The 137,500-nt window shown below is 33.8% G+C and overlaps 9 protein-coding genes, 1 long non-coding RNA gene, 2 other non-coding genes and 1 pseudogene across 18 annotated transcripts; 5 read left to right on the forward strand and 8 right to left on the reverse strand.

Annotated features, from left to right (window-relative positions):
* Positions 1–6,522: 6,522 nt before the first annotated feature.
* LOC116029901 lies at positions 6,523–21,039 on the reverse strand (annotated as a pseudogene).
* A 3,586-nt stretch (positions 21,040–24,625) lies between these two features.
* On the forward strand, positions 24,626–29,085 carry LOC116029436. 6 transcript variants are annotated; one of them, XM_031271445.1, is made up of 9 exons: positions 24,626–24,841; positions 25,124–25,179; positions 25,487–25,597; positions 25,801–25,933; positions 26,042–27,001; positions 27,094–27,351; positions 27,660–27,725; positions 28,169–28,348; positions 28,790–29,085. In XM_031271445.1, the coding sequence occupies exons 5-9, from the start codon at positions 26,940–26,942 to the stop codon at positions 28,923–28,925; spliced, it is 702 nt and encodes a 233-aa protein (XP_031127305.1). In that variant the 5' UTR covers positions 24,626–24,841; positions 25,124–25,179; positions 25,487–25,597; positions 25,801–25,933; positions 26,042–26,939; the 3' UTR covers positions 28,926–29,085. The 6 variants fall into 6 exon arrangements, with proteins under 6 accessions (XP_031127305.1, XP_031127303.1, XP_031127302.1 ...); XM_031271443.1 differs by lacking the exon at positions 25,124–25,179 and having other exon boundaries at positions 26,042–26,157; positions 26,571–27,001; XM_031271442.1 differs by lacking the exon at positions 25,124–25,179 and having other exon boundaries at positions 26,042–26,118; positions 26,571–27,001.
* A 1,687-nt stretch (positions 29,086–30,772) lies between these two features.
* On the forward strand, positions 30,773–32,656 carry LOC116029437. The gene is made up of 3 exons (XR_004100331.1): positions 30,773–30,956; positions 31,523–32,165; positions 32,319–32,656. It is a non-coding gene; the product is annotated as an uncharacterized LOC116029437 (long non-coding RNA).
* A 3,283-nt stretch (positions 32,657–35,939) lies between these two features.
* LOC116029435 (disease resistance protein RPM1-like) lies at positions 35,940–38,847 on the reverse strand. Its single transcript, XM_031271441.1, has one exon. The coding sequence runs from the start codon at positions 38,792–38,794 to the stop codon at positions 35,990–35,992; it is 2,805 nt and encodes a 934-aa protein (XP_031127301.1). The 5' UTR covers positions 38,795–38,847; the 3' UTR covers positions 35,940–35,989.
* A 4,424-nt stretch (positions 38,848–43,271) lies between these two features.
* On the forward strand, positions 43,272–46,730 carry LOC116030470 (poly(U)-specific endoribonuclease-B-like). The gene is made up of 7 exons (XM_031272724.1): positions 43,272–43,511; positions 43,606–43,671; positions 44,267–44,389; positions 44,469–44,534; positions 44,899–45,507; positions 45,640–45,711; positions 46,270–46,730. The coding sequence occupies exons 1-7, from the start codon at positions 43,392–43,394 to the stop codon at positions 46,501–46,503; spliced, it is 1,290 nt and encodes a 429-aa protein (XP_031128584.1). The 5' UTR covers positions 43,272–43,391; the 3' UTR covers positions 46,504–46,730.
* Positions 46,731–50,781: 4,051 nt separating this feature from the next.
* Positions 50,782–53,961, reverse strand: LOC116028637 (probable serine/threonine-protein kinase PBL19). Its single transcript, XM_031270412.1, has 4 exons — positions 53,583–53,961; positions 52,182–52,442; positions 51,781–51,903; positions 50,782–51,682 (listed from the first exon to the last, which is right to left on the reverse strand). The coding sequence occupies exons 1-4, from the start codon at positions 53,910–53,912 to the stop codon at positions 51,299–51,301; spliced, it is 1,098 nt and encodes a 365-aa protein (XP_031126272.1). The 5' UTR covers positions 53,913–53,961; the 3' UTR covers positions 50,782–51,298.
* Positions 53,962–57,306: 3,345 nt separating this feature from the next.
* Positions 57,307–59,447, reverse strand: LOC116030841. Its single transcript, XM_031273193.1, has 8 exons — positions 59,414–59,447; positions 59,244–59,338; positions 59,042–59,166; positions 58,725–58,817; positions 58,493–58,625; positions 58,125–58,409; positions 57,820–58,053; positions 57,307–57,705 (listed from the first exon to the last, which is right to left on the reverse strand). Exons 5-8 carry the CDS (start codon positions 58,499–58,501, stop codon positions 57,631–57,633), a joined length of 603 nt encoding a protein of 200 aa, XP_031129053.1. The 5' UTR covers positions 58,502–58,625; positions 58,725–58,817; positions 59,042–59,166; positions 59,244–59,338; positions 59,414–59,447; the 3' UTR covers positions 57,307–57,630.
* Positions 59,448–70,588: 11,141 nt separating this feature from the next.
* On the forward strand, positions 70,589–76,140 carry LOC116028955 (SNF2 domain-containing protein CLASSY 4-like). The gene is made up of 4 exons (XM_031270812.1): positions 70,589–72,678; positions 73,089–73,244; positions 73,370–75,262; positions 75,769–76,140. Exons 1-3 carry the CDS (start codon positions 70,696–70,698, stop codon positions 75,203–75,205), a joined length of 3,975 nt encoding a protein of 1,324 aa, XP_031126672.1. The 5' UTR covers positions 70,589–70,695; the 3' UTR covers positions 75,206–75,262; positions 75,769–76,140.
* A 3,671-nt stretch (positions 76,141–79,811) lies between these two features.
* LOC116028644 (eukaryotic translation initiation factor-like) lies at positions 79,812–82,040 on the forward strand. Its single transcript, XM_031270419.1, has 3 exons — positions 79,812–79,907; positions 80,086–80,132; positions 80,698–82,040. The coding sequence occupies exons 2-3, from the start codon at positions 80,126–80,128 to the stop codon at positions 81,504–81,506; spliced, it is 816 nt and encodes a 271-aa protein (XP_031126279.1). The 5' UTR covers positions 79,812–79,907; positions 80,086–80,125; the 3' UTR covers positions 81,507–82,040.
* A 708-nt stretch (positions 82,041–82,748) lies between these two features.
* On the reverse strand, positions 82,749–86,707 carry LOC116029432. Its single transcript, XM_031271436.1, has 3 exons — positions 85,302–86,707; positions 83,948–84,206; positions 82,749–83,385 (listed from the first exon to the last, which is right to left on the reverse strand). The coding sequence occupies exons 1-3, from the start codon at positions 86,405–86,407 to the stop codon at positions 83,206–83,208; spliced, it is 1,545 nt and encodes a 514-aa protein (XP_031127296.1). The 5' UTR covers positions 86,408–86,707; the 3' UTR covers positions 82,749–83,205.
* Positions 86,708–99,497: 12,790 nt separating this feature from the next.
* Positions 99,498–99,571, reverse strand: TRNAI-UAU. The gene has a single exon. It is a non-coding gene; the product is annotated as a tRNA-Ile (tRNA).
* Positions 99,572–101,769: 2,198 nt separating this feature from the next.
* Positions 101,770–101,843, reverse strand: TRNAI-UAU. The gene has a single exon. It is a non-coding gene; the product is annotated as a tRNA-Ile (tRNA).
* Positions 101,844–103,615: 1,772 nt separating this feature from the next.
* LOC116028393 (cilia- and flagella-associated protein 251) lies at positions 103,616–105,955 on the reverse strand. Of its 2 annotated transcripts, XM_031270105.1 has the most exons (4): positions 105,699–105,955; positions 104,920–105,530; positions 103,957–104,220; positions 103,616–103,879 (listed from the first exon to the last, which is right to left on the reverse strand). In XM_031270105.1, exons 1-3 carry the CDS (start codon positions 105,871–105,873, stop codon positions 103,969–103,971), a joined length of 1,038 nt encoding a protein of 345 aa, XP_031125965.1. In that variant the 5' UTR covers positions 105,874–105,955; the 3' UTR covers positions 103,616–103,879; positions 103,957–103,968. The 2 variants fall into 2 exon arrangements, with proteins under 2 accessions (XP_031125965.1, XP_031125963.1); XM_031270103.1 differs by having other exon boundaries at positions 103,616–104,220.
* Between the last annotated feature and the right edge of the window lie 31,545 nt (positions 105,956–137,500).

Below are 137,500 nucleotides of genomic sequence, written 5' to 3' on the forward strand. Positions count from 1 at the left end.
CGCAGGCCAGCTATGAAGGCCTCGTACTCCGCTTCATTGTTGGTCGGTGAGAAAGCAAGCGACAGGGCGTAGTAAACTTTGAAGCCCTCCGGGCTGGTAAGAACTATACCAGCGCCGGCGCCCTGCTTGCAGCTTGACCCATCTGTTGCAATTTCCCATTCCACCGGGGCATCGTCGGAGGTCGCCGGGGTGGTGCTGTCACGTGCTGAACATTCTACGACGAAATCTGCTACGGCTTGTCCTTTGATGGCCGGTCTCGGCGTGTATTCGATTGCGAACTGGGTCAACATCATTGCCCACTTAATTAACCGACCGGAGGAAGTGGTCGTCCGGAGTATGGCCCCTATCGGTTGATCGGTGAGCACCCGGATCACCCGGCCTTGGAAGTATGGCGTTAACTTTTTCGCGGTCGTGTACAACGCGAATACGACCTTCTCCAGCCGGGTATACCGCAGTTCAGGGCCTTGGAGAGCGTGGCTGATGTAATAAACCGGGCGTTGCACCCCTTCAGGGTCGGTTCGGCAGAGCACTGCGCTGATAGCGCGGTCCGATGCGGAGAGATAAATCTGCAACTCTTCACCAGGTTCCGGCCTGGACAACACTATCGGTGAGGCCAAGTACTCTTTCAAACTTTCGAAAGCCCGTTGACACTCATCAGTCCACATGAAGGCGGATGTCTTCTTCAGTGTCTGGAAGAAAGGGTGTGCCCGCTCAGCAAGTTTTGAGAGGAAGCGGCTCAGGGCGGCCAGTCGACCAGTTAGCTGTTGAACTTCTTTAACCGTGGCCGGCGGCCTCATGTCGATTATCGCCTTCACTTTCGCGGGGTTCGGCTCGATTCCTCTCCTTGTCATCATAAACCCGAGAAACTTCCCGGTCTGCACTGCGAAAGTACATTTGGCCGGGTTGAGTCTCAGCCGGTTATATCTCATGATCTCAAAGCTCTGTCTCAGGTCGGACGCGTGGTCATACTTATCTTTACTTTTTACCAGCATGTCATCGATGTAGGCCTCCATCGTTTTACTGATCAGCTCTCCGAACAAGGTGTTCACCATTCTCTGGTAAGTTGCACCGGCATTGCGGAGACCGAATGGCATAACTCGGTAGCAGTATAGACCGTCAGGAGTAATGAATGCTGTCTTGGCTTCGTCCTCTTCGGCCATCATCACCTGGTGATAGCCCTTGAAAGCGTCCATAAAACTTAAGAGCTCTGCGCCTGCGGTCTCGTCGACCATCTGGTGGATACTCGGGAAAGGGAACGGGTCTAGCGGGCACGCCTTGTTGAGGTCCGTATAATCCACGCACATCCTCCAGGCTGGGGGCTTAGGGACGAGAACTACGTTTGCTAACCAATCGGGGTAGCGAACCTCCCGTATGTGTCCGGCCGCTACCAAAGATTTCGTTTCGGAGCGAACGAACTCTCGTCGGTCGGACGCCAGGTGTCTCTGCTTCTGCTTGACCGGTCGGGAGCCAGGGCGTACGGCTAACCTATGGCATATTGTCTGGCGGTCGATACCAGGCATATCTTCCGGTCCCCAGGCCAGGATGTCGGCGTATTCCCGAAGGACGGCGATGATTGCGGTCCGTAATTCTGGCGATAAGGCCGAGCCAATCTTCACAGTACATTCCGGATGAGAGTCCGATAGCGGTACCAATTCGACCTCTTCCGACGGTTCGGGACGTTCGACTCGGGCGTCTCCCTTCTTACTGATAGCGTTCACCCGAGACGTGCTGGTATCTTGTTTCTGTACAGCCCGGACATAGCATCGCCTCGCCGATTGAGGGTCTCCTCTAACCGTGCCTACACCTTCCGGAGTCTGGAATTTCATACATAGGTGCGGCATTGATATTATCGCGCCGAGCTGCGATATCCCCGGCCTGCCTAAGATGGCGTTATGAACGCACGCCAAGTCAACGACGACGAACTCCATGGTCACCTGGAGCACTCTCGGGACGGTCCCGACCTCTACGGGCAATCGGATGACTCCTTCCGGATGGACCATTGCTCCTGTAAAACCCGAGAGCGGTGTCTTGACAGGCATTAACTGGGACCGATCTAACTGAAGCTTTCGGAAGACGTCTAGGTACATAACATTCACACTCGACCCCGTATCCACCATGACTCTCTGTACGTCGACGCCGTTGATGTCTATGGTTACCACCAATGCTTCGGTCGTGCAGTTGGGGCTGCTCGGCAAGTCAAGATCGGTGAACACGATAGGCTCCACTTTCACCCTTTTCTCCGGATTTGACTCGACTAGGGCCACGTGTAGATCTCGAGCCCAGTTACGCCGGTTTTCAGCAGTGTCGCCACCTTCCGGTCCTCCGAATATCACATGAATAACTTGTTTTCGAGCGGCTGCCGGAGGTTCCCTATCGAGGTCGGGGTCTTTATCTTTCTTGTCCTTATCTTTTTTGAACTCTTTCCTCCATCCACGCCGGTTCTTCTTCCTCTTTTCGGTGAACTGGGCCAATTCCCCGGTTTGTAGCAAGTCTTCGATCAGACCTTTAAGCACATGACACTCTTCGGTGTCATGTCCCCGATTGCGGTGATACGCATAGTACTTCTCCTTATCCGGTCCATCTCTCGCCGGGGCGGGCAACTGGATCAGATGACAACTTTGGGCGAATTGCAGGACCTCCGCAACCGGCCTGTTCAGCGGGGTGTAAATCGGGTTTCCATCGCGATCTTTCTGTCGCAGATTGTTCGGGCGTCGGTCTCTCTGGCTCTGATCCCTCCTCGACCCCCCGGTCTCCATCAACCTCTTAGCTGAGTTCGCCTCCGTGGCCGTAGCGTAAGCCACTACTCTGCGCACAGCGTCTTCGTAGCAGGTCGGCGGCCGGAGNCTTTTTATAGCGGATATGGTCAGGCCTACTCCGGTCGGGCTGCATGCATGACACGTGGTAGACATGCACCGGTCACGCTATCGGTCCAATGCGCTTATGATAGGTGGATATGAGACCCCCACTTCGAATCCCGCCCGGGTTGCCGCGGCGACCCGGAGTGTATTGTACAAGGCTCGTCAGACCGGGAATAGAATCTAAGGGCCTGGCTGAGTCCTTTTTCAGAGAGAGAGATCGGGATACGGAGACCGGATTTTAGCCCTATCAGGCATGGTAGTTTCAAGATCTAATTGGAAAATTGGGACAAGCCCAGCCGAATTGGTCTGTTTGTTGACATAGTAACTACAAATTTTCAACTTTGATTCTCAGTCAGAGTGATCTATTAGTTTTTTTTCTTTTTTCAGTTTGAGCTAATTAGTTATGGACCGAGCAAGGCTGATTTAACTTCTTGTGGTCCTTTATCGACTAGGCCACTAGGGTCACAATACGAGATTCACCTAGAATGCACATTCAGGTACGGACTTTCCCGTGAATAAAAAATCTATTTGAAAAGAGAAATCTTTTTGAGTAATAATGTTGGGCGGAGGCTTGGAGGCCTGAGTTCAGCATTTTGCCATCGTAATGTTATGCTAACTACTAAGCAAATATAAGGAAATAGAGTTATCCATTCATTATTAGCTTTTACTTTTGGCAAGCGCTTGATGACAATTGATATTAGAGCATTCTTTGCTACTAGTTATATATTTTGGTGTAGTAGTAAGCCCATGATACGACAAGTTAAAAAATATATCTTAATTACTTATTTGACCCTTATATTTTTTTACTATTTTTTTTGAAATACAAAAAGAGGGGGGAAACCCAAGGCTGATAAATAAACAACAAAATAAACGAGAGATTACAGCCTACATTGTCTCATAGACGAGATGCAAAAACACTGTCCCTAGCTGGTCATTGTGAACTAATCTCTTGCAGCCCGTCGGGGGTGAGGCAAAAAACATTCTATCCGCCCTACTACTCATAGCCAACGAGGCCAAAAAATCAGCAACTAAGTTCTGTTCACAAAAGACGTGTACCAAGGCCATGCAAGCATTATCTCCAAGCAAAGCTTTGCATTGACGATGCAGGCTACCTCTATGATCGCAGCTCCCAGGGACGTCAGTGAGTACCAAGATCATCTCCTTGTAGTCACTTTGAATTTCCACATTAACAAAGCCCTTAGATGCAGCCCATTGAATCCTCGTGAGGAGAGAAGCGTACTCTTGATTCCAGCGGACTAGCCACACAGATACATTATACTTAATTTTTTTAATTTTTTTTTTACTATAATGTATTTTTAATTATGAAATCAGTAGATAGTTAATATTTACACTCTTTTTTTCCAGAAATGTTTGTAGATGATAATATGTCCTGTCTTGTCTTGTCTTTTCTCATTCATTACAAAACTTGTCCTAAACCCTTATACAAGTGTTCGAAGATTAAGAAAATACGATCAAACAATCTACAAAATAGGATCCAATAAAGTAGGTTTTTGACTAACTAAAAAGAATAAATCAATAGTGAACAATAATTAATAAATCATAATTATAAGGAAAAAGATACAAATAGGCCACTGAATTATTTGGGGATAACAATTAAGTCACCGAACTCGAATAAGCTCCAAATTTATCCCTGAACCTAGAAAAAAGTGCAATTAGCATTTTTAGCAGGTTAACACCAAATTTGTGCTTATTAGGATGCTATGTGTATCTTTTATTTTCTAATTTTTTATTTATTATTATCCTACTAAGCATTTGACCCTTAAAAAAAAAACTAAGCAAAAAAAAAAAATCCTAATTGCATTTTCCAAGGTGTCATCATGTGATTGGTAGTTAAATTTATTTATTAGTTAGTGATGCTTAGTTTTTGTTTGTTTGTTTGTTTATTAAAGGGTCAAATGCTTACTAAGATAATAATAAAAAATAAAAATTAAAAATTACACATGGCATCCTAATCAGCACAAACTTGTTAACTTGCTAAAAATGCTAATTGTTTTTTTTTTCAGGTTAGTTTAGGTATGAATTTGGAGCTTATTTGATCGCGAGTTCGGTGACTTAATTGCTATCCCCAAATAATTCAGTGGCCTATTTGTACCTTTTCCCTAATTATAATGATGATCCAACAACTCGCATAATAAGGAGACATGTTGAGCATATACTATGTGCAATTTAACTATCGCTTAAACTTTAATTGAGATAGAACACATTCTTCAATTATCTAAGCGTACCACTTTCAAATCCATTTCGATGTAGGTAGGTATGGATATGGACTAGGGGTGTTTGAAGCATGAATCTTTTAAACAAGTCAAGAAGTGCGAAGGCATTATTGGAATAAATTGATGTAAATGACCGGCCGGATGCATGTCTTCATAGTAGAAGACAAAATGCCAACAACTGTTTCAAAGTGCTCTAAATTGTCTTGCATTGGCATATTCATGTGAATAGGATGGATTGGATGCTTTACTTGCAAGAGATCCAAGAAGTCTAAAACAGATATTTTCCAAACAGATATTTGTATGATCTAAAAGAATTAATTCCATTTTTGGTCCTAGACTTATTAGGCGTTTGACAGCAATAGTCCTCCATAATTTTTTTGGTCATATTGTAGCCACGGTTATTGGTCGTTGGACAGATTTGGTCCTCCGTCAGATGGCCTGTTAGTTGACCGTTTAATAGAAGGGCTTTTAAGTCTTTTTATGTCTTCCACTCCTTTGCGTTTTATTACTCCAGATCAGTGGCTATTTTCATCAACACAATAGCGCAGTTGAAGATCCTAAGTCCAGGAAGCATATCTCTCGTTCGAGGAAGGCTCAGCCGTTAGAAGCAAGGTAATTCAAAGAACTGTTCTTTCGTTTAAATGGAAGGATCTAAGGGAGAAAGCTGTAACTGTTCGAGTTCTTCCACAACAAGAAAGACCTATGTGTTTGTGGAATGGATTTCGATCGAAGTATGTGAATGTGGTGAAGAAATGATTTTGAGAACATCATGGACAAATGACAACCCGGGTAGGAGGTATTGGGAATGTAGAAGATGTAAGGTTAGTATGGATTTTTTTTTTGTTTTGCAATGAAGGATATACTGAAATTTTGGGGATTTTTTTTTGTTTACAATTTTGCAATATTTGCAATTTTGCAGAATGGATCAGGGTATAGGTTTGTGAAGTGGTATGATCCTCCAATGTGCCCTAGGTCAAAGAGAATAATACCCGGGCTATTGAAGAGAATTAACAAAAATGAAGAAGAAATAGCAAAGTTGAAATCCAAGATGAGAAGTGGATCAAGAGGGGAAGATGGTGAAAACAAAGTGATGGGTAGGACCAAGAAATGTACATCCATGATGCTGCTTGTTGTAGGTGGCCTCATTGTATTGTTAATTGCTTATTTTACAAGTACTGGCCTTCGAAATAATGAGAGCTTAGGTTATAGAAAGAAAGTGTATATGCTCCCATAAGGCCATTGACAGTGTTGTCGTGTTTTGCAATTGGAAGTATTGTATGTAATGGTATTGTTGGTTTGGATTAACATCTTGACTTGTTTTGCAATTGGCAATAAATGTTTGTTTGTTTATCCATGCATTTTAAAACAGGGCTGTTAAACACAAAGATGTAACAAATGACCATTGTCTAACCAATTTAAAACAGGGCTGGTGAAAAAGAAATGACCAGTGTCAAACAAGGCTGCTGAAAAAGAAATGAACTAACACAACCATTACTGATTTTAAAACAAGCTGCTGTCATTCCATTCACCTTGCCACTTCTAGACAAAAATGTGGCCAAGCATACATGAAGTTATCATACACATTCCAATTTGACCCTACCCAAAATATTTCATAATGTTGGTCATAAATACATCCAGTAATCAGTTTCACCCCACAAAAAAGTTGTCCATAAACCAAGATTTCACCCAACCAAAAAAAAAAAGCATCATTCACATCAATCTAGGGTTAGAGGTTTGTCAGCACTGTTGGTGAACCTTGACTTGAAGGTTGTTCTTGATCTTGTCATCCTACGCACCGGAGCTGAAGTCTTGTGGATCTTCCTTGATTTTAAGCCTAATGTAGACCTTTTGGGAAGAGGTTCAATTTGAACTTGAGTGTTGTTATCTGCTGGAGTGTTGTCAAATTCTTGACTGTCCACAGATCCACTTCCTAGCTGGGTAATATTGATTTCTTCTTGATGATTGCCACTCACAGCTGCCACAGTATTAACTCCAATTTCAGGTGCATTGTCAAAGAAGGCTGCCACTTGTGATGCTTCATTCCAGAAATCAAGATTTTCTTCATTCAATCCTGTAGAGGCTGCTGGATCAGACTGAATAGTAGGAATAGAAGGCTCAGCTGGAGTGTTCTTCTTCACTGGTTTCCTTTTTCTTTTGCCAGTCATCTACAACACCAGGAAACATTATAAGTTAGATACTACATCAATAACAATTAATATCCATAAGTGTAAAATAACATTACCTTGCTTTGTTTTGCAGTTGGATAATCAGGACATGTTCTAGAGTTATGGCCTGATTTGTTACATTTCCTACAATGCTTCACAAGTAAGCTAGGGTTAACATGTGTGCCATCCTTGGTTATCTCATCTTTGCCAGTCTTCCTCAGTTTCCTTGGTCTTCCAGGCTTCCTTGTATACAGAGGAGGTAGTGGTGGCTCCTTTACTGACTTGGGCCATTCATTAGGTCCAGCAAGTGGGTGTATCCTCCCTCCATAAGTGTTCAAGTAGTTGCTAATTGAGTAGCAAGGATGTACATAATGGTGTATAGGGTCTTTTCCATGTTTAATCCAAATAGCACACACACCATGTTTACATGGAATCCCAGTTAAGTCCCACTGTCTACAGCTACATGAAGCCCTAAACAAGTCCACTATGTCCTGCTCTAACCCCCCTAATCCTGACATGCACTTAATCTCAAATAGATTATCATCACTTTGAGACCCTACACAACCACTTGCAGCCCTCTCAACTACTGCTATCTTTTTCATAATGTTAGGACAGAAAGGTCCTTTCCATTTCACAGCTTTTTGCCTATTTTGAAACAATTTTGCCATCAACAATTTCCTAATAGTTTCTACACAAGTAATGATAGGCTGCTCCATAGCATCTAATATAAGTGCATTGAAGCTTTCAGAAATATTGTTGACTAAGCCATCAGATTTAGAGAAGGGTGTGAAATGTGACCTTGACCATTCTGAAGGGTGTTTCTCTGCTAGCCATTCAAATGCCTCCACATTTAAGCTTCTGATTTCATTGCATCAGTGAAAGTATTAACAGTAGTTGTTTTTGCTGCTGCCCACAATGCATCCTTCAAAGCTTTGCCTATAAATCCTGCCAGCTTCATGTTCCCATGAAGATGCCTAACACAAAATCTGTGTGAGGCATATGGAAGAACCTCTTCAAAGGCAGTTTGGAGGCCTTTCTGTTTGTTTGTAGCAAAAAAAAAAACAAAACAAAAAAAACAAAACAAAACAAGTTAGAGATTTATAATACTGACAGTCTAAATAAGTAGTTAAACATTGTTTATACCTGAGATAAATGTCAATTGATGTTCTGCTTCCCTTGTGATTTGTAGGTCTCTTTTAATGAAGTTCAAAAACCATCTCCATGAATTCTTGGTTTCCCCTTCAACAATGGCATAAGCCAGTGGGAATATACTGTCATTCCCATCAATCCCCACAGCTGTTAACAATTGACCTCCAAATCTGCTTTTTAGATGGCAACCATCTACCCCAATTAATTTCCTGCAGAACTTGTAGCCCTCCTTGCAAGCCTCCCAGCAGAAATACATCCTAAGAAATCTAGGTTTTCCATCATAAAGTAAATTAGTAACCTTAACATGGCATTTAGTCCCAGGGTTGGTTTTATCAATCTCTGCACAATAGTTCCAAATCTTGTTGAAAGATTCTATAGCTTCTCCATCAAGGACTGCCTTTGCTTTTTTCAGAGCTCTATAGGCTTGCTTCACACTTAAGTCAAATCCTTCATCCACTTTCACTTTCTCTCTAAATTCTGCAGTTGTCCAATTGCTATGGTGTCCTATCTCTTTCATCCACCTCTTTGCAACTGTAGTTGATTTAACCATTCTATTCTCATACACCCACCCACAACCATCATGTTCTTCATGAAAAGTTGCAATTCTCCAAGACAGGGCATTTTTAACTTTCCAAAGATTAATTTTAAAAGGGCAACCAGCTGCTCTACATCTAACATATACCCTATTCTTGTCATTTTTAGTAAACTTCAACTCCTTACCATTGCTAAAAGCATAACTGAGGACTGCATCTTTAAATTCAACCTTTGTGCCAAATGTTAAGCCAACACAGAATTTAGGAGATTTCATTTGAGTGCTTGCCCTAAATACTGGCCACTTAAACTTCCCTGCATCATCACTATCCTTCCCACTGTCTTCATCAGACAAATGTAGACCATGATCATTGTCTTGACCTAAAACATTAGTTGTATCCACTGTTGACTCAACTCCAACTTCATCACTTTCTCTCAGCCCATCAAACTCCACATTTTTATCTACATTTGCCTCAAATTCTAAGTCATCATTTCCAATACTTTCACCAATGCTGTCAAAGTCATCTAAAACATCATCAGATTCTGACTCCCCAAGCCTAGAACCTGTTTCACCCTCACCAAGCCCAGAACCTGTTTCACCCTCACCAAGCCCAGAACCTATTTCACCCTCACCAAGCCCAGAACCTACTACCCATACCTCAATCTCCTTGGGGAACAATCCAACATCACAAATTGCCCAACAATCACTATCATTTGTTAATTCAAATAAAGTGTCATTGCTAGCAACTGTGAAATATTTAAAGGTGTCTAACATGTTGTATCCCAACTCCTCAACTGTTTCCCTAAGGGTTATCATCCCCCACAAATCAATGTCCAAACTAAAAGTGTTAACAACTCCCCCTATATATCCTATTCCATGTCTTTTAAGCCAGCCACCATGTCTTAACTTTAGACTGAATTCAGCTGTGTTACTTCCTCCATCTATTTAATAATGACAAAGTTTAACTACAAAATCTTACTATGTTATCCAATACAAACAAAAAGGCAGTAAACACTTTTTAAGAAAGTAAGCAACCCTATTAAGAAAGCAAATTGTGGTCCCCATGTACATACACAGAAGTTTAAAAAAAAAAACAAAAAAAGCACAGCAGAACAAGTGGTCCACACCAGATAAGTTTAAATACACACAACAAAAACCCACCATATAAAAGGGAAATGTACTGCACTTCATAAAGTGACACACCAACCATATTAAAAACCCCACCATACACAGAACTTCAAGGCAAATGTACATCAAACAACAGACAACCAATGACATATACAGAATATTAAAAGGTACTCCACTTGCATCAGATTCTGTTTACGATATATACACAAAGCAACCCTAAAACCCAAAGAACTCAGAAACTATATATACAAACAACATACAAATATCACCCATAACTAATTTTGGAATTTTACCTACGGTATTGTTGTCGCCTGGTCCGACACCATCCATTGTGGTTGCTTCCTTCGTCCTCGCTTTCTACAATCTGCTTCGTTGTTGTCGAGCTTCCAATTACATAGAAACTACTTCGAATTAGGTAGCAATTGATACGAATAGATAGGATTTGACTGGTAATTGCTTCGACTTAGGGTTCCTCGACTTAGGCTTCCTCCACTTAGGGTTCCTCGACTTAGGTTGTTCTGACTTAGAGTCTCTCCAATAAACACGACCATTGACTACGCAAAGGAGTGAAAGACATAAAAAGACTTAAAAGCCCTTCTATTAAACGGTCAACTAACAGGCCATCTGACGGAGGACCAAATCTGTCCAACGACCAATAACCGTGGCTACAATATGACCAAAAAAATTATGGAGGACTATTGCTGTCAAACGCCTAATAAGTCTAGGACCAAAAATGGAATTAACTCGATCTAAAAACATGAAAAAAAAAATTTTAAAATAACTTCTACAAGGATCATGGCCATTTGGATTTTCCACAATTCCACGTTACGTTGAAGCTATCCAGGCCAATATATTTTTAATTATTCTTTTGTTTGAAGAAAATAAAGAATGGAGCATTTCAAATCAAATTGACTTTTGAGCACATTATTCATTGAATTTGTTTTATTCCCATATATCGTTCTCAAAGTGATCATCAATATTCTCAATATACATATTAATGGTCCGACTAAAACACAAAAGGGTATTTCGTTCAAATATAAATTAAAATCAGAATAATAAGAATAGAGTTGGTGTCAGTTGTTTTGGGTGATATTTAAATTTTATTTCAGAATTTTAAAAAGTTTGGGTGATGATATTTTTAAAATCCTATATTTGAACCAAATTTAATTTGAATATATTCAGTTAGGATGACATTATTTTAAGTTTATTTCGGATTAGTTGGTATATTCAAAATTTTACTTTTAAAAATAATTTTATTATTTGTGTATTTATATTTTTTTTGATATACCACCAAACGTAAAATAACACAAAATATTTCTAATGAATTAAGAGAGATTTGAAAATTAATAAAATATTAATTATGAAATATATTTATTATTTAATAGTTAATATATAATTTATATTATTATATTTATCATAAAATTCGCGTTAATTTGGATTTTGGGTCGAATATGAATAACACTTAGCTTTTACACCCAATATTTGAATCAAATTTATATTTAGATAGATTATAATTAAAATATTCGAACCCATTACTGATGGAAAAAATAGCATAAAATGACATTTTAAGTGGTTATTTTATGGCACAAATATATGTGGGGTCCAATTTCAATTTGGGTCGAGTCAATGTGGATTCGGGTTCTTCGTAATTAGATGAAGAGATTGATATATTGTACGCTCAAAACGGATAATGAGTGAATGAGAAATTGATTCTCAAAATAGACTCACTTGAAATAAAAAAACGAAAGGAAAAAAGCTTTAAAATAGCTTTTGGGACTCTCTCTGCATGGGGTGCAAATCAAATCCCATTATGAGCCTGAAAATGCTTCACTCGTGTAGACAACGAATCAAATTAGACACATAAAATGAGATGGATGGAATAATTTTGTTGCAAGTTTGTGTTTGTTTCCTTGAGGGTTAAAGTCTTTGCCTCCCCCCCTCATCCCAAAATCTTTCTAAATTAAAAAATATATAATTTAATGTTCATAACTGATCGATTCAAAATAGAAACGCTCATAAGCGATTCACATGTGAGTCGAATTTAAAATTTTATGGTTATCATATTAATTGCTTGATCAACTTAATTAATTAGATGAACTTCCCACCATATGTATACAAGGTTAATATTAATATTATAAAAATATGAATTAATTGTGTGGGATGAGCTATATGCCTATAATTTATTAATTTTGTTACCTCTTGCTTTTATTGGGTGTAGATAAAGATTATAATGGTTAAAATGATGGATATGAAATCGAAGTGATTTGACCATTACAACTTTTTTCATACCCTCTAATTGGCATGGAACTCTTGCACTATATATAGAGGGTTGATCCTAAGGAAACAAGGGTCCAATATACTAAAATAAATTGGGCATTTTAAACAAAATAGAATTACAAATATAAAATAAAAACAATATATATAATTTTTTTTGTCACAGTATAAAATATTTAACAAAAAAAAAATACAATCTAAAATTTTATTGACAATATAAATAGACATATGCAACGCATATATATGGCAGTACACATATACATACATACACATAAAATAGGACCCTTAATTTTTGAGATCGTTTGCAATATTTTAACTTACACATGTTTACTACCAACCGTACCCAATCATAAAAATGATGAACTGCTTCAATCTTTTATAGCTATTAGAGTGTTGGAGTTGTCTACCACTCCATCTACTCTCTAAATGCACCATTAACATAATTAATCGAAGTTTCACAACTCCTCATATGCATTTTTTATTCATTATTATAATTTTCAATGTACTTATTAACAATGTGGTGTTTAGTAAATAATTGTTAGCTAATTGTGTTAGTGGGTTTAACTAGTTGATAACATTAATTGATTGTAAAAATATATTTGATAAATTAGATTTTAGTTGATTACATGCAAAATAACTTTCTCAAGAGGTTATAAAAACCTAATTAATCAAATACTCATATTGACTATTTAATCAAGTCAAACAACTAATAGTGGTTAAACAAACCAAAATTAACTAATAAGCTAACTATGACAATTTATATCATGGACCAGGGTCCACTCGTAAAGTACAGACTTTCATAACACAAAATACCAAAAAAAAAAAATCACAACACAAGACGTACATATAGCATAACATTATGGACCCATTTGGATTGAAAAGATGAGGTATAGAATTCATACTTATAAAGTACATAATTTTATAACACGACACAAAAAATCATAACAAAAGACACACGCATGTTATATATTTACTTATTTTTTAAAAATGATTTAAGTACATAATTTGTGTTTATAGGCACAAAAATTTCACAACACAAGACACAAAAAATTATAACATAAGACACAATTACTAATTTGTTCAATGTACATAATTCATACTCATAAGATACAAAATTTCATAACGCAAAACACAAAAAGATAACACAAAAACACAAACACATGAACCAGAGTTCATAGTACAGTGTGAACCCTAGTCCAGTGGTCTATGGTATAATGATTGGCTAACTATGTTACCAAACAGGTCGGATGATTCTTTAGTTAATTTATTTCTTTTTTTTTTTTTTTTTTTTTGTTTTTTGTTGAGATAACATTTAATTAAGCAGGTCGGAAATCTTAGAGCCTAAGCAACAAAAGTCCAAATGACCATTCCCCCATGATGTAAACGTAGAATGATATTAAGCAACAAAAGTCCAAATGACCATTCCCCCATGATGTAAACGTAGAATGATATTTTAATTTTGTAGAATTCTTAAATTCATGTCCGTAGGACTACTAATCTGCTTTTAATAAATCCAGACTGAAGACAAAATATTCTTTTTGTATTTTTTAAAAAATAAAACGTGACATTTATGATTTAATTTATTTAATAATTTAGGACAAAAGTCAAGTTGTTATTATATTCGTCGTCGTCAGTGACAGGGTTGATATTCATTCATATTTATTACTACGTTTTTAGATTTATTTTCGTTCGTGGAGAAAAAATATTTAGTTTTTTTTTTATTTTTTTAATTTTTTTTTGACGAGAAAAATTAATAGTCACTATCCGAAAGTGTATATTAAATTATTATTTTTTATATATGTAATAGTTTACAAATTGTACTGAAGAAGTTAACCGTACTGTATATATGCTTATCTTTGTCTTATTGTTTGGAAATTGGAAATTGGTGTAAATAATAATTAATAAATTATTTTTTCTTATAAAATTATGCAGAATTAGTTTCAATTATTCTCACAATTATAATGGTTTAATTGTTCTTATAATTTGGTAAATAAAATTTTGTTACCAATTAAACTTTATTAATTTTTTTTACCAATTAATTAATAATATTAGTTTGCGCGGGAAAGTTGGAGGGGAAGATTTTTCTTTTATTAATAGTATTGATATGTGAATATAGAAACAATATTACCAATTAATAGATATTAGTTAATTTTCATTTTACATTTTCTTACCAAATAAGCTTTATTAATTATTTGATCAATTAAATATTTAATTAATTCACTACAAAAGTTTTGGCGGGAAGAATGAAATAGGAGGATTTTACTTTTATATATAGTATAGAAGTATAGATTGTTAGAAATTTTTAGAAATTGAACCAATGTGCTCATTCTCTGGCAACTTAGTTACAGTAATGAATTGCTATCCTAATTCATTTGTATAAATGATATATTCTTTTTGTATTTTTTTTAAATAAAACGTGACATTTATGATTTAATTTATTTAATAATTTAGGACAAAAGTCAAGTTGTTATTATATTCGTCGTCGTCAGTGACAGGGTTGATATTCATTCATATTTTTACTACGGTTTTAGATTCATTTTCGTTCGTGGAGAAAAAATATTTAGTTTTTTTTATTTTCTTAATTTTTTTTTGACGAGAAAAATTAGTAGTCACTATCCGAAAGTGTATATTAAATTATTATTTTCTATATATGTAATAGTTTACAAATTGTACTGAAGAAGTTAACCGTACTGTATATATGCTTATCTTTGTCTTATTGTTTGGAATGACATATTATTCTTTTTATTGTGGATGCTTTGAGATTCAATAGTACTTAATATATATTATGGTTTAACAATTAAAGATTAATATTGATAAAAGCTATCGCTTTGGGAGAGAGGTGAAATTATAATGGTTAGAATGATAATTTCATAGTGAAATTATTAGTCAATTATTAGAATAATTTGTTCCTTTCAATAGCATTGCTACGTACTTACGTTGTTATAATTAGGGATGGAAATAGGCTAGGCCGAGCCGGGCTTTAGAAAATTAGGCCTGGACCTGCTATGGAAATCTAAAGCCTGAGCCTGGGCCTGAACCTGTATGTAGCCTTTTTTTTAAGCTCAAGCCTGAGCTTACAGTTGGCATGGCCTGGCCTGAAGCCTTTTTAAAAGCCTATTTAACATATAGACCTTTAAAAAGACTTCAAAATAGATCCTAAATAGGCTTTGAGCCTATTTAAATAGGCATTGAACCTATTTAAGGCCTGCATTTTAAAGCCTTTTAAAGTATACCTGTAAAAAATATATTAAAATGTATATATATATAAATATATTAGATATAAAATGTAATATATAATAATTAAATATTAAATATAAATATTATAATATATATATATATATATATATATATATATATATATATATATATATATATATATAAATAGGCTAGGCCTGCGGGCTTGTAGGCTAGGCTTTTAAATATAGGCCTAGGCCTATTTAACTAAATAGGCTTTTAATTAGGCCTATGCCTGGCTTTTTTATTAAATAGGCTAGGCCAAGCTAGGCCCTAAGTAGGCCAGGCCGTAGGCCCCTATGAAGGGGCCTAGCCTATTTCCACCCCTAGTTATAATATTCAAAACTCTTCTAATTGAAATTTCTCAATCTATTCGTCAACAATGATTCTTTAACTAATCTTTTTTGTTTGTTTGTTTGTTTTCTTAAGCATAATATGCAATTAAGCGTGTTTGAAATCTTATCGCCAAAGCATCACAAGTCCGAATGTCCATGGGCAAATTACAATATAATTTATTAATTATTATTTACACCAATAATAATAATTCGAAAACTTATCTATACTACTATTAATAAAAATAAAATCATTTGTGAAATTTTCGGACAAACAATAGTAAAGATACAATAGAAAAGAAAAATTGATATTACTAATTGATTGAAAATATAAAAAGATCCTAATCTATACTTCTATACAATATATATATATATATATATATATATATATATATAAATAAGTAAAATCCTCATATTTACTGTCCTGCCCAAACTTTTGTAGTCAATTAATTAAATATTTTATTGGTTAAATAATTAGTAAGGCTTATTTGGTAAGAAAATGTAAAATAGAAATTCACTAATATCTATTAATTGGTAATATTGTTTCTATATTTACGTATCAATATCAATACTATTAATAAATGTAAAATCATTCCCTTCAACTTTCTCGCACAAACTAATATTATTCGCCTATTCCATTAATTCATAACATAAAACGTTTGCATCAATGATCAATGAAATGGTAAACCATTCCTTACAGTCAGACATAGAAACAACTTTTCTAACTATGCTATAGAAAATTTGAATCGCAGACTGTTTCATAACTATGAAGCTATGTTCCTTCAGGGAGCTTAAAGCTTCTTCAAAGATCTGGGTCTGCATCATCATTCTTTTTTGCTCGCCCAGGATAAGATCAACACTTGTCGAAACCAAACTAAACGATTTATGCTAATGAAAATGAAAAGCTCGTGAAAGTAACGAGAGGAAAAATGCTCGTGAAACTAACCAGAGGAAAACACAATAATAGAGAAAAAAAAAAGTGGGTAAAGTCAAAGTAGGGTTGGGAGTTCAAGACTACCAACACAAACCCCAATACCTACCTACTATTATTTTATTCAAAAGGAGAGAAAACGGAAGAAGAAGATCTGTGGCGGTGGTCGGAGGCGGACGAAACTGCGACGATGGTCGGGGCGGAAGAAGAGTGAGAGCAAACATGGAAGGTGACCAAAACCGCCGGCTCAAAGCTCCATTAGAGTTCCGGCCGGAGGCCAGCGGTGGAAGCCGAAGTTGAGCAGCAGAGAAATGCGTTTTGTTTTAGAGAGAAAAGGGAGGCACAAACTAATATTATTAATTAATTGGTAATAAAATTAATAAATTTTAATTGGTAACAAAATTTTATTCAAGAATAATTAAACCATTATAATTGTAGGAATAATGGAAACAAATTCTGCATAATTTTATAAAAAAAAAGTAATTTATTAATTATTATTTACATCAATAATAATAATTCGAATATTTATCTATACTTCTATATCTATACTACTATTAATAAAAATAAAATCATCATTTATGAAATTCACGGCCAAACAATAGTAAAGATAAAATGGAAAAGAAAAACTGATATTATTATTTGATTGAAAATATAAAAAAATTATAATCTATACTATATATAAAAGTAAAATCCTCCTAATTCATGTTCCCGCCCAAACTTTTATTGTCAATTAATTAAAAATTAAAGCTAGTACAACTTAAAACAAATAATAATACAAAGAACAATAAATAAATAAAAAAAGGAAAAAAAATAGAAGAAGATAGAAGTAACATAGGTACAATTGAGCCATGACATCCCAAATTACATGACTGGATGGAAAAGCCCGGCCCGAAGCAACTACATAGTATATAACATATAGACTGAACTCATATTGCAAACTCCAGCTATCAAATGTCAATTAATTTAGATAGATATTACAAACAGATATTATTGAAGACTCCTAAATTCTATGAAAGACAATATAATTAAATTAAACAGAATTGAAACTATCACCTTATGAATTAATTAAAAAACTAAAACAACTTACATGAGCATTAACACACTACACTACAATTTCTGACCATTACAAAAATATGTTCGCTTACCATCTATCAACTTGGAAGTGTAAATGCTTGGGATGTGAGATATTTTTGCATAGATTTTACAATTTGGCTCAAAAGTTATATCAGGCAATTCATCGAAACGAAGTTCCTTAAGATTAGACAAATATTCAATACCTAGTGGCACCTGCTCAAACAATTTGCACCGATGCATGTTAAAAGTCTTCGAGATGACGCAATGAACCTTCCTCCATTATTATCCATTTCAGGGCCGCAAACCCATAGATACCCAGGAACTTGAGCTTAGAGAACTTTTCGGCCTTGAAGCACAATCCTTCCCCTTCATAAGACTCTATAAGATTAAGATGTCTTAACATGGGCAGATCTTGGAGGAGCAGTAGCGGATCTTCAGAAAGTTTACTCCATCCCAATAATAGAGTGGTCAAGCCTACAAGTGAGGATAAACATTGAGGTGCCCTCTTAAGACGGCCAATCAATTTTAATTGACGAAGTCGAAGAGGAAGATCAAGTTTAATATCAAGGATCTCATCCTCCGAAGCCAAACAAAGATCTAAAGAGTAAAGATTTGTCAACTTTTTCAAGGACGAGCATAATTCTATGCCATCTTCTTGTCTCAACTTAGTAACTCCTAGTTTTTTTAGTTGTGTTAGCTTTCCTATCTCAGACACTACTTTGACCCCAGTAGTGCCGTTTGATTGTATATGACACAACTTTTGTAAAAACAAAAATTCCCCAACCTTAAATTGAGCATTAAAGCTTGGTATTTCATAAAGACTCCGAGGATAACATCTCCGAAGAGAATATGAGTAACAGAGGAGATGTCGAAGTTTACCTAGTTTTGAGACCTCAGCTCCGCGCAATAATTCTACCAAAGGCGATCCTATTACAGGAATAGCTTCGGGTACACCTGTTACAATTTTCACTGCCCAATAACCAATTTGGTCCCGCGTCTCCGAGCTATATATCCCCGTTTAATTCTGGTCATGGAATAAATGAAACTTTTTCGAATAACTCATTTTTTCTTTCTTTCAGCTATTCTTTTATTTACTCTGTCTTCTATTACTATAACTAACAAAAACTAACAAAACGGATTTCTCCAACTGGTAATTCATTCACATGAGTGCACCTGAGATCAAGTGTCTCTAAGTTTTGAAGACGTCCTATAGACTTAGGAACACTTCTCAACTTTGTATCCCTCAAATTCAAATACTTCAATTGAAACAAGTTAAAAACTTGCTCTGAGATTTCCTCTAGTTGAGCACCTCTTAACTCCAAGACCTTTAGAGGATTATAACTGCCAGTGAAGAACTTTGATAACAAAAGTGACACATTCAAGCTTGAAAGAGATTCGATATGATGATCAATAAGGAACGAAGATGCTTTTTTGATGTAGTGCTCTTCAGAATTTGTTCATCAAATCTGTGGATTACTAGACGTCGAATCTGGTTGGATGATTCTATGTTTCATCTATTAGCAATGGTTGCAAAGTTTTGCTCCACTGACTTAGAAAGAACAATTTCGCATAAAATGTCATGCACTCGAAAGCCCATCGAATTTGTACTCTCGTCAACTTTAGTTTCGCATCCAATTTGTATTTGGATTAAGTTTCGATGAAGTAATTCATCAAGATAGGTTTCAGCAACTTCTTCTTTTACTTGCTGGTTGTTCTCTTTAACAAATCCTTCTGCAATCCATAGTCGAATCAGTTGCATTTTTGGGAACAAGAAATCATCTGGGAAGACGCACAAGTACAAAAAACAGTATTTTAGATAATATGGTAAATCATAGTAACTGAGAGAAAGTATATTCTTCATGTTCTTCATCATGCCATTGCCTTCTACTAATTGGATGTTGAGACTTTGCTGGAATCTTTCCCATTCTTCAATGTCCTCATTCTTTGTGGCCAACACCCCTGCAATTACCACAATTGCTAGGGGTAAACCACAACATCTCTTTAAGATGTTTATGGTTATATTAACCAAGTGTTGCGGACATGAATCACATAAGAATGTCTTTCTGCAAAATAAGTTCCAAGAATTTTCAGGAGACAAATGCTTTAAAGAGTATACAACACCGCGGGTATCATGACATGCTTGGGCACCTATTTCGCTATTCCGCGTCGTGATAACTACACGGCTACCAAAAGCCTGTTTGGATAGAACACATTTGATTTCCATCCAAGCATTAATGCCCCATATGTCGTCGAAAACAATGATGTATCTTCGACCCAAAAGAATCTCCTTGACAAATTCTTTCAATTGAGTAGAGCTCATGGTTTCAAAGTCCTGAGGAAGACTACCTTGCTTAGTTTGCCCCACAAATTGCTTAATTGCGTCTTTCAACAACTCCTTAATCTCGAATGTTTCAGAAATCGTAACCCACACACGATACTGGAAGTGATTTTGCATCATCGTAGGCCTGTTTAACCAAAGTCGTCTTTCCCAATCCCCCAGTGCCCACTACTGAATGGACCTTCAACTCCTCATCATTAGCAAGTAAGAGATTAACAAGAAATTGCTTGGGATAGTGAATACCTACAAGATCCGATTCTTCTACCAAACGAGCATCCCCTCTACTATCATACATCCTTTTGTTGTGGGCATGATGTAGAGTTCCCAGAAAGGTTGTTGGCAAGCTTGGCTGATATTGCGAGTTCTCGTTGACTTTGGCCTTGATCCTTCGCAGTGCAAGAGCAAGCCTGCGCCGAGCTCTCAAGTTCTTGACGGAAGTGTATATGTTCTTGATCTTAGTGTAGAATCCATCACCGGTCCGGCCACCTCCAAATCGGAATAGGAATTCATCAAGAACATCTTCTGTGTCATAAGCCAGCTTCCGGACTATCCTCACCCAGGCTTGAACTTGAGGATCAATTTCTTCCATCTCATCGGCGACTCTCAACGCAGCTGTTAGGGGATCCAAAGCATTTCTGATGTCTTCTGCGTCTTCTCTGAGCCCTCCCAGCAGTGAGTACTCATCACGGATCAACTTTGAAAGTTGTCCCAATAGAAACATTACAGGAGCATGCGCCATAAGTACGGCAAGGAATGAAGTTCAGATTTTACTTTCACCGGCGATATGATGAATGGAAAGCTAGTCGTCGTTGGCAATGCTTTTTTTTTTTTTTTTGAAGTTCAGTTCAGACTTCAGAACAAACATTACACAATTATTGAGGTGCCGACCAATAATATATTAATATCAAGTTGTTATAGCATGAATCAAGTTCTACTATACAAGGTGGACCTTGGTCCCAAACAAGATATAAATTATGTATTGTTAGTATTAGAGTGGTAAACTTTTAGAATATAAATTGTGTTTTTAAGTCAAAAAAACATAACAACTTTAAAATGAAATTTCTAAATACAATACAAGGTCATCAAATCGTAATATGTTAATATTGTGTAAATGCAGTATTTTAAAGAAATTTGTAAATAAAAAGTAAGGTAATCATTAATTACATATATGTTAATATTGTGTGTTCATAGTATATAAATTGTCCTTTTTAAAAGGTAAATTATGATCATTTAATATATAAGTTGTGAACATTTGGACCCGAGTTCACGAAACAATTTGCAAATAATATCATAGTGAACCAAAACCACCGCCATATATTAATTAAAGTCCAGGCGGCGTTAAAGAAAATAATATCAAGAGAGATCTTGATTTATTTAACAAAATAAATATATTTTTTGAAATCAAGAAATTAATTCATTAAATCATCTGCCAAACAGTTTACAAGGAAACTAGGAGGTGTATCGAACCACTCTCCGCAACCTGTCACAGAAACGGCCTCCCTAGCAGTAGTGTGAGCGGCACGATTCGCAGATCGCTTTACAAAACGAAACTCAACATCATCAATCATAGATGCTAGTTCTTTAATATCATCAATTAATAATCCAAAAGCAGAAAGAAAAGAAGAACCGGAAATAGCATTAACCACCAAGAGCGAGTCTGTCTCCACATCCACATTATCTATGCCCGTATTTTTTAGCCAACTTAATGCTTCTCTAATGCTCAGTGCCTCTGCCTCCTTCACCCCATACAACCCTTGAACATGCATACTCTTTGCGGCAAGGAAAGCACCCATATCATCTCTTAGCACCCATCCAAAGCCCAACACATTATTAATTTGGTCAACAGCTGCATCTGTGTTTAGTTTAATTCTTCCATAATCTGGAAGCTCCATCTGTCCACTGTAACTGCATGATGGACCTCACAGGTGAGCATATTTGCCATAGACCAATTTTCCAACATAGCTAATGCACGCCACATCATCAAATGCAAATCAAAAGAAATACCATGCCAAACATTATCATTTCGGCTACCCCACAAAGCCCAGCAAATAGTTACAAATTTAGGAACCATATCCTCACTAAGCACATTCAAACAATTGAAAAACCAATCCCCAAGATCATTACCTGTAAAGGTTGGCACCATAGCATTAAACAAATTCCAGACTTTCAATGTTTCTCGACATTGGGCAAACAGGTGACTGGCACTCTCTTCTTCCTCTCTGCACATGTGGCAAACCAGAGAGCAATGAACATTTTTCATTCGGAGAACATCACAAGTTGGCAAGAAAGATGATTAGTATATAATTAGTATTATATATCCTATTATTTGTCTTATAACCACTAGTACAAAATAGACCAAAAATATAGGACAATTTGCGTCAGAAGTTTCAACTCCGGACGCGTAAACTAATGCGGTAATATTTTTGTAACTAAAATATTCACTATTTAATTATTTTTTATTTTTTTTATTTTAAAAAAGGACCAGCTGCGTCCGAAGTATCCATTTGGACGCAGTTGGTCCGTAGGATTACAACACCTGCGTCCGAAGTTCCAGTTGGAACTTCGGACGCAGCTGCCTTTTAATTACTTATTTATTTATTTATTTTTGAGTTTTTTCCCAAAATGGTCCATCGACTATTGCTCATTCTCAATTTTGCATTTCGACTTTCAATTGCACCTAATGTGGTCCCTCAACTTTCAAAAACTCACACAATTTGGTCCTCCGTTACATATTCCGTCAAATTAGTGTTAAAATAGAGGGCATTTTCGTCCATTTACCTATTGTTAGCCTAATAAACATTGAGAAATAGTTGAGGGACCATTTTGAGAATAGTCAAGGGACCATTTTGTGAAAAACTATTTTATTTATTTCATTTTTGTTTATTTTCATTTTGTATAGAATTTCTATACATTTTTTTCTTACAAATATAAATAGTTAAAATCGCGCAATCTAACCTCAAAATTTTTAACTTTCTTTACAAACTTTTCCCCTCTAAATATACAAACTATTCCTATGAAGTTTTACAATAAGTTTCGTAAATTTCATAAATACTCATATACTTCTTCTTTTTTTTTTTTTTTTTATGTTCATAGACAATAAATCACTATATATCACATTAAATATTACTTTTACCATTGAAAATAATTTTTTTTTTCAAGCGTAGACACCGAAAGGTAAATTTTTCTAGTAAACTTCTCAGGTGAGCCGGAAAGTAAAATCTCGTCAATGTTTCCTGCAATATTTTCTGTATTTGATTTCGAAGTAATTATTAAATTTTATATTAATTTACATTATTTAAGATATTGTATGACATCTTTTACATGTTTTCCTCTTCTTATTTTTTTATTAATTATTAATTATTAAGGCAAGCATAATTTATTTTGTAATATGGACACATTATTTTTAATAATTTTGATTTAATTAAATTATACCTTAATTATAAAAATCCTACCTAATAATTTTAGTATATTACACGAGACACAATAATTATTATAAATAATGTTTAATAATTGTCAATTTGTATTCAACAATAAAATTTATAGTTAATTTTTAAGTTAATCATAAAATCTTTTGTGTTGTGGGCACATTATTTTTAATTATTTGAGTTTAATAATATTATATCTTATTTATAAAAAAAATCCAAAGTAATATATTTAGTGCTACGGATGTGACTGAGAATTATTTTAATCGGTGCTTAAAAAATGAGTATTTATAAAATTTACGAAACTTATTGTAAATTTGCATAGGAATAGTTTGTATATTTAGATAGAGGGAAAATGTCTGTAAAAAAGTTAAAAAATTTTAAGATGGATTGCACGATTTTTACTATTTATATTTGTAAGAAAAAAAATGTATAGAAATTCTTATTTTATAGAGTCTAAAAAATGAAAATAAACAAAAATGAAATAAATAAAATAGTTTAAAAAATGAAAATAAACAAAAATGAAATAAATAAAATAGTTTTAAAAATGAAAATAAACAAAAATGAAATAAATAAAATAGTTTTTCAAATGAAAATAAACAAAAATGAAATAAATAAAATAGTTTTTCTCAAAATGGTCCACAAAAATGAAATAAATAAAATAGTTTTTCTCAAAATGGTCCATTGACTATTTTCAAAATGGTCCCTCCACTATTTCTCAATGTTTATTAGGCTAACAATAGGTAAATGGACGAAAATGCCCTCCATTTTAACACTGATTTGACGGAATATGTAACGGAGGACCAAATTGGGTGAGTTTTTGAAAGTCGAGGGACCACATTAGGTGCAATTGAAAGTCAAAATGCAAAATTGAGAATGAGCAATAGTCGAGGGACCATTTTTGGGAAAAAACTCTTTATTTTTCAAATACGCATTTTAGATCTGGATCTGAGGATCTCTCCACATCGCCGCTCCATCGTCTTCAACCTCCAAAAACCATCGCCGCACCATCGTCTTCCCCACAGCCTTCTCTCACGCCCAGCCGCCGTCCTCCGCCTCACGCCCTCGCCTCACGCTCAGTCGCCGCTGCTCCTCTCCGCCAGACGCAGCTGCCGCACCTCCTCGCCGCCGGTCGCCCCGCTCCTCGCCGTTGCTCGCCGATACTCTCAGGTACGTACTTATGCCTGTACGGTACTCTCTCGTCTCCTCTCTGTCACTGTCTATCCTCTCAGAGATCAATAATTTGTTTCTTTTTTCTTAAGAAAAATAAAATAAATCCCACAGCAATAAAAGCTGCTTAATTTTTCATTTACACTATTTTCTCTATACATAGTTCCATTGTGAAATACCAATCAAGTTGATCCAATTGAAAGGGATTACAATTTCACTTGAGAACATGAGCATCCTTTTGCAGAGCCTTATATTAGCTTCGTGGCATTTTTATTCTACCAGAATTCGTTGTACTATATAAGTCAGCTTTGCTTAGGCCATTTGCTTTTTGACAGGAGGTAAGCTGTGTGATTACTGAAATTGGTTCTTCTTTCTTTACCGCTCTCACATTGGGATAGCTTGTACTTGTATGACTAAGCTGATAGAAAAAGGATTACATTGAGACTAGTTTAATAGATGTTGGAAAAGGATGAATATATTGAAGGAAAATATGACTGATGATAGTTGCTATCTTCACAATGCCATATTTTGGTGGAAGTGAAGTCAAATATTTAACTGCTGAACTCCATATACCAAAAGAAATGAATACATTCATTATTTAGTACAATTCTGAGTATTAGAGATTCAGAGTGCCTATTTTGCTAGATTGACAGGCTGTTGTCTACATTTCATCAATGGGAGTGCATTCCTAATAGTGGAGAGCATCAACAACTTGTGAAGGAGCTTCTTTCTGCGTGTGAGAGCATTTCATGGCAGGTATGGGGCTCACAGGGTCATCAAATGTAGTTTAGTTAGTCTTCAATAGGCAATTACTATATGTCACTTGATTACTTGGAGGCATCTTTAAAAACTTAAGCTCCATATATGATATCACGTTTATTAACTGGACTTGCACTAATTTTTGCACCTTTAGATGTTAAGTTCTAGTCTGTCAATACTGAAAAATGTTTTTGCAATAGGAAGGTGGATGAATTGGACAAGACAATTTCTATTGCCTCAAAAGATCCTTCTTGGTATGGTATAAATGAAGTTGAGCTTGAAAAGCGGAGAAGGTGGATGAGCCCAAAGTGGAGCCCAAAGTTATATTCTCGGGTATTCTGGCTATATCTTTATTAACGCAGTTCAAGTGGAGCCCAAAGTTATACTTAACATTTTAGTTTCTCTTCTGCTTGTCATAATTTAAGGATCTGCTTTGTGCAGGCAGCAAGATGATGAGCTGGATGAATTTAGTGCTAGTGTAAAAAGAATTGCTTCTTTTGGGAGTGTGTTTACTCTTGGTCAGTTGAGCCAATGGTCAATGGCTTCTTTGAAGCTAAGTAATTATGGACTATTGCAACTCAACTTTTATTACAGCTGTAAAGTGGTGCAATATGCAAAGATATTAAGTCATTTTGCAGTCATTTCTATTATTGCAAGCTAAGCTTATAATTTAAGTTTAAAAACTTAGCTATCACAAGAAAGACCAGAAAAATGCCTCTGCTAAGTGCTAACACCACAAAATGCCTCATAATGAAAAGACTAAAAGCCAATGAGATACCTAAATAGAAAAGGGATAAAAGTAAAATTCCCTGATCAATTAGTTTGGATAAAATTGAAGATTGATCAAACAAGACTTTACTAGAATCATTATTTTTCTATAGTTTTTATGAGAATCATTATCCTGTTAAGTATAAACAATCTACACCTCTCACCATTATGATGACCATGTTGTTTCTTCTGTTTACTGCAGGTATAAACCAAGTGAAGAGACACTGCTACAGATTGATCGGTTCTATTTAAGCATAATTGCTGAATGTGATATGACTACAAATCGAAAACTGGCACCATTATCACGCCCATTAAGTCAACAAAGTGGTGCATCAGCAGCATCTACCACTGTATCTACTTTACCAGTGTCAAGTTTTGCCTCAGCTGGACTTGTGAAGTCCTTAAATTATGTTTGTTCCTGCAGCTGTCACATTTGTTGAGAAAATCCTTCAATTCCCAACTAAACCCTTCAAATGTTAAAGAATCTCCAAAGAATAAAGAAATTTCTACTGTATCTGCGTTTGATTCACCAATTCTCGAAGAAGTTGATACCCTGGAAGATCATGATTTCATGGCAGTAGATGTATTGCGCTGGTACAGAGACCAACAACTGTCATCAACTTTGCCTAATAGGTAGTTAATTTGTTTGGTGGTGCTACTGTTGTTAAAGTTTTGATTACTCACTTTGTTTGGCATTTCATGATTTTGGAAACCTAAACTTTCAGTGACCAAATTTTGAACCCCAAAGATGTTGGTGGCCATAATTTCCTAGAAGTAGGTGCTGCAGCTCTGCTTGTAGGGGACATGGAAGCCAAAATGAAGGGTGAGCCTTGGAGAATCTTTGGCAGTGCTGAAATGCCTTACCTAGATCAACTATTGCAACCATCTTTGCTGACTACTGTCACAGATTCTGCCTCTGCTCATGCACACTTAAGAGCAATAACAGCACTAAAGCGCTCTAAAGCAGGGCCTAATCAAATATGGTATATTCCTACTCAGTACCTCAAAGACTATTATATAAGTCTTTTATTCTTCTTAACTTGGCTTTATCATTGTTGTTGAAGTTGTCTAACTTTATTCTTTTGTTATGCAATAGTTTTACTTTAATTTTTTTGGTTCCACTCAAAATTGCTTTTGATACATTTTACAACACCTCAAAAGAATATTCAGATTGAAGTTTTGGGACCAGCTTAATGTCTTATTTCATCCTCTAACTTCTGCAAAATTAGTCTCAAACAAAAATCATGTGAAATCTAATTTTACCTATTCTTTTCTTATTCTAAATAAATAGGGAGGATTCTCCAGTGAGCACCTTCCGTCCTCGTGCTAAGCCACTCTTTCAGTATCGACACTACAGGTATCAAAAAGACTGAAACTTCTTATTTTTGAAGAGAACATAAAACCTCTCCTATTTCTTTATTATGTAGATCAAGAAAAAGCTGTTTGATAAAAAATAGTTTCAACGGAGAAATGCCTCTTTTGAGAGTGGAATGTACTTTCACAGTACCTTCTATTCCACCACCATGTACCACTATTTTTGTTCCATATGCCAATTTATTTCATGGTGCAAGATGTTTATTAACAGTTTAGGGGATTACTGTATACATGCTAGATATGTGAAGTTTTGAATTTCTCTTCACTCGTGTTTGCAATTGATTGTATATGTCATATACCATTGTATGGGGAATGTGTGAAGCAATTGAGTTCCCGTTCAAATATGAAAATTTTCTGGCTTGATTTGTCATTTTCGGCTTATCCTTCCCTCAATGTCTCTTACACTGAATGTTTGATCATTGCTAGTGAACAACAACCATTGCGACTAAATCCTGCAGAGGTGTGTGAAGTTATAGCTGCTGTTTGCTCAGAGACTCCTGCTCCAAATGCTCTTTTCATGACTACCTCATCTAAATTAAGTAACAACAGTGGGAAGCCATCAATAGATGTAGCTGCTAGTGTTCTTGTAAAACTAGCAATTGACATGTAAGTGCTGTTGATTTATTTATATTAGTATATTACATTTCTTGACTCAGGCTACTGTGATGGTTGGGAGAATATGAATTGATGCTTTGCATCACTCCTTGGAGTTCAAGGATGAAATATATTGTACAGGAATTGTATTACTATTATTATATCAAAGATTTTTATTTTTTTTAAATATATATGACTATCTGCGTCTGGAACTGAACGCAGATAGTCATTTTTAATATAAAAAATACCAGCTGGCAGTTTCGGACGCAGTTGGTGACTATCTGCGTCTCTGGCATATGCGTCGCAAATAGTCCATAACTCCAGACGCAAATACCCCTTTTTTGTACTAGTGAACTCCTAATTAAAGAGGTAAATAATAGAACAATTAATTAATCTACCCAAGGTGTCCACGCAGCAGACCGCTATTTACATACAAATGCTGTGATTTGTCAGGTGGATGTGGTTGTGTTTCCAGACCGAGGTGAGAGCTTCTATGCCTTTGTTATTTTATCTCCATCAAAAGACTTCATTGCTGCACGCCAAGAACCTCTTAGCTATCTTGACGATCCTCATACGATCGAAGCTTTGACTGTAATAGAAGCACTCTCTTAGATGTTGGACAAAAGTTGGAGGAGGATTCGAGTGGAATCTAATTGCTTAAATGTTGTTCTCTACTAATTAAACTCGCTAGCCTTGGATTACACATATGCTGGTTGTATTATTGAAGGTTGTCGTTCTTTAACCAGACACTTCACATGGTGTCTTTCTGTCATATTATATTATATATTAACGAATCAACTGGCTACAAAATGAGACGATGGAATCAATTCCATTGCAATTACGTTAACACATCGGTGACAAAAAATACGACGCCCTATATGTCTGTCGCGCTATGGCGATGGAATCAGCAACGAAAATAAATTTTGTTGCAATGTTTGGTGCAAATATAAATTCGACCTTTGAGGTTGGCAACGGAACTTGCGATGATCATTCTTTCTGTCACTAAAATATTTAATTTTGCAAGCAAAGTTTGTTTTTGCTACAGAATGAGACGATGAAATCAATTTCGTCGCTAATATGTTAACACATTGGCGACAGAAAATGTGACGCCCTACATGCCTGTTGCACAATTGTGATGGAATTAGCAATGGAAATTAATTCTATTGCGATGTTTTGGCGCAAAGGTTGATTTGACGTTTGAGGTTGGCAACAGAACTTGTGACAATCATTATTTCCGTCTCTAAAATGTTTAATTTTTAAGGAACCTTTTCTTTTTAGTTATAGAATGAGAATACGGAATCAATAACACATTGGCTATAGAAAATGCGACGCCCTATATGTTCGCCGCGCTATAGCGATGGAATCAACAACGAAAACTAATTTCGTTGCATTGTTTGGTGCAAAAGATATATTTGATGTTTAAGGTTGGCAACAGAACTTGCGACCATCATTCTTTCCATCGCGAGAATATTTAATTTCGTAAGTAAAGTTTATTTTCACTACATAATGCAACGATGGAATCAATCCCGTAGTCAATATGTTGACAGATTGGGGACAGAAACTGTGACGCCCTATATGTTTGTTGCGTATGTACTAATAAATATAATAACAGTTAGTAATATTATAACAAGAATAAAAATTATGTTGGTGTAATAATGTGAATTACGGAGTAATAACTTGTACGTCTTCATTTTATTATTTGTACAATGATAAGCCATTTCCAAAGTTACTATCTTTCACTTTTTACTTTTCCATTTATGTACAAACTTTTAGTAATGACATATTACATTAACTATTTATTATTCTTATCTTATTCATTGTAAATTATTTCCTAACATTTTAATAATAATAATAATAATAATAATAATAATAAAAACTACAACAACAACGATGATGAGCATTTTATTTTTATATAACATTATTATAACAATTAAATTAGTGTCCACAAAATTAAAGTTATGAATTCATATGCTATTCGATATTGAATTAAGAATATTTAATTTATTTTAATATGAGAATTATTAGGACATCATTATTATTATCTATTATAACTATCTACAATAATATTCATCTTTACTACGCATACTAGTTTTACTACAAGTTTAAAATAGTCATTTTGATTATATACAGAATAATCATTTTTATTTTATATTAATTATTTAATATTTTATGAATATTTAAATAGAAGTAGATTTTGATCATACACAAATGTAAGAAATAATTAAATAATTATTTTTCTAAATTATTTCGAAAGTATATTTCTTGTAATCATTAATTCAAAACTATATCATTTTGATAATTTAAACAAATAAATAAATAAATAGAAAAAAATATTTATTTATTGTAATTTTGAAAACTACTCCGTAACTCTTAAACAATTCAAAATTCAAATTCAAATTTCCCGGTACCCTAAATTCTAAATGCGGTGCCACTCTTCCAAATTCCCTACGACGCCTGCTGTGACTCCGACTCCACTGGTGCAACCGACACCGTTGGCTCCCGCCTTCCGCTGTGAGTCTGCGATGAATTGACAACAGCGGACAACGAAGCAAGCAGAAGCCAAGGCCGATGACGCCGACGCAGCCGCCTCCCGTCCTCCCCTGCGAATTGCCAATCTTAGGTATTTCTTTGATTCTTTGACTGAAATCTTTGGTATTAAATTATACAAACTTGAACTGTGTTGTTGTGGGCTAGCAGGTAATCGGCGACGAATAAGACATGTGTTATTATCGGATTTTCTTCTCTAAGATTTTTTTTGTTTCTGTTTATCAGTTTTGTAAGCCTTTGTAGAAACTTATTGCATTTATTCTAGTTTTTAATTGGAATCTTGAGCTATTATGGAGTACTCTATTATTGTTGCAGAAATTCAAGTTCAATACAGGCTTGTTCAAAAAAGGGGAAAAAATAGACAAAAAAAAAACAGGAAAAAACTTGAGCAGGATGTTGTGTATTGGCATTACAATAATGAACAAAATGCCAAATTAAGTAACAGTTAGTGGATTATTGCAGGTTTAGTCGATAATGATTTCTTTTGGACAATTATATGTATAATTCCTACATTCAATTAATGGACCTACAGCTCAAGTAGTATTTATTATTTTGAGATATTAAACTCACCAAAAAGGTGAGTAGCAGGAATTGGTTTGGTGTGATGTCTATAACTTGTGTGGCATTTTCATGACTCAGGTTTTGGTACTTCTCCCGCTAACCTCTGGTGAATAGTTCCTTAAAATGCACACCCTCCAGAACCAAAAGACTTTGATGGGAACATCGAAGGTGATGGACAAACCCCACAGCTGTGCCTACCTCACATTAATGAAGTTGAGGTTAATGGCATTACTATGAAGGTTAAATCTTGTGATACCTGCATGCTCTACAGACCTCCTTGTTCAATATGCAACAACTGTGTTGAAAGATTTGACCACCACGCCCTTGGGTTGGTAATGCTAAAATTTTCACCACTTACTCTTGATATGAAATCAGACTTTATGTTGTGTAGTTTGATTGTTTTATCTTTCGAATAGCTGGAATAGAACTGTCTTTTTTCCCAATGAATTTGCATCCTTAAAATCTGACAATTTTTTGTTGCAGAGGAACTACTGGTTCTTTTTCATGTTTGTGTTCTCTACGACTCTTCTTTGTATATATGTGTTTGGTTAATTGTTAGGTCTACAATAGAAGGGATGTTGAAGATACAACAATATGGAAGGCAATGATTAAAACCCCTGCTTCTATGGTTCTAATAGCTTACAGCCTTACACCTTCATTTCAGTACGGTTTGTTGGTGGTCTTACTGCCGTTTCATTTATACCTCATCAACACAAATTAGGTAAAGATCATTTCTTAAAACTTGAACTATTAATTTATTTTTTTTTTGGAAAACTTGAACTACTATTAATGGGCTAGAATTGTGAATAGATTAGTTTTCACCTTTCAAAACAAGTTGGGTCTTGAACATGAATGTGTTTTGAATTTTGTGCAGAGTACTTATGAAAACATTATATATGGATAATGATGGCGAGCAAACCCCTATAACGAAGGAGTGGTGCAAAATTTTTTAGAGATATTATCTACCTCCATCGAATGATTTCAGGGGATCCTGCATTACCAGCTAGACATACAGTGGGGTTTTTTTTAGTCCAAACATGAGCAAAGCTGTGTGAGCATAAATATAATATGTGCAGTCCAACTATCAGTTTAGGCTTTTAGTTGATATGGAGCACATGCTTTAATTTGGTATCAGAGCCACCCAAATGATCATGAGTTCGAATCTCCGCGCCACTCTAAAAAAGAGACTTCCACGTGTTACGCTCTCGGAAATATATAATATGTGCAACTGGCGATCCAGTTGGGGGAGAACAAGCGCAAGTTGGGAAATGTCACTTGATATTCTCGCAACCAAATCGGATGGGTGGGAGTAGCAGTGGTGGTTTGAATGCAACGAGGCTAATTGATGTTAAACTGTGTTTAGCAAATAGTACATCTTTTTTTCTTTTTCTTTTTTTTTTTTTTGAAAAATAACAAATAGTACTTACTAGTTAGTATGTCAAAAATGCTGGCTTGGTGTATGATCTCTGACCTTTGAACCTACAACTCAAGTACTACGTAGTATTTATTAAATTATACAAACTTAATATTATTGTATTATTGTTTAGACATGAATTTGGTATTAACTACAACATTAAGTTTTTTGAACTATAAATTAGTATTACTTTTGATTAAAATTATATTGTATTTTAGTTTTAATAGTATTATATTTTTGTTCATAAATATAATTACATATTTACATTTTAAATATTATCATTAGAGTTTTAACAAAATAACCAGTGACAAAATTTGTAACGAAATAACTGGCGACAAGATCGCGATGGCAATTATTTTTGTTGTTTTTTTACGATGGAATTTTGTGACGGAAGATGAAATTTGCAACTGAAAGGTTAGTGACGGAATCACGACAATAATTTGTTCTGTTGCTTTCTTACGATAGGATTTTGTTACGGAATACGAAATTTGCAACGGAACGGTTAGCTACAGAATTGTGACGACAATTATTTCCGTCGTTATATTTCATGACGATAATAGGTGACAGAATATGAGTTTCGCGATGGAATTTTTTTTACGTGATAGCGATGGAAGGAAACATATTCGTTGCCAAAACCGCGATGAACTCGCAACGGAACGAATACCGTTGCCAGCTTCGCGACGAAAAATTCTGTTGCCGTTTTTCGTTGCCACCGCTCGCGACGCATTATTACTGTCGCGAAATGAAATACGACAAGCCTTAACACTACGGAATATATTCCGTCGCGAAAATGTAAAATTCCATCGTAAAACGTGATTTGCAACAGAATTTTGCATTTTTGCGATAGAATTTTCCCGTCGCGAATCGTGAATTTTCTTGTAGTGACCCTCAACACAGATGGATCAAAAAAGACATCGACGAGGTTGGCGAGCGCAAGTGGCTTGATTCGCGATCATCTTGGCAATTGGTTGGTCGGCTTCATATCCAATATTTTCACTACATCAAGTTTTAATTTATAGCAGAACTCTGGGGCATTAGAGAAGGCCTCCTCATCGCCAAACAGCGTAACTTTGAGCGCATTATCGTGGAAACCGACTCGGAGGCGGTGAGTCAAGCCTTGAGAGAGAGCTAGGATATCATGACCAATGATAATACTTTAATCTCAGACTGCAAGTCCCTCATTGGGCAGTTTGTTAGCATCAAGCTTAAACACATGTTTCGCGAAGGTAATCAATGTGCAGATCTTCTAGCAAATTGGGGTCACGGCGCTCCTTGGGGTACAACCATTTTGGAAGACCCTCCGGATAGACTAAGAGATCTCCTGTTACGTGATGCTCAGAGTGTGGCTACTAGTCGACGTTATTAATGGTTGGGACTTCGGTCCCTTCCCCTTACCAAAAATAAAATAAAAAATTCTAACATCTCTGTGAATCGGTGTATATTTAGAGCACTTTTAGCTTAAGAAATATACCTTCATTTAGGTAATCTATATGGTGTCAAGAGAGATTCATAAATAATAGCAAGCTTGTATACATTCTTAGTGGTACTTACTACTTAGTTAAGGTGTAAACGAGTAGAGGAATTCTATCGTTGTGTAAAATCTTCATTCAACCTTGTACATAAACAACTTATCTTAATAGTAATCTTTGACATAGTACCACATAAAATGACATCAAAGAAAAAAAAGAATAGTAATTTTCTCTCACTTAATCGGCTGCTGAGTCATCGGATCGGGGTAGGTGTGAGAGGATTTCTTCTTCTGTTGGCAAAGAATTAAAAAAAAAAAAAAAAACGTATGCAGCAAACGTTTTGATAAATCTTTGGTGAACACTTTCAAAGGACAATAGAGGTCACCAACATAGGCACTATATTTAAATTTTGCACCAAATTTAAAAAAAAAAAAAAAAAAACCATAGCCATTTAAAAAAAAAATTTACTAGCTAACACTACTACAAAATTAAACATATAAATATAACTTTACACTACACCTTTCAAAAAATTAAAAACTCGTATGCTTAGGTGTCGCGGAAACCCTAGACTTTCACAGACACCTTAATTAATCCGTTAGTGTAGCGGATGTGCTTTTTTGAAGTATAGTTCTAAGTTATGTCTCTTGTATTGATACTAGACAAGTAGACAATATCAAGAAAATCACAATATATATGATAATGTACAATTAGTGATATTCTAAGCCGACCCAAACAATTTTCAATCGTTATATCGTGCACCACTGTGCACATAGCAATGTGCACCCTGATCCAAAACAACGTCGTTTCGATGTTAGTGGACGCGGACGAGAATGACTCCAAGAAATTCATTATATATAATATGCATAATCATTATCTAGAATACACAGAACGTTTGCCTAGAATCCACAGAATGTTTGCCCAGAATACACAGAATGTTTGTCCAAAATACACAAAATATTGACATAAAATACACAGAACTCATCCTCCTAACATTCGAATGCACAAACACATCACAACATGTGCTAATAACATGAATACACAGAATATTGACACAAAATACACAGAACTCATCCTCCTAAACATTCGAATGCACAAACACATCACAACATGTGTTACTAACATGAATACACAGAACGATTGCCTAGAATACACAGAACGATTGTATAGAATACACAGAACGATTACATAAAATACACAGAATATTAACATAAATACATAGACCGGCCAAAACGGGAAACGTGATTTCCTAAAAAAAGGGACGGTTAGTTTACAATGCTCAAAACGACGTCGTTTACGTACGTGGTGCAAGGTATAATTTTCCAACAATTTTAAAAATTAAAACTAATACAACTTTAACAAATAATAATAATAAAAAGAACAGCAATAAAAGAAGATAGAAGTAACATGTATTGAATCATTAGAGACTAAATTACACGAATGAGAATGGCTAAGCCTGACCCAACTATTGTGGAGTAGACCAATCTCAAATTGTCAACTCTATCTACCATTATTAATTTAGATATTACAAAAGATATCATATTCAAGACTTCTAATTGCTATGAAAGTCAATATAATTAAATTAAACACAATTAGAATTGAACTATCATCACCTTATTAATTAATTAAAAAAATTAATAGAAATTACATGTGCATTAACAGATACTAAATTTCCTGACCATTTAAAAAAATTGTCAGCTTACCACCTATGAATCGGGAAGTGTAAATTTGTGGGATGTGAGATAATTTTGCATAGTTTCCACAATTTTCACCATTTGTCTCTAAAGTTATCATCAATTTGGCAGCCAATTTATGTATATGAATTGTCTTAAGATTGGACAAATGTTCAATACCTAGAGGCACCTTTTGAAGCAATTTGCATTTACCCAAGAAAAACTCTTCAAGATGGCACAATGCACCTTCCTCCATTCTTATCCATTTCAGTGCCTCAAAGTCACTAATATAGAGACACTTGAGCTTTGAGAACTTTTCGGCATTGAAGCACAAGCCTTCCCCTTCATAAGACTTTACAAGATCAAGACGTGCAAGCATGGGTAGATCTTGGAGAAATGGTAGGGGATCTTCAGGAAGTCTACTCCATATTAAAAATAGATGGGTCAAACCTACAAGTGAGGATAACCATTGAGGTGCGCTCTCAAGACGACCCATCAATTTTAATTGATGAAGGCGAAGAGGAACATCAATTGTAATATCAAGGATCTCATCTTCTGAAGCCGACGAAAGATGTAAAGAACAAAGGTTTGTCAACCTTTTCAAAGACGAACATAATGCTTTGCCATCTTCTTGTTTCAGCGTAGTAACTCCTAGTCTTCTTAGTTGTGTTAGCTTTCCAATCTCAAACACTACTTTGCTATCCTTAGTATCACTTGCTTGTATATAACACAACTTTTGTAAAAACTGTAATTCTCCAATCTTAAATAGAGCATTACAGCTTTGTACTGTACCACCATTAATCCAAGGGTTAATCCTCCCACCCTTATATAAGTAACGGTACACGAGAAGATGCCGAAGTTTACAAAGTTTTGAGAGTTCATTTGGTAACTCAACCACACAAGTGTGTTTTAGATCAAGTGTCTCTAGGTTTTGAAGACGTCCTATAGATTTATGAACGCTTTTCAACTTTGTTTTCCTCAAACTCAAGTACTTCAATTGAAACAAGTTAAAAACTTGCTCTGGAATTTCCTCTAGTTGAGTACCTCTTAAATCCAAGACCTTTAGAGGATTATAACTGCCCGTCAACAACTTTGATAACAAAAATGACACCGTCGAACTTGAAAGGGATTCCATGATCAATAAAGAACGAAGATGCTTTTTTGGTGAAGTGCTCTTCATAATGTGGTCATCTAATCTATGAATTGCTAGATGTCGAAACTTGTTGAATGATTCTATGTTTCGTCCATTAGCAATGGTTGCGAACTTTTGCTCTATTGACTTTGAAAGAACAACTTCTCGTAAAATGTCATGTACTTGAAAGCCCTTAACCCTTCCACTCTTAGTTTCCCTTCCAATTTGGATTAAGTTTCGATGAAGTAATTCATCAAGATAGGCTTCAGCAACTTCTTCTTTTACTTGTTGGTTGTTCTCTCTAACAAATCCTTCTGCAATCCATAATCGAATCACTTGCTTTTTTTGGATGATGATATCCTCTGGGAAGACACACAAGTATAAGAAACAATACTTTAGATAATATGGTAAATCATAGTAACTGAGAGAAAGTATATTCTTCATGTTCTTCATCATGTCATTGCCTTCTACTAATTGGATGTTGAGACTTTGCTGGAATCTTTCCCATTCTTTAATGTCCTCATTCTTTGTGGCCAACACCCCCGCAATCACCACAATTGCTAGGGGTAAACCACAACACCTGTTTAAGATGTTTGTGGTTATATTAACCAAGTGTTGTGGACATGAATCACATAAGAATGTCTTTTTGCAAAACAAAGTCCAAGAATCTTCAGGAGACAAGTGCTTTAAAGAGTATAGAACACCGCGGGTATCATGACAAGCCTGGGCACCTATTTCACTATTCCGCGTAGTGATAACTACACGGCTACCAAAAGCCTCTTTAGAAAGAACACATTTGATTTCCATCCAAGCATTAATGCCCCATATGTCGTCGAAAACAATGATGTATCTTCGACCCGAAAGAATCTCCTTGACAAATTCTTTCAATCGAGTAGAACTCATGGTTTCAAAGTCCTGAGGGAGACCTTGCTTAGTTTGCCCCACAAATTGCTTAATTGCATCTTTCAACAACTCCTTAATCTCGAATGTTTCAGAAATCGTAACCCACACACGATACTGGAAGTGATTTATCACTTCCGCATCATCGTAGGCCTGTTTAACCAAAGTCGTCTTTCCCAATCCCCCAGTGCCCACTACAGAATGGACCTTCAACTCCTCATCATTAGCAAGTAAGAGATTAACAAGAAATTGCTTGGGATAGTGAATACCTACCAGATCCGACTCTTCTACCAAACGAGCATCCCCTCTACTATCATACATCCTTTTGTTGTGGGTGTGATGAACAGTGCCCGGAAAGGTTGTTGGCAAGCTTGGCTGATATTGCGAGTTCTCGTTGACTTTGGCCTTGATCCTTCGCAGTGCAAGAGCAAGCCTGCGCCGGGCTCTCAAGTTCTTGAGGGAAGTGTATGTGTTGTCGATCTTAGTGTAGAATCCTCCACAGCTCTGGCGACCTCCAAATCGGAACAGGAATTCGTCAAGAACATCTTCGGTATCATAAGCTAGCTCCCGAACTATCCTCACCCAGGCTTGAACTTGAGGATCAATTTCTTCCATCTCATCGGCGACTCTCAGGGCAGCCGTTAGGCGATCCAAAGCATTTCTGATGTCTTCTGCATCTTCTCTGAGCCCTCCCAGCAGTGAGTACTCATCACGGATCAAGGTTGAAAGTTGCCCCAATAGAAACATTACAGGAGCATGCGCCATTGCTACAGAAAGGAAGGAAGGAAGGAAGCTCAGATCAGTTTTTTTCTCTGAAGTCTGATCTCACCAGCGAAGAATGAATGGGTGGTAGCTAGCTACTTTACTTTTCAGTGAATTCTTACGAAGTCAATTCAGAATAGGCATGCCATTATTGAGGTGCGCTATTATTTAACAATTAATGGCACATGCAATAATCTCAAAGTAACAATCTTTTATACTTTAATTTTTAACTTTTCTTTTGTTTAGTTCTGTTTATTATTTATTTTAAATCTCCATTCATGTGAAAGAACAATTAATGGCCGGCCGACACATTGATCTCAAATTAAAGTAACATTCTTTTATACATTTTAAACTTTTCCTTGTAAATATCCAGCTGTGAACAATACATATATATATATATATATATATAGAGAGGGGGGTTCATGTACGCTATCATTCCCAGGTGCGGTTAAATTCGAGCTATTGATCTTGTCTAAATCAACAACCAGGATTAGCAGTGATTAAAAAAATGCGTTGTGACAATTTGTTGGTCATTTTGCATTTAGGTCAAATTTAAGGTACTTGATTTTCTTTCTTAAGGTGCGCAATTTTTGTGCTTAAGGTGAGTGCTTTTTGTACTGTGTGACTTAACTTGCGCAGGTGTTGAAAACTTATATAAGACAGAATTCCTAATCCTATATGAGACATACCCAACAGAAATCCTAAGAGAAATGCCTTTAAGTAATGAAGTATACATTATCAAATCACTATAAAATCGGTGTTGTTCTTTATCTTTCTCCTTTAAATTTATCTTTCTCCTAGATTTATGGGTGACAATCCACTTTTAGTCCTTTTTTTTTATTAGAACATCCTCATTTGGTCCTAGTATTATTGTGGCACAACCAATTTTAGTCCTTTAGCAACAAAAATCGTTGAAATATCGTTAAATACAAAGACATTTCAATCTTTTTTATACAAAGTATATTGAACTGGTATATTTTTTGTTTATTTTTTTCAAAACATTCATAATTTAAGACTGAAATATCCTTGTATTTAACGATATTTAAAGTGATTTATCGATAAAGGACCAAAAATTGTCATATCACAATAATACTAGGACTAAAAGTGGATGTTCTAATAAAAAATGACTAAAAGTGGATTGTCACATATAAATCTAGGACCAAAAATGGAATTAACTCTTTATAAATAGTTGTAATTTATTTACTACCATCACTTATGAGTTGCAAAAAATTGAGCAAAATGATGTAATCACTTTATTAGGGATAAATTGAAACACAAAGACATTCAGAAAAACTAGAGATTCCATTCCATTCCCACTTAATTCCCACATAATTCCGAAGGCAACTAAATTCCTTCGTTTGGTTGGAGAGAATTACAATTTCGCGGAATTGCAATTCCCTCATTTTCATGGAATTAGAATCTCATGCCCCCCTCGGGATTTTAATTCCGTGGATTTTAGGAATAAAAAAAATACTCCTGAGACAAAATCGCCCCTCTTTTTTAAGCTAAAATTGATGTCTGACCTTCTCTTTTAGTTAATACTGTGTATTATCTTCTACACCTGTCAACAAGAAAGCCAAGCAAGCAATAATTATTCTAGGTCAACCTTAATCAAGTATGTTTTCTCAAAACTTTAAATATTTTAATTTTTTTTTTGAAAACAGAATATTCTGTTTGATATGTGTATATAACGTATTTATCTAAATTTTGAAAAGCAAAATTTTCTGTTTGTGCGCCGATTTGTTCAAAATATATATGTTATATTTTTTGTGTACTTGTCATTTAATAATAATAATAATAATAATAATAATAATAATAATAATAATAATAATAATAATAACAATGGGCATTTTGGACTTTATACTACTTATTCCCTTTCAATTGCCCTCTGTATACTAAACATTGGAATTGAAATTCCTAGTAATTTTATTCTCTCCAACCAAATACTGGAATTTAAACTCCCACATTATTCTTTTCCATTGAATTGCAATTCATTTCCCACCTAATTCCTCCCCCCTAAGGGTGACAACATGAAAATACAGGGTGACAAAATAGTAATGAAGTTTAGCCACACTTAAATAACTGATTTGAAAGAGCATGATTAAATTGTACACGTTAACATGCTTGCTCGATCTCCTAGAGCTTTGTTCTTTTTCTTCTTATTTTTTGTTCATTTCTATTTTATTCTTTGAGATCACTCAACTCAAATTGAAATTTGTTTTTCATTTGATGTGCAGCTATGCCAAGATCAAAAAGGTTCATGGATATGAGTCGGCCAACGTCTCAATAACAATCTTCTTCATCAACACACGAGCAATTGTTGAATGATGCACCACTTTGAAGAAATTAAATCAAGAAGGTTGTATGTATGTGTGAATTGTGGAAATGCTGGTGTTGTGTGAGGATGGCCGAAGTTTGAGCCTTAATTGTTGTGTTGTGTTGTGTTTTATTGTAGGTAGGTACATTTTGAGCAAGATGAGTAGTGGCAATATGAATACTGGTTTCACGCGGTTGTGCAAGGGGATGGCGGTGGTACTTGTCGGTGGCTACATTGTTGTTCAGATTGTCCCCTCTACCCTCTCCTATATATCTATCTTGCACTTATCCCTACTAAGTATTTTTCTTCTCTTTCTTTCTTTCTTTCTTTCTTTCTTGCTTAATTATATTGACAAAACAATCTGTTTTGCATTCCATTCCATTCTGCTTTGCCTGATTTCTGTACTGTTCTATTTTAATTTTCTTCTAGGGATGGGGGGTGATGCCTGTGATGATGCATGTGTGGAGGTTTTATGATTGAAACTCAGGGTTTCATAAGTCAGTATTGTTAGAATAAATATATAATCATAATGCTTGTAATAATCTAACCTCATAGCGGAAGCTAACATAATCGTGCATCTCCAGTCATAGTTGAAATTTTTGTTGCATTGCTTGAAATTGAGGTTTGTCTACCACTTTTCTCCTGAGCAACTAGATGGTGTAGTCTATGAAGCTGTAACAAGAGCAGTGAGAGGACCATACTTAAATAGCCTACGTGCTATCATTATAGGCTAAGTAACGGAAATCGTTACTTCCTTTTCAAACCACAACATAATGACCATAAATGGTCTACTCGATGAAGGAAGCAAGCACCAAGCTTCACAATATATAGGTATTCCAAGAGCTTGTGAAGGATCATTTGTTATTGTTGTCGATGGAGTTTGTCAAATGTTGGTATTTACTATTTAGTATTTTTTTGATCACTTGTTGCTTTTGAAGGTTAAGATGAAAGGAATTGATGGATCACTTGGTGATGCTTTTGTCAAAAATACTTGTTTAATTAATATGTAGCCTACTATGCTCAAATATTATTGAATACTATTGAATGTTATTATTTATCAAATATTAGTTACAATTGATTTTCTTTCCAATTAAATGTGTACATATAGTTTATTTGTGATTGCAATACGCATTTGAATATAAAGACTTTTGAAGAAATATAGTTAAATGATAATTATAAAAATATAATAATATAATTATAAACATTTAGCAACACTTAATCTATATCTATACTATATATAAAAGTAATTTCACTTTCCCGCCCAAATTTTTGTAGTCAATTAATTAAATATTTTATTGGTCAAATAATTAATAAAACTTATTTGGTAAGAAAATGTAAAATGGAAATTAACTAATATTTATTAATTGGTAATATTGTTTCTATATTCACGTATTAACGTAATAACATAATACCGTGTAGAAAAAAACATTAATTAGGTAATAACATAATATCATAATTGGTAATATTATATATTATATTCTATAATATAATCGGTAATATTATTGTTTGCAAATTCTGCGAATAATAATTGATTAATTATATTCATAAATACTACTCTGTAATATTTAATATTGATGGTTTTATTGGGACCAGGTCTACCATAAACCGGGTATACTGGTACAGAATGAGGGGTAGTAAAATAGCAGCTTTGTTACCCGGGGTGCTAGGCTCAAAATAATGCGTACAAAACTCAAGATATTGGCCCAAAATTGCGGTCCAAAGAATACATAAATAATAAATACTATAGCCAAATATACACTAAAACGGCAGCTTTGAATATTTATATTATTTTTTATAAGCCAAAGACTTTGTGGTCAAGCAGCATCCGGTGTACACTCCCATGTGGAAGGGAGTGGGTTCGAGCCTCAGTGGAGGCATCTGTTGACTCTTTGTGCTTCAGTAGGTTGAGAAAGTAGCTATGGACAGATACTACATTGTAACCGAGTCAGTAGAACTCAAAAAAATATTATTTTTTATAATTTTATTTTTATTGGACATTTATTTTATTGTGTGACACTGTGATGTGCTGATGTGTGATACTTGAAAAAATATATTTAAAAATATAAGAAAATGGGTAGAAAATCATTATTTTATTTATTAGATTCAACTGTCATTACCGACCTTGTATTATTGCATCTGGATTCGTATCCGCTTTCAACGCCCCATTATTTGCATTCATTGCTTCACTACTACTTCCGTATACCTTCACTGTCTTCTCCCTCACTCTAAAATATCTTATCTACATACACGTATACATATAGAGAGAGAAAGAGAGAGAGAGCAATGGAGGGTTTGGTGAAGGGTTTGATTAATGTAGCCTTTGGCGACGGCGAAGACGATAGGAACGACGATCGTAGAAACGCCGAGACTCGCGATGAACGGTCCAGATCCACTTGGGCGGAGGTTAGAGCTGATCTCCCTGTTTCTGATTCCGATTTCCTCTCGTTTCACTCTGTTTTTCTTCCGTTGTTCGCTTATGGATGCTAATTTTGTGCAGGTGGTGTCGGGGGAACAGGATAACGACGAGTTTAGCAGTGATCGTAGGCAAGGATATCGAAGAGAGGTATTCGTCACATAATTCAGTCTTCATTTTGTGTCGCGCTTTGATCTCGCTAGTAAATGCAGTGTTCAGAGTATTTTTAAGCCCAACTGATGTTGAGATGTATGATCTGCTAATTGTTTCATGACTTGAAATCTACAAATTCGATAATCATCCATAGATCATAGATGTAGTTCACTTGTAATGTGTGTGTAGCATAATCTCAGATTGCTTGAAATAATTAGATTGTAAATGGTGAATTGCTTTGTAGTTGTTAGGATTAAGTTCTTACCACCCTTCCACCAATTGGCCCTTCAATCCCCCTGGCCACTGGACTTGGCCCAATATTGGCCTCTGCCCTGCTGGGACTCGAATCTATGACCTAGCTCTGATACTACTTGTTAGGATCAAGTGCTTTCCACTACACCAATATCTTTAGCTCGTAGCTAAGGCGCAACTTTATTTTCTTATAGACCGCTATCACATTTTTGAGAGGCGGTTGTTGGACTTGGCCTTTCATTTGCCTCCACCCAACAATCCCCCTAGTCACCAATTGCTAGACTTGGCCCGGTCAACAATTTTTGGATGCATTACATTCCTAGGGAATTATCAAATGCAGGATGATTACGGTCAGCACCGTGAAAGATATGAAGGCAGTAGTCAGGAGGGTTATGGCCAGCACAGTGAAAGATATGGATACAGTAGACAGGAGGATGATGGCCGAAGCCATTGGAATGAAAAGGTTTATCCTGTTCTGTAGTCATATTTATTGCGGTTATAATCAGTGATGGTTTAAAGATGTTTGAATGGAACCTGTGCAGGTTGAGCAAGAAAGTAGTGATGGCTGGGAAACTGTCCAAAAAAAACATCCAAAGCGACAGCAAAAGGTTTTTTATCATCTTCTTGTTTAAGTCACTTATATTAGACTCGAGTGCTTCCCATTCTGAATTACTTGATCAATCTATTTTAGCTACATAGATTTTTGGATTGAAAGATATACTGGAAAAAGTTTTATGTGCACATTACAAGAATATAAGCACATACACTGATACAAATACAAAAATAAGAATAAGGAACAAATCTTTACTTCTTAATTGTTAGTGGTTAGCTTCTGTTCAGGTGTTAGTATATGTTCTTGCTGCTACGAATAAATCTATGGTATATAATTCCATCTATGGTATATAATTCCATTTAATTCTAATTACTCATATTCTAATTCCATTTAATCTAAGTTTTAATATTCCTAAACAGGTGCATATGGATCACTGGGACAATTACAAGAAACCTGCTGATGAGCAAGACTACTCTAATGAGGTAGAATATGGTGTTGACCTGGAGCCCTCGAGAGAAGAGCTTGCTGACCTATCAAAAGCTTGTAACAAACTCTGGGAACTTGACTTAAACCGTTTGGTACCAGGAAGGGATTACGAGATTGATGTTGGGGAAGGCAAAAAGGTTCACCAAAAGCAGGATATGGCAGAAGGAAACTTGTTTTCCTGGCTGAGTGAGGATGTTCTGCAGAAGCCTACTTATTCTCGCTTCTGTGCTCTTTTAGATAATTACAATCCGCGTGAGGGATATAAAGAAAATGTAACAACTCAAGAACAGCAAGAGCAGTTGGCGTTCATAGAGGAGATCAGTAGAACTGCACCTATAAAATATCTCCATAAGTATCTGTCAGCAAAGCGTATGGTTTCTGAAAATTATCAGGAGTTCAAGAGAATGTTGAAAAGTCTCTGGTTTGACCTTTATGGCCGAGGTGGTACATCTGGTTCTTCTTCTGCTTTTGAACATGTTTTTGTTGGAGAAATCAAACAGCGTGGAGAGGAAGAAGTTTCAGGTTTCCATAATTGGCTTCAGGTAAAATTGTTCCATTATTAAGCTAACTAAAGCAACAATTTTCACCTTTTATGGTAATCCAACCTCTTCCTGGACAATTTCAATCTTGTTCATACAAAGTTAATAAGGCTCCACTTATGTTGTTCTTTGCAGTTCTATTTAGAGGAAGCAAAGGGCAATGTAGACTATCAAGGATACATCTTTCCTCGAAGGCGGGGAGAAATAGTATGTGATCTTGTTTCTTTCTTTCTGATCTGCAAGATTGTGATTTTGAAATCTTAGTAAATTTCCTAAAGCCTTTCCATGTCTCTTTAGATGACATTTCACCTCCTTATCTGAACTTCAAACTTCTTCAGTTTTAATTAAAGTAAAATTACAAGCCATAAGTTATGGTAATTTTCAGAAACCATACGCTTGAAGTTCAGATAAAGTGAAACCGACCGATGCTCACACCTAGCCATAACATAGCAATTCCATTTTATTAGATCCAAGAATTAGAATAAATTGGACAAACCAACAATTAGTAACTACATAATAAACCACACAAGTAATCAATATACTCTACCTAAGAGTTGGACTCTAGACATAATGCTCTAAATGCACCTAACCTTCTGATTCAGTAAAAGCATCCAATTATTATTTGGAAATTTATAGGTTCTTGCTTCATGAGTATGATGCTGTAGAGCAAGAGATGTTTTATAGCCAGTTTTATGTTTTTATACGTCTTTATCTAAATTATTCAGCTTCTTACATTTTTTTTTCTCTTCCCATCTCCAATTACAGCCTGACTCGGAGACTCAGTTGCTCACAATTCAGTTTGAATGGAACGGTGTACTGAAATCTGTATCAAGCACTTTGGTTGGAGTGAGCCCGGAGTTTGAGCTCGCCATCTATACTCTGTGTTTCTTTGCGGGAGGGCAGGAGAACCATGTTGAGCTTGGTCCATACTCTGTCAATATCAAGTGCTATCACCTGGGAGACAACATTGGATCTGCTTTCCCAGTGGCTGAATGTTGAATATAAGGTAATCATATTTTATACCGTGTGAAAACATACATAATTTACATCCAGATTTATCAAACATTTGTAAGAATATGTATTTCAAGGAGAGGTGTTGGTGCTGTATCTTTTCAGTAAACATTGTTGGAACTCATGGTTTATCACTAAACATAACAGTTTACATGACATGTAGTCTAGAGAAGTATTTTGGATCAGTATATCAATGGATTGTTGGTTTCAATTAAGTTCATGTTATTTAAGAATAGGTGTGTAATTACTGGATTGACAAATAATTTACCACAGGATGTTGACGTTGCAATATCCTGTGGATGGTAAGGGATTGCTTCTCCCAAAAAGGTTGAATCCCCACCCTAAGGGTCCCCCAATCCCGGCCCGACAGGACATTTGGGAGAATGTAAATCACGGTGACTCAATGGTTCAATAGACAAGATCAAATGCCCGTGCACACAAGGGATCTGTTCACTTTGATCCATTGAGCTAAGCCAAATATTGTCTATTGAACCATTGAGCTAAGCCCGTGCAGGTATGATCTGTTCCTATGATTTGTTGGGGGATTTCTCACAAGGATTGCTCCTATAATTTGTTGGGGGACTTGTCCAAATCCCTTATTCTCCCCAATCAAACCAATTGCAGGATTAAAGAGTGAGTCCTATTTGCTTTTCCCCCAAGTTTGTCATTTGCACCCTTAGATTAGAAAACTTTGCTCTATTCAAATTTGGTCTTGGCACAATGGAAAGGAGCACACGCTTGAAAACAATGACTAGAGAAAATGGTTGAATCATGTAAACAATCCAGTACTACTCTGGCTATGTCTTCCCTAATCTTCAAGACGCAACTAGTGTATCAACATGAATAAAATTTCCAGGTGTTTATAACTCCACCATTAGTCCATTCCAGAGCTTCCATTACACATGAAGCATGCCCTCAAGTCCAAAGCACTTAAAAACACGGTCACCAAATTACATTTTGAATCCAGAGCTTCCACAATGAAAATCCTCAAGTATCATAAATCATATGTTTTCAAGGAACATTATCCAGCAAGATACTTGAAAGTTGTCTTGAATCTTGATTGGGATTTAGACTTTTGCAACTAGACTACTTTGCTGTTTATGGAGAGAACCCTTTTGCGTTTGAACCTTGTGAATAGAGCAAAAGATGTTAGGTGAGCACCCCGAAACGGGGTCCAACAGCAACTCGATTCAAGATTAGCCAAAGCCCAATATGGTTCCGTGATATTGGGGATCATGGTACCAAACAAAGAGAAAAGGAATAAAAAGGATTAGGGTAAAAGTACCCTACTGAAAATGGTTACACAAATACAAAACATTTAAAGACACCTCCATGTATCAGAATCTCTCAGCAATAACAAGAACACCTTTCTGTAAGTCTCCACCTCAGCTGTCTTTGAAGTCTATAATTTGTTAAAATTATTTTGTTATTTCCAGTTTCATTCTAAAATTCTAATTATCTGTTTGAATTATATCCAACACTAATAGGCATACATATATAAACCCCCACAAATAAGTGTATCAACACCAAAAGTTTCAAAAGAATTACTCCCTAGTCCCTTAATATAGTAATTCCATCACCCCTCCCATTTTACATGTCTGGTCCCCATTTTACATGTCTGGTTCAATTAAAGAGACTTAACTGGAGTTATTTTTAATTCAATTTTTCATAATATTAAGTTTAATATATATATATATATATATATATATATATATATATATATATATATATATATATAAACACAAAAAACTACATTAAAATACTATTAAACACAAAAAATTAAATTTTAAAAATTATTAAAAAATACTAAAATAAATAAACAAATAAAAAGTTTGGTTTCACCAATAGATAGTAAACCAAAAACTAGGCATATAGCAACAAGCTATTAATCGTAAGCAAGGAAGACTAGTTTGAGAGAGAGAGAGAGCAGTTACCGAGGTCAGGAATGTGAAGGAGGTGAAGAATCGGAATCGGAATCGCAATTGTTGTGGCGAAGACTTTCGATGAGGCCTTCGAGCTCCTTTCGTTTGTGCGAGCTACCAGGGTTTGGGTTTAACCAAAATGCAACGTATGGAACTACGGAAGCAGTTGACACCGGTTTTTCACTTTTTTCGTTTGTGACCACCCAATGAATAAATACTGGGAGGGTAAAATAGTAAAATTAATTGTTTTTTTGAATACTACTAACTCAATTCCCCACTTAGGCTCAAACCCACCACCCACCACCTCCCGTATAAAGGGAAGGGTTTGATGCTACTAGACTACAAGGTCCTTGGTAAAATAGTAAAATTAATTGTTAAGTACTCAAATTTCTATAGTAGCTGTGCCATTGGAAAAATAGTTCATGACTCTCAAATTTTCACTCCCAGCTTTTACTCCCACTTGTTTTCAAATTTGATTGGAGGGAGAAAAAGAGAAATTGATAAACATCATGACCCTTACTAAATTAAGCAATCAAGTCATGCCATATCATAGGGAATAGAAAATGGGGTAGACTTTGAGATTCCATGTAGAATTACTTATGCCATTAGCTGGCGCTTGGATTAAAATGAGACTACTTGAACTTATGATCTTCTTTTTAGAATGATAATAGTGATGTTATCAAATCATAAGGTGCTTGACTTGAACTTGATTTAATTAGTATCAAGTTTGATTAACGGGTTGAGTATACACAATATTCATCATTTTTTGAAGCATTTAATATGTAGTTGATTTGATCACAATTTAAACATTTAAAATGAGTGTTTGATAAACAATTGATGTCAATTGTTCAAAGAATGCAATTTGGAATAACTTTTTAATATCAATTGATTGGATTTTAGACATTAGCTTGTTAATGAGTGATGAGGGCGGAGCCAGAAAAAATTTTCAGTGGGAGCGAATGAAAACAAGCCTACTGCTGTATAAAGAGGACCTCCGTTGCTAACAAGATTCGAGAACCTTCGCCCATTTCTTAGTGAAATCACGGACCAACCAACTAATCAATTGTTTATATATATTTGTTTTCTTATACTTATATCTAAAAATGTACTATATATACATATATACATACACGGGCTATATATGGGGTGAGGGTTGGGTGAACGGGGGCAGCTGTCCCCACTGTCCCCATACTGGCTCCGCCAGTGATGAGCGATACGATCACGACAAAAGTATAATGGAATTAAAATATCTTATTTAAGTAATTTTTTTGAATACTATTTAAGTAATTATTTAATCTTACTATACAAGTTAGAAAAAAAAAAACTAAATTAAATTAGTTTCAATATTTTATTATTGTTGTACATGTAAATACATTGAAGATCTTCTGTAGAGTATATTCCTACTTCCTAGATTACTAAATTGGCTAATGGCTATATATAACTTTTTTGTAAAAGTAAAAAGGGTGCCTTAGTGGATGCCAATAGTGATTCAAAATAAATTAGATATTCTTCCTTTTGGATTCCACCAAACATTTCCCATTCTTCTTTGCCCCTTTTTCCATTAAAAGATACTTTTAATAAAGACCAAGTCCAACCATTATTATAGGCTCACCATACGCGGGTTCGAGTTAGAGAAGTTTCATCTCAACACAAAGTGATCGGTTTATTTTTTTATAGAGTTAATTCCAGCAATGGTCCTCCGACTATGTTGACTTTTTAAAATTAGTCTCCGACTTTTAATTTGGACAATTTTGGTCCCTTGACTTTCAAATTATTTTCAATGTTGGTCCTTTCGTCAAATTTTGGTTAAATTGAAGTCAAATGAAGAGGTAAAATTGTCCATTCACTTGTATACTCGTATTTCTTCTGTCCTATACGCTATATATATGAATATAATATCAATCGAAGAGACATCGAATGAGATTATATGGCTTCGATTGAGACTTCGACTGAGATTATATTCATATATACAGCGTATAGGATATGAGAAATACGAGTAATAATACACTAAACATGTGAACGGACAATTTTAACCATTCATTTGACCTCAATTTAACTAAAATTTGACGAAAGGACCAACATTGGAAAGAATTTGAAAGTCAAGGGACCTAAATTGTCCAAATTAAAAGTCAGGGACTAATTTTAAAAAATCAAAAAAATCAACATAGTCGGAGGACCATCGTTGGAATTAACTCTTTTTTTATATTTAAGTAGTAGTACGTCTCACATTTTGATGAGAAAATGCTAAACTTGAGATGCTGCCCAACAACTTTAATCTCATTCAAAAAACCAATATTTCACTCTCTCTACTTTAAAGAGAAGAAAAAAAAAATCAAAGATGCAATTCTTTCAAAGGCATCATTGTCTAGTCATATAAACATGACTTTAAATAACAGGTCTCATGTATACAGTATAATCTCTAATGCAAAACCAAAAGGGTGTGGTTCAACAGTTAGCCTACACAATACAGAAGCTATATTTACTTGATTCTTGCATTAGTTCTTTTTTACAAAGAAAAATTACAGAAAAAAAAAAAAAGAAAAAAAAAGAGAAGGAACCTCGATGTCGCCCTAATTAGTTACAAGCTTCAATTCCAGAATGACAGAAGGCTAAGGCTTCCCATTTGCCTTCAGCACTTGAGCATCTAAGACCAAAAACAAAATGAAAGATAGAAACAACAGAACAAGAAAGTTCGGAAAAAAAGTGTTGGTTATCAGTTGAGTATCAGAGATTTTATGTTAATCAACTTGCCCCGAGCCATAGGGCTCATTTATCTTGCAGTTATCACCCTCTTTTCGGGGTTTTTTTTTTTTTCTGTCAGGTTCCTGTGGTACGGTGACGGATTCTAAAATGGCTAGCTATCAACCCGAGGCTTTTGAAGTTTCAAGTTCTGAATCGTCTATCACTTGCTTCAAAATCTCCACGACGTGACTCATTGTAGGCCGGTCTCTTGCATCCTTGTTCAAGCAACTGTCTGCCAGCTTCGCAATCCGTCTTGCAGCCTTGAGAGAGTGTTGGTTTCTGAGGCGCGAATCAATTATCACGCTAAACCTGCTGCTGTCAGCGGGGTATTGCTTCACCCATTCCAAAAGCTTCTGCTCTGAAGAAGGGCGGTTTCTTTCCATAGCCCGTCTACCTGTGATGATTTCGTACAGGACAACTCCAAAGCTCCATACATCAGTCTTCACAGACAAATGCCCGGTTTCAATGTATTCGGGAGCAGTATACCCCATTGTCCCGATAGGCTAACAGCGTGCAAAATGGTTACGCGAATTTAGTACAATAGAAATAAAAATGTTTCTGGAAAGTATACTTATCATAATTTGTTCATAGTTTTACTTACAGCTGTGGACACGTGAGATTTGTCGCCTGTTGGCCCTTCTCTTGCGAGCCCAAAATCTGAAAGCTTCGCGTTGAAATCCTTGTCCAATAGCACATTTGATGTTTTGAAATCTCGGTAGATCACCTTCACATAATATTAAGTGCAGAGAAAGTTGTTATTGTCTACATTAAGCTTTATAGCAATAGATGCAGTTCAAACCGAAGGACATTTTGAAATCTAGCAAAAATTACGGGCCTATATGTATGCATAACGAACAAAATATTGTGCAGTAGAGCAAAACCAGAGGGCATGAACCGAAACGACATTTTGAAATCTAGGAAGTAAGCTCAAATGCTCTGTATCGACCCTATGTTTACGAATTTCAAGTCCAAGAAGATGTAGTCTAAGCTAAAAAATAGTACCTTCACGTCCAACCCCTCGTGCAAATAAGCTATACCTTGAGCTGCACCGAGGATAATATTTAACCGCGTTCTCCAAGAAATTGTTGGCATGGAGTTGCTAAAAAGATGATCTTCTAAGCTCCTATTGGGCATGTACTCGTAAACCAGCAGGCGTTGGATCCCGTTTCTCCCATCTATTCCACAGTACCCTAAAAGTTTAACGAGGTTAGGGTGTTCCACGACACCGAGGAACTGAACTTCTGCAACCCATTGTTTGTGACCCTACAATATGGATGCACTGTAACATTTAGCTCGAGCTGTAGAGAAATTAATGCATCCCCTATTAGAAACCACCACCAAGAAATAACTGTTAATCGTTTAAAATGACTTTTAAAGAGAGAACTGTTTTTCTACAGGAAGGAAATTCACACATGTTCCATGTTCAATCGCTATTCTCTCATGCATCACATGCCAAAATATGCAGTGAGTTGCATATATATCCACCACTACATTGCATAAAGGCACATACAATTTATCAATAGTAACTAACTAACTACAATAGATCAATTTCCAGCCAAGTTCCGGGCACCAACCGAACCCGAAAGTTTGGGAAACAAAGCTTTATGCCTTGGCTAAGGATTCCTAAAGGAACTTAGAAACAACTCGATCCACATAAACTCCAAGATCAGCTAAGATCCTAGTAAGAAATACAAGAGTGCCCCGTGGGCTAACTCAGTTAGTTTGACCAATCACCCTAAACCCTTGCTCCAGCGGCCATGTGGGGTTTGAATCCCAATGGGGACCTGTGGGTTGGGAAACATTGACCGACCACTTGACTGAAGACCCTTTGTGGGCAGAGTGCACATGCAAGGAGTGAGAACCCGGGGACTAACGTGCCACTCGTGAGTATGGCATAAGCTGGAAACCTAATGTATCAAAAAAAATACCAGAGTGACCTTGCATTCCCAAGTCTTTATGCATTTTCTATCATGCCCAGAACACATAAACCCAAAATTTTCCCCATAGTTTTCTACCAGTAACACAAAAACCAGATATAGAATACATCAGTCCAAGAATAACTAGTAACTACAAGTCAAGAAAATCCACTTCAAAATTTCAAATTGCAAGATTTTCCCCACAATTTCTAGTACAATCTCCTATTTTCTCAAAAGCAATAATATCATAAATCTGTCTAAACTTGACCAAAATATATTCTTTTTGTTTATCCTTCTCCAAATATAATTTAAATTTAGCTAAGAACCTACCCAACTAGACCAAGAAAGGCCCTTGAGTGACTTTGGGAACAGATAATTCACTTTTCTTCTAGCACAAATAACACACTTACCAAACCAAAAAATAAAAATAAAAAAATAGCAGCAAATCAAACAATTTGAACTAGAAAGAGAAGATATATAGATATACCTGTGATCCATTAACATTGAGCTTCTTAATGGCAACAACAATTGAATCACCCTGGCCATCAGGGGGCTTGATTGAACCCTTATACACTTTCCCAAAACCTCCCTCTCCAACCTTCAACAGCCTGTTAAAGTTACATGTAGCTTCTCTAAGCTCAGAGAGAGAGAAAACCCTCAAATGTTGCCCTTTCTCTCTGTACATTTCCCTTATGCTTTTTGGTTTACTGCCTTTGCTTCTTGCCCCAGAAGTTTGTTGTTTAGTTCTGCTTTTCTTCAACTCTGGTGCTGATTCCTTGGACTTTAACTTGTCTTTGAATATGCAAAAACACTTCATTTTCTAGTTCTCACAAGTTGTTTTCTTGCCAAGAAATGCTGATGATTCAATAATTGTATGGAGACATACAGAAAGAACCAAGAACCAATCCTTTTTATAGAATTGTATGTAATTGATGGTCATGTGTCCCTTTTTGGATAATTGCTCTTGGACCCTCTAAAGTTTCTGGTACTATCACTTGGATACTCTCTTAGTTTCAAAATTACACTTTCTCCCATGGATTCTTGTAAATCCTATAAATATGTAGAGTAGCCTAAAAAGATCAAATCTTTCCTTCTTTTTTTTTGGTGTAAAAAATGAAATATCTCGCTCTGCAATCTCATACTCCAATTCTACATAAATTGTAAAGAAGTTAAATCATTGTGACTTAGCAGTTCCTTAGATGGGAGGATCATTCGTGCATATAAAGCGCTATCCCCACAAGAGGGTAAAACTCATATACTATGATTGAGAAAAATATGCTAAAGATGAATAATGTTTTTTTTTTTCTTAATACTACCTCTTAGCGTTCACCTCTCGATGTGACTTGGTCGACCTCACCTAACATTAAAAAATGAATATACTTTTTAATTAAATATTAGAAAACAATTATATCAAAAAAAATATTAGAAAACAATTAAATATTATCACGTAAGGATATAAATTTAGTAACGTAATATAACATTACTATGCAAAAGATATTGGTAGAGTTTCATGCACAAATTAATTATATGGTATTAATTAATTTGAATTTTTTAAAAATAAACAATAACAATAAGAAATTTTCTTGCTACTTTGTGCAATCTGTAAAACGAGAGGTTCAAGTGAAACTAACATAAATCTTAATTAATAAGGTGAAGTTTAATTCAAGTTATATCACATTGTCTTTGTAATATAATGTGGGTATAAAATTTTATATGCTCTAGTGTAATTCTCGAAAATGTAAACTTTATTTAGATAATATAAAATTATTGAAATATGTTCTCAAGATTTCTTTCATCTCAATATTGTTGCCACTAAGGGAGAACCCATGACATCCCGCTTGGGAGATTCATTTCGTGCCACTAGATCACAAGGTCATTGGTAAATTACACTTATTTTTATCAATAATTTTAAATTTAAATCTCATCCTTGTGTCCTCCATGAAAAAAATAAAAGCAATATAGAAATGTTGGGGTTGAAATGAAATTACCCATTTCTTTTAGTTGCATGGCGTGTGAGTTGGGATTTTGGTGTGTCAGGTCCAGATTTTGACGAGTTAAGACTTACTCCATATTAAAGAACGCCAATGGGAATGTGAGAAAAATCTAAAAGAGAAAAGGCAAACATTAATTAAATAGCAAATATTACTTGTACGTCAACATTGTCTTTGATAGAAAGAAAATAAAATTTTGTGAGTTTGTTTAGTTGGTTGGATCAATCACTTAAATATTTTGTTTTAAATTTTATTGGGAATATTAGAGCTATTTGGAGATCGTAATCGACCAGAGAAAATGAAAACACATTGTGTGCAAGGTGTATAGGGAAAGACTACCAAAATGTAGGATACTTACAAGGTGTTTGGTTAGAATGGATGAATTAGGGGAGAAATGTAAGATACTTACAAGGTGTTTGGTTAGAATGAATGAGAGGAGAAATGAATTGTAATTCGGTGGAAATAAAGTAGAATTTAAATTACATTGTTTGATATGCATTAAAATTGTAACTACACAGTAAACATGCAATGAGGTGAGACTCGATCCCTAGTCACTCTTATCAAACTTCACCCATGTGACAAGTTGAGCTGCCTATACAGGCTAGGTTTGTGAATTTTGATTCAGCAAATGGATGTAATTATAATTCGGTGAAATTGTAATTCACTCCAATCAAACACTGTAATGGGGGCTCAAAGAATCTCTTATTATAATAAAGAGAGGGGATTTGGCCAACAGATTTGCTCCATTCTCCCGCCCAACAAAATTGATTTTCGTTTTGCATTTTTTTTCAACCACAAAACATCTACAAAGTAATCCTATATTTTTGGCTTAGTGTTCCCTTATTCCAATTGTCATCTGCCATGTTCCTTCGTATATATCTGAAGTTGCTGTTTATATCAATTCTATTAAAAAAAATGTTATTAATGATCATGAGATATTTCATAATTCTGAGTGATTTGGAGTGGATCCATACCTGTGACATTACCTGTCTGATCCATTTCTGCGATCTTCATTTTCGTGCGGTTACCAGAGATTGTATTCTCTTTAATATAAACTGAACCTTCTAAAGCAGCTTTTGCCCTTTCTTCTTTTTTGGTAAATTCATATGAAAGTGCATATTAAATTCTTAGAAACATGGCAAATTTAAATTACCAGTTTCTATTACTAATGAATTTGGATGTCAATTTTTTCTCTGCCAATCTATGATAATTGGGAACTTCGAGTGTATTAGTTGTTATTACACGCAGTAGATCAGATGTACACATTTACTCTGTAATACTTATGTTTTCTTACTCCAAAAAGGATAAAAAAAAATCAATGTAAATAATGACTACATATTTTGAAATAAATATTGTTGGCAGATCAAAGTGATGTTATTTTTTTACTAACAGCTTTATTTTTCCAATCAAAAACCAGAAGACTTGTACCATTAGAAGATCATAACAAAGGTAATAAGAGAGCTGTCTGAAGATGAAGGGGCACCAATAACAAAACAAAGAGGCAAAAAATAATAAATAAAGGACAACGCACCCAGGTAAATTTAACCAAATATTTATAAATACTTCTGCAATTACATATTTGATATTGCATATAGCATGCATAGATAACAGGTTTACAAAATAGGCTGCTTATAAGCACACTTCAACTGCATTACATAGGCCATAAGAAATATGCCTGACGGTAATAATGGTTACCGGAGTATTTTTGTATTAGTATTTCTATTGAGGGATGTTGAGTACAATAGTGAGTTCAGCCTAGAATCAGAAAGTGTTTCTATAGTGTTGAGTATAGTGGTGAAGTGTTGAGCACAGTGTTTGTGTTCAATACAATACTCAATTCAGTGTGTGTTCTAGTCTCGTAAGAAGTCTCATAAGAAGTCTCCCCCCTCTACTTTGCGTTGTGAGTCTTTTTATTTCCTTTCAGCTCAGTAATGGAGCATTAAGGTTGCTGAACGTTGGTCATCAATGCTATCAATGCTGAGAAGCTTAACGTAGAGGAGCTGAACGTTGGTCATCAATGCTGTCAATGCTGAGGAGTTGGACCGTTGCACATTGATGCTGAGGAGTGAGGTGTCTTGGGTAGTTTGACCGGCAACTGTCTTAGCCAGGTCTTGCCAATGGTTCCAGGTCGGGTACCCAATTACCCTGTCAATGCCTAAGATTACAAAATAGCCTACTTTGATAGCAGTAAGTAAGTAGACAAAATATATCACATATGCATAACATAGGATCAGTCCAGATACAAAATAGCCTAGTTAAATAGCTGCACAATGCAGATATCCTAGGCACAGATTTTAGAGTAATTTAGAATAACACATAGTAGTAGAATAAGCACATGAAACCTTACACCCAGTAAAAACAAACAAACTAAACATCTTCTTCCTTGATGACCAAAGTCCTTCGCTTTTTAGGAACCACAACATTAGTGAAATCTTCCCGCAGACACCTCTTAACAGAATGTGGTATAGCATTCTGTAAACCATTTTCAGATTCCTGACCTAAAGGAACATCAGCCAAATCATCTCCACCATTTCCAGGCAATAACTAACCATCATTCACCTCAACTACATCTTCATAATCATCCCCCAAATTGACTACATCATGCCCAACAAAGAAATCCTAAAAAGAAACAAAGAAAGTGACAATTTGAGCTTCAATATGACTATCTGTGTAGTTTAAGTATAAAAATAAAAAAAATAAAAAAAATAAAAAAAGAGAAAAGTGGAGTTTTACCTCATCTGTATTCATAACACTGCCCTCATCATCCAGTAAAGGTGAACCAACTCCAACAACACCGTCACCCTCAAGATCACCACAAAATTTAGCTATTGCATCACTTCCCCTATCAATAGCAATCACAGTAAAAGGGACTTGCAGACCATAAACCTGCTGCTTCTTCATCTTAATCTTCAAGAGCATTTTCCTGTTTGTAAGAGCCAGCAACTCAAGAGGAATACCCTCATATTCCTAGCATTTTAAGAACAGTAGATATAAGTCTCAATTGAATAGAAGAAAAAACAAAATAGAACCACACTTACCACCCCATATTTCTTAAGTAGATTTTCTGCTGACACACCAACCAGCTCTGCCACTTCCCTATCCCACAACAATATTGGAACATCCATTGACTTGTCCTTGACACGCAACAGAACCTTGTACCTAACAATACCTTCTTTCCAATCTCTACCACACTTCTTACAGTGTAGCAAACCATTTATTGGGACTACCTTCTTGTAGCAAGTGTTTTGTCCACAGGAAATGTAATACCATTGCTCTAATGACTCAACCCCAAGGGTCTTACAAGCTATCCAGAACTCTCCTAACTGCCATATTGAAATTGAAGGTCAGCACCTAAACTACACAACATGTAGAATAGGATGCAAGGATATGCACAAAATACTCTTACCTCTTCCATTGCATAAACACTTTTAATCGTAGAGACAACAAACTCCACACTTGATGATCCTCTTTCCTTCTTCACTGAATACAGCCTAGACTGAGATTGAGTTCTCCTTATAGGAGTATAGACAGTAGGCAAACTGAAAGGTGTAGGATGTAATTAGAATTGATTGCATAGTAGGATGGTTAACACGCAAAGGATAAAAAAAATTAGAAATTTCGTTTAGTAATAAACTTACCTCTTCACAAATTAAAGTTAGTAAACTGTGGTCTCTTATGATGAAACCATAACTTTGTCGCATCAAATGAACTGGAAATTCTGACTTCGTCACCTAAACAAACGAAGACATATTAGAAGCCTAACAATCTTATTTTGTTATTGCAGGCAGCACTCTAAAAAGGATGAGGGTGGGAAAGATCGACAACGAAACATATATGGGATAGGACAAATAAAACAATTCAGCAGGTAACCAATACTTTATTTATACAGTCCCTTGATATGATTTCTGCTTACATAATCAGTAGAAAAAAAAAGATTTAGGAGCATATTACTTACTGTCTAGAAACCTAGGTATGCATAACTGCAACAATAGAACAACTTGCTCAACTGAAGTAGAATTGAAATAAGGAAGCAGCTCATCCACATGACCATCCCAAACTGTGCAGTGTAGTTGATTCTCACTGCAGAAGAAAAATAAATAAATAAAATAGTACATATAACATAAAAGTAAACTGCAAAAATAAAGAAATAGGAATACCTTGCATCCTCTAGGACAAAGTCGATTAGCCTAACCATTCGCCCACCAATATCCCTCTCTATAGGAGAGTATATTTCTACCTCTGCCAATGATATCTACAATAGCACAAATCATTTAGAATAACAGCAAATTGTAGTTAGTTAGGAAAACTCCGAAATTAGAAGCCATACCTATCAACACCTTCTCATCCACATCTTGTTTCATAATAATGGAAGGGAATGACTTTAAGCGGAACATTAGATTAGGAAAATTCAGTCGCTTGTATTCCTTGACCAATGTGTCTTGTTTAAATCTTATCATCAAAGGGTGCACACAAGTTTTATATTTAAAATAGTTTGTAATACACATGAAATTCTTTATACCATACACTTTCCCCTCTTTAAACTTGTTTGCATATTGCTCAACCTGCTTCTTACTAATAGTACCATGGATAAAGGTCCCCTACATACATAAAACAACAGCATGCAAATAGTTAAAAAACAGCAGTAATGTAAGAACATTCATTACTACATGGGCATAAACATCACTAACCTCTTGATCATGAAATATGCATTCAATAGTCTTAATGTCATACGATTTCTCCTTGTCCCGTACCTCATAAGTTCGAACTAATCGAACTCTAATAGCTTTCACTGTGGATTCAGGTCTCAACTGAGAACATAGCACAAATTGGCCAGCCATGAAAGACAGATAATTGAAGGCAAATGAAGGATTGTGGTTGTATCAGATCCGATCGGGTGATGTGGTAGTGGTAGTTACTTATACATATATATATAGGATAGCATTTGCATTGAGAAGTTCAATGTAATCATGGTATAGCTACGACATACCGCAGCTAACCTAAACAAAAACCTTTCGATTTTCGATAGCTTCATCATTAAAAAGGTCAGGAGTAGTCGACCAATTAGATAAATATTAGATAAATAGAAATTTAGAGTAAAATCGGATATTAAATCTAAATTTGTTTTCCAACCAATCATCAATCTAAATTCAAAAATAAAACAATCATGAAGCATGCGTAAACCATTTAACAAAAATTGAAACGGCATCCAACACAAAAATCTTTGGAAACATAAATCTCCACCACAACATTTCAGATGACAATTGGAATAAGGGAACACTAAGCCAAAAATATAGGATTACTTTGTAGATGTTTTGTGGTTGAAAAAAAATGCAAAACGAAAATCAATTTTGTTGGGCGGGAGAATGGAGCAAATCTGTTGGTCAAATTCCCTCTCTTTATTATAATAAGAGATTAAATAAAATGTGTAAAGATATAAATGAATTTTTTTTTATCAACTTTTAACATAATGTTGATTAAATTGTTAGTAACTACCTATTACAAGATGTGTATCCACTCATTATGATTCTGTTTAGTAAAATAGTTAGCTTATTAGTTAATTTTGACTTACAGTCAAAATTAACTAATAAGTAGTACTAAAAAAAAAGTTAATTTTGACTTATTTGACCACTATTAGTTGTTTAACTTGTTTAAAAAATCAATATAAGTGTTCTATTAATTAACTTTTTGTAACTCCAAAATCAGCAAATAGTATCAACTAGTTATACCCAATGGAGAAACCAATATGGCCAGCACTTTGCCCCTTAATTGGGCCGGCCCGGTGCGAGCGGGGATTAGTCTGAGTATGGTACAGGCTTAAAAGTGCCTCCTGTTAGAAGGGCCTGCTCAGGACACCTCGTGGACCTTCCAAAAAAAAAAAAAACTAGTTATGCCCAATATTTATTTGTTTCTTATTTAACCCTAATACAATATTTCTCGGTTGGACTCTATTTTTAATTTAGGCATTTGACAATGAGCTAATTAAGCAAAAGATTTTTTTTTTTGAGTACTATTGAGTCTATTACAATGTAATATCTGTTCATCACTACTTTCTCAACCAAATGAAGCACAAAGAGCCAATATCGTCTCCACTAAGACTCCAACCCACTTCCTTCCATGTGGCAACCGAGTGCCACTAGACCACAAGGTCTTTGGCTTTTTGTTACTCTCACTAGAGAAAATGAAGAATAAAAGAGGAAAAAATACACAAAATATGCATGAAAATGTCATTGGTGCCACATTGCCACTTAGATGTCGGAATCTTAATGACCTTTGCCTTTGGAATAAGTTGATTTTGAATTTTGGTAGATAATTTTGTCTCTAAATATGCACGAAAATGTCACTTTTAAGTGAATTTTTGAATTATGTTTTTCTTTGTTGAATATTTTATATATTATATTTTGACATAAGTTTTTAAATAAATATTATATTTTTTATTTTATATTTACACTTATATATAATTAAATTTAAAAGTCCAAAATAAACAATTAGACGTAATATATTTTTTTTCATGATCAACTTTCCTGTAAGGTGACATTTAATAATTGTCGAGAATGTGATATTTCTTTAAATAATGTTAAATTTCAAAAATAATTTTCAAGTTCATATATTCTCAAAAAATTCTTTCTTATAAAATTTTAATTAATGTAAGATCTTTGAAAATGTTAAATTTAGAAATTTGATAGTTTGAACCATATATCCTTTAAAATTTTGTTGTTCAATTTAATTACAAGTTAAAATCATATTTTATTTATAAATTTAAATTCAAATCTCATCACATTTGTCTATGAAAAGATGAAAAGAGTGAATTAGGTCCTCCAACTTTTAACAAAAAAGTAATTTAACTATCAAATATTAAAACGTTACAATTAAGCACCTAAACTTAGTACAATTATTCATAAAAATAATTGTCCATTTAAACCTTGTTTACATGTAACCAACATGCCTGTTAATTTATGATGATGTGGCATGATTTTTGTTTACATGGTTGTCAAACCGCCATTAACCACTATTGAAGTTGTCGAATGCGTTCTTCAAATCTGAAGGAAGACCATGGTTGCCTTCTTCGTCTGAGGAAGACAACGGTGAACATGATGGCGAGTTGGTGATGAATTAAGAAATTAAATAGGAAATCAGTAGCTTTTAATAATTTAATATGTATAATTGATAGGATTACCGGTTAATGGATCTTGACGCATCAAAATAACTAGATAAGATATTTAATTGCAACTTTTTAAAGTTCAAGAGTTTAATTAATTTTTATCAAAAACTGAATGGACTGTTCGATCATTTTTCCAAAGATAAAAATTTAGGGGCTGAAATCAAATTACCCATTTCTTTAGTGGTGGCCGGTGGGCGTGTGAGTAGGGATTTGTGTGTGCTAGTGGTCTAAAAAGACAAGCTAAATGAGAATGTGAGAAAATTAAATATGTCATTGTCAATATTGTCTTTTATAGAAAGTTGCATAACATTTTACTCATTTTTTGTGTGATATCACAATTCCAATTTCTTATTGGTTACTCCCTACATCCCTCACATTTTATTTTCTATGTTTTTTTTTTTTTTATAATTGATGTATCCTGACTTTGTATGACTATATTTTGAATCTCATGAACTTGTTCCCATACTCATAAGGAGGTAAATCGAGTCAATATAATTTCAATACTCAAGTACTCAACACCAAATTATACACTTCATGGTAGGAATTGAACTTCTACCCTTCTCGCGGTAAGCAAATCTTTAAGTGCCTTTTGTCCCATTTTATATGTCATACTTACTATTCATTGGTTAAATCAATTCTTTCTTCTTTGCTTATTTTTATTAGCATTTTCTTATAAATTTTAAATTTTATTTTTTTGTGTTTATTAGTACTTTTAATGTAATTTCTAAATATATAAAATTTACATACTAATTCTAAACTTAATATTATAAAAAATTAAATTATAAATAATTTCAGTCAAGCCTCGTTATTCGAACAGACACATAAAATGAGACGGAGGAAGTATCTATCATTCATTAAACCAATACCTTGAGGGCAATTTATTTTCTACTTAAATTAGGACTTTTCATAACAATTGTCACTTCTCATAATTACAATAATATTTATTATTTCACACTTTGTATAAAAAATATATCACTTATTTGATACATTAAATACACATAAAACTACACAATTTGTGTTTTCAATCGAAATAGACAATATTTTTTAGATTTTAGTTATGGACCACTCTAATTATGTTAGTTGTAAATTATCTAAACAACCTTTAAGTAAATTGCTTCAACTATTCTTTATACACACATCATGAAGAGTGAAGACTAAGGGTGTTCTTTCGATTAATTCGATTAATTTTGAACTGAATTAATTATATTAACTAAAATCAGATTAATAAACATTTCATATTGGTGAAATAGTTAATCAAATTAACTAAACAAAAAAATTATTTTACATAATATATTTTATAAAATATATAATATTTTATATACAAAATATTATATATATATATATATATATGTGTGTGTGTGTGTGTGTGTGTGTGTGTGTGTGTATTTCTTACTAATTAATTTAATTTGATGAATTTCTACCACACTCTTATCTGGCCTTACAGGGATGAAAAACCATCGATACGCTTCTGATAACCAGTCTGACAATGTCATCACGCCTCTGAATCTCCTTCGGATGCTAAATTCGGTTCCACTGAAGTGAGGTAAGTTCGTCCTCGTAGTAATTAGGTAGGTAACATAAGTACTCCCTCCCGGAACAAGGGATTTCGTGAGCTCCTGCTCCTTCTGCGGATCGGAGACAATGATATGAAGGTACTCAGACATTGGCGTTGACGACCATGACGATGGCGATGCGCCGGATTGGTCATGCCCGTTAACTTCCGGCGAAGTATGGTCGGCGTCAAAGGACCGGAAAATGGCGTCAGCATAAGACGGAGGTTCAAGGATGGAATTGAAGGAGTTAGGGTTTTGACTTTGACTCGGGCGAGGGTGTAGGGGATCGTCGTCGGTAGAAATTTCAGCGAAAGGCAAGGATGAAGCTGATAATGGGTCCGAGAACGACTTCCGACGAAAGGTAATAATTTTCTGCTCTTTTTAAATAATCAATTGACCATTTTACCTCAAACAATAAACATTTTAGAGACAATTTCGTTTTTTTGGCAATAATTGATCGGAAGGACCAAATTCGTTCAAAAAATTAATAGTCAAAGGATTAAATTGTTGCTTTTTAAAGTCGCATACTCAAATTAATAGGATCTCAATAGTAACAGGACTAAAAGTGTAATTAACTCGTACTTTTTATTATGATGCGTGGAATAATTTGCCAGAGTGAGACTACAACTAATATTTTCTTTGCTTTTATTGATTCCGACAGGGCGACAGCTGAGAGGGGTTACCTTTGGACCCTACTTTAGGATTTAACATGAATCCTTTGATAGGACCGAGTTGACGGCTGGCCTATTGGAGACTTGGGAATTGCATGTGGGCCCAGCTTCATAGTTTAACAAGTCTGCTGCTTCAACCCATTTTGTGGGGTTTTGGTTACTGGTTAGACACCATGTGTGGGGTAAATTCTAAAATATTTTGAAATTAATACTCCGTATCACTTTTGAATGAGCAAATTTTATTTATTTATTTATTGCAGTACTACTGACCCCAATGTAGTATTGAGGCTCGAACCCACTCTAATCTCTATGTGAGGGTGTTTTTCGGGACACCGGGTGCCACTAGACCACAAGATTTTTGGCGAGTAAATTTTATTTGTGTGTAATAAGTCATAAATTACATTAAAAAAAATACTAAAGAGATTCTGCGTTAGGTTTAGAGTGTGTTTGGTAACCGATAAAATGACTTCTGGAAAATGTTTTCCGTTTTTTTGTGTTTGGCAACGTCCGGAAAATGTTTTCCGTTGACCAAGGAAAATCAGTTCATTTTTCCGGAAAATGACTTACGAAATTTTTTTCCGTAAGTCATTTTACGGAATCGCCAGAATAGCTGTTTCACATGTTTTCGACCAAAATCAAGCCATATCACTCATGACCATGGACCAAGGAGGTGGGAAAACCGCCGAAAATCTTTGCTACATTTTTTTAAATTTTTATTTTTATTTTTTATAAATTCTATTTTTATTACATACCATTATTTTAATAACTATTATAATTTTTTATATTTTAAATAAAACAATTACAGTGTTTAATTATACAATTCTATCCTTTTTCCAGAAAATGAAACAAACACACAAAGACAGTGTTCCATAATACATCCAAACACTGGAAATGAAACTGTTTTCCGAAAAATGACTCATTTTCCAGAAAACATTTTCCAGAAGTCATTTTGATGCTTTCCAAACGGACCCTTAACCAAAATGAAAAGTATCTGCAGTCACTATATGATAGTATACCTTAAATAAATTCCGCCCTGCCTTGTGATCATAGTCAACAAAGAATCATAAGGAGGTAAACCAACCTTATATAGACATGTCAATTCGTGTATATAGGTTTATTAACGGGTCGATATGATAACGACACGAACACGATAAGGCTAAACACGGACACGGACACGACACGTTAAGGTTAACGGGTTCAAATTTCTAACACGAACACAATTTGTTAACAGGTTGACACGATAGGCACATGCATTTTGTTAACAGGTTTTGAGTCGTGTCGATATGACACCAAACTCGTTTTAACCCGCTAAACCTAACAATATATTTTAAAAAACTAAAATTTAAAGTAATGTTATACAAAGAAAAAAAAAACCTGCAATTCAGTCCATCAAACAAACTAAAAAATATTCAATTTATAACATTCATAAAATAACATCCAAAAATAATAATTAAAAAATCCATACTAGTTTTTAGAATAAGATTGAACACAATAAAAATTCAAATTTCAAAGGGTTGAACATAATGAAGGTAATCTGCTTTGTTATTGATTAGAAACTGACAATTGAATAGTAATACAATTAGCTAGGAGACTCAACTAACTGCTATACAATAGGCAAGAGGTTGAGTCAAAACAATGTGAACCACACAAGCACTAATAGATCTAATAAACATAAATAATTGGTGTACAATCTTGCCATAATATAGTAAATTCATCATTAGTCATGTTCATGATATCTTTTGTAATCTTATTCATGAGAATGGTTCTTACTTAAGTGACAATAGTTCTTAGCGGGTTATAAACAAGTTTGTGTAGACAGGTTCGTGTATACAAGTTAACACGAAACATAACGGGTCATCCCGTTAACGACCCGGGGCACATTAAGGCTAAACACTAACCCGTTATTTTCACGTCCAATTTTGTGTCGTGTTAACAGATTGTGTCCATAATTGTCAAGTATATATATATATATATATATATATATATATATANATAGTAATACAATTAGCTAGGAGACTCAACTAACTGCTATACAATAGGCAAGAGGTTGAGTCAAAACAATGTGAACCACACAAGCACTAATAGATCTAATAAACATAAATAATTGGTGTACAATCTTGCCATAATATAGTAAATTCATCATTAGTCATGTTCATGATATCTTTTGTAATCTTATTCATGAGAATGGTTCTTACTTAAGTGACAATAGTTCTTAGCGGGTTATAAACAAGTTTGTGTAGACAGGTTCGTGTATACAAGTTAACACGAAACATAACGGGTCATCCCGTTAACGACCCGGGGCACATTAAGGCTAAACACTAACCCGTTATTTTCACGTCCAATTTTGTGTCGTGTTAACAGATTGTGTCCATAATTGTCAAGTATATATATATATATATATATATATATATATATATAAGCTAAAATATAAAACTTACCAAAACAAGGTAATATTGTATTCCTACAATCTAAACCAAACATACAAAGGTAATCTTACCTTCACAAAATNTTGTCAAGTATATATATATATATATATATATATATATATATATAAGCTAAAATATAAAACTTACCAAAACAAGGTAATATTGTATTCCTACAATCTAAACCAAACATACAAAGGTAATCTTACCTTCACAAAATCTCACATTAATTAACTTTGGGGGCCATTTGGTTCAGGTAATCTAATATTACATAGGTAATCTGCATTNAAAACAAGGTAATATTGTATTCCTACAATCTAAACCAAACATACAAAGGTAATCTTACCTTCACAAAATCTCACATTAATTAACTTTGGGGGCCATTTGGTTCAGGTAATCTAATATTACATAGGTAATCTGCATTTGGTAATGTTATATTACCCCGTTTGATTCAAGTTATGAGATTACCTGGTAATGTTATATTATCTCAAAGCTGATGTGGTGGTAATGTTTCAAGGTAATGTGATTACTCTCATTTTCTTAGGTGATCTTAGATTACCTTGATTTATTCCAATTTTGCCATTGTTAACTAATTATTATTATTATTATTATTATTATGGAATAAATATATGTTATATATAATCAAATATACATGTGCGTGTATTTATATATTTATTTTTTTAATATTTAAGTATTGATATATATTCATACATATAAATAAATAAATAAATAAATAAATAAATAAATATAAATATATATATATATATATATATATATATATATATATATATATATATATATATATATATATTAAGGACATTATAGTAAATTGATCCATATAACCTAAAATATAACCCTTAACCAAACAAGGCAATATTATATTCCATAATCCAAACCAAACGCATAAGGTAATCTTACATTTTCAAAATCTCACATTACCTTCCTGGAGGTAATCCTATACCTGGGTAATCCAAGATTCCGTGAACCAAACGCGCCCTTGACGTAATCTAGCTTATTACCTAATTTAATCTCACATTTTGTGAATTAACCAATTTTTATGTCAAGTGAGGTTACATTTTTATTTCTACCTTTTAGTAGTTTATTAGTTTGATGTAAGAGCAGAGATAAGAAATTAATTATAATTTATAATATATACATTTGGACATAATAGTTATTTTAAAAAAACTTTTGGATAAATTTTAAGTTTTAACTTTTTAATTAAGTATACAAAATAGTCTTTGAGTCCATACATTTGTATGCAAAACAATTAAAATTAATCATACTTTATGAAATAAAAACTTAATTATTTCTTTTAAAATTTACTATGATAGTGCTTAGTAAAAATCAGGTTTCCACTTCTTTTTGTATGAAGTAGTAGGAGAATGAAAATGATAAAATGGAAATTGAAAAACCACATGTTAAGTGATATAAATAAGGATCTTGGACACCTATTGAAGAGTTGTAAGTATCCAAGGGTCCCATAACAAGAGCTCTAGGTTTGTGTTTTGTAAGACACTAAGACTATCTTAGTACCTTAAATCCTTAATTAGAGCAACATCAATATAAAGGTTTTTGTATTTTTAATTCTTTAATTTTTTAGTATTTTTTTAATGGGTTCTAGCATCCACCTTAACATTTTTAACAAGTTCTTTTTTTTTTTTTTTTTTTTTTTTTTTTTTTTTTTTATTCTACCCATTTTACACCTGCTATATTTTAATTATTTCTTTATTTATTATCATTCTAAAAATTGTAATTGTAATTATAAATTTAATAATAAAATTAATAAATAATTTTTTTAAAAATAAAATAAAATATTAAGAAATCGCTTAAATAAATTATATATTAATTGATAATTATAAATTTAATAATAAAATTAATAAATAATTTTTTTTTAAAAATAAAATAAAATATTAAGAAATTGTTGCTATTGCAATGACCATTATTTAAAAAAAAAAAAAAAACACATCTTTAAGGTTTTCTTGTTTTTTTTTTTTTGAAAAGGTTTTCTTGTCTTATAAGAGTGGTGGAATATTTATAGATCTACTTAAAGTAAGGTCAACTAGAGTTTTTGATTGGTTTTTTCATGGCAAAAAAAAAAAAAAAAAAGAATTTCATTGTGAGTGGTTGCGAGAAGGAAGAGCTAAAAATAGTCAATGTTAATTTTTTTTTTTTTTTTTTTGCCATGAAAAAACCAATCAAAAACTCTAGTTGACCTTACTTTAAGTAGATCTATAAATATTCCACCACTCTTATAAGACAAGAAAACCTTTTCAAAAAAAAAAAAACAAGAAAACCTTAAAGATGTGTTTTTTTTTTTTTTTGAAAAGGTTTTCTTGTCTTATAAGAGTGGTGGAATATTTATAGATCTACTTAAAGTAAGGTCAACTAGAGTTTTTGATTGGTTTTTTCATGGCAAAAAAAAAAAAAAAAAAGAATTTCATTGTGAGTGGTTGCGAGAAGGAAGAGCTAAAAATAGTCAATGTTAATTTTTTTTTTTTTTTTTTTGCCATGAAAAAACCAATCAAAAACTCTAGTTGACCTTACTTTAAGTAGATCTATAAATATTCCACCACTCTTATAAGACAAGAAAACCTTTTCAAAAAAAAAAAAACAAGAAAACCTTAAAGATGTGTTTTTTTTTTTTTTTTGAAAATATGTGTCTTCTTCTTTAAAACTCAAGTTTCAATCAAACATCGTGATTTGATTGGTTTCCATTGCTTATTCATGGTCCTATGACATGTTGGAACTTCACATCTTCAGGTTCAACAGTAAAACTTATTTCCCCGCTTAAAAAGTTTAGTTCGGAACCTAAACTCAACTAGTAGTGTCACTATCAGTAATCATGACGGGTCTGGTAAGATATAAATTTGTATTTATAAGTATTTTTCTTTAAATATTAATTTTAGTTATTAATTTCTTTGTAGAAAATAAAATTTTGAATTTAAAAAAATTAGAAAAATGATTTTGAAATTTTTGAGAAAAAAAAAATATAATTATGAAACACAAAAATATTTAATTGGGTGAGGAGTGAGCTGACGTTTAGCTACTTTCTCGTTTCCCTATATATTCTCCAATTCCCTCTCTCCACGTCTCTTCGTATTTCCTTTTTAACCCACCTACTGCGCACTTTATTTCACGATCACTCCCAACTCTTCTATGTTACTCCGCTCTCATCATCAATCATCATCACTCACGGTAAAACTTTCATCCCTTCAAGATTTTACTCGCACTTCATGCCTCCATTTCCTCTTTTATCTGCGTATATATACTCAATGCATGTTCTTGTTTTTTTTTTTTTTTCCTTTTCTGTGTATGTGATGAGATGCTTTTATGGTGAATCTGTTTTCATATATTTTTTTGGTAATGAGTGAAACTGTAGCTATCTGAGAGAGTGCATGCCTTGTGGGAAGAACCCCATTGAGGCTCATACCAAGATAGTCAATAAGCCCCTCATGTTGGGAGTCGTCGAATTTGTAGTATTATTTAAGGGTGCCCTTTACAAGGTCTATACTTGCTTTGTTCAAACTAAGAAAGTCAATTAGCCTCCCGTTACACAATGATGTCTATAGTTGATCAGTTCAAACCAATAAAGTCAATAAGCCTCCCGTTCCACAATGAGGTCTACGAGAAAGTCAATTAGCCTCCTAGCCAAAGTTGAAATTTTGTGGTTATAAAGTCAACAGGACGAACAAATTGGCTGGGTTGCCCCCAAATCTGTTTTCATTTTTTTTTTCTTCCTTAAATGTGGGCTGATTTGGGTGGTTTTGTTTTGCTTCTTCTTTTACCAATGCAGGTGAAGAGGAATGAATGGTAGGAAGATTTATACCAGGAGACAGTGGGATAATTATTATAGAGAATGGAATGAGGAAAAGAAGAGAAAATTAAGTCAAAGTTGCGAGTCATCTGGATTTAGTGGTAATGGAAGCAGTGAGCATGGTTGTTGTGAAAAGGGTGTTGATGGAAATGGGAAAAGCTCTGAATTTGCAGAGGGCATTGATGTCCCTGGTGATGGTTCCACGAGTACAATGCTGGGGAAAATTGTTGGGGAAAAAGCTAGGTTGAGTGGCAGTTCTAGTAATGCTGATAATTTCTCATTCAAGGAGGGATTAAAGAGGAATAAGAAAAAGAGGAGGAGTGCTGGCAGTGGAACGAATGATCGTGGTGATTATACTGAACTCTTGATTGATTCTACCGATCCTCATTTGGATAGTGCAGGAAAGGCGGTGGACAAGAACATGAAGGGTAAGGAGAAAGAACAAAGGGTGAGTGGTAGTCTGTTGGATGAGAAGAATGCTTATTTTGATAATGAGTATACTGAATTCTTGGATGAATTAGAGAAGAATAAGAAAAGGAGAAGGAATACGGATCATGGTGATTATACTGAACTTTTGATTGAATCAGAAAATGTGGTAAAGGAGGTGGAGAATAACAAGAAGGGTAAGGTGAAAGAAGAAATTGTGACTGGTGCTAATAATGTTAGTTCAGAAGATGAAGATGAAGATGAGGATGAAACTCTTACTGCCGGGGAAGAAGAAATTGAAACTGATGCTGATAATGTTAATTCAGAAGACGAAGATGAAGATGGGGATGAAACTCTTACTGTCGGGGAAGAAGGAATTGAAACTGATGATGATAATGTTAGCTCCAAAGGCGAAGATGAAGATGAGGATGAAACATTTACTATCGGGGAAGAAGAAATTGAAACTGATGATGATAATGTTAGTTCAGAAGGCAAAGATGAAGATGAGGATGAAACTCTTACTGCTGGGGAAGAAGAATTTACCCTTCAATCAATACTTTCAGAGAAAACTGACAACCGGGTGGAGGAGAGCAGCAAAAAGGTGGAGGAAAAGGCAGTTTCGGTAGATAATTTCAGTACTGATAGCGGTGAATCTCGTGGAAGTCCATTGAGTGAGAAGCATTCTGACTATGACGAGGATTATTTAGAATTCTTGGAGGAATATTTGGCTGTTCCACCGTCCTGTAAAGAAAAGTCAGAAAATGGGGTAGAGAGGAACAATGAGGCGGTGGATGATATAAAATGTGGGAGTGATGTTGGTGATGCAAGTGAGAAGAAGGATAATGACAATTGCAGTGAATCTTTTGCTCTTTCATCAGACAGTACCGATAAATTGGAAAAATGGGCAGAGAAGAAGATGAAGATGAATAAGAAGGGAAAGAGAAAGGAGAAATTGGAGATCACGGGTGATAATGTTAGTCCAAAGGTTGAAGGTTTGGATAATGTTAATATAAAGGATGGTCCTGCATATCAGCTTAGGTCCCGTTCAGTCTCCAAATGTGAAATGAAGGAAAAGGATCCCGTAAATGTTAGAAACCCACTCCCTGCTTCTAAGGAGGATTGGGGATCTGAGACTTCATCTGACGAGGACAAAAAAGATGATTGTCGCATGCGAAATCATGTTAATAAAGAAAAGTCTCACGAGGACAAAAAAGATGATTGTCGCATGCGAAATCATGTTAATAAAGACAAAAAGAACGTAGAGCACCCAAGCAAAAGGACGAAGTTAAAACATGGACTGGGAGAACTTAACTTTAAGAAAATACTTCTCAACTCTATATCAAAGAATGTGGATATCCCCAAGAACAATCTGCAATTTTGCAATGAGAATATTCCCGGACAGTTGCCTCTAAAGTTCCGGTTTGAGGATGAAGATCCTACTCCACCTGAGAAAATGGAATGGGAGAAAGAACTTGACAGCCTCTTTGCGGATCTTCAAACAGGTCTACAGGAAGTCAAGGATAGCTTAACAACCACTCAGCCTTCGGTAGGTTCATATTATGATGCTTTAGCTTTTAAACCGGTTTCACTTATCCTCCCAATGTTTAGATTTCTAGTTTTCCATGCAAACTTTTTGTGGTTCGTGAATTTGTCAGAGCTCCCACAATAACATGCTTCATACAAGCTAAAATCGTTCATGCATTATGTGCTAGCTAATATGCTGTAATGTTCTTTATTGTTTATCATAATAAAACCGGTATGTTTCTTACTACATTTCTGATATTAATATATTATATGTGATGTGTCAATATTAGAAGCATATATTTATCACGGTGATACATGTATGCACATGTGTATGTATATGAAAGAAAGTTCACTTGTTCATCAAGACTGAACCTAATTAATCTAGATTAACTTTGTAATATGAGAAATTTCCATTTCTTTTCAAATATACAGGTGAATGAAGACAACGTATCTGCAGAAAAACATGATGATTCAGATGTCTGCTGCCAAAAGGGGAACCATCTTCTTATTTTAGATGAACAGATCGGGCTAATCTGCAAGTATTGTTCCTTTGTGCGTCTGGAGATGAAGTACATCTTACCCGAATTTGTAAGTATTTGAAAGTGCCCTCTTTTGCATCAGTATTTGTTAGAATTGTATGTATAAATTGCTGGTCTGTTCTACTGAGTGTGTCGATATGGTCTCATGCGTTTCTATCTTGCTACTATTTGCAGGCTAATAAAACCGGGAGGAGACAAGGGATGAGATTCTATGACGACTTACATTGTCCCTTAAATGGTGATAACCTCCCATTGGATGGCACTGCTGGAAATCATTGTACTTCAATCCATGGTGGAACAACAGTTTGGGACATTCTTCCTCGGGAGACTAAAGGAACAATGTATCCTCATCAACGCGAGGGGTTTGAGTTCTTGTGGAGAAACATTGGCGGGGATATTCACATCGAGAATCTGAAAAAGCTGCAGTCTGATTGTGGGAAGGGATGCATAATCTCGCACGCACCTGGTACTGGGAAAACCCGCCTCACGATAGTGTTTCTCCAGTCGTTCATGAAACTCTTCCCTGATAGCCATCCAGTAATCATAGCCCCGCGAAGCATGCTTCTTACGTGGGAAGATGAATTCCGAAAATGGGATGTGGATGTTCCCTTCCACAACGTGAACAATCCAGTGTTGTCGGGAAGGGAAAACAGTATCTCGCATACTTTTCGGAATGAATTCAAAAGCACAGAATCGAAGCGAATGCTGAAGGTGTATTCGTGGGCAGAAGGTTCGGGTATTCTGGGAATCACCTATCGCCTGTTTGAGCAGTATGTCAGAGTGAAAGAAAATAAAGAAGATGACATGTTGAGAAAAATTCTTCTTCGAGTTCCAGGTCTAGTAGTGCTTGATGAAGGGCACACTCCAAGAAACGATGATAGTCTTATTTGGAAGGCCTTGTCGAAACTAGAAACGCCACGGAGAATTATCCTATCTGGAACGCCCTTCCAAAACAACTTTGATGAGCTATATAACACCCTCTGCCTTGTTTCTCCAAAACTTTCCAATTTTTCTTCTGGAAGTCAACTAAAAAAGATGCGGAGAACGAAGGCAGCAAAGAAGAAATGGGATCGTCTTACTAGTTCTATTGGAAAGAACAAGAACGATGACATAAAGGAACTCAAGAGAATCATTGCCCCGCTAGTCCATGTACACAACGGCTCTGTACTGCAAGAGCGCCTTCCTGGCATAAGGAGCACTTTGGTCTACTTAAAGCCCACGAGTTTGCAAAAGAAGTTGTTCAGTGCAATGCCACAGAAAAAATTCTTTGAGGAAGATCATTTCATGACTCAGATATCTGTTCACCCCTCACTGGCGAAAGATATTCCAGACTTTTCTGAATACAGTAGGGAGATGGAAAAACTCGAATTGAATCCTGATGCGGGAGTAAAGACCGAATTCCTCTTTGCACTGATACGCTTAAGTGTTTCGCATGGCGAAAAAGTTATAGTCTTTAGTCAGTATATTGCACCAATGGAGCTTATTAAGAAGCAGCTAAAATCTGTGTTTGATTGGGTTGAAGGCCGGGAAGTGTTGCATATGGATGGCGAAATTGATGTGCATCATCGCCAAGCATCTATAAATACGCTTAATGATCCCAAGAGTGAAGTGAAGGTGCTTCTCGCATCAACCAGGGCTTGTTCCGAAGGAATAAACCTCGTGGGGGCTTCAAGAGTTGTTTTGCTCGACGTTGTTTGGAATCCCTCAGTTAAGAGGCAAGCGATTAGTAGGGCATATAGGCTCGGTCAAAAGAAGATTGTGCATGTGTATCACTTGATTTCTTCAACCATGGAGGCTAGGAAATATGCTTGCCAGGTGAAGAAGGACTTCATATCTGAGTTGGTCTTTTCTACATCTGATGGGCTTCTTTGCAAGAGTGGCCTCCCGGTTTCTGAAGACAAAATATTGGAAGCCATGATTCTGCATCCTAAGCACCGCCATATATTTGATCGCCTAGGTCATGACCCGAAAGAATTAGATTTAATCGACACATTTGACTTTGTGGAATGATTTGTCTCGAGAAATCAAGTGATGGCTCTCTGCAACCCAAACCAATTGTCTTAAAAGGTATGAGATTTCAAACTCTTTCAGCTTTTCTAGAATTTGAACAGATCTGAAAATGAAAATTGCCCCAATGCTTTGCTTGATTCATTTTTACTTCTGCAGCAAATAAGGTGTTGATATATACATGCTAGTGAATGCTTTGATCTGAACAAACAGAATCTGAAAACCAATACTTTTCCACTATGATGTTTCTTTTTGGGGGGACGAGGGAAACCCACAACCACTACCCGAGAGTGTGCACTGGGTAAACCTCGTCTTATAACCCTAATCAACAACAGATCACAAGGAGGTAAACCAGTTTAGGTTGAAGGCCAATAGGCCGCTCCTGCTAGGAGTCAAATTTGTAATCTTGTGGTTACTAAGTCAACAGCCTGACTAATTTGGCTGTGGTTGACCCCTTCGGCTATGATGTTTGCATACATAAAATGTTGTTTCATCACACGCTTACATCAAAGATCCATCTGCATCCTCTCGTTTCTCAATCCTACCTCGTTCTTTCTTCATTTCAGGCATCATTTGTATATACATTACGTAGTGTGATCAGATCGGTTTTGGAATATAATGATCTGATGAACTCAAAGTCTGTTTTGGATGCCTCGTTAACTAGCAGTTAACAGCGCTGCTCATTGCAATCTCTCCTTCAAGAATTGGGCATTGGAGTGATTTTTGTGGTAATCCATGATGTCTGTATGCCTTTACAAAATGTTTTGTGTGTGGTTTTTTGGGACATTTTCCAGGCATTTAGGAATCTTTTGCTAACTTGCTGAATGTTTTTTTGGCTGTAAATCTGTTTGTATGCTGTGGCTGCCTTAGCCAATAGCCACACCATAAGCTATTTTGGAAACTTTTATCTTAAATCCATGTTAATGTTATCCTCGATATCTCTTGATATTTAGTAATTATTATATAAAACTTTTTCAAAGTTTTTTTTTTTTTAAATATTCTTTTAGGAGCTCTGTATTTAACAAACATAATATGAAGTTGAATTTTTTTTTTCTTGATTTTGGTTAATTTGAGACAAATACTTAATATTTGCATCGCTATTGGAGTAATTGAGAGACAATATAAGCAACACCTATAATCAAGGGACTGAGTTTATTGGTTAATTCTTTGTCTTTTTATTTATTTATTTATTTATTTATTTATTTTTTATTTTTTATTTTTTAAATTCTGGTTAATTTTGGAGTAGCTAGTTGGTTGATTTTGTTGAAATAGATTAATGTTATTGTTATTATTTATTTATTTATCTACATTCTGTACTAAAATCCTGTGTTACAAAAATCGCGAATCTGCGCCTAGGCGCTAGGTGGCGCCCGGCCGCGTCAAGGAAGGCCGAAATTGGCCTCCTCCGCAGCCGGGCGCCTAGCCGGCCGACTAGGCGGCGCCTAGGCTGGCCGGCTGTTTTTTTTTTTTTTTTTTTTTTTTTTTTTTTTTTTAAATTAAAAAAAAATTATAAATCTAAAACATTTAAACTATTAATGTTATAATGTATTAACTAATACTCTAATAGTCTAATAATAAGTAATAACTAATAAGTAATAACATAATAAAATAATAAGTAATAACTAAATTAAACTAATAAGTAATACACTAATAATTAATAAGTAATAACTAATAACTTAATAAGTATTAAATATTTAACTATTAAAGTGTAAAGACTTACAATATTAAACACTTTACAATTATTAACACTTAAAATATTTTTAAATTTTTTTTTAAAATTAAAAAAAAAAAAAAAAAAACCTAACCGCCTAGAGGGTGCCTAGCGATTTTTGCAACCTTGCTAAAATCACGACTCATTGTATTCTGATGCAACAACGATGAGCTTGACGCTTGCCTCAAATTGGACTATTTTGTTGTTTCCTTGATTGTTTAGGGCAAATCATATTGTATGATTCACATTGCAATATGAATCATTTATAAAAATTTATTTTTTTACATATTAAAAATTTATTTTTAAATAAATAGACGTTCAGTATACTAAAAATAAATTTTTTAAAAATAAACATTCAATTTATTACAAATAAATTTAATATACTATGATTCACCTTAGATAGTAGACCATAGCCTTTAGAGCATGCACATCAATGGTTCTTTCATGACTTTTTAGAGTATTAAAGCCAACATGAAAGAGTGAAAAAAGAGTTCCATTTACAAAATAGAGTTTTTGGAACAGTAAAAGTTCATTGAAAAATGTGAACTAATATATTTTTTTTATCTCGTTGGTTCACTGTTTTATTGTAAAAGTGTATTGAAAAAGTGAACAGATTGCTGACTCAATGTCTGCCTTTCATTTTTTTTTTCTTTCTCTTATTTATTGCCCAACTCTCTTTTTTCTTTTTCTCTTATTTCTTGCCCAACTTTCTCTCTCTCTCTTATATGGCACATTAAAAACTGTGCAAAATGTGAACTGATATTGATGCTTTTATGGTATAATAATTAATTATCCAGAGTTCGGGTTGATTGAGTAGAGTTGTCCAAATTGTTATGAACCTTTATATCACAACCCAACATTAATATTATTAATTAATTAAAGATTTTATTTTTTACATCAAAGAGAGGGGAACACTTCGAAGGACTATACCACAGACCACAGTGAACTCTCTAAGGCAAGGGATGCCATACTTTTCATCCTACAAGAAAGCAAACAAGGTAGTAATTGGGGCTCATCAAAGATCTCCAAATCCTTATTACGCTCTCGAGTAAGCATGAACATATGTTCGTCACTTTGTTTTACTCTATGTGGACATGTATTACCTCAACTTTTGTGAATATGATCCTGTAGATATTAAAAATGACTCAATAATAGAGACTCGAGACCTAGGAGTCCATAACTTAGGGCCCAAGAGCCTCTGACCCCAGGGCTAGCAGAGAGGGATGTTCCAAGGAGGACGCGAGGGGTTAGGCAGAGAGCAAGGGCCCGCCTCCAAAATCGACCTTGGACCGCTAGCCATTCCTGCTACAGAACTCGTCTTCGGGCCCAAAATGATGGGTCCTAACTTAGTCACACGGTCTACTGCGTGAATTTTGACTTGATATTAGGACCCACCACAATTTTAAGAAGTCTGTCAGACTTTTCCTTGTATAAATGACCATTGACTTAGCCTAAACAAACCATGTCGTATTTTGTTTACAATACATACTTGCAATACTCTAGCATTAATTTATGAAATATTACTACAATCATTTCCCTTTACTATATTTTATCCTCATAATTTATAGGGACTTAATTGATTTGTGCATAATCCTGCGTCAATTAGTTCCATCACCATAATTCTCGTGCATCCATAGATTATGAAACTGCAATTGTTTTAGTTTCTATTTTTTAATTATTACAAAACACATCCTTAACTTTACAAAAAAACTTTGTATGTGAAATTTTATTAGCTATATGTGTGTTTGAGATATTATATTAAAAATACTAAAAAAATACTATTCATTCTATTTCATTTCATGCATTTTATTCATATTTAACTCAAATTATTTTTAATTAAAATTTTAAATAATATTTAGTTTAAAATTAGTACATAAAATTTATAACAAGAAGTTGAAAGATTTTTTTTTTTTTTTCAAGTTCAACAAATAGTTTCCAGATAAAATGAGACAATGATACGTTTTTCTTTTTTAATCTTTTACTTCCATGCAAATCTATATAAGAAACTGATAAATCCCGAACCCCATTACATATCTTGATTTTTTTTAAAAGAAGAGAAAAAAAAAAAAAAAAAAAGAGAATAAAATTCATATTTTATTTTATTTTATTTTTGACTAAATTAAAATATATTTTATGAAGATATATGTAATGGAGTTTATTACCGAAATGGACCCTCGACTATTGTAAAATTACCAATTTGGTACTCGACAATTTTTCTTGCCCAATTAAGTCCCTCGACTTTGAAAGTTTTAACCAATTTGGTCCTCCATTTATTTTGTCGTTAAACATCCGTTAAAATTGGGACCAAATTGGTAATTTCGCTATAGTCAATGGACAATTTCAGTGAAAAATTAATTTATCAATTTGGTCCCTTGACTATAGCAAAATTACCAATTTGGTCACTTGACTATAGCAAAATTACTAATTTGGCCCGATTTAACGGAAGTTTAACGGCAAAATAATCGGAGGACCAAATTGGTTAAAATTTTCAAAGTCGAGGGATTTAATTGAGTACGAAAAATTGTCGAGGACCAAATTGGTAATTTCGCAATAATCGAGTGACTATTTCGGTAATAAACTCTATGTAATATTACTCTTCACTATTTTTTGAGTTTGGTTGCATTTTTTAATTATTCAATTAAGACTACACTGAGAGCATTTAGTAATCAGAAAAGTTCAAACTTTCTTAAATATTTAAAATGTGTGAAATTATTCTCAGTATACTTTTTAACTTAGAAAAATTTAGGTCAACAATATGCATTCCATTGGCCAAATGTATTCTATACATTTTTTTTTTTGTCAGACCACAAAGTGTTTTGAGCAAGTACTAACTATACTGTATGGCTGTATTATATATATTCAAACTAATTCCTGTTTAAATTGACTTTCTATAAACTCATCGCCTCAAGATCGGATTTCAGACAGAGTTGACTCGCCGGTTAACTCGGTCACACCTCCACAGGATCGGACCTCTCTTCAGCTTCATCTTTTCCGGTAAATTAATTGAAGATTAAGATTCCACTTCACTTCATTTTGTATGTGTATGTTTGTATACTGAGTTTTTGGTTGTCTAACTACTACTAATTCAAAGCTGAAAGAAAAATGGAAATAATTAATATGTATGCAACTTTCCTTATATATATCCTCTAACTGATCTCTTTCTGTAATATAGGTGCATAACACACTTCAAGCTAAGAAGGCCAAAGCATAAAATGGCAGGTATATATATGAAATACATTTACATTAACATGTTTGAGTCGGTATTTTATCAGCTTTACGATTCTAATCTTACCTTTACCAATCCAGCCCTAACTAAAGATGGATTTTGAAATCACTCTAAATACGTCCCTTACTGTACTTTGTGACTCTACCTTTACCAATCAGTCCCTAATTAGGACGAATTCTAAAATCTCTATAAATACGTTCTTCACTATACTTTGTGACTCAACCTTTACCAATCCAGCTAGACGAATTCTGAAATCTCTATAAATAAGTTCCTTACTGTACTTTGTGACTCTACCTTTACCAATCCAGCCCTAACTAGGACAAATACTAGAATCTCTATAAATATATCCTTAATTGTACTTTGTGACTCTACCTTTACCAATCCGGCCATAAATATCGTAGGACGAATTCTGGAATCATTGTACCTTGTGAACACGATTGATTAATAAAAAAACACTTTGTAAATTATATATGTTCTATGCACTAGCATGATCACCAATTTATTTTTTTAAATACAAGATAGAGTTAATAAAGTAACTTTGTATTGTTTGTTCAATAGCTAATGTTGAGCAGCAACTTGCTACACTGTTGTTTTGGGGAGGTGAAATAACAAAGAATGGAGATATGGGGTCTATGGATTATTCAGAACCACCAAAAACTATGTGTTTCTTGAGCCATAGCAGCAGCTATGATGAGCTCGAGACAAAAGTGCACGCGGCTATGGACACCAATGCAGACAGAACCAGACTCATTTTGTTTGGTAGGCACCCGATGATCATTCCTGGGGGGCAAACTGTGTTCGTTCCTATTCCCCTAACCGACGATCAATCATGGAAATGGTTTCTGCAAGTGGCATCAGTGTCGCAACCTATACATGTGTATGCCACCGCTAAAAGGAGAACAGATAGTCAATCGCGTGGCCAAGCGCCACTTCTAAGTCCTCGGGATTATGGTGATGGGTACAGTTCAGAATGGCTTGCTGGTTTATGTTCACTGATATTCAACAAAGCTGTGATGGTGCCTGCCTTTTCTGAGATGTTTGCAGATATTTTTTATTGCCTTAGCAGCATTCTGCCTGAGTTATGTGTGGATGATAAGAAAGTGAGCTTTAAGAGGTTACTTGTTAATTGCTGCCAGCAGGAATTTGAGAGGAGTGAAGCAGATAGAGAGTTTGCGTCTGATCAGGAAAAGGTGATACATATGAGGAGGAAGCGGGGAAACATTAAACTAATCGGGGAATTGTACAAGAAAAGGATGCTAACAGAAAGAATCATTCATGAGTGCATCAAGAAATTACTCGCCGGGGGGCGGTATGATGAGAATCCAGAGGAGGAAGATGTTGAAACCCTTTGTCACCGATGCACATAGTTGGTGAGACCATAGACCACCCCAAAGCCAAGGAGCATATGGATTTGTATTTCGAAATGTTATCAAAGTTGATAGATCACCCAACTTTGTCTTCTAGACTTAAGGAAATGTTGGTTCATTTGGTTGATTTGAGGGAAAATAAGTGGCAGAAGATTGGGAAGTTAGAAGGCTCCAAAATGTTCGAGGATTTTCACCCGAGTTCTTAATGCGTATCCTCTAGGGTGCCTTGGCTCGTGTCCTGCCACGAACATTGGGGTTTCAGGCTATATATTGTCATCATGCATCAGCTCTGTTATCTGCAATTCTGCATCAACTCCCTAAAAGCCTAATTAACTGTCTACATTTTCTTCATTGTCTATATGCCATCACAAAAATTCATGGATGTGGTGGGACTCTGACCAATGTCTGTAATTAGATATAGTTTCCTTGCGGGACAGGGCTGGCTATCAATGTATTACAACACTATGTTTTGGTTTTGTGAATGTGTGGCAGTATTTTTATGAACTTCTATAATATCAATCATATTTAATACAATCCTGCATATACATACATGATTCTCAATAGGGGTGTGCAAAAAAATTGGACTGACCAAAAATTTGATGATTGAAAACCAAATCGCTCAATTTTTTTTGATCATTTAGAGTTTTTTTTTGTCTATTATCAATTTTTTAAGAGAACCATAATTTCATCCAAAGAAGAAAATTTTTTTAACATCAACCCATCACATTAATTTTAACGGACTATTAAACTGCACTGTATTTGTTGACCATATAATGTATATAAATATAGTCCATTTAAATTGGACTAAGCTTTGCATTAATTTTAATTGACTATAAATACTAAGATATTATTTGTTTGCTTTAACAATTTAGCCCATTTAACTTTCAAAAAAAAAAAAAAAACAATTTAGCCCATTAGCATTAGTCAAATAAATAAAATAAAATGAACCATTTTACAACAAACTTTTGATTATATTTAACCAACCAAAAACTGTCAATTTTGGTGGTTATATCAGCTATGAGTTGATCAGGTATGAATCTCCCGTGAAAATTTCAGTTATTTCAGATTTTCAGTTACTAACCGAAAACCGACCAAAATCGGCTAATGCTCACCCCTAGTTTCCAATAATACCCGGTACAATCATGTATCAACATTGTAAAAGTTGCTTGTATTGGTGCATTAGAATTAGTTATTTGGCATGTGTATTTGTTTACAACATTTGTTGTAAGGCCAAAGTTATGATTTCCCACAATATAATGCCACATAGCATATATAATATTTCAGTGTTAGAACAAGCCATATTCATTTCATTACAACAAGCCATACAGTTAATATACAAACCTTCCCTATGTTATACATACTATTGAAATCCTAAACTTTGCCATTTCCCTATGGCAAAAACATGAAAATACACTAAATTACTTACATCTTCTTCAGCCCGAAGTCCTACGCTAAAGCTCAAGCACTTGAGTGCTTTTTCTCTGCTCAAAGAGCCCGAGCCACGGTATATACATATTTTAGTAGCGCCCGTAAATGGGAAGAGGAATCTAAGCTTGCTCCTCGATCAGCAAACGCTTGATGTGGTTCCAAGCAGATACCTCGTATTCACTTTCTAAAAGGTAGAACAAGAAATTACCTCGGAATGACGATCAAAGGAAATTATATGAAAAAGTTTTGTCGTTCAGCCAGCTTTGTAGGTTCAGACGATAGGTACTGGCACGTTGAAATGGTTATTGTCGTGATGCATCTGGTTTTGAACTGCCTTCACAGCCGTTACTCTTGCCGCTGTTGCTGCTTTATTAGCGGTCGCCACCGCCCTTTTTACTCTCTCGTCTACCTTAACCACGTCATTAGCTTTCTCAGCAGCTCGAATCGCTTCCTAAGAGAAGGAAATGCAGTTCAAAAACTTCGAATTGAGAAAACATCGAGGAGATAATATTTCCAGGAATTTTTTATCATTCATTGCAGATAACGAGATGCATAAACTAATAACCCTCCAAATACTCATAAGTAGTACGTATTAAGACTCTGTATTTTAATGTAACCCTACTTTTACCAGTCCAGCTCTAGTATCCCTACAAGTACATCCTTCATGTACTTTGTAGATACGATTGATCAATAATAAAATTCTATCTAGAAATTCTTGTTCTAATATGGTATCGGTAGACCAAAACGATCCATGAAGAAAAAAGAATTCTAGCCATAGTAAAAAAAAAAAACACAGTTCACAAGATTGCATACTCTTTGAGCCACGGGAAACCTATAACCGGGAGTGCTGAATACTGTAAATTAAACGAACTAAGATTCTATTATACACATTCAGACTCGTGTGTCTGGTTAATTAAAAAATCATATCTTTCTCAGTCTTTCGGTCAAGAAAAAGTGCACTATAAAAATATCAATCTATAACAATTGCACTAGTTCACTGAAGGTTCAATTACCTGAACAGCATTCAACACTTTGGAATGGTCATCTGTTGCAGAAGATCCAGTACGGGTTCCAGGAGCACTCGAAACATTAAGAACCCCATTTTGCCAGTGACCAGACTGAGTTTCCCCGTTTCTGAAAGTATAAGTGCCAAAACCTTGCCTTCGTCCCTCATGCCAGGCTCCCTCGTACCGATGTCCATTTCCAAACTTGTAGACCCCAAAACCGTGCATCTTGTCTGCAAAATATTCTCCGGCATATGTATCTCCGTTCCTGAACAACATAGAATGCTAAAAGCTGAGATATCAGAAATTCTTTATTAAAAAAAAAACATATGTACTATAGAAGAGGATGGTTTATGGTGAGATCACACCAAAATATATGAGACGTAAATGAGGAATAGCAAAATTTTAAAGCTTTTCCAATCAACATTTAGGAATAGACAATGTATGTTTACAGTGGGGAAGACACTAGATTAGATGGAGGCCCTGGACAAGTGAATTGATGATATACAAGTCCCGTAACCATTATTACAAATTCAAGTGTTCCTAGACATATGTACCTAGACAATGTATGTTCTAGGACTCTAAACATAAGAACGACCGATAAGAGATAAAGAACAAATATTGAGCATATTGACCTCATTAGACCAAGGGGGTGTTTGGTTCAAATATGGGAATTGGAAATTTGGAATTGGAATTAGAATCAAATACTTACTAGTTGTAATAGGTTTTAATAAAGTAGCCTATTTGTATTGTATAAAATAAAAGTATAAACAGAACAAATTTAAAGAAGATAAATTCAACACTTTAGGATCTGTATCTGAATCTGAATGGAAAACAGAAGATCAAAGTACACATCTCATTCCTCCGATCCAAGCTAGCACATCATCTTACATAAAAGAAAAAACATGTTTGGCCTTAACTTGGAGTAACAACGGGTTTCCTACTAAGTTGTCCAAATTATGTAAATAATTGATAATTACGAAGTACACGATATCTTTATCACCTAATGAAGACAGTGATTTATTCCTCATACGCCTTTCTAGCTTTCAATTGTTAACTATAGACAACTAGTATGCAGTAAACCGAAGAACCTCTCATCAAGACAACCAAATGGAAAGAAAAGTACTCCGTCAAATTTGAGGAAGACTAAAGCATGTCTTGGCATTGTGCTAAAAATTATAATAATGGAGCTCGTTATGCAATACTACTCCATGGTTAAAAAGCAACCTAGCATTTTAAAAGATCATTCTAGATATAAGCAGGCAATGCATATATAGCACCAGGACATAATCAATTCGACTCTGAAATAAACTCGAAAGGTGAAATTCCATAAAATTAAACAAACCATAAGACCACAGGTTACCTGAACTGGTAACAGCCAAGACCATGCTTGACGCCCCACTTGAATTCCCCCACATAACTGCTTCCATCCTCGCAAGTATGAACTCCACATCCCTGGCACTGCCCGTTAAGCCACTCCCCAGCATACACATCCCCTGTGTAAGACCTATACAACCCAACTCCATGCCGCAATCCCTGTCTGTACTGCCCCCGATATCGACTCCCTTTCGCCCATGTTTCAACACCATACCCATCATACTTCCCATCAACCCAATCCCCTTCATACCTGCCAGTCAAATGATAGTAATAAACCCCACTCCCAGAACACTTCCCCTTGTGGAATTCACCCTCATACACATCCCCATTGCTATACACCTGCACCCAACAACCCGAACTCGGCTTCTTTTCGAATTTAGGCTTTGACCCTATTGACCAAACAACAGGATGATGAGGCTTTGATGCAGTGGGCAATGAACAGAGCCTAATCCTAGCCAAAAACAACCGGATTGAAGGGAGAAAAGGGACAGCTAGGCTGAGTGCAATGACAACAAGAAAAACAGACACAACACAAACAAAGTAAATAACAAAAGAGCGAAAATAAGTTGTGGTGAGCAGATAAAAAGTAGGCAGAGATAGGAGTATAAAAAGCTTCATATGGACTCTAAGCCATGAGGCTTGGCAAGAGTGATGGAGAAGCCTGAGGGTGATTCTCTTGGTAGCTAAAAGCACTGGGAGTGAGCAAGAACAAAGGAAAGACGGAGGGTTGGAAGGTGGGCCAGACTTCAAGACCGTGGGTCTGAAAGGGCTATGGTGTTGGTGGTGGTGGAGAGAGGAGAGTGTTGGAGAGTGAGAAAGACTCAAGCTTTGAGCCATTACAGACCTTTTGTGAGGCGTGGAGACAAGGGTTTGAGTGGGAGATTGAATTGGGGGACAAATAGGCTCATTCTTGAAGTGAATTTGATGATGGGTTCCAGAATCTGAACAAGATGGAATCTCGATTTCAAGATCGGGTCTGGGATGAGTTAACCCAGATATTGATGGTGGCCGTGGGTGGCGAGGGGTGGTGCTGGCTGGTGAAATGTCAGGAATGCCCTTCGTGATCACAACTTCAACTTCCTTCTGATGCATTTACAAACAAAAACAATCGAACCCTCTCCTCTCCTCTCCTCTCACAGAAAATTGCCAATCCGAAAATCAAATCTTGAAATTCGAAATTTTCTTTTTCTTCCTCTTTATATCAAAATTTGTTTTTTTTTTGTTTTTTTGTTTTTTTTTTTGGTTGAAATTTTGTATGGGCTTCTGAAGGTGAGGCAGTTTTCAGAGTAGATGTTGATGACGTTCCATGGCGACTGGTTTCTCTTTTCTTTTTCTCTGGTCTTCTCTCTCTCTCCTCTCTCTCTCTCTCTCTCTCTCTCAGGGACAGAAAACCATGGCGGGGGTTAGGGCAACTGAATTTAAGAGTTGAAATAAAATTGGATCATTTTTCTTTACAAACCCCACCAATGGCTATAATTACAAACAGGTCCTCCAACTTCCATTATTCTTTACTCCCTACTCCTTCATATTTGAGTTTCTATATTTGGTTTAAACTTTTCACGATTCACATTTGAGTTTCTATATACAGTTTAAACTTTTCACGGTTCACATTTGAGTTTCTATGGTTCGAACTTTTTATATACAACATTTAGAAAGACCTTTTTAAAGTTGTTTTTATCTATAAGGCTCGGTTATTTGAGGAAACTAAACTTTTTTTTTTTCACTTGGATTACAAAGTTATTGATTTATTCTCTCAGCTTTTATAACACATTTTTCTTAATTGTCTGAATTTATTTTCATATAATTTATTACAGTAGTAAACTAATTATTATGTAAAAAAGAAAGCCTTGGAAAGTATGAAATATAGTGTGATGATGCTATGATGGACTATAATGAAACCATAATTGAACTCAAAATGAGAATGAATCACTATGAGTAATGTGTTATTTGTACTATATTTTTGTATAGAGTATTATTATATTTTAAATAAGAGTTTACTCAATTCTTTTGATCCATTGATTTTAGTAGTATATTCATTTTTAGTTTTTATTTTTGATTTTTTTAAATTTTTAGTTCGTAACGTTAATAAATATTTTACCTAATTTTGACTATTGTAATATCGTCAAATTTATTTAAACATTTAATTTGACCATATTTAGTCCAATGACTTTACTAAAATTGCCACGTCTAATCATCTATTACTATTTTATTAAATTAACATTAATTTTTACTTCTTTAGGACAACTTGATAATTTTATAATCTTATTCTCTTTTTTTTTTTAAAGAAAAAGTTTCTAAATGATAAAATAAATAATAATTTAATAATTTTTTTTTTCTAAAAAACTAGCTGTTTTTTTTATGGTATATCATTTATTATGTTATTATGAGCTTAACAATGTCAGTAAAATCGTGAGACTAAATGTGATCAAATTAAAAGTTAAATGACAAATATGGTAATGATCAACGACTAAAATATCCCAAATACATTTAATACATACAGTATTTTAAATAAAAGTGAAGAAATTAAAAGTGCAAATAAAATTGAGAACAAAAAAAATATAATAAAAACTCTTTTAAATAATTCTTTTTGGGTCTAACCACGTGTACTCGATTGCAACTAGTAACCACACACTAATACTAAGACTCAAATCTGAAATCTTTAGTTAAGTTGGAAGAGATACACGTCATCTCATATTCTAATCCATACTTTATGGGTTTAACTTTTTGAAATAATTTGATAGAAAGAAAACTTCTTGTCAACAAAAAAAAAATGTAATGTTACACTTCATTCCTAATAGAATAAATTTCACTTTAGCTCCATTGATTATTATACATGAATCACATTTGGTTCTTGACTATTAAAATTTTCTAATTAAGTGCATGACTATATAATTTGTAACACATTTGGTTATATTGTCTAATTTTTCAATTAACTATATGTTCCTTCCAAAAGAAAATTGTCACGCCAATACATTTGACTTGTTTTTACATTAAATTTACTGACTACTTGACTTATTACATCAACTTAACAATTAAGTTATGTAGCTCAATTGTGATTTGACGAGTTGAAGTATCCAATTCAATTTTTATTTTTTTTTGAAAAGAAAAACTTAATTCATTGAATCAGCAGCAATGTAGTCACCAAGAAAAGGAGGAGGGAGGTCAAACCATTCCCCGCAACCTGACTCATAATTGGCCTCTCTAGCAACAATATGATCGGCACAATTCGCAGATCGCTTAGCAAAACAGAATTTGACATCATTAATCATAGATGCCAACTCTTTAACATCATCCACTAACAATCCAATTCAAATTTAAAAAAAAAATAATAATTTGGGAGTCTAATTACTTTCTCACTTATAGTTTAACAACATATTTGAATATTTCTCCTAAATAATCTTATTATCACATTAATAGATAAACATTCAAATATAAATTTAAAACGAGAAAATAAAACTTTATTGGTCAATTATTGATGTAACACATTGGACAAAATTGTAGTATAAAGTGCAATACAAGAAGCTGTATTTAATGGTAACGTCTATAGCAGCAATCCACAGTATGCTGAGGAAATCCGCCAACGCACCCACCCCCACCACTGCCAACCTTCCGAAATGTCTGCCTTTCTTATACCCCACATATTTTATTATTCTTTTTTTTTTTAAATCAACAATATTAAATCACATGATATCGGTTTTTTTTTTTTTACTAAAAATAACAAATTATAACAAGCTTAATTGGAGTGAGTGACCGTGCACTATCATTCTTTAAAAGAGATCGAGAGTTTGAATTTTCTGTCATATAGAAAAATCTATCTGGCAGGAAAGTTTTTTTTTTTTTTTTTGCCTTCTATAGTTAGGACCTGTTGCGGTTTGACCAAAAAAAAAAAAAATCTTTCAATAGTAAAAATCTTGTTTAATATTGTAATTGATTAATGATTCAATCACGAGACTTATTAATTACATAATTAATAATTACAGCGTGTTATATTATGTGAGATTTTTCACTTGAAATATTTGTACTATTCATTTTTAATGCGATTATCTTTTTTGAATTGTTAAAGAATGTAGTGTTATGTGTGATTTTTATCCCAAAATACATGCAATATTATGATTAAGTTTTTGTGTGTAAATTGGTTTCTAAATATATACTCCGTACATAATTAGAGTAAAAAAATAAAATTAATAAAACGTAAAATTTATAAATATTACAAACTTAAAATTTTTTAATAATTGTAAAATTGACCCTTATTATTATTTTTTACTAAAACCTTCAACAATTGATGAACACTAATGAGCAGCTGTGATCAGTCATAATTTTTTACATGATGATCATATCCTTATTTGAAACCCCCCGCACATATATACAAATTTTATCAATTTATTATTTGTGTATTTCACCTCTACACTATGGACAAAAAAAAAGTTATTTTTGAATCCTCAGTCATATATAATTCAAATACTGAAAAAGGAAAAAAAAAAGTTAGATCTCTTTTAAAGAAGGGTCACACTTGTGTGAGACCTTCTCACGGATCCTTATATGTGAGACGTGTCGGATCAATATGAAAATGTAATACTTATACTAAAAAATGCAATACTAATTAAAAATAAAGTGTTTGTTACCGTGTTAATTACTTTACTTACTTGGGGAAAATGTAATACTTTTGCATTTTGATGTAAAATATTACTTTTTTTTTTATATCAAAAGTAATGTTGACAAGTGTTTGTTACTTATAAGAGGAAATGTAATACTTTTGAGGAAAAATATAATACTTTTAAATCAAAATATAAAAATATTATATTTTTCTTTAAAAGTATTACATTTTTTCATATAAATAATAAGCATTTTATAGAGTTATTAATACTCCCCTTTTAGTTCTCGACTTTCAATTCGACCACAAATGGTTCTTTGAGTTTCATTTTTGACCACAAATAGTCCTCAGTTAAAATTTCTGTTAAATAGGTGTTAAATCTAGGAGTAATATTGTCAAATTAATTAATATTATTATGATTAATTCTTTTTGAGAATTATATGACAACATAATTAATTTCAAACATTAATAAACATTAAGTTAATAAATATAAAAACAAAATGGACGTGACGAATTACATAAATGAACAAATTAAATAAAAACACATGATTAATGTTCGTAATTTATACTTGATTAATTATTTTAATTCAACGGTGGCGGCCTTCAGTTATGTCCTAAAGAAAATGTTTGATCGATTAATGAAGAGTGAAAACTATTAATCCGCCATGTATGAACAACCATGAAAATGATGGAAGCAAGGTTTTTGAAAAAAAATTCTTCCATTTTAATCTATTGGTTAAATAAAGAATAGATAGCTCTAATATTAAATCTTCATTTTGTACGCATAATTACGAGAATAATGTGTATTGTCTTTTCATTTAGGAGTATTTATATTCGTTAATTGTTTCAATTATACTTGTTAGTGAAAAATTCTAAACATTTTTATTTTATGACTATTATATATATTAATTTGACGATAATACCCCTAGATTTAACACATATTTAACAGAAATTTTAATAGAGGACTATTTGTGGTCAAAAATGAAAGTCAAAGGACCATTTGTGGTCGAATTGAAAGTCGAGGACTAAAAAGAGTACTAGCCCAATAGTCAAGGGACCATTTGTGGTATTAACTCCATTTTATATTATTACTTATTAGTATTACATTTAATTTTGACCCAATTCATTTCACGGGGCAAAAATTTGTGAGACGGTCTCACACAATTTTTTTAACCTTAAAATGGATTTCTTGATCAAAACAATAGCGTTTTTGTTAAATTGTTTCCATCCATGGCACGTGACTGCTGAGTGTTCATACTAAGCAAAGTTGCAAAAATGCAAATTAATAAAATTATTTCCAGTTTAAAATAAGGAAATAAATATAAATATATACACACATAGCCACATACATACTATTGTCTTATCGGTTTAATCAAACCTAATCACGTGGCATGCTCATCATCATGGAGAATTAGGACCACACAAATAGGAGATGATTATGCAATGTATTTTAATAATTTAATAATAATAATTGATTATTAGTGAAGTACTTGGTGTTTTTTTTCCTTGTAGTTTAAGCATGTCTGTCCATCATTATCCACATTTAATTTGGTCAAAAGATTTCAATAATTTAAAACCTTGTAATATAAGTGATATGATGTTATGTTATATGTTGCGGCTTATTACAATACAATGAATATAATAAAGATGTTAAGATATTCAAAGGTAGTTCAAATTTTTACAATTAATTATTATATTTTATTACTCTGTTAGGATATGAATCTGTATACACATACATGATGACTTGAAAGAGACTTTTGATTGCTAAGTCGGAGTCTCGTCTTGTTAAATTTTTGTTTTCTAGGAAGATAAAGTTATATTACATGTTCTCACTTGTTAAGTACAATGAATATGACAAATTAAAGATGTTAAGAAATTTAAACGGTAATTACAATTTTTAGAATTAATTATGATATTTTATTACTGTGTAAGGATGACAATTTGTAATTGAGTTTGTAGTTTAATAATTTAAACTTGATGATATAAGAGAGACTTTTGATTTCAGGGTTGTTAGTATCGTCTTTAAATTTTTGTTTGCTAAGAAGAGTTATTTTACATGCTACCACTTGCTATAATACAATGAATCGTCGGGTTATTTTACATGCTACCACTTGCTATAAACAATGAATATGTCAACGATACTGACTCTATTACATAGATAGCCTCCACTGAGGCTCGAACCCACCACCTCCCTCCCATATAAAGAGAAGGGTTTGATGCCACTGGACCACAAGGTCCTTGACAATATGACAACGATGTTAAAAAATTTAAAGTGTAATTCAATTTTTTAGAATTAATTATAATAATTTGTTACTATATAAATATGCGAGGCTATAATTGAGTTTATAAGTTGGTAACTTAAACTTAATGCTTTGAAAGAGACTTTTGATCAACATTAATTTGATTCTAACTGTATTGTATTAAAATTTTAAATCAAATGTCTACAATTGGATCTATTAAGATTTTGGTCTAGAAAAATTGTCAATTAAATGCCCCTTAGTATATTGAAAAAAATATTAACTACACTGTTCGTTAGTCAACTCTTCATAAAAGTCGATTATACGTACTCCATATAACATATCTCATAGAAAATATTCTGTCTTGATTGTCCATCTACGATTCTCACCAAAATATTATAGGAGTATTAATAGATTCATTGTCACAGAGGTTACAACTCGTGTACATGTAAGATATACATATAAGAAAGAGAGTGAAATTTAATTTCACTTAAATGAAAAGAATATTTGTAACTTTTTTCCGATTTGATGGTAAAAATTTTCAGAATTGTTTATCAGCATTCATTCTTTTATAGATTTTACACAATTTATTTTAGGTTTGAACAATGAAACTATCAAAGTGATATGATAATTTCATTACAAATAATTAAAGAACGAATAGACTTTGCACTTTCCGCCTAGCCACGACGAATTGGACTTCAATTCTCTTTTGTCCCCCACCCCCTTAAAAGCTAAATATCAGCCTCAAAGTGCTATTTAACCTTTTTGAGAAAACATTAATATATATGTATACATACATTCAATGTACATTATTTATAAGATTTAAAAATAAAAGTCTTCATATTATTAATTCAGTGTTCAGCCAACTCGTTTGCAACTTTGAAATACTTAAGATTTAACAATTGAGTAAATAACTTCAACTTAAATATCTTCAGCTTCCAATGTTTTACCTATGAAGGAATTTATTGGCAAATTTGATTTCTCACGTAGTGTAATTTAAAAATCCTATAATAATAATAATAATGTGAATTTCTATGGTACTGATCGACACTAATATCTACTGGCTCGATCATGCATATAGATTGCGTTATTTGGATTGTGTTGGTTATTATCAACACTTGTTCGTACAGTACTTGATATAACTAGTTAGATATATATTATACTTAATACAAAAGATACCAGTGCAAGGTGATAAGAGATGATAATTTAAAAAAGAAAATGATGTCTAATACGTACTTGATCTAATTCTTTTAAAATGGGGCGTGGACCCAAAAAAGGACACAAAAATTGCAGAAGTACACAATCATGCATGTAAAGGAAGTTTCTACATCTCCTATACTTATATATTTTATTTTTATAAAAAAAAAAAAGATGTTTGGATGGGCTAACATACATAAATATGGTTCTTATCCTGCTTTCCCTATCCTTTCCATAGCCTCATAAACTCATGCAAAGTCCATCCTCTTGTCTATCTCATCTCATCCCTTTCATTCTCTCAATCCCTCTAAACCACATTCCAATCATATTTGTGAATTATATTAATTCATTTTCCCAACTTTTTCTTTTAACATTATTTACAATTTACTTTTTATTTTTTAAACTTTAAATACTTTATATTTACTAAATAATGATGGTAGGTTTACTTGCATTTGTATTTATTGATGTACTTTGATATTTCAACTATTTGCATATGTATAGTTGTTTGCTTTCTTATAATATTGACATGAGTGAGCAAATCCAATCTCACCCTTTGCTGTTCCAAATTAAAATGTTTAAATTTTAGTGTATATAATAATAAACTCGTTCGTTTTATAATATTAGATTATTAAGATTTTAAGGTCATGCGATCGACTCACACAATCAAAGTGTTAGGTAATTTCACACCTTATTCTCTTACTACTCATCAATGGTAGGTGTTGCAACTTTGACAATTTTTCTCAATTTTTTGAATCTTACTTTCCTCAATCTCTTAAATCCACCAAAAGAAAATTTCACGACAGAAAGTTAAAATTAAGTATATAAGCGGAGTTCACTTGGCTTAAAGGAAGAAACTTCTAGTTGTACATAATTTTTTCTTTTAAATTATTTTTCGCTATTAGTACTGAAGTAGGTGAATACTTAAAAAGATTTTTCACATTATTTATTAGTAATTAATAATATTTATTTTCAATTCATTGTTGGTGGATATATAACTTTAATTTAATGATGTTGATTGTTTATAGCGTATGGTCATTGTAGTGTACTTATTAGCTAACATCTTGATTGGAACCACTTCACTATAGCATATATACATGCTTTAATTTGAACTGAAAAGCTACTGCAGTTTGACATTTTTGCCTTTATAAAAGTCAACTTTTTAGAAGCAAAATTAAAAGGAGGTACGTTGTAATAATGGTGAATAATGCTTTTTAACCTTAAATGAGTCTATCATTGAAAAGGGCGGAAAAGTGTAATTTTTTATGAGCAAAAAATGGCATTTGCTTAATGGTAAAAATCACTAAACACGAATAATGGAATGATCGAAATTACAGTTTTCACTTCTATATTTTTCAATTTCTGAATTTTATATTTTGTTAAGGCAAAAGCTTGCGTGAGACCATCTCAATCCGTGAGATGCGTTGGGTCAACATAATTTGGGTCATAGTTAATATTATTGATTGATTTTTGTTTGATTTTTATGACCCAAACTATGTTGACCCGATATGATCCGTCTCACGAATTGAGACCCGTGAGACGGTCTCACACAAATGTGACGTTATGTTAATCTTGAAGTAAATATGTTTTCTTTTTTCTTTTAAGACTTGATTAATTATATTGTTCAAAAATTAAATAATACCTTTTATGTCAATTTGTTGATTGGAAACATACGATTTTTGTAATTTCCCCCCTCCAAAGTATTAAACACACATACTTTTAAAAAAAATATATATTTTGTCTATTGAAAAATGTAAGCGTTTTATATTATATTTTATCAATCCATTATTAAAACATACTTTTTTCATATTTTAACAAGAATCATGCTAGAGGCCCTACAAAAATGCTTTTTTTTATTTTTTAAATATATTTTTCCAATTTTCTTAAACACACTTTTTACATGTCATCAATCCTTTTACAATTTATATTGCATTAATCAAGTTAAACACACCTACTATATATAGGGTTAGGTTCCAAGTAAAAAGTGTGATTAATTTCATTCAAATTAACAATGGAAGGTTTTTAAAAAAAATAAGGGAAAGAAAGGCTGTGTTAATTTTATAAATATTGTAAAATTTTAAGTTTGTAATAATTATAAAATTGACTATAATTGTAAATTTTTACTATAATCCTCAATTATATTGTTGATGAACTCAAATAAGCGGGGTGAGATTTGTCCACACTTTTTACAAGAGGACCTTGTTCTCATAAATACAACAATTACATTCACGCCATTAAAATAAAATCCTTTCAATTTTTTAAATAAATAATCTATACTTTGTCTAAAAATAATTATATTTACTAATTACTTAAAAAAATCATATTTAATAATAAAAAAAAAAAGAACCAATGTGAATCAATCAAAGGTTCAAAGCCAGGGTCATCGCTAACAACAAGAACTTGAGTAATGAATAATCTTCCATCATTTTCACCCAATCAAGTTGCTTCTCTTTGTGGGGATGAAGGTGGCTATGAGGCTACGTTCCTTTGGTTCTATCATATCTTTTTTATTATTCTAATCTCTCAACTCACTCTACTAAATATTTTCTACGCTATTATCAAGAAGGAAAATACTATTATGGATGTACATATTCCATGCATGTGATTATATTGATTAGGTGGAAACGAGACAAGAAAAATAAATCACTCATTAAATCAATGATTAATCAATACATTTACCCATCCATCACACTACCAAAATATTGAAATACTTATATATTTAATTATAAAAATTTGAAGATAAATTAAATATATACACATTTCATAAGTTTTTCCCGTAAATAAATTTGATTTTTCTTGTTGTGACAAGGTGCAAAGTGTAAGTTCTATGACTATGAAGAACAATAACTAATAAAAAATTGGCAAATAAGAATTATCGCTGCATAGCAAAACGGAAATTGCCTGTGAAGCGATTTCACCAATTTTCCGTGTAAGAACTTATTTTTGATGTCACTCCCAAGGTGGTAACACGATAAAATCTATAGTTTCGTACACCCAAAATTTAGAGTTGAACAACACATATTAACTGCTCAAAGAAATAGGTAGAAGGAGGGAGAATGATTTCCATTCATTCCTGTTTGTCCTGAATAGAATGAAGGAGGATCTATTTAATATTTATAACAAAGATTGGAAGCTTTGCAGCTTCAGATTTGCAGGTTTGATGATCCACATGCTTAGGAGTAAAGGAGGTGATCCCCATGTGTAGGGGTGAAAGAAATAGTGTGTAGACACGTTGCGTTGCATTACTCACAATCCCCCATTAATGCAAACGTAAAATAGAAATATGAGCAGTGTGATGTTTGACGCTTAAGTGTTAGTGTCCCAATGATGGAATGGACACATAGTGACATAAGGACTTCTCCGGTATAGAAAGTGAATAAAGTCTTGAACTCTTTTTGCCAGAGTTTTAAACCTTATGACACGCGTATCATCTCCAAGTTGTGCGAATGTCTGCGAACAAGTAAAACTTAGCAAAAAATGGCCTTAGAATGCTCATGAGTGCTTTAGAAAGATTGCCCTATGTCTTTCTTGGGAGGGGGATAGTCCTTCACACTTAAGCTAGTAGGTGATTTCATGTGTTGTATTGTAAACTGCTTCTATGAGCCATGAAATTATTAAGAACCAAGAGAGGCTTCAACCTCACATAGGTACTCGCGATGAGTTCATCAAGTCCGTCTTAAAGGACTACCCATTTCTCAGGGCTATGAACTCATTAAGAGTATTATCTCAACTTTGATTACACCAAGTCATAAGGATGCATGGGTAGTGGTCTAACTATGTGACTCTTTCCATGGTTACGTTTGACCACGAAAGTGGGATCCACCATGAATTTGTCACCTAACGAGCTTTAAACCCATCCACTTTGATAGTTTCATATACCAGTTTTCAACTGAGTCCTTTAGTGAAAGGGTCAGCTAGGTTCCTTTCAGATTTCACATACTCCATTGTGATAACTCCATTCATTATCAATTGCCTCACAGATTCATGCCTAACATATATGTGTCTTTTCTTACCATTGTAAGCACTATTATTGGTCACATGAGTGGTTGCTTAAAAATCACAATGTAATGAAACTGGCGGGGCTGGATGCCCCCATAGTGGTATTTCAGCTAGTAAGCCCTATAACCACTCAGCCTCTTGCTAGGGCTAGATTTAGTGCTATGAACTCTAATTTTATAGTGGATCGAGCAATGTAATTTTGCTTTGTGGATTTCCATGATATAGCCGCTCTACACGTAGTGAATACAAATCCACTTGTGGAGTGAATCCCATTATTATCAGTAATTCAATTTGCATCACAATATCCTTCTAGTACAGAAGGATAACCCACATAGTGCAAGTCTAGATCCATAGTACCTTTTAGATACTTTAACAGATGCTTAAGAACATTCTAATGCTCACCGCTAGCGGATTATAGGTGTATCGACTTAATTTGTTTACTGCATAGGCGATATCAGGCATTGTGTAGTTCATATAAAACATTAGGCTCCCTATGATATGAGCATACTCTTCTTGAAATACATTGATAACTTCATTTCTTTTCAAATGAGTGGTTGGATAAAAAAGAGTCGTTATCGGCCCCTACATCAAGTTTGTTGAACCTTTTAAGGATTTTTTTTTCACCTAATGTGATTGGGATAGGGTGAATCCCTTAGAATTTTCCCCGATTTTTACTCCTAATATCACATTTGTTTCACCTAAGTCTTTCATCTCAAATTTAGATGATAATAATTGTTTGGTTTCATTTATTACATCAATGTGTGTCCCAAGGATTAACATGTCATCAACATTTAAGCATACAATCACATAATCCAAGTTAAACACCTTTGAGTACACACATGCATCAAATTTGCTTACAATGAAATCCCAACTCTGAGAATAGTTTTGTGAAACTTCTCATACCATTATTTAGGAGCTTGAATTGTTAGTTTTAGGCCATACAAAGATTTCTTTAGCCTACACACTTTATGCTCTTGATTAGGAATTGTAAATCCTGCTGGATGTTGTTCCATGTAATTTTTTTCATCTAGATGGCCATTTAGAAGCGCAGTTTTACGTCCATTTGATGTATAATTAATTTACATGATGAGACTAACGCAAGCAAAACACATATGGTGGCAATCTTAGTTACATGAGAATATGTATAGAAGTAATCTATGTCATATATTTGCGTAAAGCCTTTAACTACTAACCTTGCTTTATACCTTTTGGGTCTATAGAGTCACATTTAAAGGTATCCCTACCTTTGCTAAGCACCCCCACACATCGTGATTGTCCTTATCTTTTGGAATGAACTCTTCCCTAAACATAGATATCGATTAGAATATATACAATAAAAACCCTCATATTGTTATAAGAAACTAGCTAGCTAGCTAGATGTTCTTTAATTAAGTTTAAAAGGACTATGTCTTGTTTTAGCTTATTTAGCCATCCAAAACTAGTTGGATAATTGTTATCTTAAATTTATGTGTCTTGGTTCATAATTATTTAAATATTATCTCGTTGTTATAAATTGAGAAAAATTTGGAAGATTTTTTTAGTGATCATTCATAATACTAAAAGATAAGAATGACACATATCTATTCACAATTATTTATTTAATTTGTTTTCTTATGACTTGAGACATCATTGTACTTGTCACAACAAAGATCTGAAAAGGATAGGAATGGAATCAAATAAAATGATGCAGCATAAAAGCAGGCTTGTCACTTGGTTACTTTGTTTTCAGATGTGCTAATTTGGAAGATCAATCGTAGGTTGACAAAGAATGTTAACAAAAATTCAAAATTGCATTTAATTATTTTTATTTCTGGATTGTTTGAATGGACAACTAAATTGAGATGGAGATAAACCTAATATATAAAGTGATGTAAAAAGCGTGATGACAGAAAGAGGAAGGTATTGAAGTATAAGGTTGCAAAAAGAATTTTGGTCCCGGCAGGACTCGGAGAATGATAGAATAAGAGTTCTCAAAGAGTTGGCTTAACACGTTACGAGAATAAAATTGAGATTGAGATAAACCTTATACATAAAGTGTTGTGGGAAGTATGATGACTAAACAGAGAGTCATTCAGGTTTAAGGGAGCAAAAAAAAAAAAAAAAAAAAAAAACTGAGATTGGGATAAGCCTAACATCAATTTATTAAAATATAAAAATATTATGGTCCCGGCGAGGCTTGAACCCGCAACCTTTAACTCATAAGACCAACGCTCTAATCAACTGAGCTACAGGACCATTAATTTTGTATAATTGATGTTTAAAATTACAAGTCTCTTTGAATAAAACAGATTAATATTTTATAATTGATGTTTAAAATTACAAGTCCCTTTAGATAAAACAGTAATTTTAGCTAATATAACCACTCTGCAACTAATTTATGCTCGTGAATCATTTAATCCATTTTATTAGTCTTCTCAAAGTCAATGACCTTATCAACTTTGACTAATAAGGATAGTCTTTGATGTAGGAAATTTATTTAAGTAGAAGCAAACAGAACAGTCAATTCAAAGAATAAAATTTAAGTCGCGTTGCACACATTTTTCATAAAATTTATTCACAACCTCGATCTCAAGAGTGCTAAGAGCGTTGTAGCGTCAATTTCTCAAGATAAAATGAATATAAACAAAGGTGCTAGAAGCAACGTAAGGCCAGTCTCCCAAAATGAACAAAGGCGTTAGGTGTACTGTAGCGTTAGTCTCCCAATATAGAATGGAGATAAACAAAGATGTTAGGAGCATCAGTCTCACAGGATAAAAAAAAAAAGGGTGCTACAAGCAAGATAAAATGGAGTTGAACAAAGGAGCACTAAGAATTTTAAGAGAGATATGATGTTACAAAGTTGAGGTGCACACAAGTCAAGCCTTTTTATAATAATAATAATAATAATAATAATAATAATAATAATAATAATAATAATATATTTATTATATAACAATAAAAATAAAAATTATGAATATAAAAAAACATATGGAAAGCTTGCATCTAAGCTCCCCTTGTATTTATCCCACATTGATTGGGAAGAAAAGAGGACTCTCGGGAGCCGTGAGACTCAAAATTTTAGAGTTGTATTGTCTACAAATATTTGTGAGATAAAAGGTTCACACATGAATTAGTTTATTATGATTTTTAATGTAGGGGTATTTTGGAGAAAATAAACTTTTTTTCAAAAATGTCAACTCAAAATGCTAAGCTAGTCTAAGGCTCTGTTTGGCAGAGCTTATTTAGGAGCTTATAACTTATTTTAAGCTACTAATAAGCTATAAGCTCTGTTTGGTAATGTTCCTAAAATAAGCTAGTAGCTTAAAATAAGAGCTTATTTTTTAACGCTATCTAAGGTAGCGTTTCAAAATAAGCTAGCAGCTTCCTAATTTTTTTTTTCCATCTTTAACCTTATTATTTTAAAGAAATGACATCCTTTACCCTTCCCAATTAAAATCTTTTTGGCTAAACTTTTTTGATTTTTTCTCTTCAATATGTTTGGATGTAATTTCAATTTGACATTTGTGTTTGAACATTGATTTTTGTATGAACTAATCTTATGAATTATAAACATTTTATTTTACTTTATATGTTTTCAAATATATGTTTTTACTTTATATTTTATTAAAATATATTGATTTCACTATTTTATATTTTAATATATAAACAAACCTATTTAAATTTAAAACTATTTAAATTGTATGAAAAATGTCTTTTTTAGTCTTTTTACATTTATCAGTTTATCATAAAGTTAATTTTACCAAACACTTTTAAGCATAACAGCTCTTCAGATTTCAGATTCGAGCTTATAGCTTTTCAGTTTTCAGCTAGTTTTCAGTTTTCAGCTAGGTTTGCCAAACATAGCCTAAGTAGCATTTTGAATTTTAATATTTTTTACTTTGAAATGATATCCAACTTAGTTAATTACCAAACCTTTATTTTTACATTTTAACTAAGTCAAACAGTTAAAGTAATCAAGTATATTACTTTTTTTAATTGTCAAAACGCTATTTACCAAACAAGAGCATTATGCAATAAGTTTAATGTATATATCTCAATCAATTTCTAACTCAATTGAATTAACTAAATTCTAGCGATTCCTACTTTAAGCAATGATCTCTTGTCTCATCTCAACTAAGATAGGTCATAGAAAGAACAAGTTCAAAATAACGACCAATTCCTTAACATTAACTGCATTATAAACATACCAATGTGATGTAAAATTTTCATTACTCATCTTACACATTCTTTCAATTTTAACATGTGTGTATGTATTATATAGATGACTAATATAAAAGAAATGGTAAATCATAATCATGTGTGGAAACATTTTTAATAAACTAAAGGTGAGTATGAGTATGGTCCCGGCGGGGGTGTATATGTTATATAGATAACTGTGTAAATCATAATCATGGGTGGCAACATTATTAATAGGCTATAGATGAGTATGACCATGGTCCCGGCGGGGCTCGAACCCGCGACCTTCGGCTCATAAGACCAACGCTCTAACCAACTGAGCTACGGGACCATTTAGTATTTTGTTTGTTTAATCCTAATAAATAGTAATTTACCTGCATATGACACTAATGGCAAATTTTAAAATCTTGTTAGGGTTTAGTTATCTTCTTCCTCTCTAGCTTCTGTAACAGCTCTGCAAGTAATTCTTGCCAGTGAATTATGCATCTAATCCTCTTCATTAATCTGTTTAAAATTAATGATTTATATGTAATGATTAAAGATAAATATTACTTTTATACATTATTGAATTTATTAAAAATTGAGAGCTGAACTTTTAAAGTAGGTATATTGTATCAATTAACTTGTTGAACGTGACTTTCAAAACCTCCAATGAGTTTAGCTTGAATTGTTTTTGAAATTCTTCGTTTAACTTTTTTTGAAATAATTCTTCGTTTAACTTTTTTAGTATGAAAAATCTAAACTTTTGATATAATGTCAAATTGAAAATGGTTCTTGGATTATGCCACTAAAATTGTTATGTAATGAGTTTAATGTACGTATCTCAATCAGTTTTTCTAACTCAAATGAATTAACTTATTATTAGGAAGATGGGCTGTAAACATATATTTGAGAATATTATCTTCCCGGTTATATAAATTCAGTTTATTGTAAAATTCACATTTAAAGGCACATGAAATTGACACAATTCGTCTTTGTATAGTAGACAGAATGTTTAACATGTAAGTCGGAGTCAAGGTTGTTGGAGGCGCTTGATCCGCATGGGAGTCGTTCAATTCACTCGGGTATTACTTGAGTGTTGTTAGAAATTTCTTGCATAAATAGTTAGTGCATGCCTTGTCTAGTTGATGACACATTATTCTCATTATATTATGCACCACTTTATCATTGTAATACTCAGACATTTAATAGTGGAATATTACAACCATTACTGTCCTCCTTTTGACATTACCTTATTGTTGTTTTTATTTTGAAGTAATTAACTCCAACCTTGTTTTAATTATTTCTATCACGTAGATTGGAATCTATTCTTTTGAAAAAAAGAATAAATTCTCAATTCAGTAATGCCACCTTCATAGTTGAGGATAAAACCTTAGATATGATTATTCAATAAAATTGAATTATTTCATCCTTGTCATACAACCCATCTATCTCAAAGTTTTTGCATAAAATATAATATTGTCACACTAATATCCAAAAGGATCAATTGGATATGAGCAAATAAAAAAAGAAAAGACATAGTCAACCCATGTGTTCCCAGATCATCTTATCCACCATTAATCATAAGATATTAAGTCAAATCTCCTACTTCTATAACACAACTCCTCCTTAGTTCTACACTTCTACCTCAACCAGTCAACTTTAATGTACATTATGACACATGATAATATTTAATCAAATACAACTCTTAATACTTAAGGCTAGGTTAACATGGATTCCCTTCTTTCAATCTTAGAGGCCTACTATCAATTCTTGCAAGGATAAATGCTAAAATATAATAAGACTAGGTTTGACTAGGCTTTCGTCTGCTCTTTGATTCAGATGTGATAGTGACTTGGCAATGACTTGGAACAATCTTGTACAATTCTTTTAAAACTAAAATAAAGAATGGTTTTAAAAAAACATTGAACGGAGACAATTGTAGTTGTCCAGTCCGATGATAGCCATGGTTGTCTTCATGAATAAGGTCTAGATTTGGACTCCAAAACTTCCAAACGAGAAAGTTCAACAGAAGGTTGGCCTTGGTGAGTTTTAAGGAATGCTAATATGACTTTAGTGGCTACCCAGGCAATTCCATTTATATGTCTACATCTTTTATCTGCGTTTATCAAATTCTGTTCCCATTGAAAACGTAGCTGATAATATGGTGCAGATTATGCAATGCCATCACCATTACCAAAGATTCTGTGGTTTAGGGGAGGGGGTTTCTCCAAGAGGCTAATATTCAACCCAGAACTAATTAAGAAACCCTATTCAGGCATCCAACTAATATTCATACCAACCTCGTTGAAAGAAGATTACCTGATAACAACTAGTTCATTTACATTACAAACAGTGGCCTCTCGCGTAAGCAAAACGAAGAGCTGCCTGAAAATTGAAAACAAAGCAGTCAGTGCAAGATGTGAAAGTGTTCAGTTGAAATGTACACTGAAGCCTGTGTGTACCCTGGCCTTCTTTCAGATGTCGTCAAAGTACTTTTCTTCAGCATCATAATTTGCTTCTTTTATCCAATGATCATCCAAGGCTTCGTCCTCGTCAATTTTTGAGTAATCCAAGTTATCTTCGCCTAATAAAAATTTCTGTTGCATGATGTACGTGAACTGGTCCATTCGGTCTTGCATATCCTCCACGGACAAGCTCTCCATCTCAGCAGGTATTGCGGTTGCGTATGGGAGGTTGTTGCTGCCTTCAGGTTTATTTACGTGTATCTGGAGAGTTAAAGGAAGAAAATAATAAGAATAGGAATAACTACACTCCAATTTCTGGAAGAAAGCATCAAACCACAAATATGCAAGAAGCAAGAACTGATATAAATACTACAATCACATAGTCACAGAGAATAGAATATCCATATTTACAAATAACCTCCCAGAAGAAAGTGTAACTTAAAATACTGGAAACATGTAGAAAAGGGAAAGCTTGCATAGTTGCATTCTTCTTAAATGCTAAAATTTGTCCCTAAAGGTATGTATCTGGTTCAAAAGAACAAAAGGCATGTTCAGGAAGTGGAAGTAAAAAAAATGTTGGACATTGTAGAATGAACACACACGATTTAGAACTTATGCTCCAAGCAGGACAGTACTACAGCAATGCAAAATGCAACAATCTAAACTATCAGTCAATTGCTAGGACGCAGGATCGAGCTTGGCAACCACAGTGTGCGAATTACACTCAATGTGGTGGGCTCTTGGTGGGCACCGGGCAGTCAGGCAGTGGTCCTCCACCAAATAGGTGGCTGAGTCACGTGATTTATCACCTAGACAAATCCTTTCGGGCAGGGATGTAGGGCCCCGGGCGAGGGATTTCGCCTTCTGTGGGCAAGTTAATTGCTAGGAGAAGTAAATGGCAACAGCTCCAAAGGCAGCATTTATTCAAGAGAACTCAAATACTCAATATGCAGCAATTACCTCAGGTCCATTTGCCATGGTGTCCTTTGGATTTTGCTTTTCATCCTTCTCCCTTTCTTCTTCTTCTTCCAATTCCAATTCCTTCTCCTCATCTTTATCATCATCATCATCTTCTTCTTCTTCTTCTTCTTCTTCTTCTTCTTCTTCTTCTTCCTCCTCCTCCTCCTCCTCCTCCTCCTCCTCCTCCTCCTCCATATCCCTCCCAAACCCTATCCAATCACTTTGAGCCACGCCTCGTTTCTGCTGCTCATTCCTGATTTTCTCCACCAGCATCGCCTCCTCTGACCGCCTCATCAGTGTCTCTGACCATCGCTCCCCAGGCCTTGCCATGCTCCTCCCACTGGGATCCTGAAACTTCCCCACATACTCATGGTGCAAATAAGGCTCCCTTTCCCTCATTGCATCCTCCGAGAAGTATTGCCCGCCACTAATCAATTTGTCCAAATATGCCCGCCTCCGGTTCTTAATCTTCACTGATCTGGACTTCAATTCCTCCTGAGTGGGGCTAATCACACTAAGCAGATGATTTAAGTGCCAATTTATTTCATAATCATCCTTTAACACGTCAAATTCTTTAAGTTCCTCCGTTGTCAAAAGTGATCCATAGCGCTCTAAGTTCAAGCAAATCAACATAATAAGCAGACACAGTGAGGATCAGAAAACGGATACCTAACTCAGGCAATTTCTAATTCAGTACACCAAAGTTCAGAAGCAGATACAAACTTTTACAAAATTTAGAAATGAAAGCAGAATTCAGACACGGATGTGTTGAAGAATACCTAAGAAAAGGGGGACGTCGCGAGAGAGGAGGTCGAGGAGGAGGGACTTCCGGAGGGAAGGCGTGGCGGCCGACGACTGGACGGCGCGTGGGAAGTAAAGATTATCGAGCTGCGATAGTCTATCGGAAATCCTATCCATCGTTCCGCTGCTCAAAGCTTTCGCCATCTCCACCATCTCTGTCTCTATCACTGTCACCTTAGCATTCCATTGAGGGTTTGAGGAGGTAACATTTTCGTTTGAGTCGGTTCCTAATTTCGTTTTTTTTTTTTTTTTTTTGGCTGAAGGGCCCAATAATTCACATATTTGAGGTAAAATAATATTTAATTTGACACTCCCACGTGGATGATGGGAGTGAGTTCGAGTCTCAGTGGAGACAACTGTTGCTGTTGACTCGTTGTGCTTCAGTAGGTTGAGAAAGTAGCTATGAACAGATACTACATTGTAACAGAGTCAGTAGTACTCCAAAAAAAAATATTTAATTTGACACATTAATTTCCAAAAAAATTTCATTTGACATTTTTTCTAATTTTCTCTATGCTTTTGATGATTTGGCTTAAGATTAAAATGATGTGAAAAGTGATGTTTATTTATTGGCACAAGGGTCAAATAGACCCATTTACTAACACTGATTGTTCATCCAGCACCATGAATTAAAATATGATACATCTAAGTTATTATACTCCTAATTATTTTTCATCTAACATTTTTAGCGTATTTCTAACAAGTAACCCATCTAATTTGTTTACATGGAAAAATAAAATAATAAAAAATGATAACATGTTATTTATATGGATGTTTTGGATGATTTTACCCTACTTCATTAATGAAGAAAATGATTTCTTACAATGAAATAGGGTAGAAATCAAAGTTGTTATATAATGTTTTAATTACAGTGTATTGCACTACAGTGTATGTATAGTGGAGTATCCAAAGTTGTTTGGCAATGAAATTCCATGAAAATCGATATATGAAAATTAAATATAATAACTTAAGATATTGTATTGGGTAAATTTTATTATTTTTTTAAAAAATAATTAAATTTTCATATATCGATTTTCATGGAATCTCATTATCGAACGACACTGAATACCCCACTATACATACACAGTACACTGTAGTTGAAACTTTATATAGCAACTTTGATTTCTGCCTTATTTCATGGCAAGAAATCATCCAAAAATACAATATCTTAAGTTATTCAATTATCCAAAAATCCAAAAATATTAATTTATTTTTAAAATAAAATAAAATTTACCCAATACAATATCTTAAGTTATTATAAAAATAATTTAATTTTCATATATTGATTTCTATGAAATCTCATTGTCGAACGATAGTGAATACCCCGCTATACATACACTGTAGTTAAAACTTTATATAGCAATTTTGATTTCTACCCTATTTCACTGCAAGAAATTATTTTTTTCATTAATGAAATAGGGTAGAAATCATCCAAAACATCCCTATAAATAACATGTCATCATTTTTTCTAATTTTATTTTTCCATGTCATCATTTTTTCTAATTTTATTTTTCCATGTCATCAAATTAGATGGGTTACTTGTTAGAAATAGGCTAAAAATGCTAGCTGAAAAATAATTAGGAGTATAATGGCTTAGATGGACCATATTTTAATTCATGGTGCTACAGGAACAATCAATGATAGTACATGCAATGGGCCTATTTGACCCTTTTGCCTTATTTATTTTAAAGGAAAAATTGTAATTTATGTCCCTCAATAATATGTCAATTATCAATGTCATTCTTGAATTATTAGTGGTGTAAATATTGCCTCTCAATTTTCAAAGTGATACGTATATTGCCCCTCCCAAGTGTAAATGTTGTCCCTCAATTTTCAAAACGGTACATATTTTGTCCCTTCCGTACGGTATGAATCTCACTACCATAGACCTAATCCAACCGCCTCCCTATCCATCATCGCAGCTTTCACCCTCGTTGTATTCTTTTTGTTTTTGTTTTTTGTTTTGTTTCGTTTCGTTTTTTTTTAATCTGAAAAAAGCTCAAGCTTGAGATTTGGTAATTATACCACTTCCATAGGGAATTATTAACACCATCACTTTTGAAGTTTGAATTGAAATTGTTGGGTAGTTGAAGTTTAGATTAATATTTTGATGTGCATCCGTAAGTTATATGAAAAGCTAATTTGATGAAAAACTCAAGATCTGTCAAAAATATAAGCAAATAAATCTCTTTCAATAAAATATGGACAAATCGACTGCTCAAATTCGGCATCCATTAACACATCGTCCATAACATGAACAACAATATTTCCTCTCTTTAAATCCACCACCTCCGATCCAATCGAATTCCATTGACCTCCAATGAACCCTTCGAATCCTTCATAATTAACAAAATGAAATTAGACAACGAATCATAACTAATATCCTCCCCATCAACCACATTTTTGAATAAATAATCATCATTGGCAGGGCTGGAAGCCCCAACATGCGTGTAAGTACTGCATATGTATCATCCACATTCGCTTTTGCCAAACTGTTGTGGCGTATGAACAAATGGATTAACCAACAACAGTGTTGATAATTTGGTCTTTGTTTTCTTTGTGTTCTTGAGTAGCTAATAACCTAGAAGATTCATGGTGTCGTTTGTCACAAAAAACAAAAAACAAAAAAAAAAAATCAACAATGGGTGATTGGGGACAATTTGTGTTTGATTGGGTTTAAAAGTTAACAATGAAGGTGATAAATTACCAAGTCAGCAAAGTTATTCTTATTTAATTCCATGTCAACATTGTGGAAAACCTGAAAAAAATACTAAGTGAAAGAAATTTTGGGAGTTAATGTGTCAAATTAGATCTTATTTTAGTCTAATGTGTGAATTGAACACTCGTGAGTAGTAAATGAGCATATTTGACACTTCTATTTATATTAAAAAAAAAATTCCACTATTTCATTTTTTTCACTTTTATTTTGCAAATTTAAAAATTAAAATCCATCAAATATTTTAATACAACTAATGAATTTCCCCTGCAATAATTATTCAAAACACCTTTTATACATACATACATACATACATACATACATACATACATACATACATACATATATATATATATATATATATATATATATATATATATATCATGGTTGCAAAAATCGCGCGCCTAGGCGACGCTCGACCGCGTCGAGGAAGGCCGAAATCGGCATACTCCGCAGCTGGGCGCCTAGCTGGCCGACTAGCCCGCCTAGGTCGCCGACAGGCTGGGCAGTCTCTCTTCTTCTTTTTCTTTTTTTTTTTTTATAATAAATTATAAATCTTAAAAATTTAAACTATTAATGTTTAACTAATACTCTAATGGTCTAATAAGTAATAACTTAATAAAATAATAAGTACTACTTAATTTCACAAAAAAAAAAAAAACTAAATTAAACTAATATGTAATGCACTAATAATTAATAAATAATAACTAAGTCCCCCTCCTCTACAATAGGGCTCCTCTTATACTTGAGGTACAACGACTCTTTGTGACTTGTAACGATTGTTCAATGATGGTGAGCATTCAATGGTAATGGACCTGTTGATAATAACTCCTCTCCTCAAGTGTAACGGTGACTGTTTGACTCCTGAGTCCACTTGCCTGCTTGTAATCCAGATTAGTGCTGCTTGCTCAATTACTCTGTCACCAGCCCACCTACTCCCCAGTTTGTGAGTGTAGCCGAGTTAACTAGGGAGTAGTAATAGTGCAAAGGGAGTAGTAATAGTTTTTTTTTTTGGCCAACGTGGCAGCTGAGGCAGGGCCTTGGCAAAAAGTGGCTGAGGTCGGTCAAGAGTGGCCGAGGTCGGCCTCGGTCATGCCTCGACCCAGTTCCAATTTTTTTTTTTTGGCGTTTTGTGTGCGAGCTCACTTCGACGGACCGTAGGCCTGGTCGAAGGCCCGTTTTCCCGTCAGGTAGCTAGCGAGATCGGATCTCGTGCCGACCCTAAGGGACTAGAGTGTGGTGTTTTCGAAACCAAGCCTTCGGTTTGACCTAGAAAAACACCCTCCCGTCAGGTAGCTAGCGAGATCGGATCTCGTGCTGGCCCTAAGAGAATAGAGTGTGGTGTTTTTGTAACAAAGGCTTAAGCTTTACCCAGAAAACACCATCCCGTTAGGTAGCTAGCGAGATCGGATCTCGTGCTAGGCCTAAGGGAATAGAGTGTGGTGTTTTCGTAACAAAGCCTTAAGCTTTACCTTGAAAACACCCTCCCGTCAGGTAGCTAGCGAGATCGGATCTCGTGCCGGTCCTAAGGGAATATAGCTTTATTTTATTTGTACGGAATTAGTCATGACAGACCATGACCAGTAGGTACACTGAAAATTTTGGATGCCACTTGAGGAGGCAGACGCCCTGGACGAGGAGGTTGACCCCGTGGATGAGAAAGCGCCGCTGGAGAAGGAGGAGGCGACGCCGTTGGAGGAGGAGGAGGCGACGCCATGGATGAGGAGGCGATGTCGTGGATGAGGAGGCGCCGCTGGAGAAGGAGGAGGCGACGCCGTGGATGAGGAGGCGACGCCGCTGGAGGAGGAGGAGGCGATGCCGTGGATGAGGAGGCGATGCCATGGATGAGGAGGCGACGCTGTGGATGAGAAGGCGTCGCTAGAGAAGGAGGAGGCGACGCCATGGATGAGGAAGCGTCGCTGGAGAAGGATGAGGGGATGCCGTGGATGAGGAGGTGACGCCGCTTGGGGAGGCGACCCCCCTTGAGGAGGCGGACGCCCTGCCATGGAAGGCACCGGGGCGACCTTCTTTTGTAATATGTAGAGCTGTGCCTGAGATTTGGCCTCAACTCTCAACAAGAGCACCAATGACGGTAAGTATAAGTTACCGGGATATATTATTAATCTCCATGTAATCAAGAGTACAATAGTTCTAATACAATTATAGTGTTTGAGGACAGTGGTGTTGTGTGTTAGAAACCAAGTCCCCCCTCTTCTACAACATGGCTCCTTTTATACTTGAGGTATAACGACTCTTTGTGACTTGTAACGGTTGTTCAATGATGGTGAGCATTTAATGATAGTGGAGCTGTTGATAATAACTCCTCTCCTCAAGTGTAACGGGTGACCGTTTGACTCTTGAGTCCACTTGCCTGCTTGTAATTCGGGTTAGTGCTGCTTGCCCAGTTACTCTGTCACTAGCCTTAAGGTACGGTCTTAGGCACTTTGCGTTAGTACTACAAAAAAGATGGTCCGCGAAGGTCTGCGGGCCAGACCCTATTATATATATATATATATATATATATATATATATATATATATATATATATATATATATATATATTCATGTGTACACAGTATACATGCCGGACTTAATGGACCTGCCCACAAAATCCCGTAAGAAATTAAGCCCATAGTGGAGTGGGCCTAATGGGCCGACCCGGCCCACGTTGATAGTACTACTTTGTGTATAACCTTGAAGTTATGTCATTTTAAAATTAAAATATGTTACATTTAAGATTAGTAGGGAATACTGGAAGTTGTACGTTTTATAGTGGAAGATTAAATTTGATCTTAGTTTTTTAAATTTTAAACCACTTTATGTAAGGTATTTAGCTTTTTTTTTTTTTTTTTTTTTTTTTTTTTTTTTTTTTTTTTTTTTTTTACTACATAAGATCGTTCTAATCTCGGGGATGTAATACACATAACAATATAAAATAAAGTGAATAAAGACAATAATAAGAAATAAAATCTTCCATCTTTTATTATTCACCATCCAATCTAATATGCACCAAATGACAAATGTATACATTTCCAATATAATTATAAGTTTATAAAGGAGGAAGATATATTACCATAACATAATTTCTCTAATAATGTCCATTTCTTTTTTTTTTTTTTTTTTGGACTTAGGCAAAAGCATTTAACTATATTAAACAGCAGTATTAACTATTAATGATAACGAATTGATTGTTTCGAGTCGAAAGTTGTAAAAAATTTCGTAATAATTTTTGCTATTACTCTACTAATGTTTGGAATTGATAATCCTATCATCCCATGCACTTACCACAAACGACAATCGTCATTTTCTTAGTCTTGCACCTAATCATGTCCAAGTGTCCAACTGATCGACCTTGACTTTTGAATTTTGATGGCCTTCTGTCTTTTGAAAGGTATTGTATGATATTGTTATAAAATTTTTAATAAATTGAATATGAAATAATATGTTAAAATTTAAAATTTCAATCGACTATAAAGGTTTTTATTATTATTATTATTATTATTATTATTATTATTATTATTATTATTATTATTATAGCATTGAGTATTTCTATCAGTATAAGGTTAAGGCATTAAGGGTTTTGGTAAATAGTTGTTAGCTGATTGGGTTAGTGTGTTTGACTAGTTGATAGCATTAACTGATTGTAGAAAAATGTTTGGTAAATTAGATGTTAGCTGATAACTGATTACATGCAAAACGATTTTCTCAAAAAGCTGATAAAAAAACTGCTTTGAGCAACTTTTTGAATTTTAGCATTTTGGAGCAATAAGATGTTACGAAAAACTAATTAATCATACAATCATATTAATTGTTTAACCAAGTCAAACAGCTAATAATGTGACCAAATAAGCCAAAATTGACTAATAAGCTAACTATGTTATCAAAAGGGGTCCTAGTAACCCGGCCTTATAGAGTTTGACGTACTTTTACTCTGAAATAGTTTGATTCAAATTAAAATTTTTAATATGACATGCCCCTACAAACTAAGAGTCACTCATTCGATGTTATAGTCGCACGATAAGGTTTCTAATATATGTTTTTTTACATAATTTAAAAAAAAAGATTGGAATATATATCATGAGAAGCTAATGAGGTAATTAATGAAAGTTGAACTCAAATGATTAATTACATGATAATTGATATAAATAGTATAGAGGAATATTTGTATTTGAAGTTGAACTCAAATGATTAATTACATGATAATTGATATAAATAGTATAGAGGAATATTTGTATTTGATACTCATATCACTAGCTAACAAATTCATCAAATTATTAGATCATCACAATCCCCAATGCTGATTCATTATGGTGACCATTTCATTGCCTCCAACTTGACGAGGTTGCCATGGTCAACGCAACATAAGGACCACATGTTAATCACTAAAGGAAACAAGATAAGCTGTAAAGCACATTCATGCAAGTAAAGTAAAACCCTAGCTAGGGATGACCATAAACTACCATTTCAATCTCTTGATTTTCTATATCTACCTGCTGATGATGCTCCTCAATAATGGCTCTTCCATTATTAGGACTTAAACTTGCAGCCCCAAGGGTGGTTGTGCATGTAATAAAGAACGTGGGAATCGTTCGCAACGATTGCTTAACAATGGAGAGAAGAGAATGCAACCATGGAGATATGCACAGGCAAATAAGGTAAACATACCAAAATAATGGTGGTGGGAAAAGGTAGGACGAGAAGAGCCCGAGCGCGAGAGGGAGGGAGAAGTAGAAATCCCCAAACTGGACTTGCAATGGAGCTGCCATTACCATGAGGGAGAGAGGGAGCTTGATGGAGGCTACAAGGACTAAAATGGAAAGTGCAACTAGTAGTGCCATCTTCATCATGGGATGTTCATCCCAATTATCCCAAAACCCCCCTTTTGGATTGAGGGTTATGTAAAGGATGGAATTCACAATTGGAGGAATTGCAAACCTCAAATCTATGCTACAATGCATCTTTGTTGTGTATGTGTGCAAGAAATTAATTAATTCAATCAATTGTATATATGCAAATATATATGTTCAAACACATGCATAAATATATATAGATACTATATATGATATAAGATAAATTTTATCTCACGTCATTATTTAATAGAACTTTTAAACCAGTCACAAGAAAAGTAACTCTAGAACTTGCTAAGAAATCTTCACGATTATGGAGTTGACTAAAAAGTGCTACACATAGTAAAATCAACCATTATTGTAATAAAAATGTCATTACCATTAAAGTTTTCTAGATAAAGATACTAATATGTATATATATATATATATATGCCACTATTCAAGTGAGTCTACCATTTCTCATGAGTCTGTGTGGACAGATATGGGTCACTAAAAGCTAGAGATCAATGATCTATATATAAAATTCAATTAACAACAACTACCCAACTGTGCAACTATGCACTTCATTAAACAAAACAAAAAAAAAAGGAGAAAATCTAAGCCATTGATATTTAGCTTTTAATGACCCAGATTTATTCACACGAACTCATCGAAAAGGGTGGACTCATTTGATCATTAGTGTATGTATGTATATATATATATATATATATATATATATATATATATATTATATTATTTGTTTCTTCTTAATTGGAGATAAGAGATCCAATGCATCTATTCCATTAAGGTTCTGAATGTGTTAGGCCCACATGATTGGCTGAAACAAGGCAAAGTAACTAAGGCTACCACTTCCCACCAACGTTTGACACAACTTATTAGGGAGATCGACACAATAAGTACTAACATATAATGTTGGGATTGTTTTTCATTGTTTTATTTTTAGTATTTTAGGAAAGGCCTAAACTCTTTGCTAGGCCGCCATGCATGCATTCCAACACGTACAGATGATGAGATCGCCTCAAAGGCATCCATATACGACCATATATACTAAACCATTACGGTGGACATTTTAATTAACTCTGATTTAACGTAGAGTTAAATATAATAAATGTTGAATTAAATAGTTTTTCTTTGTTTTCAAAAAAAAATAGTTTTTCTTTTTAATTAAGAGCCCATTTGAAAATTTAAAAAAAAAATAATTTGTGATAAATTGACTTATTTTTTAGAAAATATTTTTATTTTCTAGTGTTCTGAAAAAGTCAAAAACAGTTGTTTTTAGTTGGCTAAAATTTAGAAAATTGCACTTGGATTTTTTTTTTCTGTTCATGAACATAAACTATTACAAAATTACTCCGTATTTATTATAAAATACTAATAATTTTAATGATGATAATAATTATAATTTATATTAAAATAAAAGTTATAAATTAAAATTTATAATAGTTATAAAGATAAACAATAACAATAATAAAAATGTGTAAATAAATAATTTTAAGGGGAACTTATTATAATAAAAATAAATACATAAATTGATAAATATAATAACTTTGAAGTAAAAAAATTAGAAAAAAAAATGTACTTTTTAATTTTTTGGGGTTAGCTATAAGCGAAATTAGACTAAGATTTTTATTGCTTGGTTTGTCCCGACCCTACCCGTATTTAATTATGCATTGATAAATGTAATAATAAATCTTGTTGAGACCATTTTATATAAGGTGTGTAATACTTTTTAACTATAATGTAATACTTTTTTTTATAGATGCATAAAAAAATTGCATTTTAGCTAAAAAAAAATATTACACGTTTCATTTGAGATGATCTTACACAAGATTTTTATAAACGTAATAACTTTAAACTAAAAGATCGGAATTGAAGAAAAAAAACTTAATTTTATGGGTTGTGGGCAGGACTAATATTTTTATTGTTTGGTCCAGTATAGCTCGACTATCCAATTCAAATAATAACCAAACAGATGATGAACCAACTCATCCGTTTTACACCATTCAGAGCGAAATAATAGAATTGAGTGTGAAAGAGATTCCAAAAATATCTTTAGAGTAAAAATCTTGAAAAATATTTTTTGTCAAAATAATTCATTTTTTCTATTTTTTTTATTGAATTTATTTTCCTTTGATAATTAAATACTGAAAAATTTTAAACATGGCCGGCTGTCAAAAGTCATTATTTTTCAAATTTTTATATTTAACCTAAGTCAATAAAGAATGCAATCCAACTATACTCATAATTGTGAAACCATAATTCTTAGTGATGGGACATCTTTGAGGTCTCATCAACATTCAACAATATAATTCTCTTGTAAGTTGGAAAATTTTGGAGGACGGTGCAAAAACGACACCATATACATACACATCCTATTTTTAAGTGAGTCAGGTGATAAAGATTGGCAATATATAACGGTGATAAAGGAGTTCAATTCTTTTTAAATAATTAAGATTATGAATTTGACAGGGACAAAGCATGCTTCCTTGGGTCTTTTCAACCAATCAAGATTAGTGATGATATAACGAATTGGAGTTTTCAATACGCCCATCAATATAATCGAAGGATTTGATGATAAAAACCGCAAAGGAAGTTGGCGGTGGAAACAAAAGGGAGTCGATCCTGCTATACAAGGGTGTTCATGTCCTGTTCTAACGGATAGTTCAGTTGGTTCTCGAGTGATAAATTACACTTAATGACGTAAGATTAAATTTTGATAATCACAGTGTTAGAATTTCATGCTCTACTCCTCATAAATATTAGGTGAGGGTTTTTAATTACCTTTTGCACTTAAGGGTGCTCATGTTCTTGGCCTTTAGTATGTATTGGATTGAGAATGAGGCTAATTGTATAGGTGGATTCCTTAGTTGAGTAGATACATATGTATCTTGTAGGCTTTTGAGAGAGTGGAAGAGATATCAGGACACATTTGTTGAAATATTTATTCAAAGAAAAATTCCTCAAAAAAGAAAAATCAATGACAGAATAAGATACAATTCAACGCGTGTATTAGGTATACACTTTTTTTGAAGTTAATGTTTTCTCTTAGGAGATTTAAATGGTTAGAATAAATTGTAGGAAAGAATTGGCTTAGAGAAGCCTCTAAATGTTATATTGAGTGTTGAATGGATCCCCTTTGTGCTGAAGGGTTAGGGCCTTTATATAGGTGCAAACCTTGACCCTTCAGTAATAAAATATTTGCTAAAGGTCATTCTACTCTGGTCCGATACCGAGCAGATGCATAAAACGTATAGGAAAATATACCGAAGAATAATCCCTATCAATAATACATCGACTAATGCTAGAAGTTTAGAAACGATGTAGGTAGATATTTTTTGGAATAATAGTATTCAACAAGACAACTAATTTGAATTAACATTCAAATTGTAACCTTTTATTTAATATGAAATTAACACCAGAGGTTACTGAATGAAATTAAATTAAATTGGAATTAAAACTATGTAAATTCTGAAATAATTGACGTGAACTAATCGACCCACTTAATTTTAGCAGACATCGCAAGTAGCATAGAGACTTTAAAACATTAGATAGGTCTCAATTCGCTAGAGAGGCGAAATGAAAGATGTTATATTTCAATAGAGATTACTATTGAAAAGGGAAGTACGTCTAGAATACTTCAACTTGAGAAGAGATCAAAAGTCTCCATTGGTATAGATAAGTTCAGTAGACATATCGTCTAGCAGATATATTAGCTCGGTAGACACAGTTTATTTGGTAGTCATTGGTAGACATAGTCTATTGTTTAGTCAAGTAGAGTTGGAAAATTAATTCGAAAATAAATTGGCAAAACTTTAACTTATCTATGTTGTTAATTTTCAAATAAACATAGCTTGCAGAGCTTTATTTTTTTTTTTTTTTTTTTTATTTTTCATGATTTGCCCCTACACAGGAGAGAGAGTTTTTTTTAGCAACACACTTCAAGCCCCTTAAACGTTGTAATACATTTATACTAATCTAGATCCATATCTTTTTCTAAGTATAAGACAAAGGTTACTCAAAAACCTTTCTAAGCTCAATTTTTCTAACTATATATGTATATTTTGAAAATCAATTTTCTAATTAATCAAATATCTATTCTGTGTGTATAAATAAATGAAATCCATCAATTCAAATATATGAATTCATATTCACTTTGATCTCGACTCAAATCAGAAGTGGATGATCCCACTCAAAACGTTGCCTTAAAATGACCACTCACGAGTCACTTTTGCTAATTTTTCTAATAATCTCCAAAATGAATAGAAATTGATTTTGGGGACAAAAAGACACAACAATATTCAATGAACAATTTGGGGTGTGTTTGGTTCATGGGTTTACACGTTAGGAATGAGAATCAAAATCATAGTTAGTGTTTGGTTGACAACTTTTTAAATCACAACTATGAGTTTTGATTACCCATTCAATTAAATATTCCATTCCCTAAATAAAAAAGGTATCATCCCATTTTATTGGTATTCTAATTTTTAACTTTGGATTAGTACTTTTAGATTTTTTTTTTTTTGATTTTTTTTGTTCATATTAATGCTTTGGATGTCATTATATTAGGACCAACTAGTATTTTCACCCGTGTGATACACGGAATCGATTTGCTATAATATTTCAAGAATATTTAGATTGATATATATATATATATATATATATATATATATATATATATATATATATATATATATATGTGAATTATAACATCAAATATTATATAATGCAATTGAAAAGATGTTTGGATTAATTATGTCTTATATTATCCTTGCTTGAATTCGACCAAATAATTGTTGAATTAATAGCTAATGTGTAGATGTAAGCATCCGGTCCTGAAACTTTGGGGATTTTATATAGAGTTAATTCCAGAAATAGTCCTTCGACTATTGACTTTTACCAATTTTTGTCCTCGACTTTTAATTTTACCAAAGTTGGTCCCTTAACTATTGATTTTGTACCAATTTTTGTCCTTCTATTAAATCTATGTTAAATAGGTGTTAAAATTGAGGGCAAAAATGTAAAACCAAATATTTTAACCTTTCTTCTTCACTTTGTTCCCCTCCTAGTGGTGCCCTTTTCTACCATTTTTGCTATCAAATAATAATAATAAAAACACCTAATACAACAATAAAATATACAATAACACTCCACATCCCGATAGAGAATTTACAAAAAAAAAAAAAATTATTACGGAGTATATATTACATTGTAGTAAATCAAAAATAAAAATAAAAAAAATACAGAATTTTTTTTTTTGATTACATGAAACAATTTAAAATAAAATGTAAAAAATAAATATATTGACTCACATTGTTCCCTATATAATCTTGCAATGGAGGAGTGGAAACAAAGTGAAGAAGAAAGGTTAAAATATTTAGTTTTACATTTTTGCCCTCAATTTTAACATAGATTTAACAAAAGGACCAAAATTGGTACAAAATCAATAGTTAAGGGACCAACTTTGGTAAAATTAAAAGTCGAGGACAAAAATTAGTAAAAGTCAATAGTCGAAGGACTATTTTTGGATAACTTGGGCATGCAAATGCACTCTTTGATATTTAAGATCTGCGTTTCTCAATTTGAGAAACCCTAGTCCGAATTTGGTCCAGTACTCGGAATACGGATGCGTGTATACCCTTTAATTTCTCTGTCTTTTTCACCAATTTGAGAACACATGCACGAGTTATCAAATAATTGAATTTCTCAATTTGAGAAACCCTTGTCTGGTTTCTCAAACTGAAAAATTCTAAACTGGATTTCTCAGTATGAGAAAACCTAAGTATGAATTTGGTCCAATCCTTGGAATACGATGCGTCTATACCCTTTAATTTTTCTGTCATTTTTTCCAATTTGAGAACACATGCTGATAGCGTAAACTGTCCCGGGATTACGGTTACGCTACGAATACGTATGTTGCAAGTGGATGGAGAAAAAGGGGCGCTCGGCGAGTCAGTCGGTCGGTCTATGGGTGACGACTGAGCGGTCCGAGGCTACGAGTTGCAATGGCGAATGGTAATCTATTGAATGGTATTGCAATATTAAGTGGATCGCGCGAGGCGATCGTTACAGGTGTTCTAACTATTACAAACGACTGGTAGTGTTCTGAAGTGCTTGTGAGTATTGAATGTAGAACTCAATCTGAGATGCCTCCCCAGTGAAGGAGGGAGACCCCCTATTTATACTAGTTGAAGGCGGTCTTGAGCATTTAATGAGCTGCTGCAGGTGGCTTGACGTGGCTCCTTCCCACTGGCTCGGTCAGACGGTCGATCTACAGCTACGTGTAGACCAGCTGCTCGAGGTATCAGCACCGCCATCTCTGCAAGTTGTCAAGCGCCGCACTGCGGATCAAGTGGGTTCTGATGTTACTTGTAGTGTAAGTCAAGATTTCGGCTTGCAGGTTGCGTCACTTTGTTGACTGACCGGTCATCTTTCGGTAGATCGGTCGGGTGTGTTTCTGTCGGGGCGACTCCAAGGGCGATCCGAGAGCATTTTGTCACGAGGCCTATCGGTACAAGCAAAACGGTTGATCACAAGTGATTTATCCCAGTCGGGTTGATGACTATGACGGACCAGCCAGTTGGCGATTGTCGGATCGAGTGATACTTGGCGGACCGGCACAACAGGTAATCTTTGTACATATTTATCCATCACATGCGTTGGTTATCAGATAATTGAATCCATGTTTGTGTTTCTCAATTTGAGTAACCCTAGTTTGGTTTCTCAAACTGAAAAATTCAAACTGGATTTTTCAGTATGAGAAAATCAAGTCTGGAGTTCTTAAGTATATAAATAATAACGAAAATAATGAATCAAACAGTATATAATGAGATTTAATTTTGGCTCTAACCTAATTGATATGTGGTGGTTTGTTTCTTCCTGCCCCTTAGAATTGTTAATTCTGTGAGTTTGCTCATTATGTTGTTTATGTGAATTGTGAAAAAATGATGCTCACTACAAAATTGAAAGCTCATAGTTACTTAATAGTTAAGTAATAGTTAATTAGAGGAGTAATTCAAATTTGATTAAAAGCCTAAGAATGAATGTCATGGCCCAATTTATGTGGTCAGTGGCCTAAAGAAAAACATAGTATTTATACCGCAATCTTAATTTGCCCAACCTCCACAGTGCTCAATTTTAGGTATTGTAGAACGTTCAACTACTTGTTATGATATGCATTGTCTACATTCTATAATGGAACAATGATATGCATTGTTTATTTTAATGCGAGCAATTTAGTTTGCAAGTTTGAGTACTGTATAACACTCAACTATTTTTTTTCCCTAATACGAAATTAAAGGACAAATCATTATAAGTAAAAAACGAACTATTTAGTGAAGATATGTAGTTTTAAACCATTTGCAAAGGTCTGGCCGGCAATGCAAAAGTGTAGATTAGAGATGTGACTTTATTATTTATTAGTTATAAATAAATAAATAGTATAGAGTGACCTTTATACTTATAATGTTGCAGAAGACACTCGGCGCTAGTCGGACGCTCGGGGGCACCTAGCGCCTAGAGCACATAGGCGGTGTCTAGGCGCCGCGTAGGAGGTCGAGTAATCCAAGTATAACGTCTCCACTTTTTTCAATCGAGACTTAGAGTTGTTAGACTATTATAATCCCCCTAACTAGTTAACTGCATGCATATGTTAGATGGTTAGTTGAGTACATAGCTGCAATAATATAAAAGAGGAGTAGTTGAGCAGACAAAAAAAATACTCGCCCGAGTTGAGTGCCGACTTGGTCGAGTTAGGCGCTAGCTCGGCCATGTTAGATGCTCAACTCGACTAAGTTAAGCACCCAACTCGACGACTAGTCCGCCGATTAACTAAAAATCACCTAGGATTGAAATCGCCTCAGCCTAAGCAGCCCGCTATGTCCATTTTTACAAGACTAATACTTATACGAGTTACATACACACATCAATAACAAATTCATCAAATTTATTAGTGTGCTATGTTCTTCACAGCCCCCAATGCAGATTCATTATGGTAATTAAATTTTAAGTCAAAATCATTTCATTGCCTCCGACTTGACGACCTTGCAGTGGACAACGCAACATATATGAGGAACATATAGGCATATAGTGATCAAAAATTGCTTTTACTTTTGCGTAAAGCTGGTACGGTTGATATTGTTTAATATTATATATTATATTCTCCCCTTTTAAGAAAAAATGGCATACAATTCCGTGCTACTTATGATTATTCTCTCCCTTATTTTCACTCCCATTTTAATTATTCATAAAATCAATCAATTTTATCAAAAAGTTTGCGCACTAATTAAATATTAAAGAAAATGTTTGTTAGATTAACAGGAATAAAAAACAATAATAATGACAGAAAGATAAAAGAATAAAAAATTTACGTGATTCGACAATATGTCTACATTTACTGGAGTGGAACTACTCTTTAATTCATAGTGACGGTGAAAGTGGTGATTCAATACCTAGAAATACAACCAATGTATTTAAAGACATCTAATCCCTGTAGAATGAGGCTAACTCAATCTGTTCCACTCCTATTGTTTATATGAGACAGCCTCATATTTCTGATCCCTATATGAGACACTCAACATTGTTTAATGCAATAATGATAGGTAAAAAACATTGAGGGTAAGAAGACATTTTAAATGGGCAACCCAACTAAGTTGGTCAGGTTGTTGGTTTAGTAAACACAATGTTTGGTTTGAGCCCGTCAGCTATAGACATTCAATTCTTTGCTGAGGTTCACCTAGTGTGCACACCATACTCTTAAGTAGTGGTTGTGCATTTCCCTCATCAACTTACGAAGACATTTTAAGAAGTGAAAGCAACATTACTCTTGTAGATCCACCCTAGTACATACATCATGAATATGATAAATATAAATATATTCATACACTGTCTCACACACATGCACATAAAATACGGATAACTTCAGACATAGACATATGTATATATAGCACATTCAATTAAAGCTTTAGCGTCCTAACAAAAACTAACTCCTCATTTGGACATAATTACACATCTTACATATTTTACCCAATAAAAAAAAAAAACAAAAAATATGATTCTTGGAGCATAACATACATAGTACGTCAAAGTTTGTTGCATTATATATGTTGATCACTAAAGGAAAGAAGATATATAGCTGTAAAGCACATACATGCAACTTAAGTAGTAAATAAAACCCTAGCTAGCTAGGCATGACCACCATAAACTACCATTTCAAGCTCTTGATTTTCTATATCCACTTGCTGCTGCTCCTCAATGGCTCTTCCATTATTAGGACCTAAACTTGCAGCTTCAAGGGTGGTTGTGCATGTAATAAAGAACGTGGGAATCGTTCGCAACGATTGCGTAACAATGGGGAGAACATAATGCAGACATGGAGAAATGCATAGAAAAACGAGATAAACGTACCAAAAGAATGGCGGTGGGAAAAGGTAGGAGGAGAAGAGTCCGAGCGCGAGGGGGATGGAGGAGTAGAAATCCCCAAACTGGACTTGCAATGGAGCTGCCATTAACATGAGGGAGAGAGGGAGCTTGATGGAGGCTACAAGGACTAAAATGGAAAATGCAAGTAGTAGAGTCATCTTTAGCATGGGGTGTTCATCCCAATCCCAAAACCCTCCTTTTGGATGGAGGATAATGTAAAGGATGGAATTCACAATTGGAGGAATTGCAAATCTCAAATCTATGTTACAATTCATCTTTGGTGCGTGTGCAAGAAATTAATCAATTATATGCGGGCGTTTATTCAAGTGAAAGATCTCTAATGTTCATACACATAAATATAGATACACAAATAAGATCGACTATATTTTACATCATGGTCTTGGTAAACTATTGCTGACTAACTATAAGAGAAGAAATTCTAGAACTTGCTAGGAAATTATGGAGTCAGTAGATGATAACAAGAAAAAACTATACATAGTAAAATATGAGTCCATTATTGTAGTAAAAGTGTCAAAAATATTCACAAATAAGGTTTTCTAAATAAAATACTATGGAGGATATCATCTATTTTGTCTCTTCTTCAACATTTCATCTTACTTTATCTTTAGGCCGGGATAGAAGAGATCCAATGCATCTATTCCATTAAGGTTTTGAATCCGTTAGCCCCACATGATTGGATGAAACAAGGCAAAGTAACCAAAGTTAGCACTTTCCACCTACTTTTGCCACAACTTAGGGAGACAAAAGTACTCACATATAATGCTGGGTTTGTTTTTCATTCTTTTATTTTTAGGATTTTAGAAAAGGCCTAAACTCCTTGCTAGGCCATGCATGCAACTAACACAAATTGTTAAAAGAAAAGAAAAGAATCAAATATATGGAGGAAAGATGAATAGTATGTATAGTATACCATACAGGTGATATTTTAAACTATATATATAGGGCGGTTCCAAAAAATAGCTGAGTGGGGTAGAAGTTCAAATGATTCAAAAATATTCATAACTAAATATCAAACATCAAGGGCCGGTTTACTTGGGAAATTGTTTTTTGTTTTTTATTTTTAATTTTTTTTTTTAGTTTTCATTCTATGTTCTTTGTTTAGAAAATTTGTTTACTAACAATAATTTTTTCAAATTTATTTTTTAGACTAACATTATAAAATAAACACAAGTGTGATTTTTAGACCTTATAATTAAAATATTTTTGGATATATATATTTGGTTTCAATGGAATAAATTTAATTTTTTACTTCTAAATCAAATGTAGGTAAGATTTTTACATTTGATATCCAAACCAAATTTATAACTGTATATAACATACATAACTAAAAATATATCTGAACCAATAACCTATTAAATTCACCTAAAATTTAGTTTAGATAATATTAATATTTTTGAGATAACATTTAAAATATTTTTGGATATATTCATTTGAATAAAATGTATATATATCGTTTTTACTTTAAAGTCTAATATATGTGAAATTTTAATATCCGATATCCAGACCAAAATTGTATTATGATATAACATAACTAAAATATCTGAACCAATAATCTATTGAGTTCAATCAACATGTAGAACTTAGTGTAGAGTTCAAGTTTTAATTGTGATGATATAGATATATAATGTCTAATTTTAAGCATAATCAAATAAGTTATATTTATATAAATAAATGGGAGTAGAAAAGATAGAAGATGATGATAAGTAAAAGAAGATGATAATTAATATAATCATAGTAGTGAATAAATATGTAAGTAGATAATGATGATCGAAAATGTGGTTATAGTGATATGTAATCAAATAGATGATAATAAATAATTTTGCATTGTTTTTCATTTAGAAAATAGTTTTTAAAGCTCTCCAGTTTTCTAGAAAAGTAGAAAACGTTTTCCGTTTTCTAGTTACAACAGCCCAATGATTTTATTACTTGCTTTGGTTATGTTTCATTTGTGCATCTGGAGAACCATGTGAGACTACCATGGAATATTTTGCTGGGAGATATTACCATCTAGGTACAACTATTGTACGCATTTTAATTAATAATGTAGTTCATTTATGTGTTTTAAAATATTAGGATTTGGTTAGATTATTATGTTTATGTAAACAGTCTTTTAACTTAACGACTCTGTTTGGCAGAGCTTATTTAGGAGCTTATAGCTTATTTTAAGCTACTAATAAGGTATAAGCTTTGTTTGGTAATGTTCTCAAAATAAGCTAATTAATAACTTAAAATAAGAGCTTATTTTTAAACGCTACTTGGGGTAGCTTTTCAAAAATAAGCTAGTAGCTTTTTAACTTTTTTTCATCTTTATCCTTATTATTTTAAATAAATGAAACCCTTTACCCCTCTCAATAAAGTTAAAAGAAATTCTCAGTTTGACATTTGTGTTTGAACATTAATTTTTGTATGAACTAATCTTATGAATTATAAACATTTTTTTTTACTTTATATATTTTCAAATATATGTTCTTACTTTATATTTTATTTAAATATATTGATTTCATTATTTTATATTTTAATATATAAACAAACCTATTTAAATTTAAAATTATTTAAATTGTATGAAAATGTTCTTTTTAGTCTTTTTACATTTATATGCTTATCAAAAAGCTAATGTTACCAAACACTTTTAAGCATAACAGCTAGTTGAATAACTCTTCTGATTTCAGCTTCGAGCTTATATCTTTTCAGTTTTCAGCTACTTTTCAGCTTTCAGCTACCTTTTCAGCTAGATTTGCTAAACATAGCCAACTTGAAGACAACGTCATACACTTGGCATTTGACACTTCAACACTACCTTGACTAGATGAATCCTCAAAAGTAGATTTTATTTTAAAGAATTTCTCCATAATTGAACCAAAAAATGTATTCACATTATTAAAGAATTTATCCATAACACATAAATAAATTTCATAAATAAGCATAAGTTAATTTAACTCCAAAACTATCCTTATCCCTGCAATTTTGGTGCTTTCAAGATGACATGACAGGCTTTTGTGGGAAAAGAATTTTATTTTTATTTTTTCTTTGCTTATATCTCTTGCAAGCTTTCTTTTATTGGAAGTTTGCAAAGTACACAAAAAGTTGCCAATTGACGAATTTTTTTTATACAAATCTCTTATTTATTTATGTTTTGTTTTGATTATTTATATTTATTATTATTTTTTAATAATAATAATAATAATAAGCTTTTAATTAAGCACCTTGGGTGCTTTATTTCATGTTTCTTCCGAATTGCATGCAAGCACCAGAAGCGCAAGTTAGAGACAGATGCAGTAATTTGCTACTCGTAGGAGTACAGAATGATGAAGACCACAAAGTACAAACTGTAGTGAAGGTTGGATTCGTGATTTGGTGCCTGGTGATGAAGTTCAAAGAAGTAAACAACTTATATCCGTTCATCGTTTTAATAGATAGATTTAACTGACTATAAATAATTTTTAAAAAAAATGTTGTGACATTTTTTTATAAATAACTTAAACTTGAAATGCAAGTAATAATAATATGAAGTGCACTTAAAAATATTATAGAGTGCAAAAATATAAAGTACATCCGAACAACAATATTAAGTGTTCTAATATTTTCATTAGTTGCATCAAATGTGAAAGGTAAATTACTTGCACTCTATAGTGTAAAAGGTTGCTTTATCATATATATATATATTTGAATACAACTGACTCAATTACATTATAGTATCTGTTTATCTATACTTTTTCAATCTGTTGAAATACAAAGAGTCAATTCGTTGAGAGAGAGAAGGGTAGAGGGGGTCTAACATTGAGTCGAATATAATAAATAATTAAAACAACAAAAAATAGAATTGAAATAATATTCTCATAAATCCAAACTAGGAGGAGTTTGACCCCATATAATTCTTAGTAATGGGTGAGGTCTCATCAACAATATAATTCTATTGTAAGTTGGAAAATTTTGGAGGACGGTGCAAAAGCGACGATAAAGGCTTTAATTAAAGCTGCAGGCATGCAGCACTAATGTAGATAGCGTACGCACATTTCCCGACAACATATACACATCCTATTTTTTAGTGACTCAGGTGACAAAGATTGCCATATATATATCAATTCTTATATCGTGGACCGCGGTCCCAAAACGACGTCGTTTCAGTAAGTGGGAGACGGAGCCCGTAATTAACACTATAGTTCATCTCAAAAGATACTGCTGCCTTACATTTGTTTTGATATTATCGAATAAAACTGTAGTTATATCGAAATGTAACTGTAGTTGTGTTGAAATGTAACTGTAGTGTATATGAAAAGATAATGAATAACAGTTTTACATTTGTGTTTTTATAGTATCGAATGAAACTGTAGTTATATCAAAATGTAACTGTAGTTGTGTTGAACTGTAACTGCAGTTGTGTTGAAATGTAACTGAAGTTGTGTTGAAATGTAACTGCAGTATATATGAACTGAAAGTGAGTGGCGCGAATTCATCCGTCTGTTTTCATTAATCAAAACGACGTCGTTTTGGGCATTGTGGACCGCGGTCCACGATATAATTTGAGATATATATATATATATATATATATAATATATATATATATATATAGATTAAGATCAAGTGAGGACCTGTATTTAAGTGAGGACCTTGTGAATTTATCTAATCCTTTGATTTAAATAATTTAATGGTTGTGATTAATTCTATGCAATAGATTTAATTTTTTGCGCTCAGTTTGGTGTGCATTAGTACTCATTTTGTTGTGTATTCGCTCTCAGTTTGTTGTGCATTCATAGTGTGATTACTGTGCATCCGGTCTACTTTGTTGTGCAGTTGCATTCACAGCCACTAGATCACTCCAAATGGATGATCTGGATTACTGCACAAGGTCATCACCTAATGATAGGTAATCACCTGATCTTAAACATATATATATATATATATATATATATATATATATATATATATATATATAAAATTAATGTAGTTTTCTCCTTTGAAGTTGGAATGCGTAATATAATTGGAGGTTTTCTTGTCCAGTGAAAACTCTCAAAATCTCACACTCTAACCTGACAAGATAATGAATAGATAAATCATAATAATTCAATAGTCTATTAGGTGAGAAAGTCAGTGTCTAATATTTGAAATGCATCACCATATTAAGTGTAACTTTCACATTGTGACAGGGCTTGACCTTGTATCCTTGTCCACATTTGATAATTGGAATTTTCTACCTTCTATAGAGTACAGCTCATTTGAAGGGGACAATGACTTACTACCCAGCATAAATAATAGATAAATAATAGATGGAGTTGGATTCTTTCTAAATTAAATAATTGGGATTATGAATTGAGTTTGAAAGGGACAAAGCATTATATATCCTTGGATCTTTTGAAGGTTTTTTTTGTTTTTTTCCAAATTAAAATACTTTCAAATCTTATTTACCGAAATAAGATAACTTTAAACTTATTTCCGAAACTATGGTACTTTTAACATGTCAATACTTCATCACATGCCTGGGATGAATTTATATGAGTCTATAAAAAAAATGGAGTTCATTAAAGCAGTAAAGGAGATACACAACAACATAGCAATGTCTTGGTTTGCACCCCTTAGCTTCGTGCAACAAAAAGAACTTCTATGCTACACAATTTTTTTCATATGAATCACCACATCACACATTTTGCTATGCCATTTAATTTAACCATTCTGCTACGATACAAAGTTGGTGTTGATCTTTCAATTATTTTATTTAATGTTAATTTCAATTATGATGAAACTCTTAAATTATATATAAATCTTTTCAAATAAAATTGTTAAACCTTAAAAAAATTCTAATAATCTTGCATTTTTACTTTTATATATATATATATATATATATATATATATATATATATATATATAACATAATTTAAAAAGTATTCGAACTAATAACATATCCATTTCGTCCAAAATTTAAAAATCAGTTCAAATTTTGAGCTTTAATTTAAACCTAAGTAAGAATGTTACTGGGAATCATTAGTTGAGTAAGCGTATCTGTGTGTCTTGTATTTAAATATTTTTAGTAAATTAGATTTTCTACTTTATATATATATATATATATATATAACCTAGGTTTTTTTTTCTTTGTCGTACTATATTCTGGGTCCTAATAACTTGCCCTAGACCAATATTGAGATAAATGAAGTCGATCTAAATTCGAGACTTAATAACAAATTATACATTTTTGCACACAAGGAACCAAACCCCCAATGTTTGTGACAAGAGTTGAACTTTACCTCGAATCAATCTAGTTTCGAAACTCAACAAAAAACTGTACACTTCTACAGACAAAGAACTCAACTCAATTGAACCCCCAATGTTTGTAACAGGAATCAAACACCACCCTACTGGTTGAATTTTTTACTTGGGCGAATGCATACTATGTGAATTATTCAGTCACATTAATTATTGGCCGGTGTCTTGTTCAAGAATTTAATTCTTTATCCTTTGACTTACGAGAAAACTCGTAACTGACTGACCAGGTCAAACTAAGAATGTTATCAGGTAACTCTTAAAAAAAATTAAACTTAGAATTTTGTAATTACTAAAAAAATTAAACTTAGAATTTTATAATTACTAAAAATGCAATTTATCGACTTAAATAGAGTTATTCCTCTTTATTATAATACTAATATAGATCATATAATCAACATTAACATATTGCACGCACATGCAATAATGTATTAAGCAATATTTGGAGTTTTTTCCTTTTGAAGATTACAGCTCATTTGAACTTTGAGGGGGGGCGGGGTGGGGGAACATTATTAACCGATCGAGTTGAATAAAAGTGAGTTGGATTCTTTTCAAATAATTAAGATTATGAATTGAATATATGAAGGGGACAAAGAATATCACTGGGTCTTTTCAACTAATGTTAATCATAATGGGTAATGAACTGGAGTTTTCATCATTTCCAAACCAAGGAATTTCGTGATAGACACTTAGACAACTAGTGCAACGGGAGTCGGTGGTAGAACTGTAGAAGTAAAAAGGAATTTTGGCCCCAGAGAGACGGTGAGTAAGTGAAGCCTGATTTTTGATATATTATTATATAAAAGTAAAATTTACTTAGTACATACTTTCAAATAGTGATTACGATTTTTTTTTTTTTTTTTGTATTTACCTTAATTTTTTAGTTTTTCATCTCTTATTATTATTTGGCGTAGTGTTTTGAGGCATCGAAATGTTTGCTATTCTCTATTAGCTACTAGCTATACTGATTGACGTAGTGTTTATTATTTCAGTTGTAGCTCCCACGAGAAATCAAACTTGGAACTTTATGTTTACTAATTAAACTAATTATATTGGAGGTGTTTGGTAAAAAACTGTTAGCTGATTGTGTTAGTGAGTTTAACTAATTGATAGCATTAGCTGATTGTAGAAAGATGTTTGATAAATTAGCTGATAGCTTATTACATACAAAATTACATTCTCAAAAAGCTGATCGAAAAAGATGCTTTGAGCATCTTTTTGAATTTTAGCATTTTGGAGTAATGAGATATCACAAAATGCTAATTAATTAAACATTTATATTGGTTGTTTAACCAAGTCAAACAACTAATAGTAGTCCAATAAGTTAAAATTGACTGATAAGCTAACTATATTACGTTGTTTTACTAACTTGGATGTGGGTAAGTAACAATAATAATTCCTGAAGGAAAAAACATATTTGCTAAATGCAAAACATGAAACAAAACTTTCATGCAATGATGCCCTCTAATTCTCCAAATACATGTAAAGTTAGGCTATTTATAAACCATATACAAGAACAATTCAAATTCAAAAAGCACTAAGATTGTGCTAGCAAACTAATTAATTAGAATAAGAAATACTCAAAATAAATTATTTTCAAACATTTAAACTCTAATTTTAGCCCCAACATAATTTCATGCATCCATGACCAAAATAATTTCAACATTACTCTAGCAATTACAAATAGCTTGGAGGGTCCAAAATAAGATCCCAAGAAGCCATGGTCTGCAACTCAATCAATCAACGCGCAAACCCAATTATTTCCACTCACTCCACTTGAAATAAAATTACAAAATTCATGCATGGTTTGGTGTATGATCTAAGTTTAATAACTAACTTCCAATTGGATATTCCAATTAAATTAATGGGCCCTTCTAAGACTTATACAATTGTTATACCATGGACCCGGTCCACCTTCCGTGTAGTATCTATTTACATATTGAATGTTCACAATTTAAATTGAGAACATTCGGTAGGTAAATAGTGAATATTCAATTGTGGACATTAAATATATAAATTGTGTATTTTGAATTCAAGTCTACCTTATAAGGTAAACTTGGTCTAGAGATTAATTTGCCACGCTTATAGCAAATCTAAGTTACCTATAGCAAATCTTTGACTTGTTCAACATGCTCTTACTTGTCCTTAACAGTATCTTACGTATTCCAGAATGATTCCAATTGTAAAGCTGGAATCCATAAGTTTTCTTATAACCCAGGTTTCACAGTTTTGTTAAATTATATCTTGAATCTCATTAACTCGTATCAGTCTCTTTATAAAGTGCTAAACATACCCCATGAATAGTTAATGTTGTTGAATTCACACGCCATGCATGTACCCAAGTGAAAATTTCAATTCATTAAGAAAATGTAAATACAAGATATATGGATGCACTTACATCTGCGCAAAGGTGTATAATTTGGTGTTGAATTTTGATGGTAATTAAATTAATGGGGTGTTTGGTTCAAGGTATGTGTGCTTTGAAATGTTAAATTGCCATGTTTGATTAAGTTAATTATATTATTTTCCCAAAGAATGTGATTCCCTTACTTGTCTTAGGGTATGTGAAACTCCCTTGTACTACTGGCTCTGTTACAATATAGAATGAACCCACTCTCATCATCCATGTGGGAGTGTTAACCAGGACACCGAGTGCCACTAGACCACAGGGTCTTTGGCAACAATATATAATGTTTAATCTTTAATCAATATGCTATAACATATTTTAAAATATAAAAATAATTAAATACAATTAACCTATTAAAATTATTTTTTAAAATTTTATAAATTTACAAAACAACTACATAAATTAGCGTGTGTCCGTTTGTATATTTGCCCTCATTATTTTAAAAAATATAATTTACCCCCCAAAAAAACACTCACATGCACACACAAAATAAAATAATCTTTTAATATTTTTGGAGTGTGAAACACTTCCCTTCCTTAAGAATCTTGATTTAATATTTCTAGATGGAATGTTAGCTAGCTACTTAGCTTATTTCATGTGTGTTAGTTAATTATTTTTAAATTATTTACTTATATATTTTATCATTGCTTATTTAATTATTTTAATTTTGAAGTTTATTGACACACATAAAAATAGATTAAGGGTATAAAAGTAAAATAACTATTATAACATAAAAGATAATCCTCAACTAAACATGTCTATATTACATACCTTTTAACCAAACACAGAGATCTAACATTCTCTACAATTTAACATTGAAACATTCCCTGCAATCCCTAGTTTTTTATGTTAATATTTATATATAATTGAGGGAATTAAAAACGCGCATGTGCATATGGAGCATTATAACTCCACCTCTTCCTACTTCACTCTTAACCGTTACCAACTGGCCGTGCTGATTGTTTTTACTACTGCGGGTCAGTCTAAATGTGCTTTGGGTCGGACCTAGTACTTTGTCTAATTATCCTGTTAATAGGTATTATTGGATCAAATAAGAACAAGTACTTAGAAGAGAAATAAAAATCAATCTCAGCTTTACATCTGGAAAAATCGGACGGATTAGATCAAATTGTTTTAAGAAAGCAGTGACATTTTCGTAATTATCGTCAACTTTAATATGCAAACTTGAACACTAAAATATGTGCATTCTCAGACTTTTTCATGTTTGCACATTTAGTATTAACATTTTGTATATTTAGTACTAACATTTTGCATATTTAGTATTAAAAGATTGTACTTGCAAAAATGTAAAAGTGTATTGCACTTAGGGTTTCGATTTTAGAGTTTATGACTGAGTTTTAGTTTTATTTGGTTTAGTGTTTCACTTTTTACTGCTTAAGTCCAACATTTACTGATTAGATTTGAAATTTAGCATTTTTGCCGATTTTATAAAATTTACAAGTTATGCATATTTAGTTGTTAAAGATTGCATATTTAAGTAGTGCGTCAAGTTTGCATAGTGAAGTTGATAATTATGAAAATGTTGTCACCACCTCCCGCATAAAAGGAAGGGATTGATGCCACTGGACCACAAGGTCCTTGGCCTGCAGATTACAGCTCATTTGAAGGTGACAAAGCATTATTACCGAGTTTATATAAAAACGACATCAATTCTTTTTAAATAATTAAGATTATGAATTTGAAGGTGACAAAGAGTATCCATGGGTCTTTTCAATCAATCTTTTTGAACTTAAACGAAAGCCTTTGAATGATTGACTAAATTATAGGTTAATTTCTAAAACCCACCGCACCAATGATATTAGTTTCATTTGCTGGCTGTCCCCTGTGATTGCAACCGGAACTGAGGAAAGTAAGAGGCCGGAGAGTTATTGAGTTGCTTTGGATGATCTGGAAGAACCGCAATGAACAAGCTAATGTTGGTTGAAATATTTTGCTGCTATCTGTAATACAAAAGAGATACAAAATAATACAGAAGAACAAGGGATCAAAACCGGATCATCTGGTATCTTCAGGCGTGTAATTACTTTCCTATAAGCTTTAAATCTCCCTTAGAAAAGCAACAGGGTTCTAGATTTAATCTTATGGGATACAAGAAGATAATGAAATTCTTAAGTTGCTTCAATTAAGAATTTCCTGTAGAATTGTAGGACTGTGAAATATCAAGGTTTCATGCAAATCAATTGCATGTATATTTCCATACGATACATTCTCTGTATTCTGTATCTGTCTCTGTGTGTTCTTTTTCAGATAACACTCCTAGATTTTATAGAGATAAACTCTAACTGTTAGGAGCAGTTACTTGGAAGTTCACATCAGTTAGTAAACCAACTTCCAGGATATATATGAAAATATAACTGATTTTGGGATAAGTTTACGTAAGATTATGTTACCATGCACGTAATATAATTCAAAGTGATTATATCCACTAATTTAGTATTCCAGATGCATGTATGTGAACATGCAATCCTAGAATATTAAAGTCACGTGCACAGCAACATATATGCTAACATGAAAAGCATTTTACGTAAAAAGGAAAAGCAAAGGGTTAAGCCTTCGAGAGGTGTATTCCCTTGTCTTCCTATATTCGAGAGGTAAGATTTACATATTTTGTGCGAGATATAACTGCTATACACATCATGGAAAAACCAAACAAGTTCGAGACATTGTTCGAGACATTGCTATACAAGGCATGTTCGAGACGTGCCTCCTACGAGAGATAAAGCTTTACGAAGCATATGTTCGAGAGATAAAACCATCTCTCGTGCATCTCTCGCGACCTCTCATGGACCTCTCGAACACCTCTCGAGACCTCTCAAATAACCCAAAATCATCTCTACCAAACTCAATAATATTTACTACTCCACAACTCCAAATATTATTTGAACTTTCATGGTAGACATCTGAACCATTAATCTCCATTACTGTACAAATATCCAACAGCTAAGTATGGAAAAACAGACAAATGGGAATTGAGTCAGTCTGCTAACTCCTCTTCCTTCTACAACAAATCAACCCAAAGTTAATCAATTCCTCGATCCAACTAAAAAGACTATGAAATCTGGATGAGCTTTGAAGTCTTTAAGAGTCTTTGAGTGTTTCTTGATATATAGTTTGAAGAATTCGTTGAAAGCTAGCTTAGAGATCGAGTGCGTGTTCGTCTTGTATGAGTTGTATCTATTATTGTATGTGTTCTTGTCTTTCAGCATGCACTCCTATTTAAACTTGATTTCAAATTTGTCCGTTGGAGAGAGAAATTATAATTATTCAACTTTTAATATCTTATTTAATAAGCTAAGCTAAAGTCTCATCCAGCACCATCAACTATATTAGATTGTTCATGTGGTACCGTGATCTTTCAAAACATATATTTAGATTCCAGGGCCGTTGCACAGGGCCCCCAAAATTTGGGGGCCCATATTAAAAATAATAATAATTTTATGTATACTGGCTTGGAGGCGGCAGCGACTAATTGGAAGGGAATAGGCTACATTTAAGGCAAAATCCAAAATTCTTTGGCGGCAGGTGACAGGCGGCTAATGGGATATTTAAATTGTTTTCCTTTCTTTACTAAAATTCAATTCAATTTGCTTTCCTTTCTTTACTAAAATTCAATTCAATCTGCTTTCCTTTCTTTACTAAAATTCAATTCAATTCAATTTGCTTTCCTTTCTTTACTAGTTTACGTACTAATATTCAAATTGCAGCTAAGCTTATATAATTTATATTTTATGTACACAGTACACAGATCTCACAACTCACAACTAGCCTAGTTAGGTATTAGGCAATTTTTTAATTGATGCAAACATTATTCACAGACGACGAAAGCAGTAGCAAGAAGGCAAATACATACGCAATTGACGCAGTAGATCATAGACCGATACGCACTCAAAATTTTTCAATTTTTCTTGATTACTCAAGTTCTTCAATCCTCTTAACAGGTAATTAAAATTATTACATATTTCGCAATTCTTATTTATCATCATGTATTGATACTTATGTTTGGTACTGCAGTTAAAACAAAGATAATCAAAAAAATCAAAGAAGCAAAATATTTTTCAGTGATATTAGATTGTACTCCTGATGTTAGTCACCAAGAACAAATGTCTTTGATTTTAAGATGTGTGGATATATTAACATATCCAATTAAAATAGAAGAGTTCTTCTTGGAATTCTTGGTTGTGAATGACACTACTGGTCAAGGTTTTTTTGAAGTATTACAAAATGTGTTGATATCACTTGATCTTGATATAGATAATGTAAGGGGACAAGGTTATGACAATGGGTCAAATATGAGAGGGAGACATCAAGGTGTACAAAAAAGACTCTTGGATGTAAATCGTAGAGCATTTTATACTCCTTGTGGTAGTCATAGTCTTAACTTGACTTTGTGTGACATTGCAAATAGTTGTGGCAAAGCAAGAGATTTCTTTGGAGTAGTGCAACGTATTTACACAATATTTGCTAATTCCACAAAGAGGTGGCATATCTTGAAAAGTAATGTAACAAATCTAACTCTTAAGCCATTGTCATCTACTCGATGGGAAAGTCATGTAGAAAGTGTTAAAGCAATTAGATATCAAGTCAGTGATATTCGAGAAACCCTACTTCAAGTGGCAGATACAGATAATGATTCTAAAATTCAAAGTGAGGCAAGATCTTTAGCTACAAATGAGCTTAGTAACTTTGAATTTTTGCTGGCTACAATCATTTGGTTTGAAATCTTATATGCAGTTAATTTAGTTAGCAAGCAATTACAAACAAAAGATATGCTTCTTGATGTTGCTATTCATCAAATTAAAGGGTTAGTTTCTTTCTTCAAGAATTATAGAGAAAATGGTTTTTCTAGTGCTATGGTTGTTGCAAAGGAAATTGCCACTGAATTAGAAATTGAGCCAGTGTTTTCTCAAAAGCGAAAAATTCGTAGAAAAAGACACTTTGATGAGAGTGCTGATGACACGTCATTATCATCAGAAGAATCTTTTAGGGTGCATTATTTTTTATACATTGTTGATTAAGCTATTATTTCTTTAACCCAGAGGTTTGAGTAATATGAAGTATATGAAGGAACTTTTAGTTTTTTGTTTAGTTCTCACAAGTTACAATCGATGGCTGATATGGATTTGAAGTCTTGTTGCATTTGTTTAGAAGCAACTCTAAAGAAAGATGAACAGTGTGGTGATATTGATGGAAATGAATTGTATATTGAGCTAAAATTGTTTAGAGAGATTTTATCGAAAGAAAATATAGGAGCAGTGAGTATATTGCATATCGAATATTATTGACTATCCCAATTACGGTTGCCTCTGCAGAAAGGAGTTTTTCAAAGTTGAAATTGTTGAAATCTTACTTACGATCAAGTATGTTGCAAGAGAGAGTCAATGGATTAGCTTTAATCTCTATTGAAAATGAGATTTTGGAAGAAGTTGATATCAAAAGTTTAGTGGATGATTTTGCTTCTAAATGTGCACGACGCATGTCACTTTTTAAATGAAATTTAGATGTATTTTTTATACAATATTTATATTTTAAATTTTTGACACAACTTTTTGAACAACTATTATTTATATATAAAATTTACTTGAAAAAGAGGGCCCAATTTAAGATATCGCACAGGACCCCAATTTTTATTGGGACGGCCCTGTTAGATCCACTTACTATTAAAGTTTTTCCGTTTACTATTTTTAGCAGGTTTTCCCGTTACCACGATGACATGGCACCAGTTTCAATATACCGTTGACCAGCCACCAAATTATTGCCTACATCCTCTTGTTGTAACAGCGAGCCGTCGTCGTGTTGTCGAGTCGTCCCGAAAACCTCAATTTCTTGTCGCACCGCTTCGAGACACAGATGTACAATGGCTTCACCATTTTCCAGTATTTCTGCATCATTTCTTTCTCTTCCGCAAGTGAACTTGAGCTCGAATTGGAATCAACATTTGAATGTGAATCCTCAACGTTGGGCTTCTGCGCTGCATGCCTTGCCATTGTTGGTGTTCTTCGAACTGCTATCCCTCGTAAATAGGGATTTAATATTCACTTCTTCGACCTTGAATCTCACTGTAAAAAACTTCTTCTCCGGTTGACTTTGATTCTTATTTTT

This window comes from Ipomoea triloba, chromosome 9 (genome assembly GCF_003576645.1).
Source record: "Ipomoea triloba cultivar NCNSP0323 chromosome 9, ASM357664v1".
Taxonomy (NCBI): Eukaryota; Viridiplantae; Streptophyta; class Magnoliopsida; order Solanales; family Convolvulaceae; genus Ipomoea; species Ipomoea triloba.

Excerpts from the sequence above, each read along its gene's own strand:
- LOC116029436 (XM_031271445.1), top strand. The coding sequence starts at position 26,940 with ATGGCAGTAGATGTATTGCGCTGGTACAGAGACCAACAACTGTCATCA. Across the intron at positions 27,726-28,168 it reads TTTCAGTATCGACACTACAG|TGAACAACAACCATTGCGAC; the intron begins GTATCAAAAAGA and ends GATCATTGCTAG. Across the intron at positions 28,349-28,789 it reads GTAAAACTAGCAATTGACAT|GTGGATGTGGTTGTGTTTCC; the intron begins GTAAGTGCTGTT and ends GTGATTTGTCAG.
- LOC116029435 (XM_031271441.1), bottom strand. The coding sequence starts at position 38,794 with ATGGCGCATGCTCCTGTAATGTTTCTATTGGGGCAACTTTCAACCTTG.
- LOC116030470 (XM_031272724.1), top strand. The coding sequence starts at position 43,392 with ATGGAGGGTTTGGTGAAGGGTTTGATTAATGTAGCCTTTGGCGACGGC. Across the intron at positions 43,512-43,605 it reads CCAGATCCACTTGGGCGGAG|GTGGTGTCGGGGGAACAGGA; the intron begins GTTAGAGCTGAT and ends AATTTTGTGCAG. Across the intron at positions 43,672-44,266 it reads GGCAAGGATATCGAAGAGAG|GATGATTACGGTCAGCACCG; the intron begins GTATTCGTCACA and ends TATCAAATGCAG.
- LOC116028637 (XM_031270412.1), bottom strand. The coding sequence starts at position 53,912 with ATGAAGTGTTTTTGCATATTCAAAGACAAGTTAAAGTCCAAGGAATCA. Across the intron at positions 52,443-53,582 it reads TCAATGTTAATGGATCACAG|GGTCACAAACAATGGGTTGC; the intron begins GTATATCTATAT and ends TCCATATTGTAG. Across the intron at positions 51,904-52,181 it reads ACGAGGGGTTGGACGTGAAG|GTGATCTACCGAGATTTCAA; the intron begins GTACTATTTTTT and ends TATTATGTGAAG.
- LOC116030841 (XM_031273193.1), bottom strand. Across the intron at positions 58,054-58,124 it reads TACTTAAGAAATATGGGGTG|GAATATGAGGGTATTCCTCT; the intron begins GTAAGTGTGGTT and ends TTAAAATGCTAG. Across the intron at positions 57,706-57,819 it reads GTGTTATGAATACAGATGAG|GATTTCTTTGTTGGGCATGA; the intron begins GTAAAACTCCAC and ends GTTTCTTTTTAG.
- LOC116028955 (XM_031270812.1), top strand. The coding sequence starts at position 70,696 with ATGAATGGTAGGAAGATTTATACCAGGAGACAGTGGGATAATTATTAT. Across the intron at positions 72,679-73,088 it reads TAACAACCACTCAGCCTTCG|GTGAATGAAGACAACGTATC; the intron begins GTAGGTTCATAT and ends TCAAATATACAG. Across the intron at positions 73,245-73,369 it reads AGTACATCTTACCCGAATTT|GCTAATAAAACCGGGAGGAG; the intron begins GTAAGTATTTGA and ends TACTATTTGCAG.
- LOC116029432 (XM_031271436.1), bottom strand. The coding sequence starts at position 86,407 with ATGCATCAGAAGGAAGTTGAAGTTGTGATCACGAAGGGCATTCCTGAC. Across the intron at positions 84,207-85,301 it reads CTTGGCTGTTACCAGTTCAG|GAACGGAGATACATATGCCG; the intron begins GTAACCTGTGGT and ends TATGTTGTTCAG. Across the intron at positions 83,386-83,947 it reads AAGTGTTGAATGCTGTTCAG|GAAGCGATTCGAGCTGCTGA; the intron begins GTAATTGAACCT and ends TCCTTCTCTTAG.
- LOC116028393 (XM_031270105.1), bottom strand. The coding sequence starts at position 105,873 with ATGGTGGAGATGGCGAAAGCTTTGAGCAGCGGAACGATGGATAGGATT. Across the intron at positions 105,531-105,698 it reads CGACGTCCCCCTTTTCTTAG|AGCGCTATGGATCACTTTTG; the intron begins GTATTCTTCAAC and ends GCTTGAACTTAG. Across the intron at positions 104,221-104,919 it reads CCATGGCAAATGGACCTGAG|ATACACGTAAATAAACCTGA; the intron begins GTAATTGCTGCA and ends TTAACTCTCCAG.